Consider the following 135418-nt stretch of genomic DNA (forward strand, 5'->3'; position numbering starts at 1 on the left):
TGAATTGCGTTGGCGGACTTCCAGCTTGTTTAACTGAAAACAGGCCAAATGCAGCGGTCCCATCTAAGCAGACTTAGAGACAGCCCCAGTATGTAGCAACCGCTACATTACGGGCAGGAAGAGTTGTATTCCCACAGTAGACGAGAACCCTGGGGAACTCTCACCATGGGGTACCTCAGAACTGCTGAGTCTCCTTAGACTGTGACATGAATAAATCACACGTTGCCCTTGTGACCAGCTGTAAAAAAAAAAACATGGTTACGCCAAGGATATATATCAGGGGGGGCTGATATATTTATGAAGTTTTATAGTGCTCTTTTTGGTGTGTTGTAAAGTTTGCCCACCATTGCCTGTGTCACTCATACTCTGTGTGCGTGTGTATGTGTGTGTTGAGGTTGAGGAAGGTAGTTTTGGGCCAACAGTCTCCTACAGCAATAAAAGACCACATTCTTCCTGATAAACTTGGATTTGATTTAAGAGGCTGGTGTCAAAAAGCAGTACATGAATGTTTTGTGTTATCTTGGTATACATATGTATGAGGGATGGATAACAAATGTTATTTCTGTCAAAGCAATAAAGCAAACTTGAACTGAATTGGATGGATAACATCTGAAACATAGTATGAGGCTATCAGAGTAGATGGACCATCTCAAAGTTTCCCTCCCAATTTTTCACTGGAAACAATTTTTTGCAACTAGCAGCAATTCAACAGAATTTGGTGTTCCATGGTAACTAATCAAAATAAACTCCGGAGAAAAACTGCAAATACACAATAAGTCTCTGAGCTACAGTATGTTTTAGTTTCCCAAGCAAATAGAAAGAAAGGAGTTGACAGTCATTTTACGGTACCATATAAATTATGTTCCTTTCTGTATTTTGGATATGTACAACACATAATGACGAAATATGGGATATTTAGAAATACACTGCCAGTTTAGTTTTGAAAATGTGTTCACATTTGAATATTCTGTTATCTACGATACTAGTGATCTGTTACATAAACTAGCATTATTTTTTTAGTTAGCAAGCAGCTATTCATTTGAAGCTATAGCTAAAGTACATACTACTTTATTTATTTATTTAATATTTTTGTATGAGATTGATTTTAAAATATGGGCAGCTGCCTCATGAGGTCTGCAGGTATGTGGTCATGACCATTTATTTCCATGGTTCCAGGTGCAGTAGGTGGCATGTCACTACTTTTAGCTGAAAGGTATGGATGTATATTATATACTATACATACTGTACTACAATTGGTACTGCTATATATCCTTATTGACATATGGAACACACTTGGACATCATTATCTTGCCATGAACTTTTACCCATATGTGTGCTGTGTATCATTTATCAGCCTTCATATAGTACCTTATTTCATAAAAAAACTAGTTCTATCTAGTTCTTTAGTATTATTGTAAATGTAGGGAGAAACAAAATACTTATTAACTGACAATATTTGAACCTGAACCTATTTTCTTCTTCCTCAGAAATCTGGAAAAAGGTCAGGAAATGAAAAGTATGGATAAATTATATGCGCTATAATTTTCTGTTCTCAAAATATACAGGAGTATATTTCCTTGATCTCGTATACTTTGGTTCTGGAACAGTATTTACCAGGTTAACCAGTTGTGTACTTCTAAGCATTCTAGTGGTATTGTGCGAGCTTGTCTTTTAACCACAGTCACAGTTGGTTCCATTCCCTCAACATCTGCACACTTGAGAATAGTCACATAGACAGCAGTGTATCCATGTGATTATGAGCCTGGGTAAATAACCAGAATGGGTGCCGCTGGATTTCTTGATTATATGATTTCATTGTACCTCCAAGTAAGGCACTTTAATTTATTCAGTACATGTTAAAGAGGAACTACTACATTTTTTTTGTCCACTGATAATATTGAAAAATAATTTTCCAATAACAACGTCCCAACCTTCTAAACATTTCCCTGCTCCTGTGCTAGCAAATTTTTCAAAGATTCAAATTATGTTAAAGAGGAAATTCACCCTGAAGGCATTATTAATGGTAGATGAACCTGTGCATATGAAGTATTGAAATGTTTTGTTTAGCTTTTTTTTGCCAGTAACAGCATTCCAATTTTCTAAATGTCTTCCTTCTCCCATTCTTGTCCTTAAAAAATCTGTCTGAGTGACACATTTCGCATCACTGGGGCCGCTGAACCAATTTCAATGTAGTAGTTATGCAGAGCTGAGTGAAGGAGGCAAGATATAGACAGAGAACACAGTAATTAGACTGTGATCAATAAAATTCAATATAAAATTAAGTTGTAGTTTGCCTTAACGTTTTTAATTTTCTTATTTTACAATATGTAAAATAAAAATATATAAGTAATGTAAGAAGGCCAGAATAACTGTGACTGCCAGGCAAGTATGTAAAAATATTGTACATGTACAGGAGAGGAAGAATTGCACGTAAATTCCTAACAGCGCTACCAAGCCTACTACGGCCAATATGAAGGATGTCTCATATCAACACTTCAGGGTGTCAACAGTTGTGCATGGTATTTCACATAAATTCATATTAATTTGTGGTCTGGATATTAGTTTATAGCTCACTGTAGGCAAAAGTGATATCATTTTATTCATCAATCAAAGAACTATTTTACAGAAAATGTTCTGGTTTGTTAGTACAACTCCAGAACACTTTCAATGAACACGTCAGTTCTCAATCCCTGTTTTATGCCAGTCTGAACAGAATTCTGCCCATAACTGTCAATCTGGAAAATGGAACATTGAAATATGACATCCTTGTACAACACCGCAAAAGACTCACGCATAACCTCTGTGGCCTTCTTTAAACCTTTTTAAATGATAATAGATGATAGTCTATATCTGCTTATTGGATGAACTGGCAGTATAGTCAAACACCTCAGTAGGTTTACTACTGTCCCATAATACTTAAAACATTAGGTTTTGTGTTTTGTGTTTCCCAAATTAAGGCTGCTGTACAGTTAGAGAATGGTGCAGATTTAATTAATTTGCTAACCAACCTGAATTAAGTAGCATAAAAAATAACTGCACACTAGTCATTTTAAAATTCAGAATAAAGTTTGCATTGAAGTTTTGGGGTGTCAGATTACTTATTATAATTTCTCCTTTCTGAAACTCTATGCTAAGAAATCTCAAAACACATTACATTCACACATCCCCTATCATTTGCAAGACCAGACAGCTAAGAAAAGCTGTTTTATATGAAAACCAGACTGGCAGCTTGGATCCAGACTTGCTCTCACATTATTCTTTCAAGTGAATGAATGTGGCTTGCTTTCAGTTACATCCATATTACATGTCAGAAAATCATGTCAGTCTTAGTTGTTGACATTGTGCCTGCTGGCAAATTCTTTATATTTGTGGTATAAAAAGGAGGAATGGAAAAGCTGACTGCCAGTGTAACCGGAACATATGATTAAAGGTAGATATATGGAGTGCCAAAATGTCATGTTTTTACTTGCAGTTAAACTGAAGTATTTTTTCCTCAGGAAAATAGTTTGCCAGGTTAATTCTGGTGAATGCTGAATATGCTAAATTGTTCTGGAGAAGATAAAATTTAATACTAGCATTTAAAATGAGACTAGAAATTGAAGCAAATTTTGACTGAAATCAGGCCAGAATTCGTTTCCTGTAAAAACTCTCAAGAAAAAATATATATTTGTAAACTGACTCTATCCAACCCAGAACAAATGATTACTATTTAAATATTGTGCTATAATTTATTGACTCCCAGTAAACAGTTGTGCGAGAAACACAGATTACAGCAAACCAATGGCTCTCTTTTTGAGAATTTATATAATATTGCTTTAACCAGATAGGTGAACCAGGACCTCAGTTATTTTATGCAGTAACAACCTGGGAAATAAAAGTGCATGGAGAATGTAAGGGAGTGTGTAGCCAATCAAATGTAGGGAATGATTAGGTGGCCACACCTACAGCTGCACTGCCTCACTGCTCAGTGGCATTGGATTTCTATTTGGGCCAGAGGGAAGACTGCCACTACTGGTCCTCCAACACCTCTTCCAGTTGTAACTGTTTTTTAGGCCCTTATTAGGTTTTAAAAGCTTGACACAAGCTGGTGATTTGGATTCAACTTGTTCTTCCAGACATATGATTTTACGTTTGGAACAAATCATTTTTTCACTATAACAACATGGATCACAGATGGGATTATTTGATTATAAAAAAAAGTGTACAAGTAACATTTGCTCAAGTGAGGAGCTTTTGACAGAAGATCCCCTGGCTTGGTTATTAGAGAGCCATTATAAACAAAGCTACTTTTGCTTAGCTGGCAAACAAATTTCAAATATTAGCTTTTCTAACCATAGCCAAGCTGTCTATGATTCCATAAGTAAAATATGAGATATCATTTTCAGAATGCAACCACAATGTCAATTCAATTAATGAACCTATTAAATAAAACACACAGCCAGACTCATTACATTGCTTTTCAACATTTAGTAGTTGAAAAGCAATTGTTAGCTCATGTTTTGTCAACATGAGCTAACAATGGCTCTGGTGGCTAACAATTGCTATGAACTGGTTGAGCAGATCAGTCTTGTTATTAACTCTGGACTCTCACATGTTAAACTTCAAAGACTGCTGCAGCCATCAGCAGATGCTGTAAATCTCTGTAAAGTACAAAAACATTCTAAAACTGTCTCATTGCCTGAAGACTTCTTTATTTATTTTATCTGAACTGGCCTTAAAAAAAAAATTCTTTTTTAATCCATGACAGCAGAATGGTTTGGCAAGGCGTAAGTTGGCATGATTCAGTGTTAGGGCAGACGGGGCTGTGGTAAACTTTTCACTTAACCCTGCTCGTTGGTTTCCAGTTAAAAAAATAGATTAAACCGTTATCAACAGAGGGAAACCAAAGTGTGGGTGTAAACTGTCAACAGGTATGTCACAACTACCTGAAAAGTCTTTGTTCTTTTCTGTTATGATCAATATACAGTATTTGTTCCCACATCAGCAAACAGCATCCCATGTTTTAAATATTGGGGTGAAATGAGGTATAAAACCTAGCTAACTGGACACAGGCTTTCAGGATGTTGTTTTCTGTGTTTCTCGATAAATTGAAATCTTTTTATCATCTGTAGGGCAGCTGTAGTTCATATTAATGTGCAAGAGTTGTGTTATTTTTTTAGTAATTACTTTCTTGGCATTCCAACAATGTGCATGTTGTTGAGCCTAAGGCATTCTTTGCATTTTCCTGAGATAGCACCTGACCCTAACCCAGAAGTCACATTAAAACTGGGGCCTCCACGTGTTTGTGATTAGCAGGCACACACAAAGTGAAGCACAATTTAAATGCAAATTTCCACCAAAAATGACTATTTGGTATGTTATGTCTTACTCTCCAAGTAATTGGTTGGACCGGCATTTTAAAATCATATCTCTCCTTCTATCAACAAGATGTTTTTAAATGATGTCATAGTGATATAACACCTCCTCTTATTATTATAAGGGAAACTAGACAATAATTCAGTGTTATTGTATTTTATTTATTGACATACTGGAGGTTATTCCTACTTGCAGTGGTCTGGATATGTCACTTGTCACATTCTGTATCCAAAGCACTACTACACTGAGATTAAGTATGGCTGCCCTGATGCAAAATTCAGAAGTATTTTTTTTTCAGGACAGTAGCCAGAAATTTAAAAGTTTGGTATGTTGTAAATGTTGTATTGCAAGTATTTTATCAGTGTTCATTTTAGACAACATATTGTTGTGTTGGTTTCATTCAAAATGCTGCAGCATGTGGAAAATGAGAATATCACTTTAATAATTACACATTTTGTGCATTGCTGCATTTTTGACGATGAGATGAAGTGGGTTGAGGAGACAAGGCGTGTGCCTGTTCCAGCTCTCTGAGATACCAGATGATGTTATGCAGCAAGTGCTAAAACCACGGTGCTGTTTCAGACAAGGTGTGAGAATGATTCCTGTGAAATGTGAAGTCACACTTTTGGATCGTTGAGTGGCTCTGTTTAGTCTGACACAGTAAGAGTGTCCAGAGGGAGACCAGGAACAGGCCTGGCCTTAATTAATGCAAGATTAATGCAAGATTAATTAAGAGTAACTTGCTGCTGCTCTTCTTGCCGTGATACCCAGTTGACACACAGTGCTCATCCAGTAATACTACACAGCACAGCAGGCTATTGTTGTTCAGTCAGTAACAGCACTCAGGTTGGGGCCTATTGTGTGGCTTAGTCAGTAATGTTTCTCACTAGGAGTGTAGGTTGAGCCTGAGAGTGGCTCAGTCAGTAAAGGTTCTCACCACAAATACAGACTGAGCGCTGTAGTTGTAGTCATTCTTTCATGACTGACCATACCATGCTTGAGTCAAGAGACTAAATCTAATCCCTAGACTCTCAAGAGACAGACCACACCTGTTTCAGTCTAAATTCCTCACTTGCTTCAGTCTAAAAGTCACAACAAGTTCCTTTGTGCACACCGGAAACATCCAACTACCACAGTCTAAACAGTGTAATCCCACAATTTATATGAGTAAGTCAAAGCATTATGATGTGTTCAGACCATGCATGTGGGTGGAAAAATGCACTGTCCTCATGGTGGTGCTCACATTTATGGGATTTTAAAAGATGTTCAGCCACACATGGTTTTGGCATTATAACTTATTCACATCTGAAACAAAACAAAAAGAAGAATGACAGGGTTCAGTACTGGTCAGGCCAAGCAGATGCCTAGTATAGATCTGGAAAACGTATTGTTGGTTTCATGTCCCTCTTTGAAATGGTGGTTTAATTTTTGCTTAGTAAGTATAATTTGGAAAAAGGAAATGCCACAAAGCTCAATGATATGAGTTACTGTACTGCTCTCAACACAAGCGCAAGATAGCAAAATGAAACTTAATTTGATGGAACATCAATTGTTTCCCATAATGGCTGAGGTTCGCTCGGCTTAGACCTCTCTGAACTGACTCTCAATTTAAAATGGGCCTCCGTCTCACTGAGGTTACCTCAATATTAGCTTTCGCCGTTTGCTGTGAAAAAACTCAATTGTGGTCTTTACGGCAATGGAAATAGAACAAGCGTCTGTGAAGTGGAGAATTCAGCCCAAGAATTAAATGATTGAATGTGAGTCTACAATCTAAAATGTTTAATTCACTCAATACACACACGCACACACACACATACACATTTGAAAATATGCAACAGTTTTTGCATGTCGTCCCACTCTGGCACACAGGTAAATGTTAAATTCTTTTGGTATTATTTTGTATGTTATCAGTGCATTCTGGGCTTGGAGAAATTCAAATGACTTCATTTCTCCCTAAACACAAAAACAGACAACCTTTTACCTAAACACATGGTGGAAACATACAGAAGTTTTATTTGTGCAGAGTGGACATTAACATTCGTCTAGAATGATCCTTTTTTCCTATCCGTAACATGAATGCAATCAGGAATACTTTCCCAGACAGGGGTTCAATCTTTGTGACACAGAGCGATGAAACTGCAATTACAATACAACTAAAAGCACATTATCAGGGTGATCTGTGGTTTCATATTCAATAACCCATCTTACCCCATATGTGCATAATACAGCCTACTGTATATAATACATTATAAAAGTTGGAACAGACATGGGGGCAAGAAAAAGTATCAGCATCACTATTGTATGCGATATTTTTTTGTTATTTCTTTCATTTAAACACATACATGTTGCTTCTTCCAAACCTAAAAGAGTCTGTCAGCCACAAACCACTGATGTTTGCTAAAATTAATGAAGCATATTTCGTTTTAACGGTATCTATACAGATTTACACACTTACAGCACTATAACACATTTCATTTCAAGTATATCCTCACACACTGGCCACTGAGGTAAGTCAATTTCTGATGGCTCTTGTAAGTGGGAGAAAAAAGGAAACCACTGTTTTTCCAATATGTCTGCCTCACTATGCCAGGACATAATCACTGCACCAATGCTTATTTGGAGATTTCACTCCAACAAAACAGTTAAAATCATCCACCTTTTTACTGTATTCCAATGCCTGGAATCTTTTTACTGTTATCTTAATTCAAAGATGTAGAATATTTTGTCAAGACCCAATCTACTTTTTGTGAATTTGATTAGCTTAATGTATTAAAAGTATTAAAACTGTAAAAGTATTAAATCCAGCCAAGGCTAAAATGACTGAGTAGGAGAGATGCCAACCTTTAAAAGTCTAGAGAACTGAAGGAAGGGGCCATCACAATACATAATTCCCCAGCCCGTGCAAAACGTTATCACAATGTTATCAGAAGCTTTTCTTTCAGGAAGAATAACATTTCTGATCGAGCACAGTGACTGGTGATATTAACTTTCCACTGTTGTTTTACTAACATTATTTTCAGACAGACGTATTCTTGCATGTTGTGGCAGAAGGAAACATGACACAGACCCCCAGAATGTGTCATGTGATTAAACTGGTTGGGGCTTGGAATGCCACTCAAATGTTGGACTCTTTCCAGCGGGCTTGAGCCTCATTATAATGATTCAATTATTTTGTTTGTTTCTTCATCTGGTGAAATGATTGAAGCATGGTAATGCTGTGATATTCAGTTATGCAGTCTTATTTTACAAGAAATTTGTTCAGTTCTGATTGAGGTGAGTTACATTGTTTGATGATGAGGTACAAGATATAGCAGTTTTCTGACTGGGACTGGATCTTACATCCCTCCAGTCTTGTCCAGTGACCTAAATATTACTTCCAGATGTGGCTTTGCAGAGGGTGTACAGAGCTCAGTATCCATTGGTGAACCACACAATGAAATGCAGATGTCAACTGTACTTCAGAAACACCCTCTTTGGTCATCTTTGTTTATGTCTGCATTGTTCGATAATCAATAGAATTTGCTGACCATTGCTTTAACTGTCCTTTCCCCCCACCTTTATAGAACATAACATTATACGTAGTTACTTTGCCAATTTTTATTTCATGAAACCTCACTTCCACAACTTTATACTAAACTATATACTGTATGATTGCTTAAATTGCTTAAATGGTAGGTGGCTTTCAGAGAGAGAGACTGACTGACAACCAGGAGGTTGGTGTTTTGGTCCCTGGCATGGCCAGCACGGTACTGTGTGTGCTTTGACCGCCCTGACGATGCAATGCATGTTTGTATAAATGTATGGGAACAATGTAATTCCTATTAACTTGTCTTAATTTGCAATGAAGCGAGCTTACTTACTCTATTATAGTAAGTTGCCTGTAAGTGGAGCAGAATTGTACAGAATTGTGTTGTTTGTCTAAATTCACTCCTTTCAGAATGAATGAACCTTTTCTGTTGTGACATAGTGGAAACTGAAATATGTGATGAGCCTTGTGAGAAAAAAAAAAACTAGAGAAAATTAACTACTGAGTAACTTTTGTGAGATATATAGTGAAGTATAAACTGTGTATGTTTTTCCAACTCCCCTACAAACATGCATCAAATTAAAGAAGACCCATGGTTCTCTGTTCACTCTTTTGTTTTCCAGGGGGACTGAATGAACATTGTGAGGCAGGAATTTCACAGTGTTGCTGGGATGTTAGTGTGTGAGTGCCCGTGATTGTACCCTTTGGGCCGGATGCCAAATAATGCACATTCCACATGTATTTGTGTCCATCTTCATTACTCAGGATGTGCTCATTCACCATGCAGCATTTGCAATCATCCAGCTATCTCATGTCTTCCCAGAGCAGTCTATGGGGGCAGGATAATATGTGTCACATACTTTTATCTCTCGCTTATCAAGAGATAAATTCTCCTAGAATTCAGACTTTTTTCAAATAATTAAGTTTGCAGTGCTGCAAAATTCTGCTGCTAACAGAAGAGCCAACTGTAAATTATCTTCAACAGATTCACGGTTGCTCTCAGATACTCTCAGATTCATGGTTGCTCTCAGATACTCTCAGATTCCTGGTTGCTCTCAGATACTCTCAGATTCATGGTTGCTCTCAGATACTCTCAGATTCATGGTTGCTCTCAGATACTCTCAGATTCATGGTTGCTCTCAGATACTCTCAGATTCATGGTTGCTCTCAGATACTCTCAGATTCATGGTTGCTCTCAGATACTCTCAGATTCATGGTTGCTCTCAGATACTCTCAGATTCCTGGTTGCTCTCAGATACTCTCAGATTCACGGTTGCTCTCAGATTCATGGTTGCTCTCAGATACTCTCAGATTCATGGTTGCTCTCAGATACTCTCAGATTCCTGGTTGCTCTCAGATACTCTCAGATTCATGGTTGCTCTCAGATACTCTCAGATTCACGGTTGCTCTCAGATACTCTCAGATTCACGGTTGCTCTCAGATTCATGGTTGCTCTCAGATACTCTCAGATTCACGGTTGCTCTCAGATACTCTCAGATTCACGGTTGCTCTCAGATTCATGGTTGCTCTCAGTGCCTCAGATTTCTTGGTGCCTCAGATAATCCTTCACAGATTTTCATCTTCTTCTCAGGATATCTCATTCACGGTTTGCTCTCCAGATTCATGTTTCCCAGACAGTCTATGGGCAGGATTTGTTCATACTTTTCTCTCAGTATCAAGGATTGCTCCCAGATTCAGAGCTTTTTCAGATATTCAGTTTCAGGCTGATTGCTCTCAGAGATTCACTGTTTCTTCACAGATTCACGGTTGCTCTCAGATACTCTCAGATTCACGGTTGCTCTCAGATACTCTCAGATTCACGGTTGCTCTCAGATTCATGGTTGCTCTCAGATACTCTCAGATTCACGGTTGCTCTCAGATACTCTCAGATTCATGACTGCTCTCAGATTCATGGTTGCTCTCAGATTGATAGTTTTACACGAGGGCCATGTATTTACAAATGTGATGGTGACATTTTTAATTCAGTAAACTCACAAAATGAATTCAAATTCGATTCATAAATTGAACAATGTCTCTAAAGCTCTAATTATTCAATTCTTTCATTTACCTTCATTTCATGAATTGATAAAATTGAAAATGAAACTGACCCAATACTCTGAGACTTATTTTTTTTTCATAATTTCAATAATTTGATGGTTTCATGTATTGGCAGTAACGGGAAATATTAAGCTAGGTTTTATTTAATATATACCATTCTTTATTATTTATTTTTGTTTATTATTATTTTAATACTTTTTCCATTACATTTTGCTTTCCCATTAAAAGTATCAACATTAAAGATACTTATTGATCCTTTTACTCTACAGATATTTTGGCCAAAGTATAATACTCTGTAGCGGTCAAACATTATCGACACACATACAAAAACAAACATACTGGCTGCTTGTTATTATACTGAGGGTTTTATGTCATGGACAGAATATTAGAATATTATTAATTTCATCACATTTCCAGTTTATTATAAGATTACAGAATCAGTCTATACATATGGGGTCTTATTAGAATTAAACTGACCACAAATGTTTCTATATAGTATTTTTTTTTTTTTTCTTCTATACAGTAAAATACCCACTGTTAATTCAACTCTGACAGAGTACTAATGAGTCAAATAGGAACCATTTGGAATCTGTAAGAGTTAATTTAACACTGTACATTTTATTGTGCACTGCAAATATATGCTACCATGGCAATAGTAAGTTAAAGTAGATACAAAATTATGTAACTGTAGGGGTGTGCTGTTGTGTTTCTGTAAATTTCCCACAACACTACAATCAATCATTTACAACATGGTTGCCTATGGGATTCCTTCTCTCCCATTTGTACTTCCAACTGTGCCTGCTGTCACAAGCCGTACACAAAATCTGATTCAACACATACACAATACAATCTTCAGTATTAATTCAGCTCAAAAAGTGTCTATATGAGTCCAACAGAGATCAAATGTACTGACTGTACTATAGGAGTTAATTTAATACTATTCTACTCAAGGCAACTCAGCTCAGAGGCTCTGTTCTGCAGTGGTTCAAACCTCTGTCTCCTTTCCTTTGATTTGGCTGCTCATAACTGATAATGCCATTAAGCATGTACATCTGTTGCAGCTTAAAAACTTGCCAAAGGGATTGTAGAGATAAAAGCCACAATTACATTAATTTCCTAGTTAAGGACAAATGTTGATTAAATAGCGACCTGAGTCTCTTCATGTGGGTTGTCCTTGCGCCACACTAAACTCAAATTAAAACCAGACGTTTTCTACTGCTGTCTATGCTGCCAATAATGAAGTGGTGTTTTTTAAGCTCTTCCTTGCTATTGGAACCAAATGGACTGAAGAACTTTACATCTTTCTGCTCTTCAAACAATAGTAAAATATGAACAGAGTAACATAAGGAGCACATCAGAGTGAAGGGCTTGCTGCAAATACATAAAACATGCAAGTGCAGATAATTATGGTTTCTTACACTGCCACACTGTCCAACAGAATGCTTGGATCATCCTGAATTCAAAAGAAATTCTTTATTTCAATCTCTGACTAGCATATGAAATAAAACATCTGAAGAGGCCCCCGTTGGTGATGCATGATGAGGTTTACTGTAGGAATGATCACAATCACTGCACAAGCACTTCTCCCTTTTAGTTGGTAATTAGCTGTAATACATACTCTTCAATAAAGCCAACAGTTCAGCGGCACAGACTCAGAAGTAGGCTTTCCTTATAAGAATGGAACATACTGGAAAAATATTTCATTTAAATATTGCAAAATAATACATGAGCAAACCTGCAATTATTTCCATTTTCAGATGTTGCAGGAATTTGCAGATATTTAAGGATAGAAAAAACAATATATACTGCTGCATTACTATATTTTCCAATAATAATATTATTTGCATATTTTCCAAATAGATCAATTCAGTGTTGAGGAAATTCAGAAGACAGGGAATGGCTCCTCTCCAATTTAATAGCCATTATATTGTACAAAATTAAACAAATGTAAAAGGCAGGGAGTGCAGTCTAACAAAAATCCTCTCCAACCTCTACAAGAACACTGCATGTATGTAAATGATTGGGGGGTGGGGTGGGGGGGGGGGTGGAGGGTCAGAGTTCAGATGAAGTCAAATAGGGAAGCAGTCCATTTTACAAAAGGGGAGTTACTGACAGAGAACCGTGGTGGTGCAAGTAGTTTCCAAAACACATCTAATAACATATACAGCCCCTTAAGGTTCAGATGTTTCCTGATGCTATTTCTGTTTATCTCTTTGAACTGAGAGAGAAAGGTGGGCAGGTACCACACATTTGTTCTCCTAATTTGCCTTTTCCAACATTAAACTCCCATGATGATAAATATCATGTTCTTCAATTATAAACAGATAACCCGATTTTTGGAGCTGTCTCTTCTGAATCAGTACTAGCGTTCAGATGAGCTAAACGAATGACAGAAACTAATGTAATAATTATTTTCTTTGCACGACAATTCAGCTCCTTGTCTACATATAGCTACTGTGCAAATGTGATATGTTCAGAAGTTCTGTCCACTCATCTTACACATTAATTTAATCTGCTAAATGATATGTAATGTTTCCAACGGCCAGCACGTTGCATTGCATAACTGCATAGTACTATTGGACAATTTTAGGATAATACACATTTCCCTCTATTTATTTCAGCTACACAAGGGGACTTAAGTTACTTCCAAAACGATGACACGTGGAATATTCCAGTGTCATCGTTGGGGGCTGGCTGAAAGCTGGCGTGCAGCACAGCGTTCCCAATGAGTGTTTTAATTATTTCGGCATCAATGGTGGGAGTGCTGAGGAATTTTCATTACTTCCAGCTGCACTCTCTTTGTTGCTGCCTCTAAGAATCTCTCTCTCTCTTGCCCAAAAAAAAAAGGAGGAGGGATGACCCCATCGCTCCAAGTGTGAACATTTTAGTAACAAAATATCCCCAAACAAAATGCTGACTTAGGTATGCCAAATAGGCCAAATTATACTGATGTAATACATGCAACGCACTAAGGGATAATTTGAAGCAACAGTTCAGATTTACTGATTATTTATCTCGGTGCAGTACTCCCTGTAGTGTTAATGTATTCCACATCTTGGGAACTGTAGCAGCATTGCGCTCAAGGTCAAGAGCCAAGTTTACGTCAATCAATTTACCTTAATTTGGGGATGGGAATGGGAAATATGTTTAACTTGCTGTCTGAAATCGCATTTTTCAATACAAGGTCACTCAAAGCGAGCTATCTCTTTTGTCCCGGAAATTCGGACACGCCATCAATGAGCAGTACTATAGCCTATATATAGAGTCGCGTTTTTGCACAAAAAATAAATAAATAAAACAGCACATATTTTGATTTATTTTAATCGGCTAATAAAGCATACACTGCTGACGTTGTTCATGTGAAACTCTGGGTAAGCTATTTGGATCTTAGAATGCAAATTAATGGGTTGACCACTTTGTCCTTTTTATTTTTTATTGTTACCCAGATGGCCATTCCCAGAAACAACGCGCACAGTTGTCCAAATGCGTCTTGAGAGACTCTGAGATTTCTGTATATGAGTACAAGTCCCCGGGGTCACTTTACAAACTATTCAACACACAAAGAGGCGGTGCCGAATTTAGTGAGATGCGCAATGCCGGTGCTCTAACTGTTCTCTCTAGCTTGTGCTCTGCAGAGGGCACTGAGCCTGTGGTTTCTCTTACGTTCGTGGGCTTGCTTCTAGTGGTAAAGGAAAAGGAGAGCAGAGACTTCCCTACCGTCTTTTCCCCAGGATTTCTTTTGCTTTTTCGCTTGTGATTTCTCTCCTCTTAAAATAAGAGAACAATGCTCTCTTATTCAAGGAATTGATGTCTAACAAGGACTTTTATTGATATTTGATTTATTTCATAAGAGCACAAAAACTGGATAAAATTGTTTTGGATGCGGCGATGGGACTAAAACGTTTCGTTTACCCTCGACAGTGAACTGAGAATCGAATGCAGTTCAATTTCTCAAGCAAGGACTGGAGTGCACTGGAATTCTATTGTTTGTGTAACTTTAATGGAAAATGGTTTTGAAATATTTCCGCTATTTACTTAAGTGTCTTTGAGTTTCGGGTCTGTTTTCATTGTGGAATTATTTATGTTCCCGAATACCTCCGTTTTTGGAATTTAACTGAGAGCCTCGTAGTATTTATGTTTTAAGTTAGTCTAAATGCATGCTGTTCCTGGTGGTTGTCATTATCTGTATTTAGTGTTTGCATCGACATGTCACGTTGTAATCGCTAGAATACAGAATAGTGTTTTGCCGTAAAGCTATTCTGTCCTGTGAAGAGTTTTCATATCTTTTGGGTGCAATCTGTTTTATAAACAGGGCAAACATATGACCAATAATTGGATTTTCTTTCTTCTGCATTGGGGTTTTCTCTGAGAGAACGTTGAAAATGAAGCAAATATTGGCGCTTGGTGTAGCGCTGCTTTTGCTAACTTGGACAGGAGATGCTGCTGACAACGGTTCGGCTGACGTGCGCTCAAAACTTAGAAGGCTGACCATCCGTCGCGCAGGGGTAAACAAAGACCAATCACATTCTGACACTCCATTTCTAACGGAGAATGCTGGCGGGGAGTCTCACTCCATGCGTCCCTCGACCACCTCCAGGAATTCAGAAAGACTCAAGGAAATGCAGCAAGATCAGAGTTCAAGTTCTTTAAGGACTGGGCAGACTAGACGGGTGCTGACAGGCAGGAGGCCAACTCTGCAACAGACTGCCGTGGTTCAGGCTGATGGTGCCCTTGGGGGTCAACCAAGGCAAGGCCGTATGCCAGGTGGTACTGGTTCTCCCACCCTCTTAGCCAGCTTTGCAGGGAAAAACCGTGTGCTAATCATCTCTGCTCCACACGAGTCTGACGGTTACTACCGGCTGATGATGAGCCTGCTGAAACCGGATGTGTACTGTGAGTTGGCCGAGCGACACGTGCAGCAGATCATCATGTTCCATCAGGAGGGAGAAATGGGTGGGAAAGTGAGACGTATCACAGAGGAAGGGAAGGTGATGGAGGAGCCTCTGAACACTGTGCTGATCCCAAGGCTGATGAACTTCCTCAAGTTGGAGAAGGGGAAATTTGGGATGGTGCTACTGAAGAAGACACTGCAGGTGGAGGAGCGGTACCCATACCCAGTCAGACTGGAGGCCATGTACGAGACGATCGACCAAGCACCCATGCGTAAGCTGGAGAAGAACAGGCAAAAGGGGTTTGTCCAGAAGTGTAGGGGGGCTGGGGTAGAGGGCCAGGTGGTGGAGAGCAATGGTTCTGGGACAGAGACTGAAAGTTCTGCTTCAGATCCTCACGTGGAAACACCAGTAGACAGGAGGCCAGACAGAAAAGGGATTCGTAAAACTGTCCGTCGGCCTGTTCAGATCACCCCTGTCTCAACAACCACCACTGCCAGACCAACCACCACCACTCCAAGGCCGACCACCACACCTACAACCACAACAACCACCACAACAACAAAGCCCACAACTGCCACAACCACAACAACAAGGCCAACAACTACCACAACAACGATGACCACAACAAGGCCCACGACTACAACTACAACCACCACCACCACCACAAGGCCAACTACCATGACTGTCACCACACGCCCAACCACAACAACTCTCTCTACAACCACCACTACTCGTCCCCCAACAACAACAACAACAACAACCGCCACTACTGCTTTTACTACCCCCCAGATGCCTACCAGAGGCCAAACAACACCCTACTGGGTACCTGCCCCAAAAACCACAGCTGAGCCTCACAACCACAATCAAGGTAGAGGCAGACACAAGCAAAAAACGACCCCCTATCCCACCTCTGTGTACCACACCAAGGCCTACACTGGGATCTATGAAGAAAACCACACCGACAAAAAATCTAATGGACGCAAATCTTCAGGCGATTCTGTGGCTCAGCCTGGGCCGACTAAAGAGAAACCACCAAAGAGGAAAGGTGAGAAAGTTCTCACGAACGAGTATGAGGACAGGTACGAAGGAGAACTGCCCACGGAGGAGGTCCTGGAGGAGATCGAGGCAGAGGTTCTGCCCACGCGGAAGGGCAAGGGCAGGCATGACAAAGCCGAAAAGAAGAAGAAAAAGTCAGAAAAGGCTGACAAGGCGAGCAAAAGAGATAAAGCAGAGAAGAAGGCTAAAGAGGGGAAGGGAGGCGGTGGCAACAAAAAGGCCTCCAAGAAGAACCAGGATAAAGATGAGTTCCAGAAGCCGTCAAAGAAGCCACCAACCTCCATGGGAGCTTTGGCCTCCTTCCTTGACTATTTCGAGAGCAGAAGACGACTTATTGTAAGTATTTTCTTTCTTTTGCTATTCCATATGTTGGATATTAATTTACAAAAGATATTAACTTTTTAACTTTTAAACTCATAATCCTATATCTTAATAGTTGTTATCAAAACCTATTTATTGCTAGAATACAAGCACACACAAACATGCACAAAGTTTAAATATTAAATATAGGATTGCATGTGTTTATGTGTTTTTCAATGGCAAGTGTGTGACATGGGCTTCTGCTAAATTAATATTCTATATGTATTATATATTTTAAATGTTGATCTTTCACTTTTCTTTACTTACAGTACTTCTTGTAACCCCCACCCCTCTTACAAATAGACAGACACACACACAAAATGATTTTCCCTCCTACCCCATTTTCTCACCTTGCTTTTTGTGTTCTGCAGCTTTGTTTAAATTTATTTCTTCTTGATTCTAATTGAAGTTTAAAATGCACTTTATTATCTTAAATGGCATTGAGATGCAGTACTTCAGGTTTTGATATTGCATTGTTATTTCAGCTGATCACCACTCCTCAGGATGAGAATGGCATGTATGTACAGCAGAGGGATGAATACCTGGAGCATGTGTGTGAAATGGCCATCAGGAAAGTCTCCATCATCACCATTTTGGGCACATTGACCAACAGCACCATGAAAATCGACCATTATCAGCTGGGTAAGAATGATCTACATATTCAAGTTCTTTTCTTTGGAAATGATGCTTTATGTGGATTTATTTGGTTTATTGCCTTAAGCATTCTGTAACACCTTTAATCTGCTGATTAATACACAAGCAGCTCAGGTTGAAATGAGAATCTTAAAGGAAAACCAATACTTTGTATTTCAAATTATTGGAGAGTATTTTGTTGGTGAACATGTATTTTTCTATTATAAAAATGAACTGTAACTAGTTCACTTTGTATTCTTTTGCTTATGTTTAACATGGTAGTAAACGAACCTATTGCAGCATTGCTTGATTCATTATAAGTTCAAAAACATACCCTTTAAATTTCAGGTAATGATCGGAAAAACTGGTAATCTGATTAGCTTTATAATGCAGTTCCGATCAAGCTAAGAGCATGAATGTCAATCTATATAGGCTTTTTATATTGAGCTGAAGTTGTTCCCTGCTAGGTCATCTGGGATAATTTGTGTTAAGGAAAATTTTGTCAAGCAGGGCATTGCATATAACATGCTTTGAAAGTTGGTATTTTCATCTACAGATTTAAAAAATAAACCTTCTACATTTTGATGATGTTTTTATATTATCAAGATCCACCCCCCCATCCCCAATAGTAAATGCAATAGTGTGTTCAGCCCTCTCTGAGCACTTGGCCCTTCAGACTGAGCAGACTGAGGCAGATCCTCATATCACTGTGGGGAGAAGCCCAGCCCCGCCCTCCCGCAGAGGCTGATGAGTTCAGGGTGGCAGGGGGAGGATAATATACTTCATTTACAGAGCGGGATGTTTCCCATGAGAGCTGTAGTGACTATAGTGTGTGTCCTGAGTGCAAACCTGGCTGACCTGAGTGTTGGCATTGACCCCTAAAGACATTCAGAAAGTGACGTAGTGGCGTCAGCCTGACAGCACAGGAGCCTGGAGCTTGAAATTAAATAGACTCTCTTCCAAGTGGTCAGGCAAGTTGCTTGGCATGAAACTGAAGGGAAAAAAGCATGGCAGAGTTACCTTCCTAGTTTATCATATTGGAGGGAAATAGAGTTGTGATTCCAATTGAAAAAGTTGTAGGTAAACTGTAGATCTTCAGAGACTTTGCTTTCCAAAGAGGTCTCATAACTGAGGCATGTTTGATCTGAATGGCAAACTCATTTCTCCTCATTGTAGTTTCCAGCTGTTCCTAATTGAACAGTTTTTTTGTTTCATTTGAGTTTATTTTTCTCTGTGTAATTAAACCTGGATTCCATGATTTATAGTTATCAGAAGAGTATATTCAAGTGATGGACTGCATTGTTCTGTTGGGGTCAGTTGTTTGGAAATGATATTTTCCAGCATGATGCACTCTCGTTATGCATACATTCCATGGAGGTCCGTATATCAGAATACCTCTGACTGTACGTAAGAATGCTGGAAAGTATTATAATATGAATAAAGTCTGGAGAAACTATTTTTCACACACACACACAGACACACGCGCATGTACACACAGACCCACAAGCACACGCACGCACACACACAGGTATGAGTCACACATTCTAAAAGGCGGGAGGTCCAGTGTTGCAGTAATGGAAGGAGTGAAACAGTACAGTCTCCCACATCTTCTGAGAAAAGAGTGCCGTGATAGGTTGAGAAATATGGCTGGTCTCAAGGGAACTAATGATAGTTATTGTGGGTTGTGGGAGTTTAATTCACAATACAGCCCTCAGCATTAGAATCCACAAAGAAGGAAACATTTTAGCCGAAAGTGTTTTGAAAGTTGGTCACAATAAAGTGCCTTTTTCTGCAGACATGTCCATGTTACAGTCAAGATGGGTTGGATAGGTGCAGTGTTTGTGTATAAGCACTCAGGTTTATATTGAAGATCTCTGCAGCAACAGTGGCCTGCAAGAAAGAAATTTGAGACAGACATATAAACTCATTAAATTACATTAATGATTTTTGATTGTAAATATTTCTCAGCATTAAATAATTTTAACAACAAAAGCTCAGATAATTTTTTCATTGTACCATTTTATTTTTCATTGTAATATGGTTAAGTAATTTCATTTAAAGTGTGCAAGACATTTGTACGTGCAACGAAGAGCCAGGGAGCCTGAAGTCCCATGGTGCATTGCTCCATTGTGTTTGTAAACAAAGGCCTCAGCCTTTTTGACCTACAAATAACAAAATATGTCAGCCATTTCAAATTGGACCCAGATGACAGATGTTATTCATTTATCGCTCTTTGTATGTTGAGTGGATTTTTTACCAGTTGAAGCTCACTTTAATGATACGAAGCTCATAGACGATTCAGTACAAGGAAGGAATATTCTCTGTCTTACCTGCTAGTAGCTTCTGCCCCCAATTTCCTCAGAAATTCTCTTTCCACTACAGTGTATGTAAGCAGCTCTAATGAATGGTTTGTATAGTTTTCAGCTTATCTGGCAGCTGCATATTTTCTGAAGCTTGTAAGACTCACATAAATGCTGTAATTTTAAGAACTCATGATGACCCAGGCAAAAAAGAGACAGACACAGACTTAAGGTTCAGCAATCAGTCAGTCATAATCAGACAGTGGAGGAGACTTGGCATGTGGTAATAGATTCAATAGACTGACCACCTTCAGATTTACTTTTTCTTTTAATATAATTTTGAAGTGGAATTTTCTGTACTTACTTTCTTTGTATCAGGCATGTCCATTAGGGATTGCAGTGGGACATTCCTAGCATTTTAAGTGGGGGTAGCAGCACTGAGGGAGACCAAACAATTCTGATTGGATGGGCTGCAACTCCCCCCATTTTCTATAGCGGTTTGAGAAATTTCCCTTGGGGGGGAGTGTTTCTTAATCGGAGTAGAACACCCTTTCCCACAGTGAGCGCACATCTGTGATCGGCCAGGGGTCAGAACACCACAGATGAATTTTACATTTTGTGGGATAGGAGTGCTCCAATGACTTAGAAACTCTCTTTTTCCCCCTCCCTCTTAGAGAACGACAAACCAATGAAAGGCTTGAGGCAGGAGGACCTGGTGAACCAGGACTTGATTGTCGAACTGCGGAAGGAGTTTGGGATGACGGACGATGAGTTCTTCATGGTGCTGACTGACTTTGACATGAAAGTCAAGGTTGGTTGCCCCATTTTCTTGCTTTTCCCTCCTCCTCCTGAATCTTAGGTCATTTTGTTGTGTTATTTGAACATTTAAAGGATTCTTGGTGGATCAATGAAAATGTTTTTGTAAAAATGTAGGGGGGTTATACAGTGCAGTCTGTAAATATATGGACAGTGACACAATTTTGTTGTTTTTGGCTCTGTACTCCAGCACATTGGATTTGCAATGAAACAATGAGTATGAGGTTAAAGTGTGGACTGTCAGGTTTTAATTTAACCAAAAATAGTTGGGCAAATTAACATAAACTTAAAGTCATCATATTTAATACTTGGGTGTAAGTCCTTTGAAATCGATGACTGCCTGAAGTCTGAGACCCATTGACATCACCAGATGCTGGGTATCTTCCCTGGTGATGCTTTGCCCAGTCCTGTATGGCAGTCATCTTCAGTTCCTGTTTGTTTTGTGGGATTTTTGCCTTCAGTGTTATCTTCAAACGCATGTTCATTTGCATTTAGATTGTCTGAATGACTTGGGCAGTCAAGAAAATTCCACTTTTTGGCCTTGAAAAAACTCCTTGGTTGTTTTATCAGTGTGTTTGGTGTCATTGTTCTGCTTCAAGGTGAAGTGCTGTCCATTGAGTTTTGAAGCAGTTAGTTGGATCTGAGCAGATGTTTGTGTTCTCTTCAGAATTCATCCTACTGCTGCTGTCAGCTGTCACATCATCAATAAAAACGAGTGAGCCAGTTTCAGTGGCAGCCATACATGCCCAAGCCATAACACTACCTCCACTGTGTTTCAAATACGAGCTGGATGCTTTGGATCATGAGCGAATCCATCCTTTCTAAACACTTTTCTCTTTCCATCACTCTGTTACAGGGTAATACTCATCTCATCTGTCCATGAAACTTTGTTTCAGAACTCTACAATTTTTAAAATGTACTTTTTAGCAAACTCAAACCTGTCTGTTCTGTTCTAGAGGCTTACTAGTGGTTTGCATCTTGCAGTGAACCCTCTGAGGTTTGCCGGTGTAGTCTTCTGTTTATTTTGTTTCTTTGACACATCCATGCCTACATACTGATGAGTATTCTTGATCTGTTGAAAAATTGAAAGGGGAGTTTTCTTCACAATTGAAAATATTATTTAGTCATCCACTGCAGTGATTTTCTATGGTCCAGCAGGTTGTTTGCATTGCTGAGCTCACCAGTGCGTTCTCGTTTCTTAATTAACGATATACCAAACAGCTTATTTTGACACACAATAGTTTAGCTATGCCTCATGTCACCCCATAATCCTGTTTTACTGCCAATGACATGTCTTTGGTCCTCATGACCAGAGTCAATAGCAACAAATGTAAATTCCCCTTTTAGAATCAACTCTAGACCTTTTGTTAGCTTTTTTGTGCATGAACTAATGATGCAACAACACACAGCTGGCCAAGAAACAGCTGAGCAGCCAAATTTCTAATTACCTTTGGTCCTCTAAAATGAGGGTACTACATATAAAAAGGGCTGGAATTTTTACATACCCAAAAGTAAATACCCACAAATTAAAGCTGATAGTCTGCACTTTAACCTCATATTCATTGTTTCATTTCACATTCAATGTGCTGGAGTACAAAGCCAAAACAACAAAAAAGTGCCTTTCTAAGCCATTAAATAATGAATGTTTGTATAATGCAGACATGTCCACTGAAATATTATGTTTAAGTATGATGCTGTCCCATATCTAGTCTTTGCTAGTTAGGCCCACAGGATGATGCATAATGCGTTGCTCAGAGAGGGAGGGACTCAGGAAAGTAAGCAGGAATGACCGTGTCTCCTTGCTCACCTGTGAACCCCACTGGTCAGTCAGGTGTCCACATTTTGCTTACTGAAACTGCACATGTTTTATGCTGGTGGTAGCAATGAGCTTGTGAATACAGTTGGCCATTCCAATTTGCAGGAGAAAGGCTGAAGTAAAAATAACTTTTCGGTTATGCCTTTATCTTATTTTCTCTTTGCAGCAATACTATGAAGTGCCCATAGCCATGAAGGCTGTATTTGATTATACTGACACCTTCTCATCACGCATCAAAGAGATGGAGCAGCAGAAGAGGGATGGTGTGTCCTGCAAGAAGGAAGATAAGCCCAGATCTCTGGAAAACTTCTTGTCAAGGTACAGTACTGCAAGTACACATTTAATCACACTTGTGATGGGTAGTGGACTGCTTTATGTCAGTTAGCCTTCTGTGTAACTACTAACTATGACTTATTAGCTTATTAGCATCAAGGCTCAAATGGCCAATAAGACTCTAAGTCTTCAATTTTTTCCTGCGAAAGTGGAATTTAAACAACAATGGCTGAAACTCTCACTGCAGTTCTCCTGATAACCACCTTTGGAAATGATCAATTTTTGGACTAATTTCTGACAGTATTGATAATTTATAGACAAAAAGTTATCAATATAAAGCCTGAGTCAACTGGCCTTCATGGTTTGGAGATAAACAAGGGATTTATCAGGGAGGTCAGTGGCTGGAGCCAAAGGTGCTAAAACATGCTACATGTACAGAGAAGCTTATGGGTGACTGATTTGATGTTGACATGCATGAGGTGAGATGAACCAGAATGAAACCAGATGTAGCAACACATTACATTCAAAGAGATGACATAGAGCTATGGTCAGTGGCACGTGGGTTGTAACTGTATTTTTTCATTGGTTGTGATGGTACTCTGCCTCTCTCTCTGATTGGACTGTGCGGGCCTCAGGTTCCGCTGGAGACGCAGGCTATTTGTTATATCTGCTCCCAATGATGAGGAATGGGCCTATCAGCAACAGCTTTATTCTCTGAATAGTCAGGCCTGCAATCTAGGTAAGTGAAATTGTCCATGTCACTATGTTAAGTGGAGGCACACTTACTGCAACTGTCAGATGTTTATTTGCTTCAAACACACTCACAAAAGCTGCAATTTTGTTAGGTAGTGTTACCACATGCCAGTGAGCTAGTTAAATTAACACATTAGACTAACTAGTTTGATTGGTGGCAGTGTAGTAACATAAAGATCACAGGTTCAATTTCCGAGTGGAACACTTCCGTTGTACCTTTGAGCAAGATACTTAACCTGCATTGCTTCAGTATATATCCAGCTGTATAAATGGATGCAATGTAAGTGCTGTGTAAGTTGCCTTGGATAAGACTGTCTGCTGAAAATGCCTGTAATGTAATTAACAACATCAATTTTATTTAGATTAATCTAGAGCGAGTCAATAAAGTGATAGATGTTAACAAACTTAAAATGAACAGGAAGAATTAACAGTGGCCCACAGTGTTCCCCCGTTTACCACACTTGATTAGTCCAGGCCCATCCTTACAAATGAATACGATAGCGTATTAACTAACAGAAGAAGCCATTTTATTTGGTCTGCATTTCACCAATGGCCTGTTACTGCATACATTACTACTACTACTTAATAGTTTTCTCAGTTCAAAGCCATAGCAGCATGGGGTAGGAAATAGCAGGTCTGCTTACTGCGTCTGACCTTTACGTCAGGGCTGGATTTCAGCCACATGCAAAATGGCTGACCCTTTCCAATTGCAGTTTTATTGATAGTCATTTGTGTTGTCAAGAAAGAATATTAACATACTTGTTTAATTTAACCACTTCCCTTTAAAAAGGACCAAATATTTTATAGTTTAAAATCAGATGTTAAGTGGAAAGATGTGTGCCAAACTGTGTCTATATTCAGCCTTCAGCTCACAGGGAGTCCACAGCAGCGCTTGTGTTTGTCTTGCGCGCACCACACCCAGCTGTGGATGGTTTTTGTTTCCAGTTCTGACCTCCACCATGTGGCCACACCTTAGTCCAGATACTCTTGTTCTCATGGTCAGGGGACAGGGGCCAAGTGGGAAAGTATTCTACAAATTCTTTTCCCATTTGGAAAAGACAGGGTGATCTTTCAAGCGGGACTGGCTGTCCACTGCTTTCCCATTTATCTCTCTTGACAGACAGGCTGTCACTGTCAAATGTTTTATATTGTCTTGACCAAAGGATGCACACAGCTTTCCAGTAGTAACTATCTGTGTCCAACAGAGACATTTCTGCTTGAATAACCTTTTTAGCATCTATTGTTGAACAAGTTAACAGCTTTTTTTTCCGAAACCTTTAAAATAGCACATTGGAACTTTTTTGATCCAGCAACGAGCTGGGGGTGCCTCCTTAAAAAAACTAATATTGCAGATAGATTAAATGAAAAGTGCAGCATTAGAGAGTATATGCTTACTTAGGCAAACAAAAATGTTCAAACATTTGCTTTTTCACAAGCAGATGTTGCACCTTTAATTTAATCTGCATGCAATCTTTAAATGAATGGGAGGAAAATTCTGTTGATTTCAAACCTGGAAGGGTGGAGAAACATACTATTGGCTTGCAGTTTAATGAAAATGTCGAGTTTCCCTGATGAAGAACAGGTTTCTCGGCATGGGCCCAGGCATACTGAATAACACAATTACGATAATGAGCAATCTGGTAATGCGAGGACCAAAGAATGAAATAGTGGAAATTGAAAGCTTCTACTGACCACCAACATCACAGAGTTCTTCATAGAAAACAACATCAGGCAGATTAAGGTTGATTTAAGCATGTGTGGCCTTTCTGTGATTGGTTTGTGTGTTACCAGTGAAGTTTGCATTGAGTGATTTTGCTGATGCTCATGTTCACAGTGACTTAAAAAAGTGTTCAGAAAGTGTTCATGAAAGTGCAGTGGAATTCTGCATGACTGTTGATATTATGAGTCATTATATAAACCTACAAACGTAGCACTCAAGTTTGGAGCAAGTTTTCAGTCTTTGGGGGAAGTTTTTGGAAGCTATGACTTGGCTGTCCTGACTGCTGTGGAGAGCACATTCTCGTGATTATTTACCAGCTGTTGTCCGGTTGTTCCTCCAGGCCTGCGTCATATTTCAGTCCTGAAGATGATTGGTATGGACACAGAAGACATGGGTGGGGTCCTGGAGCTTTATCCAATCAACGGTAAGGGTGCTGTGATCTCTGGGTAGAATCTCAGGCTTATTCAAAAGGCAGAATGTTCTGTTACATTTTGAATGTTCCAACAACTGAACAGAAAGCTCATTGAATGTCTTGCAACACTACTTGGAAGATGTTTTGTATTACTTGTCAAAGGGTCAGGAACATTGGCCCAAAAGGTTTGTGGTGGGCTAACATATTGCAAAAGGGTATAGTTTGTAATCTTCCACGGTATACAGTTGAGGCCAAAAGTTTACATTCACCTAGGCTAAAGATATTCAACCTCAGTTTTTTACAACTCCTAATTATGACAATTGGCCAATCTGAAGCTTCTAAAAAGTCATTACATCAATTTCTGGAATCTTCCAGACTGTTTAAAGAGACAGCCAACTTGGTGTATGTCAACTTTTGACCCACTGGAATTCTGATATAGTGAATTAAAGCTGAAATAAATCTGTTTCTAAACTAAAATTGTTTTAAAATTACCTCTGATGTTAACAAAGTAGATGGCCTAATTGACTTGCCAAAAGAAATGTATGGTAACATGAAATGTGTGGAGTTGTGAAAAATTGAGTTTGAATGTTTTTAGCCTAGGTGTATGTAAACTTCTGGTCTCAATTGTAAAGGCCAAGGTTACCTCCTTATTTCCTGAACGAAATGGCACGGCATTCTGGGAAATTGCCATGAAACATGCACACAGAAAGTATTTTGCCAATGGAGGGAAAAATAAAAGTGGGAGTTTACACATGTTACGCACTGACCCAACCACAATGGCCCTTTCTTTGTATACTTGTCCAGCTGTAGTAGCAGGAAGTGGGTTTTCTGCCATCCAAAACGCCGCATCAGCAACCTCAAAGCTTCAGATGTTCCTGTTGCTAAAGTGATGATTCAAGAAACGCAAACATTACAAAAGTAGTCCTTGCAGAATCAGCAGTGGTTTCTTTCTAATGTTCTTTAAAAAGCAAGTCTATAAAAGCAAGTTCTTCAAAAAGCAAGTCTACAGAGAGCCCATGATATCTGCTTGGAGTAACTGCTGCCTAAAAGCTTTAACATCCAGTATTGGTTTTCATAGGTCTCAGTGTTAAAGTACAGACAAGTCTATTTCTTTTTTTTTCGGGGAGGGGGGGGGGGGTTTCATCATCTAGAAACTGTCCCAGTCCCAAACTGTCCTTGGCTTTTTAGCCAGTGTGTGTCCCCAAGGATTGTGGGATTGTGTTCTCAGGGATTCAATTCCCTGGTAGGACAGTGCTCTGGCACCCTTGAGCAAGGTACTTAATCTGCGTTGCTTCAGTATGTATAATTGAATATGATGTAAATGCTATGTAAGAAGTGATGAAAGTCTGCTAAATGCTTGTAATGTAATGGATTTTGGGTCAGTTCCATTTCATTTCTTCTCAATCTGTCAATTCAGGAATTTAATTAGAATGCAAGCATTGACAAATGGCTAGAAATCTCCATAGAGTATTGTGGGCAATATTCTATTAATACAATAATAATATTGTATTAATTGAATTTCAGTTCATTTTGAGTTGAAAAGGGGTCTGACTCTAACTCCCACAGCCCACTGTGGCACCAGTGCTGTAAGCAGTGGAAAAGGCAATGAAACAAATCTGCTTGCTCGTGCAGGAAGCTCGACAGTGGACCGTGAAGGCCTCTCTGCCTCTCTGGTGAAGGACATCAGGAACTACTTTCAGATCAGCCCGGAGTACTTCTCAATGCTCCTGGTGGGGAAGGACGGGAATGTGAAGTCCTGGTACCCTTCCCCGATGTGGTCTATGGCCATCATCTACGACCTGGTGGACTCCATGCAGCTGCGCAGGCAGGAGATGGCCATCCAGCAATCTCTGGGCATGCGCTGCCCGGAAGATGAGTATGGCGGCTACGGTTATCATCACCATGGCTACCATGAAGGCTATCGTCAAGAATACGGTTACTGAGGGGTGAGGTATAACATTTCCCTGAAATTTCCCTCTTCGACCTATACCTTGGGATTTTTCTTCATGTTTTCAATTAAGATACGAACAGGGCTGAAATTCCAGATTCCTCTTTTTCCCCCCTATTTCCTTTCGTATATTAGTTGATACCAGTCTGGCAGTTAGTTGTCTGAACTTGTTACCATGTTTTGATGTTTTTTTTTTTTTGTTCATGCCAAACTGGAAAAGGGCTATTTTGACAGGTATAGACATTCCTATTGTAGATAAATGAGTATGGACTTCTTCCTTTTTTATATTGCATATGTATTTATTGGTTGTCTGCTTCACCTGAAGCTACTTAATTTGGGAATCAGAACCAGCTTTGTCACTGGGCAGATATTGTTGGAACAAAATTTCAACATGAAAACATTTCTGTTTACTTTAAGAGCACCGTTGCAGCATATGTTCTTATTTATGTACAGTTCTGATATATGACAAATAAACTACATTTTTACCAACTACTGCTCATTATATATGCTTTTACATTCTGAGTGATTTCGGAAGTGACAGTACTTATAAGTAGAAGTAATGAAGAAATTGAATAAATTTAATATTCTGTACATTTCGCGAAATAGAATTCTTTGTTTGGATGAGGTCCAGCCTAACTGAGTAGCAGGCAATGCTCCACGATCTGAATTGCACTGGTGAAAAATCGCACATTTGGAATGCAACACCGCCCCCTGGCGTATATACATGCATCATGCATGTTTAGCATAAGCACAGGATGAATTTCAAGCTTTGTGCAGGCATCATCCATTACATTACATTACATTACATTTATCCGGCAGACACTTTTATTCAAAGCAACGTACAATAAGTGCATACTGAAGGTCATTGGAACAACTACAAAACACAGGTCCAATGAGGTACAGTGCTCATTTTGTAACAGTTATTCATGAACACATTAAGTCCAGTTCACACAGTAAAAAATTACTCTGACCTAAACTGTGCTAAGTCAAACTAGGAGACAAGCTACAACGACATAGTGTTACAAAGTCTTCAGACCACTGCGGAAGATGGGCAACGATGGAGTGGTTCATAGAGGAACAGGGAGTTTGTTCCACCACTGGGGAGCTAGGGTAGGGAAGCTCCGTGGTAGGGACGAGCGAGAACCATTTACCCAGATGGCAGGGGCTGCGAGCTGCCCTGCCGCCGCAGAGCGGAGTGGTCAAGATGGCGTGTAGGATTGAATCATGTCCTGTAAGTAGGCGGCGGCCATCCTGATGGCTGCAGTGTAGGCGTGGGTCAGGACTTTGAACCTGGTCCTAGCAGCGACCGGTAGCCAGTGGAGTGACCTCAGCAGAGGAGTGAGGTGGGAGTCACTTCATCCGGAGTGATAACATTTTTAATTAATTGCTGCTAATGCTAATGTATTTTCAAGATCATAAAATATAAACACTTCATGATATGTGAGCATCTATGCATATTATTGCCACTTGAAGGTGTTGCAATTTTTTTTAATTCACTCATGTGAAATAAAATGTTAATTACTATTTAGACACACATTCACAATATGCTGTTCTATTTCCATGACAATGTCCATCAAGTAGCTAATTGCTACTCTGGTGAAGGACATGTGGTACTGCTCTCATAAAAAATAAAAATAAAAATCAGCCTCTGAGAGTTCCACCAAGGTGTGGATTAAACAGGGAAGATCATTCAGGGCTATGTATATTACTATGTCCTATGTTCCTGTATTACTCTGCTGTAACAGTTAAGATTTCTATGGAAATCCGTTTTCTTTGGCTTTATTTCACAGAGTGAAGTTGATTCAAGATTGTTGTTAGGAACATTTATGACATACATTAAAATGAATCATAACAGCCAAATGATTGTGAACGTACTTGTTCACTGAGCATCTTTCTCTTCTGTTTTTGTTCACTGCATGCTGCCTTTTCAGACTGTCAGTTTCTGTAACAGTCGCTAATGTTTGCCTTGTTGAACACACAGCAGACTAATGACCCTGAGTAGGCAGATCATGTCTGGATATGCTAATCTGCTAGACGTTTAGCATAAAAAAATGTACCCTTGCAGACTAAAAGAACTGGAGGCGGTGAACGCAGAGGAGTGCCATCACAGTTACAGTAGGAGCGTGGGCAGCAACAGGAGGTAATTGTACAGAACTATGCTAATATGTGTAGGCAAGGCACAACCACATACATACCACTGAGACACTGACAATCCTATTTAAAGATCCCAAGTCTCACACGTAGCATCTTACAAATTTCATACAAATCTCACACTCATGCAGTCAAGCTCCTACAAACTTTGACAGCAAATTTGACAGCGATATAATCTTTCTCAAAATAAATATACAGACCCATGAATGCAAGATAATGCACTATAGTTTATTATATTTAGTATATTCAAAAGACATTGTGTTTGCCACTGCTTCTTTTCATTCTAGAGTTCACCAATTAAACCCACACAGGCATTGAGTCAGAGGAGAAAACTTCACGTGGGGTTTGTGCAAGCTTGTGTGTATTCCTGGCCAAAGGACTATAGGGGCGCACGAAGTACCAAAATCCCCCCTACCCTTTCAAGGGCACAGCCAATTGTGTCTCTGGTTGACAAGATCCAGATTAGATACCAGACCTTGGAGGCCAGTTTCTTAATGATCATTTGTTATCTCTGCAATCTCCCTCAAAATGAACTGATCAGAGACTTGGAAATGAGGATGTAGTAGTGAATAGTGATCAGGAGGTGTTTCACAGATTTTTATGTTGGCCTGATGACTAATACGGTTTTTAATCACTGATATATTTCCTCTGTCCCTGATGTGTTCTTTGTTATGCACTCTGAGCTGAAGGAAAATTTCCATTTCGTGCAATATTTAATGGACAATTCTAATTCTAATTAACAGAATGAGCCACCCAGCTGCCTAAATCCCCCAAAATTGTTCTCTGCAGTAAGGGCACTCACATCCCAATTTCATGTTTGGCATGTAATGCGGTAATGTATCATTTAATAATTCATTAAAACTGTAAAAGGTTTTCGAATCTGCAAACTACAGATTTGATTCTTGCACCTGCATTAAATATTGACATTCATATGAGTGCAACTAGCATCATCCTCTTATTTGCATTTATTAATTTCACGGTCTGATGGATTTCCTGGTGAGTGCTTTGACTGTGGCTCCCCCTAACTGCCCTCGAGAATAAGCAACCTTCTCACTGTAGATCAGATGCACATGTAAAGAGAACCGTCTCTATGCAGCATAACCCCTTGTGTGTGAAGGCCTTTCTCCTGTGCCTATACTGCCCAAAGATATCTGTTTCCCACAGTTCCCTTCCCTTTCTCCCATGTTCCAAGCATGCAAGTCATGAAATGGGGATATTTAAAACAGAATGGTAGGGAGGTTGCAGGATTAAAACCAAATTTAACACAGAACACAGCCCTGTGATATGCTATAATGTTAAATGCTTTTTATCTGTTGCTGCACAATAAAATGTCCAGTGTTAATTCAACTCTCACAGAGTACATGTGGATCCAATCCAGTCCAACACTGAACATTTTACTGTGTGTAAATTATGTGTAGTTTTTGTCATGTCATGTACAGAATGTGACAGATAATATGAGCATTTGAGAAGTTATATTATTCCTCACTGAGCAGCTCAGGCAGTATGCTTAATATTTCTTTTACTATCCATTTATCCAAGAAGTGATTTTTTTTGAACAGAGAGTCCACGTATGGTCTGATATTCTTGAAATTCATCCAAGCTGTCATTCATTGGATAGAATATGACCTACATGGCAGCAGACCATGTAAAACCATCAGATCTACCTCGAGATTTAAATCTGCAAAGCACTTTGAATTTGAATTGATCTGGATTATGATGGCTGTACACTTGCAACATTATTGGACACAACCAGCTGGAATTACTGTATGTTTGGAATGTTCTGGTGTATTAGGTATTCTGAGAAAACAGTCGGCATGGGAAATGGATTATCCCAAAGCACTGAGAGTTCAGTTGCTTTACATGTTCCTTTCACAAGGATCTAACTGTGCCATTTACTCTTGCCGATTCACTGTATAATTCAAAGGACACCTTTCTTTGTGATTCACTATTATGATTTCAGCCATCCAGCTAACAATAACTCTAACTGTAAAGTTAAAATTGTCTTTGGTCTTTACCAATCTCAATTCCTTTTTAAGAATGCAGAACAACTCTGGTTCAAGACATTTTATTTCTTCCTTTCACTATACTGTGGTATTAACGATGTAAACCTCTTTATTCAAAGGGGGTAGTCTTGAAGGTATTCAGCCTGATAAGTCCACTATTTTGTTCAATGCTGAAAATTAAAAGACATGTATCACTCTGTGTTGATGACTGTACTCATAATTTCCATAATAATTTGGATAGTACCACATTAGCATCTTGCCAAAGTAGAAATACTGGCAGTGAATGTCCCAGATGGCAGTAGGGTGTTCAAATCCAGTCCATCCTCCAACACAACAATAAAATGAAGGCATTTTTTCTTCAGATACTGATATTGGTTGTATATGCGTCAATCTGTTTCCCTTTATTTTCACCAGACTTAGCATTCAGCTGCTTTAATCATGACATTAACTGAGCCCAATTACCTCTCTTGGTGAGCCAGTGCTTATGCCTCAGTCAGTCACTTGAGGATACTGAATCATAATCAGCCAATGAACAATCAGTCAAACTGTCAAGTTTGTCAAGCCTTTAATTCACACTCCTAGTTGTCAAAATATATTATTCTCTCAATGTGAGAATGGGTGTTTGAGCCCAGTTCCAGTGCAATGTTTTTTGGTATGGGTATTCATATGGCTATTGAATGTTAGTAATCATTCTTATATGAACAGTGTCCAGGCACCAAATCTTTAATGTGGGTAATCAGGATGAAATGTGTGTGTGTGTGTGTGTGTGTGTGTGTGTGCGTGAATGCGTGCATGTGCTTGTGCTTGTGCGTGTGCGTGTGTGTGTTTGATTTAATCTATAATAATATGTTTGCATATAACTAAAAAAATATGTAAAGCAGGCACTGCCTGTCTAAGCAAGATTTATTATGTTCATTGCCAACTTGTATGTTGTGGACATTTTTAGATCAGTACTAAAAGTTCCCTGTATTTTGGATGATGAGCTGTTATTGTCAGAATTCCCTCTACATTCAATACAATTTCAGTTTTCACCTACAAATGACAAGAATTGCCCCGGATGACAATACTATGTTTGTTTCTAACAAGCCTAAATTAAATAATTTCTAAGCAGAAATTCATAGACTTAAATCACCATGAATTAATTAAGATTTTAGATCTTAGATAGATCTTTAGATATATATTATAACACTTTGTCCCCTTGCACTATTCTTTATTGTTTACTGTTTGCACTATGTTTATGTTATTGCACTATGTTTATTTTATTTTTTTATTTTATTTTATGAACATAATGTATTAAAACATCTAAATGAAACATGTTCTGACGTAAGATGTTATTTTTGAGCAGAACTCTCCCGGGTTTGGATCGCAGTCATATTCCCTCTCCGTCAGCCTATAAAATCGCATATCTCTTCGAATACAAAACGGACCTACAGGCCCGCGATTAGCCTGCTCGCGAGAGTAGGCAATAAAACCCAATCAACGACAAGTGCGCGTTGTATGCGAGGAGAAAAACAATTTAAATTCTCATAGCTGATAGGTTGAGATTACTTCACGTGACAAGGGTAAAGTTTACTGCGGGAATGTTTGATCTATCTTGGTGGTCCAGAGTGCTGAAACTACTACTACTAGCTTGTAACTAAAACTTATAATTAAATGTATTCATTATTAAAGTTAATTTAAACATGTCATCGGTTAATATAATTTTTAAACATCAATTTCTATTTTTTTTTTTTTTTTGGCCTGATGCAATAAATTGTGGAGAAAGTGAAGTATAAAGTAGCTAGTTAACGTTGACTAACTCACTTAAACGAATGTCTTGCAAAAGTAACACATTTAAAGCAATCAGGCAATCCAAAGGGAACATTTCAGAGCACGTTTCCTATGGAATGGCCTATTTGTCTTGGTACCCTGGGGCAAATCAGATAGCTTGCTTGCTAGTTTGCTGCAGCCATACCAGACCACCCACTAGCAGCGTTGTTGAGATGGGGGAACTCGCCAGCTAGGAGGGAGAACTGAGAGGGAGACGGACTAAGAGAGTCGGACGCCATTGTTGCCAGGAACTGCCTGTCTTGATTTAAATCAGCCGATTAAGTAGGGAGTTTGGAGTACAGGAACAAAATAAATGTATATTTTAATAGCACCGACCCACTAAGGAATTTTAGCCTGTTTGTTTGAATCTTGTTCGGGAGGAGATGCAAGTTTGCAACAGCGCGTACGAGGTGAGTGAACTGGTGAAGGAGGAAAGAGGATGGTTATCGTGCGGACAAAGAAGGGAAAGTTTTTGCTAGTGATCCACTTTCTCGTCGTGAACTAATACATGTGGGGACTTAAATCAGGCTGGATACGTTTACAAGTACATAAAGTTGCATACATAACCATAACTTTTCCCGAGCGAAATTTAACACTGACCGTTGCATAACTGGAGTGTATTTATTGTGTGGAAACCCGCACGTTAACATTGCATGTTTGTTCACATAAGACTCAAGTCAGATTAATGTAATTTTCACAGAAAAATGTTCTGCAATCTGAGAATTAAAACACGAACTGACTGCATGTTTTTATTGTATTTTATGGAATTCGCTTTACTATTTTACATGACATTTTAGCATAGGCTATCGTAAACTAAATAATGGAAAGTACACGAAACGTGTTTATATTGGTTGTAAACATTCAAATATCGAGGGTATGAGATTTTCATATACCGTAACTGTAATACTCCAGTGCATAGCCACTTTTTTAAATGGGAAGGTTCTCTCTGTTTCGTTTATTTGTATCGGTTTCAAAGGAATCGGTTGGCTAGACTTCAGGAAATCCCCGGGCCATTAAAGGAATGAGGCCCAGCAATATTTTGGGAGAACTATGGGGTAAAACATAGAATCGACTTCCAAATATAGCAGCTGCCAATTTGTGAAGTCCTTAGGGCAAGAATGCCCTGACGCCAAACTACATAGGAATTCCATTAACAATGTGTACACACATAGGCTAGTTTCACTTCTAAATGAATAAAATCACGTTAAAACTTGTGAACACCTTAATGACTCCACAACATAAGCTATGAGTTTTGTGGTCAAATAATTTTTAAATAATTGCTATTGAACCGTTGGCTGTTAAAATTTTAAAATGCATATCAAACCTGTGGACAGCTGTATGCCTCTACGTATGTATATGGGAAATTCACAGGCTTTACTAGTCAAGCTGCATTTTATTCAGTAGCAGTTGAGTTACACCTGTAACTGATGTGATACACGCTTGTATAAATTCCTGATTTTGTGAACTGAGAGCATTGACTTTTTTCCTCCACTCTTTATCCTCTGGGGTTCATTGGAGGGATCATAATCTCAGAAATTATTTAAATGACACTAGTGTGAAACCAATTGCATTTGCAAGGATTAATTAGAAAAAATCGTACTATAGTTAAAATAATGTCTATTACATTGATACTTCATTTACTTATGAACAAATGTTACAAAGACTGATTTAAATCATCAGCAGTCTGTATACAGGAAGTGGTTTTCCATAATTTGCCCTTTAACCTCAAAGCAGGCAATGTTACGTTGTGACTGAGGAAGACTTTACTAACAGATCTGATGACACTGATGAACAATCCTAAAATAAAGAAACTTGGCATTTTTCTTTCTTTTGAAATCTTAAATCTTGGGAGGACTAAAGAAACCTGGCTATGAAACATGACTGCATTGTATTCCATTGGAGAATTTCAGGCAAACTCGGTAATGGAAGATATTAGGTCAGCAAGTATGGCTCTCAGTATTAGCCATTACCCAAAGGTCTGCTAACATACCTTCAGTTTTCCCCTACGTTTCTCTGCATATTGCAAGCAGGTGTGCTAATGGAACACCCTGGTCAGTGTGTAGGTAGGAATAGTGATATCAGGATAAGGCAGTTGCGATACCATCTTACCTGTAGAAAATAGGGAGGAGCTCCACCAATAACAGAGTGCATTGTCACAACCAACAATACCCATGTTGTTCAGTCAGTCAGTTTCTGTCTACTTCCTGGTAATTTCTACAGGTATTCTGGAGGTATAGCCAGAAAATGTATCATGCTTTTTCAGTAAAATATATCTTTGAACAAGGCAACTCGCTTGGATTACTTCATTAAAATGGCCGGTTGTATAAATGGATTTTATGTAAAAATTGTAAGTTGTTAAGTTGCTTTTGGATAAAGGCATTTGCTAAATGTGTAAAAATCTAAAAAGGAGCTCCTAAAGTGATATCACAGCTTTCTTATTACTGTTTTATCAGTGACATGAGAGTGAGTGTTCGTGCCCTCCATCCCTGCCAGATGCCCAGTATGAGCCCCCGGTTCCGGCGTTCCGGTTACCCACAATGAACGGCAGCAGGAATGGGACGTCAGTGGGGAACGTCACAGCGGGTGTCGCCGATGACGACGGAGCGGCTGCCGCCGCGGTGGTGGAGTCGGTCTTCATCGTGGCCATCGCCCTCCTCGTCTGCTTGGGCAACCTGCTCATCGTGGTGACCCTGTACAAGAAGCCCTACCTGCTGACGCCCAGCAACAAGTTCGTCTTCAGCCTGACGCTGTCCAACCTCCTGCTCTCGGTGCTGGTCCTGCCCTTTGTGGCCGCCAGCTCGGTCCGGCGCGAGTGGATGTTCGGGGTCGTGTGGTGCAACTTCACCGCCTTGCTCTACCTGCTCATCAGCTCGGCCAGCATGCTCACCCTGGGGGCCATTGCCATAGACAGGTACGGCGCAGGTCGTAGCATTCCTCTTCAGCCTGCGTCTCCCCACCCCCAAAGCACCTCTATCCAGTGTCATAAGTTCAGGTTTTTCTGCTGCTGTGTGATGTTTTTCTATATTCACATATGATCGTCGTTAAGGATTTTTGATGATGTCTTGGTTCTAGATCATTATAGTTACATTATAGTTAACTTCCACGTAGGGCTGTAGTGATTATGCACATAAAACTGCTGGTTTGGAAATGTGGATAGTCAGGTCTGGCGCTGTTTTTCCTTGAGTTGTCAATGGAAATTGTTTTTAACCACTGATGCACGATGGGGTGTTTTTGTGCTTATTTAATAACATTTCTTTTAGTTTTTCTTCATTTAAATGAAATAACCTTTTACATTCTGGATGTGTATCCTAGCCTTCTACAGCATGAGTCACAACAACCTCCTTACTACCAGTATATTGCTTACCTGGTTCTTGCCATTTGTCTCGTATGGGGTAGGCTATTTGAAACATTTTTTGGAGCTCACTGAGAGCTTGTCACAATCTAATGACCACAAAACATTTTTTACCTTATGTGAATCGCATTTTCCACAGATATTGATGCAAAACAGCCTGTCTTCATTGCATGATACATTGACGAAAAGAGTTCACACCCATATTCGGTTTATCTGCATTGATCCTTCTCCTGAACTTTTATCAAATAAAATATAATATAAATATTTTAAAAAAAATTATTTTCCCCCAATAAGCTTTGCAGCAGATTCTGGCCTAGAACCCCGCCAGAGCAAGCCAAGGGCAACAGTTGCAGGGAAAATCTCCCTTGGTGGAACAATTGAAAGAAACCTTGGGAGGAGCCAGACTCAAAATGTATTTTCCTTCTTGTATTATTCTTGTGCAGCATCTTTGTTCTTCTCAGCGGCAACTGAACTGTTCATTATTTTTAAAATGGCCTCATCCACCTGGGATCAAACTCATGATTCATATTCATTATTTGCAACTAATAACATAGAAGGTTGTGCACCTGTGGTAGTGAATGTAAGCTATTGTTTGCCAAACACTTTACAGACTGAGAACGCAGTCTGCTTAAAAAAGCTAGATTTCCCCACATTTGTGAGCAAACTGTAGTCTTCCCTTTGGAAGTGCTGGTTTGCTTCTTAACTGCCAGAATGATTGGCAGCCGTTGGTTAATTCTGTGGCTGTGTATTAGACCACATGTCTAGGTGAGGTGAACACCATTGCTGTACATGTGTGTATGTTTGGGCAAGTTGTCTGTGGCAGTTGGTTCCCAAACTTTCTGAGCTGGCAACCGACTTCATTAACAAATTATGCATTTTCTCAGACCCACCCTAATGCACATTCAAATGTTGTGTTAAAACTTGAATTAAAAACATAGTAATAAACAAATATGCAGTATTTATAGTGTTAGGAAACTGCATGTAAACCCACTGCATGTTAGCCACTGTTGAAAAGCCTGACGTCAGTTGTGTGTTTGGGCAGGTACTACGCCGTGCTGTACCCCATGGTCTACCCCATGAAGATCACGGGGAACCGGGCGGCGGTGGCCATCGTCTACGTGTGGCTGCACTCCCTGGTGGGCTGCCTGCCGCCGCTCTTCGGCTGGTCCGCCTTCGAGTTTGACCGCTTCAAGTGGACGTGCACGGCCGCCTGGCACCGCGAGGCCAGCTACACGGCCTTCTGGGTGGCCTGGTGCAGCCTGCTGCCCTTTGCCGCCATGCTGGTCTGCTACGGCGTCATCTTCCGGGTGGCGCGGGTCAAGGCCCGCAAGGTCCACTGCGGCACGGTGGTGGCCCAGGAGGAGCCGGGCGGGGCCCAGAAGAACGGGCGGAAGAACTCCAACACCTCCACCTCCTCCAACAGCAGCAGGAAGAGCCTGGTGTACTCGGGCAGCCAGTGCAAGGCCTTCGTCACCATCCTGGTGGTCCTGGGGACGTTCCTGGTGACGTGGGGCCCCTACGTGGCCGTGATCAGCTCCGAGGCCCTGTGGGGGAAGGGCAGCGTCTCGCCCCGCCTGGAGACCCTGGTGACCTGGCTGTCGTTCACCAGCGCCATCTGTCACCCGCTCATATACGGGCTGTGGAACAAGACGGTGCGGAAGGAGCTCCTCGGCATGTGCTTCGGGGACCGCTACTACCGGGAGTCCTTCGTAACCCGGCACAGGACGTCCCGACTGTTCAGCATATCCAACCGCATCACGGGTGAGAGGGTCGGGCCAGTGCATGTCTGTATCGTGGTCAGGGGGTCTACAGCAGGGTTGGGGTCAATTTTATTTTCAGTTGACTGAATTCATTCAATTCATTAATATATAAATTCCAGTAATGTTCTATATGGGATTTTTCAATTGATGAATGTGTTAAATTCCTGAATTGACTGAGTTGAACCTGAACGGACCCCGATCCTGATCTGTTTAGCAGTACCTGCACTGCAGTCAGTGTGTTTATTAAAGCCGCTGTCTCTGCATGGCAGTGTTTATATGTAGTATGTTTACAGCTGCACCAGGGTATCTGCGTGTGCTGCACATTGGCTTATTAAAGCCAATGTGTCCGCACCATTTGAAGCAGTGATGTCCTCCTGCTATTCTCCTCAAGCTCTCGGTGTTATTCTCAGCCTTGAGCGAAGTCATTTTCTCTTCTACCAACTTTTTTTCACATCACAGAGACGGGTGTGAATTTGACTCTTCTCCCATCTGCTCAGGCATAATGGCTGGGTAATTGTAGAGCCTGAAGGGAACGGTCTCAGACAGACAACGCTAGCAGGGAAGACCGTAATTTAAACGGCACAGAATAAATGCTTGTTTTTCTGCAAAAATAAAGCGGTCAACCTGTGGGAATATAAGTTTAGGGAACCCTCTGGAGTTTCTTAAATAACGTTTGTGGTCTGTAGCGAGACTTCCGACAAGGCGGTTTTTTTTGCTTGCTTTTACCAGCAAGGGTCCTCTCAGCCAGCTGCTGAATCGAAGCCATTTGGGAATCCTTGCCCTCAGAAGTCTGCACTTCCAGGGGGAACCACATCAAAGGAATGTGGATGAATGGCATTTTTGTGTCGGCCATATAAAAGCCTAGCCTATGCGAAGCTTGGAAAGCAAAAATGTTCCTCGGGCCCAAAAAAAAAGCGAGCAAACAAAAGCCCCCAGTGACAAGCATGTAGCATTCCTGAGAGCAGAAGGCAGCCGTCGCCCTGTCTTCACATTCATTTTCTTGTTCCTGCATTAAATTTAAAAAAATGAAATTTAAAATAAGTGATTGGTTTGTCTGGGTGAAGCCAAACCAATTTGCTGTGTCGACATTCAAAACGCCACATGTTGACCTACTTTTCCCTCATCCCGTCATTCAGTCCAGTCTTTTAAGTCCGGCCATTGTGCTGAAAGGATTTGGGCAGTTTCGCCATTTGTTCTGAGCTCCATTGAAATAGTTTTTTTTTTTTGCTGAATGAGTCCTCTGCAGATGCTGACGATGTCGAACAGAGACGCGTTTGAAAAACACATTAGGTCATCATTTGGCGATAACATGTGCTGTGGCCTACGTTGCAGTGGGGGTGGGAAGCAATGTGATTTAAACTATATAGCCTATTTTATTATTTTTTTATGGGAAAAGTTACTTTTTTACCATTATGAGTGACTGACTGTGTTGTTTAGGGTTGGACTATTTCACTATGAAATATTTCATTTTTTGTACAGTAGGCCTTTATGTCCATTTCAATTTTCAGTTCTTATGGAAAAAAGATCCAGTTTTTATGGAAACTGTGCGACCCTGTAGCTGCGGTATACAATTTGCAGCAGTTGAGGAGTCAAATTAAAAAGGTTTAATATAGTTATATGGATATATTTTCCTATATTTAGTTAGCTATATAAATAGATTTTGTTATAACTAGCTAGCTATAGGCCTATGCATAGATGTTGTCATAACTAGCTAGCTGTATGGGTAGATTTTTGCTATCACAAGCCTGCCATTTGGATAGATTTTGATATAGATAGCTTACTATGTGGCTAGATTTAGATATAGCTAGCTTACTGTATGGATATATTTTGATCAGGAAAATAGATGGAACTAAAAAGAAAGGAGCCTGTTGTTGCAGTATGTAATTTCGAATGGAATGTGTAGCCCACACCTGGGTATAGCCTGTGCCAGGGAATACCCAAGTCAAGTACAAATCTTTTCTGTTTGCCACAGTGCGAATGTCATAGGAAAATGTTGCCACTGAGTGTTGCCATAAAACTGTCATGCAGACATATGTGCAGTGGCTTCATTTTGTTAAAGAAAAGACCCATTGCACTTATGTAAGGTAAAAAAGGCTGTGCAGTCAGTTATGGACAGCTAATGGAACCATTAATGGTATGATAGTGTCAAAATCTGGATACCACCCAGCTTTAGTGTTGTCTGACTGACTGTTATTCTGCAGACTGGGGTATAGCTGTCTGGCTGATGGACTGTGTTATGTTATTAGGCATGTTATCAGGGACTGATCGTGTTGTCTTGCAGGTCTGGTTATAGCTGTTTCTGGCTGAGTGTGTTATGTTTTGTATCTGACTGTGTGTTGCGTTATATGGCTGAATGTGTTTGTTGTGTTTGTTACCTGACGTTGTGTTATACTGCAGATCTGAGTATAGCTCTCAGTGTGAGCGAGTGTGTCCTGTTGTGTGGCTGACTCATGTCATCCTGTAGCTCTGGAAATGTCACCACACCTGATGGAAAATGCTGCCATATGTCTGACTGACTGATTGTGTTGTTTTGCAGGTCTGGGTATTGCTGCTTTTTGCTGAGTGTGTTGTGCTATGTGGCTGACTGTGTGATTAGTTATGTAGCTGATTCTGTGTGATGTGTTATGTGGCCGATTCTGTGCGTTATGTGGTTGACCGTATGTTGTGTTATGTGGCTAAATGTGTATTGTGTTACCTGGGTTACTGTGCCTGTATTGTAATGTAACTGAGTGTTTTCTGTCACGTGGCTGACTGTCATATCATCCTGCAGATCTGGGTATGTCTCCACACCTGACGGCGATGCTGGCTGGTGGAGGCCAGCTCTTAGGCCACAGCAGCAGCACTGGAGACACCGGCTTCAGCTTCTCACAGGACTCTGGTGGGTTCATGCACTGACTGACTGACTGACTAACTGCTCACAGGACTCTGGTGGGTTCTTGCACTGATTAACTGACTGACTTCCTGCATTCCTTCCTTCATTCTTTCCTTTCTGCCTTCTTAGATTACATTTTTTTTTTGGTGATGGATTTGAAAATTCTGGAAAAAGTGAAATGAAAAATAATGTTAAGGGAGATTAATTCCAAAATGAGCTTTTGTTTCTTTCTTTTCAAGCCGCTCTGTTGCCGAACAGCCTTTGTAGACTTTAACTGCATATTGCGTCTCCATCTTTGGAGCCTAGCTGCGTCATATTAGTCTCAGCTTCTCTTCAGTTTCTCATCCAAGCTTCTAAAATCTCTCAGGCGTCTTGGTGAATTGAGGAGAATACGCAAAAACATCACCTATTTAGAAAACGTGTTTGTACCTTGTGCAACATCGTACCACTGACATACCTGTAGCATTGCAACATCGTAAGCAACATCCTGCCTTGCCTAATCTATCTAGAAAGGTCATGTCATGTGTAAACACTCAACACAAGATCTTTCCATATAGGAGAATTGTATGTGACCAGGGAAAACCATCACCTAACCTGGCTGATTGAGCCAAGTAATGTTTTTGGTTCCATGTGTGAAAAGGGCTTATGCTTTCACAATCAGGTCACTTGTCACTAATATTGTGATTTCTAAAGCATTAAACTATACTCGTCCAACTACTTGGAATTCAAAGGTAATAATAAAAAAGAAGAAAGTCCGTCATAAAATGCTTTTTAAAGATTTGTTTGAAGTTTGTGTGTGCAGAATTGAGCTATTAAACCAAGTCCCCACTGGTCAGTGACCTCTGACCCCTGTACCTGAGCCCTCAGAGGTTAGAGGAGCCTTTTCGCAGATAGACAGGGGCAGCTGCATTCTGCTCGTCATCTTTATAAGCATCCGTGAGACACACGTCTCAACTTGCCTGAAGTGATTTGTCAAGAGCCCGGTGCCTCTGTGTATAGTCTACATACTACTGAAAGGGTAGGAGAGGAGAGGGTGAGAGGCATACTTGTGTTTTTTCAAGTTGTGTTACTGCAGCCCTGGAGAGCTTTTATTTTTGCAGGTATTTGTGTCCACTGAGTTGCCCTGGTTAGGTAAGCTGATTAGCTGCATACCTCAGTGCTGGTTCACTTGCAGATTACAGCACAATAAAATGTTTATTTGGGGGGCATTAAGAACCTAACTGCAATAATAAAACTTTAATTGCGTTGTATAGTTGAACAATTTGCACAGAAATGCTTATGTATTTTTTGGCTGGTGATAATGAAAACGACAAGAGTGTGGTAAATGTAATGCCATGCTTGACACAATGAAGCTTCTAAGACCAAACATGCCTGATGACGTCTGCCACTTCCAGGTCTTGTGTTACGAAAAAGTAGGCTGTATGTACATCAACCATGCTCGTGGCTACGTCTCATTATCTTTACGATTACAAAATGAATTATCTGCAGGCCACGCATGCGGTACTTTGTACTCTGTGAATCTCACTCTGTAATTTGACATGTCAATACCATGTTCCTATCTTTTAAACTTTATCTTGAAAGGCGCATCCGTTTTGTGTTTCCCTAGCCTCTAGCTCTTGCAGTTCACTTCAAGGTCTCTGCCTATCATGACTTCAGATGCTGGTGAAACTATTTATGTGAATTATATTAACATGCCAATTTGTAAGACTGGTTTTGCTAGACAAAAAATTAATTTGAAAATTGATTAGCAAAGTTTCAAAGGAGTTGCTATAGTGGGTTAAATTTCTACTTCTACAACAAACACGAGCAACAGCATACGGAGTGATTGAACTAAGAATTCTTTTTTGAGCGCAGCGCAAAATCCAGGAAAAATGATTAGCCCTCCTTTCTCAACCCCCACCTCAGTCCTTGCTTTGTAAACGTGTGTCGCTGTGTATGTGTATTGATAGAAAAGAGCTCGATGTAGGCTGACAACAGGAAAAACCCCTAAGCCCGGAAGCAGTCACCCGCACCAGTGGCAGCCAGCCTGGATTCTTTGTGCACAGGTCATGTTTTGGCAGGGTGCGATTAGTAGGGCGTGTTACGAGGAACGTGCGCAGGGGCCTCATTGTTGATATGTAAATGTCAGAGGGAGAACAACATGGGCTCTCTGTCCCCTTGCCTCTAATCTTCCTTGCCGTTTGGCCGAGTCACTGTAACCTTCTGCCAAAGACTGAAAACGCAACGACTAGCGCTGCTTCCTGGTTCAACTAACACTGACCTCTGCGCATCTGTGCTGGGGCAACTAGCTATAACTGCATTCTTCATCTAACACCCTATCCTCAAACCCATCTAATACTTAAAGTACTACTTCCTCAACCCCCCCACTGCATCAACCTTAGTGCCTAACTTTATTGTTTATGTCCTGTTCTACTATCAGTAGCTACACTTATCGCTTACCATCAGCTCTTCTTGTTGTGTAACATTTATGTATTCACTTCTACTGACTGACTATATGTGTAATGTTTGAGTTCTCCAGTGCAACACTCCGTGAGGGCAGGGTCCTGAGGGCTTTGTCGATGTTTTTTTTTGCAGGAACAGATGTCATGCTTCTGGAGAATTTTTCCTCTGACAACTCCCACACCCCCCACTACAGCCTCTTGTCCGGCAAGAGGAGGAGCTCAGTCACCTTTGAGGACCAGGTGGACCAGCATTCCAAAGGTACCCGCTAACTGTGCAGGGTCAGACCTTTGTGGGAAACGCAAGCGTTAAGAGAGCTTATACTTGCTGTCTGATGAATTTTAGGCAGATTACTAAGCAGAATGCTGAGTTTTTTTCCCCTCAGTAGTGTAATATCATTGTGCAGCGACATTATCTTTCGAGTAGCTGTATATACATTGAGCTCCCTAATGTTTGGAACAAAGATGTTTTTTTTCTTGATTAGGTTCTGTAATCCTCTATTTTAGATTTGTAATAAATTCATGTGTGGTTGAAGTGCACATTCTGAACTTTTATTAAAGGATGCTTTTATACATTTTGGTTTCACCATGTTGAAATGACAGCCATTTTTATACATGGTACTCCATTTCAAAGCATCATTATGGAGCTTACTGTATGAACAGATTTTATAGCATTTATTCACAATTTTGAAGTGTCAGTTTTTATATTGGGTCTGAGCTGGTTTCCTTCTCGATTCACAAAACATGCAAGCTCTTGACTCTGTAAGCTCCAGAGGCGTGACTTAAGACACCTTGCCTCGGTCAATCACAGCTAACAAAACTTTGAATTGGTATTTATGATCCATATCTGAATGTATTTTTTTTTTTTTTTAGAAAATTGTAGTGCCTCTACAATCCAAGTGAAGGCGGAGATCCACAAGTCTCTGGACAGCTACGCATCTTGCTTGGCCAAGGCCATTGAGAGCGATGTCAAAGTTCAGCTCTTTGGGGAGGAGGTCCTGTCCGGGGCCTTATTTTCAGCAAGGACCACTTTGGGAATCACGGGGGCCTCCTTCAGGGGACCCCGATACCTGGACGGCCAGAGACTGAGACTGGAGAGCATCGATGAAGGAATAGTCAACGATGACAAGGACGAGGAAGAGGACGAAGAAATTGAAGAAATTTGTGCCTAGTCTTTGTGTGTTTGCGTCCGTGTGCGTGTGCATGTGTGATAAGTCGTTTCTTTGGACTTATTCTTCCATCGGGGTGTCTTTGGAAGCTTGAGTTAAGTCTGTAATGCAGAACAATATGCAGTGAGGGTTAGTACCCTCAAGTATTTCAGGTGAGAAAGGTGAGCTTTGGCTGAACTGTAACAGCCAGGATCATGAACTCTACACAGAACTAATGTGTGGATTGTGCGATTGCTCATAATCCAGATCAAGGTATTCCAAATGGCATTCCACTGTGTTACGTGGAATGCTGTGTGCCATCGTCTTCTAGCCTGTGTTTGTGAGGCAAAGCACGATGTGAATGTCATGGTTTTGAAACATAGGACCAAGCATACATGTTTATCCATGTTACTGATTGGGAGGGGATGTTTTCCCCGTTTGTGCATTGTTATGATTGCACTCCAGTCTGTAGGATCTAGTTTTACATTTTTATTTTTATGGTAACCTTGAGGAAAAAAAATGCATACTGAGTACTCTACTCCTTCCAGAAAGTTGGCTGACTATTTCCAAGAGGATCAGCTGGATTTGAACCCACCGCCTGATCGTTGACTGTGACGGCCAAAGTGATTGCGAAATGGCAAATCCGGGGTGCAAAATACAATACTTGAGTTTTATTTGCTATTATAAGAGCATGGTACTGCATTGCATATTGTGAAAAGACAGACATTGCATGTCTACAGTAATGTAGGTAGTGAAACTGTATTCAAATTTTGTTACTGCTGTTCAGGACAAAGTTTTTGATGTAAGGATTTTCACTGAAACGTTTTGTATTAAAACATTTTAGGTACCGGTGACCTGTGCAGAAGTGCCTTATGCAGTGTTTCTCTCACACACACACCCCTGTTGTACCTATAAGTACAGTTCTTCCTAGTATTGTCCAACTTCTAATATTATCCTACATTCCACTGAAACCAAAAATTATACCTGTATTTCAGAAACCACCAAACAATCCAAATACTTGGAAAAAAATGAATCACTCAATCCTTTTATTCCTCCATATAATCATGTTTTTTTGAACTCATACAGCGCTTTGGCAAGGAGTGAGGGTGGCAGTGCAGTGTAATGGTTAGGGAACAGGCAACTCTGAGGTTGCAAGCCCATTCCCTTGAGCAAGGTACTTAATCTGAATTAAGTAAAATATCCAGCTGAATAAATTAACTGTATGTGTAGTGTAAGTTTCTTATTTGATAAACAGTTGACAAATGGCAATGTTGCCAATTTAAAGGTGAAGGTCAAAGAGGATGCAAATAAAACCATTTTCTGAAATCTGGGTAAAGGTAAAGCGTTACAAAAAGTCAGTTAGAAAACATTTCAAGTATTTGCACTGACAGAAACCCATCCATTGCTTTTTAAACATACTTTGTGAAAAAGAAGACAAGTAATTTTAACGACAAAATAGTTTACTTAAAGCTGTGTGGAAAAACCTGTATGTTTACAATCATAACTTCATGTGTGTAGACATGAGTTTTACATGGAAAAAAAAAACACACACCTCAACACTGATCCAGTTAAAAACATTTGCTCTTGAAAACAGAATATTGCACATAACATCCTCAAGCATCATTCATTCCATATATTTTATATTGCCTTGATTGCATTTACACTTATTAGTCCCAAAGGCAGTTTATTGCAAACAATAGAATTTTTAAAAAAAGAAAAATTGCACTCATGGTAAGATATGGGGAAAAAAGTGACTTAGACCAAAATAAATAAAAAGACGAGACTGCTGGCTACTGCTCGTCCTCGTTCTCCTGTCCGGAACCTTCCGAGCGATCATCCAATCGATCTGCAACGGGAAAAGGGAGGGCGGGGGTAAGCAGCCCTTAAAGCTAAAGGCAGGAGCTCCGTTGAATCAACTTATCAATCAGGACGCTTTCAGCACAAACATTGCAGAATCTCTCAAGGTTCTCTCAGGGTGAACTGCTGGTCACGTTGCCTGTTAAAGGGTCACTGAACCAGTAAAGCTTGGGAGCTTTGGGAGGCTTACACAGTCCAGGATGAATCAAAGTCCAGTGAATTACTGCAAATCGCCAGCAACTGCTGAAGCGGCACTTCTCAGTAAACGACTGGAATTCAACGCAAGGTGAGCTACTTCAGTGGCTCCCAAACCTTCTGAGCCCGTAAACCACTTAATGAGAAACTACTTTTTCATGTGTCTGTGTAAGCCCCAATTAAACATTAAAAATATATATTTTACAAAATATTTCTCTGTATGTATTAAAAGTACATTAATTTGAGGTGTGTGAACAGCAGTGGAAAGTGCATGGTCTAAAGTAGAGAACGTTCTTTTTTAAGCGTGCGTTTAACAACCCAAAAGTGTGTTCTGACCCAAAGTTCCACGAACAGTGAGCTGAGTGAGCTTTTTCTCAGAAAGACAGACGCTGTGCTGTGTTGCTGCCTCTGATGCAGAAACGTCTTGAGCTCGTGACACGCATACCTTCACTCCCGACAGTTGTCTCTACAATAGAGCTCTTGTACCGCGCGATTCAACGCTGGGCAACGTCTCAAGGAAGTTATTTTGGCTGAGGTAAGTTGACCGAGTGACCCCCGTCGGACAGGACGAGACCGAACCTGTCTGTACTCGTTCTCAAACAGGAGATCCCTTGTCGTGTGCAGCACACGAAGCTCCCGATGTGGGCATTTAAAAAAAAAAAGATTTTCCTGGAATGACTGTTAATGTGCCTGGCAAGGAAGAGAGAGAGCGGGTGGGAGGGGCTAAGGGTATGCTGACCTGCCCTGATGTGGTTAAGTGAGGCCAGCATTCGCAGCATGAAGGAAGCAGGGACCGTGATTGTGTTCCTGGTTTCCTCTAACATCAGCTCATTACGTGTGATCACCTGAGAGAGAGAGAGAGAGAGGAAAAATATCTGTAATATTTGCTTTAACATTAGTCTCATAAAGTAAGCTGTACAAAAAATAATTTGTTTGAATACATGGAAATAAAATGATAAATTCATTGGCAAATATTTTAATGTATAAAAACCACGGAAATTACAAGTGGTTTGTGAGCGCTTTTGAAAATGCAGTTGTCCCAAAATCTGTCAAAAGGGCAACTGAAGTACGGGATGTAGAAAAATGTCCCAGGCAGGGCACCGTACCTCTTCAGCAAGCACTCTATTAAACGATGGCGATTGCTCCAGCGGGGACCAGATCTTGATATTGTAGTCTATTCCAGAAGAAGCAAGAACTGGAATGAAGCCAAAAATGATATCACGGTGAAAATGGACTCTTACTACTTCATTGTCTGTTTAACATCACAGCATTCACTTGAACAGAATTACTACTCCACTACAAACTACAGTACATTGACAATGTATGCACAGTATCATGGACTGATGCCGGCTAACTGGAGCTCCCTTTTGTAAGATTACAAGGAGACATATTGAGGCTCAAAGGGGAAGTTCACCCTATAGGCAATCTTTGACATTATACTTATCTGTCGACTTATAATATGGTCAAAACAGGACAAAATTAGTATTTATATCTATGATATTTACAACACAACAAATTTCTAGATATCCATTTCCCTTCCTGGAAACATCTACCCAGATGACAGGGCAGCCACACCCACTCAGTGTAGTAGTGATGCATAACCAAGTCAAAGAAGTGCTTTTGGATACAAGACGCGGTAATGTATTTAGAGAGATTTTGTGGATGCAGGTTTTGGCCAGCACCACACCAGCTCATTCTGGATAAGATTAGACACCCCTGTCAACATAAAAAATATGAAAAGTACATTTTTTAATCTTCCAACAGTACAGGAGTCGACAAAAAGTTTAAATTGGGGTGATGTTCTCCTTTATGGTATGAAGCGGTGCATTGTGGGAGCACTCACTGGGATCGTACGGGTGGGGCTGCAGACAGTTGACCACGTGGTTGTCAGCCTCCAGGAGCATCAGGTGTTCAGCCGTGCGCCGATCCCATATGAAGATGTGCCCGCAGTCCGAGCCGCTCAGGACAAAGTTGTCCCCCCAAAAACAGGACTCCTTAATCTACGACACAGAAAATTAAGAGGGTCGCATATACACCACTTAAGGAAACCACTCCTACTCTTCTGCAACACCACCGCAAAGAAGGACCTGAAACCGACCTTGAAATCAATGGTAATGTAAAATCTGATGAACACCTTTCCAAAATATGGACTTGACAACATGTGGAACAGGAAGACAAACAGTGATCATAACCTCCAAGGTTATTACACTAAAAACACACACTGAGTTTAAAATGTTTAGACAAACACACTTTTCTGTACTCCACAGTTTTAGATTTGTAATCAAACAATTACAGCACCTAATTCATGCTCTTAGAGTGTGAAGGTTTAAATCTTAAGCACTCTGCCCAGTGGTGAGTACATGCTGTTTAAAGTACAGTAGACATATACAGGGCTGTAGCAGTTGTCAAAGGTCTATGCTGATACACCTTGATAGGGAGCAGGCTGATGTTAGCATTAGGGCCAACCAATTTCCTGTCATTTCAATGAATATGTAGCTTTTTGTGATTAATTTCCTTAGTTTGCACACCGAATACCATATGATATTCAAAACATTATCTAAAATGCTTGTTCTTCACAAGGACATGCTTCTACGTAACACAAAACACAATGGAAAACTCACAGTAACGAATACCATAATTAACACTTAGGTGTATGCTTTCCAGAAGCTATTACCTGAAGATTTCATCCATCCAGATTGTAAAAACTGGGATAATGTTACATGGTAACAATACGGTAGCAACATAAGCAGTTGTAGTGTTATTATGGAGGTATTTTTTATAGCAAATGTCATCTGAAGAATGGATTCACAAATCTGCAAATGGTTTCACAAATCTGAAGAATGGATTCGCAAATCTGTAAATGGTTTCACAAATCTGTAAATGGTTTCTTTCAACAGATTTGTGAAATCATTTACAAATTGAAATTGGTTTTGAAACGGAGGAGATATCGAGGTCCAAAAAGCACAGCTATGAATTGGAGAGCTGACCAAACCCAACATACACTGAGCACTACCACACTACCGTGTAATAAACATTAGCAAACAAATAGGGGAAGAAGCAGTGTGCTCGCCATGTTATGAATAAATGTAAATGGATTTAATTATTTACTTAGTTATAAGTGAATGATGCAATTATGCACTGTAAACGTGCACTGTAATGAGGAAGTAGCGAGTACAACGTACCATTGTCCTGGAGTTACGGTGGCCCTTGTAAGCCATTTTGATGGAGGGTCTGCGGATGTTCTGGGTCTCACTCTCCTCCATCTCCCTCCTTTCCTTTCTCCGGCGAAAAAGCTCCTGTATCCGAGCCGCTGCGGAGCGCCTGTGGGGGAGGGGGGGGGGGGGGGGGTTGCACATTTAGGTAAGGACCCCCATGTGTATTGAGTGCAGTAGTCCTCCTGGTCTAGAAAGCTGCAAGGACTACTAGTATTTGTTTTCACCTCAAACCCAAGAAAGCTCGAACCACTGGAAAATATGATCAGTATATTTCACAACGAGTGCATGGTCTTGGACTTGAAAGATAAATAGCAGAAATGTTTTTGCCGAATTAAATAACAGAAGGCAAGATATATGAAAGTGTCATGACATCAAAATGAAACATGCAGATAAAACTCATCATAAAGCCTGGCCTTGTGGACAGAAAACAAAACGCATTCATGTCTGAACAATAGCTCAGATCTAGTTTATTTGAGTGGAAACATGCCAGCCCATAAACAGCATGCAAAAAGACCAATCCACTATGAATACACACAGTAAACACTGCCACTCGTCCAATTAAACAGAAATTCAGCATGCAGATGCTTCGGCCTGGCGGAGTGGGAAAAAAAGGCTAAGCATTAAAACTGTCTGTTCACCTGAAAATTCCTTAGAACAGACTAGATCACAGACTAGATTAGGTTGGATCAGAATAGATCAACTCATATTAGATTAGATCAGAACAGAATAGATTATTCTTTCTTGTCCATTTATGTGGAAACATGTCTGTGGCCTCATTAGGACATACTTTCAGGACAAAAATGACAATTCAAGACAATGCATTTGTAAAAAATAAAAATAATAATACTGTGCACGTGCGCACGCACACACACACACACACACACACAGTTTATAACAATTCAAATTAGCAACAACCTAAATGTTTAGGACAAACAATCTAATAACTGTACTTTACTCGGAGTACAGTATTATGTTTTACAAACAGGTGGCAGGATTCTATGGAAGGGGCAGAGTACTGTTTTATACTGTATGTGGGCGACAGGGTCCTGCAAACCTTGCCTGTTTTATCATCGCTTCAATCTTTCAATTACCCCAGCAGATCTTTTTCTCCATAAGTGGGACATCAAACACCCGTGCATGCCATTGCACAGTCTCTTTGCACCACACGTGCTGAAGTTAAGTGTTTGTTTAAGTGCTGGTACAAAAAATACAGACGCACACACTGCTGAATTCAGCTTGTTTCAAACGGGTCAGTCAGATTAATGGTTGTCACAATTGTGGATTCCCGAGGAGTTAATAAAGAAATGAACTAATACAGAAATCACTCCCTACAGTTTAGTTTAGTAACATGATTTAGTAGCAGAGATGCTAACATTACCTGATAAGTCTCTCTCCTACTGCTGATCCTCTGAAATTAAATCTATCGAGAGGAACACAGTGTGTGCTTATGATGCTAAAAAAATCTTACCACATACAGTTTATGAATTATGGATAATACAATGAATGATAGATAATGATAGACACAAAATTAATTTGCAAATGAACAAAACCAGTAATTAGGGACAGCGGGACACAGCAATTTAAGACAAATTTTATCAGGAAGTACTGGATTGCCAAGGGCACAGAACAACACCCAGAGCCCACCATGAGAAAATGTACTCTCATTTATTCATTCTGAGAAGAAAAACACAAAATAAACACCACGACTATCACAATCAACTCCAACAGAAGTATACATGGTTCCAGTAGGGACCATATTTACCCTATTACCCATTCAAGGTACTGCCAACATAACTGAGTTGGTAATAGTTTAGAACAAAATGGAAAAAGGTCTCATTTTGAAAGAGTGTTGCACTAGGTTGTATCAAAAAGAATAATTATTATAGTGATGTAATACTGAGTTCTGTTCACATATTTTCTGCAGAAAATCACATCACCACAACTGACACGGCTAACCAATATTGAAGGCTTGTTAAAACTTTTAAAATCTCTGTACGATGTATGCCGTCTAGAATTACTGGCACCTGGAATGAACAACAACAGAAAATGCTGGATAAAATTCACGTTATTGCTTATTAATTGGTTTGTATGCTCAGTGAATTATATAAACTTGCTGTGATTATCATTCCTGAGAGAAAAGAAGAGAGAGAAAAGTTTTTGCACATTTTGGTCTAAAATCTCCAGGTACTTGAGTCCACGATGCCATGTATCCTAACTAGTTTCCCAGGGTCTTCAGAAGCAAAACACAACATCACACCACCATACTTCAATGTGGATTGGGTGCTTTTCTGCATCCCTCTTTCAACACCAAACTCACTGGTGTTTATGGCCAAAAGTCTCTAAGTTTATCTCAGCTGATGAATAGTTTCAAAGTTACAACGGCATCCAGCATACTACAGGCACTTAGGTTTCTTTTTTGATGACAATAGAGGCTGTATTGCGAAAAGCCTTCCAAACAACTTATTCATTATGGCCCTAATAGTACAGATTGGTATTTCCAGGTGTTTAGCTAACTTATACAGCCAGGGCCTGATTTATGAAGATCAACAACCTTTGGTTTCATTTCATTTGTGCGTTCCATGACCTCCCAATGTCGACGGATTACTAAGGTTGTTTGGAATGTGTGACCTCATACGTATACCCAAGTGTAACAAGAAGTCATTGATAACCACTTAAATGTTCCTGAAGGCGCAGGGGAACTTAAAGTAACAAATAAATGGCAATACACTACTATTAGATGTTGCTTCATAAGATGCTAGATTTTTCTCATATTCTGAGTGCAAGATCAAGCTGATGAACAACAATAACATTTTTTCATAGCCTTTTTCCCTCACCTTTACCAAGGATGGCAAGAATTCTGGAGGGCACTGTATATATAATGTAATATATAACAATATCACAAAAAATGTTATATAGGTATGGTGCAGACATGTCACATGAGGTAATGATGGGAGACATATAATAATAACGTGATCACTGTTTTACACAAAGCTCTGATGAAGGCTGAAAGAGTTGCAAGCTTAGCCATTAATAAATCTGATTAGCTTCCCGGCCAGCTTGTGCAGTGCCTGGGACCTTTTCCTTTCAGCTGGTTTTTAAAAGCAGCCTTTGTTTTAGCGTTTTTGACCTTCCGCAGTCGGGAGACGTACCTCTGCCCCTGTCCCGCGCGGTATCTGGTGGCGGGTATGAGAATGGGGTCGTCATCACTGTCCGAGTCCTGGCTGGTGCGGGAGCTCCCCGAAACGGCTCCCCGGGGGCCCGGCGCGATGGGTGCGGGTGTGGGTGTGGCTTCGGACAGATTTCGGGCCGAAGAACCGGAGGCTTCTGCCGGCCCGCTCTGGACACTCCCCCCCTCTTGACCCAAACCACTCTGGCTGACTGGTTCCGCAGCTGCTGCAAAAAATAAATGCAGCCAAAAATCGTAATCTGCGTGTAAGAACGTTTCCAAGAACATTTCGGCGTTCATGTGTAAAAATAGGGAAGGTGGTATTCACTGTGAAGAAGGCATTTGCATTGAAAAAGCAAAAATCAATAAAGAGAAAACAAAATAATACGAAAATAAATAAGAAAAAAAATACTACCACAATAATCATGGTTACTAAATGACTATATACTAATAATACTTCATATACTGCTTTTAAATTTTTAGCTCACGCCACTGAGTTGAACAACCCTTTTCCCTTGGCTGCTTTTACTTACTCCCCCAGATCCTGCATCAACCTGGCTAAAGCCAAAGCCCTTCCGTGGGATCTAAGTTAAGGGAAACCATATCTAATCACCCCTGTGTATAGTATGACAATTTACCCACATCTAACCACACAGAAAAATTTTAATTAAAAAAATTTCCAAGCATAATTATAATACCCTGTACCAACAGGGCTCACAGAGAGAACCTGTATCAGCCTGTTCACCCCTCAGAGGGAATAGGGCCCAGCTCCTGCAGAGCTAACTGTAGCGTGCACGGTGTCTGTGAACTTTCCCACAGACACAGCCAACAGAGAAGGTAGGAAAACAGTTTCATATGACTTCGTCAAATAAACACACATACTTCAACCAAAAAATAAATATATTACTACATCATACACGTGGACACAAAATGGAAAGTAAGGTAAGGCATGAAAGACTGACACAATATAAATGAAACAGCACTTTTCCATTTATAAAAAATGAAAGCCAAGGAAAGAAAATCAGGAATAGAGGGTATGCACATGACGTCACAGTAAGTGGAAGTCACTGCGGTTACACCCACTGAGTGGCAGAAAGACTACGGAGTTGCAGCGTTAGCGTTCAGCTTGAATGCTGCGGAAACACAAAAAACACATCTAAAATGGGAAAGAGCTGTTGTGCGATTGACTGTACAAATAGATTCAACAAGAAATCAGAGCTATCTTTATACAGACTGCCGAAAGCTAAAGAAAAGAGAAGCAAATGGATCACTGCAATTCGCAGAAACAACTGGAATCCAGGCACCGAAACCTAGATTTATATGCTTGGCTAGCTAATACTAAGGTATGATTTTACCCAAAAATCCAACATACCTGACACAAAATAACAACCGCAAATCCACGTTTCGGTGCCTGGATTCCAGTTGTTTCTGCGAATTGCAGTGATGCATTTGCTTTTCTTTTCTTTAGCAGTCTGTAAAAAGATAGCTCCGATTTCTTGTTGAATGTCCATGGACCACTGGTTCTTTGGTAATCTGTAAGGATCACTGTCGAGTCCAACTGCCTTTAATTTAACCAGATAATCGTTTGTTTTACTCCCGGTTTTTCAGTTTCCTATACTAAAGGCAGCCATGTCGCAGCATGTTTTGCCACTCAGTCACGACTTTTCCGGTGGGAAAGTGACGTCAATGCATGCGCTCTATAAAAATAATGAAAAATGCTGAAATATGAAGGTATGAAGTTGAACCTACTATCTATAGTGGTACCGAAAGGCCTCTAGAAGGTGCTAGTCGACAAAGAACATAGACAATAAAAAGTAAGATGGTTGAACAATAAAACAGTGTCTAATGGACTTCATGTAAGACAACAATACACTAACCTACTAAGACAATGTATGCTGTTATGAATGAAGATGACAACCATTTTCTTACTGTGACAACCATCGTCACAGTACCCTTAACCAAGGTATCTTACACACATTTCTCCAGTAAATATCTACCCATATAAATGTAGACAATGTAGACAGATAAGCTGCGAAGCCTGCTCTGGATAACAGCATCTGGTATTATAATCTTCTATAATAACGTAACGTAATGCAATAAGTACAATGAGTCAGACACCTCAGGAGGGCTGACTGATGATGGAAAGTAGATGATTCAGATTCATTATTACTGTGCTGATGGTTCAGTATCATTGTTACTGTGCGGATGACTCAGTATCATTCCCTGCTCCTGTGCTAGGGGGTGCTGTTCCCAGCACATCTCCTGAGCAGTGACTCACCTGGCTCTAAGCTCTCTGGGGCCTGTAGTCTCTGGCTGGGCCCCACATTCCCTGGCCTGGGGCCACCACTGGCCCTGGAACCAGAGGGCCTGCTGCTCCTTTCAGAGAAAACGGGACAGGGTCACACGCATAAAAGCTCTTCACTCACATGACCCTCCCATGTATGCCAATACCCTGACAGAAATGACATATACTGACAACATACTGTAATAAATAAAAATAAATTATTGAGATGTTGAAACACTTCAGAAAATACAAGAAATTATATAAAATATACATTTCACAATGGATAAATATATGAACAAATATACAAATAAATGTGCTGCTGTTTTCTGAAATTACAATAAAAAAAAACATGGCTGTGAAATATTCTTATTTTTGCATTTTAATTTAAACTACTTTGCAGTATATCTAACTCCCATATGGATATGCATTTAGCTGTTAACAACTTAAGGAACCCTTCTATGGCAGCAGTGGGAATCACACAGAGAAAACAGGTAGATCTGGAGTTAATACAGACTACTGTAACAGACAGCAAAAAAGTGTGTGCAGGAAAGCCTCTTCATAAACACACAATGTTCTTTTGTTCAATTTACTGCATAACTAATGAAATGAGGAGGTTGAGGTTGGTTGGTGGAGCAGAATACCATACTGCAACAGATACAGCTCATTAAACACTAAACTTCAACCTTCAACCTTTTAAAGATTGAAGTGCATAAAGGTTGAATAGCAGTACGGTTAAGTGCAGCATACAGTGTACAACCAACAAGAAAAATAAACTTTGACTTCTGCCGCGGACAACTAAACTAATGCCCAGTCCCAATTAATCCCAACCTAATCACTCAACCCACACACTAACGTGTTCACAAGAGTTGCCATTTTGTACAAGGGTTGTCCTAAAACTCCATAATGCTGTTACCACAGTCGGTAAAGAATGGCAGTGCTAACCACATTCAAATGTAATCTGACTACGACGTTATATCTTTCAAAAGACAGTTATCTTGGTCATCACAGTACTGCCTTGTGTGCAAACGAGTGTTGTCTCAAATTATGCAAATTACGTTGTTCAAAGTATGCCGATAACACCAATGTAAACTGCGGTAATCATTATTAGTAATGGCAATGCGGCAGTTCAAAGTAGCCCACTGTGGCCAGCTGTTACGTGATGTTCTTTTAAGTGGTGATGATTTATTATGGATAATAATTCATTCTTTGTAAATTCCGTTCAGGGTCGCCAGAGCAGACCAAAAGCGCATCCCACACCCACATGCATTTTACATGTATGTCGCCTCGATGGCTGCCCTTGCTTGTGAGTGGCCCATACGTCAGTGACACTTACAATTAAGCTCAACTCAAAAGAGAGGGGAAGTGATTAGGAGGTGAATTGGGACCGAGGGTACCTTTCAAGCAGGTGGTTGGTATGCAGTCGGTGCTTTGTTTTGTATTAGGCCTATTGGCTACAACTCATGAGCTTGTTAAAGGAACAATTTATTTGCTTGTCTGTCGAGATAATGGAAACTTACATTTTTTCCCATCAGCGGATTTCAAATTTCTAAATGAGGGGCAATTTTCAGTTAATGAAACCCTGCACAGCTATAGAATTTGCTTTCCATTCTGAATGTGTGTTGGACTGAAAATGGAAAAAAGCAGCTGTAAAGAGGCAATTACAAGTAAAAATTTCATTTGAATAAACTTGGCTTGAAGAATAGATACAATATTTTTATTCCTGATACCATGCCTACATTATCTATTGTGTGATGTCTGATCTAAAGCAATTGCACAAGGGTCAGTGAACAATGCAGACTATTCAATTACTGCTCATGGTCCTAAACATTGCTCACTGTACGAGCATGTTGTGGATAATATTACTAAAATGACACAATTACACTAAAGTTTCAAACTCAAGCTTGCGCTTGTGCTGTCTGACCAAGGTGTTAATGAAGGGGGTGCTTGCATCAGCATTTTAGTGGTCTGTACTGGGTGCAGCACTCCTGTCATGACCGGATACACAATATGGTCAAAAACATGTGGACACCTGACATCCAACATCATCATGACCACCTCATCCAGAATTATGGGCACTAACATGGTGTTGGTCCACCCTTTACTGCCATAACAACCTCCACTCTCCTGGGAAGGCTTTATACTAGATGTTGGAGCACTGCTGCAGTAATTAGCTTCCATTCAGCCAGAAGAGCATTAGTGAGGTCAGGCAGTGATTGGGCAATTAGGCCTGGCTCGCAGTTGGCATTCCAATTGATCCCAAAGGTGCTGGATGAGGTTGAGGTCAGGGCTCTGTGCAGGCCACTCACGTTCTTCCACACGGTTCTCGACAAAACCGTTTCTATATGGACCTCGCTGTGCACCCGGGGGCACTGTCATGCTGAAACAGGAAAGGGCCTTCCCCAAACTGTTGGGGAAGCACAGAATCGTCTAAAATGTGATTGTATGCTGTAGCATTAAGATTTGCCTACACTAGAACAAAAGGGCCTAGCCCAAACAATGACAAACATCCCCAGATCAATGGGGCATCCAGATATTTTTGGTCATATAGTGTATGTTATCTCAGGCTTATGACAAGCGTTCGACATGCACATTTCATGGTGTATTTTATAATTCAAATATAATGTTACCAAAAACTGCATGGGGCAGTGAGTGTTTGGTGAACACTGTTCTGGCCAATAGGTTGGATCTGGAGTAATTAGTGAACACTATTCTAGTCAGTGGATTATGGCAAGTGACTGGCGAAGACTGTTCTAGTCAGTGGATGTGTAGACCTTGAGAGATGAGTGAACACTGTTCTGGTCGGTGGATTGGCTGGAGTGTTTTCGTGCCTGCATTAAGGTGGGAGCAGTCCTCACCATTCGTCTGTGAAGTTGAGTTTGATGGTGCTGGTGGTGGTTCCCTCAGTGCTGTAGTGCAGGCTGAGGACAGGTTCTCCCGCACTGGGCCTCCCGCTGCAGGGGGACCCGCCGCCACCGCTCACGGCCCCGCCCACTGAGCCTCCTGAAACAAGCACAGGGGCACTGCATGTGACCGCTGCCTCTCCAAACTCCTCCCTGAAAATTTTCTACAAAAACTACAGGATTTTCCCCAGGGAAGTGGAATATACAGCAATATATTATAAACCTGTGGACATTCATTTTGAGAATAAAATGTAGAATATATTGTATAACAGTGTACTTTTAAAAAATGATAAAAATGAGATTAATTTTTGACAAAAGTCAAAATGAAAACAATCGGGCAGCAGGAAAAAAAAGAGAAATAAATAGAGGAAAAGAGAAACAGAAGTTACAAGCAGCAGAGATCAGTTTTGTTGGGGAAATCCTGTGAAACGAGTTTACTGTAAAGAGGAGTACGATACCTTCCTTTTACTTTATACTGACGTGGTTTTCTAAAAAAGATGGAAATCCTGTGAAACGAGTTTACTGTATAATAAACGGACATGGTTTAAATACAGAGAAGAGGTTGGTGGGGCAGTGTGGAGGTAGTGCCCCCCGCCCCCCCGCCCACATGCACAATGCAGATGCCTGTTCACTTTCTCCTCCATGTATACGGGCAGACACTTAACCCAATTCAGCTGACCACTGTGAATAAAGTGCCTGACCCATCAAGCGCTGCTGCACGAAGCAGACACTGTAAACAAAATGGAGCTGATGTTGGGTAAAGAGTGTATGCTAGCACTGCAGAGCAGGCAGTCCTGCAGTAGGCACTCTGACGGACAGTAAGGGGCAACCAAATTACAGTTCTGCATCCGATTAGCAACATGACACCCTCCTCAGTGGAATTCTATAAAATCTAAAATACCTAAAAAGGATTGTGAAGCGCCAAATACATTTCCTTCCATAGAGACAGATGATCTAAAAAAAAAAAAAAAACTATGAAAAACCCTCAGCAGGTGGCACTATTGGCACATGTTTGACACAATTGAATGTCTGTTTTGTTATGAACTGGTGTAGCTGGTTGACAAGGTGGGAAGGTTCAAAGCATTAACTCCTTAACATGGGTAAATGTTTGTTGATAATTGCCCTGCCTGCTGAGCACAAATCTAGATTATATGACAAAAGTATGTGGACACCCCTCAGTCTAGTGCTGTTTTCCATGGTTTGGGCTAGGCCCCTTAGTTCCAGTGAAGGGAAATCTTAATGCAATGACATTCTAGATGATTCTGTGATTCCAACTTACAGCATGACAATGCTCCTGGGAACACAGCAACCACACTTGCAATCCCAGACTTTTAACAAGTTTAACAAGTTAATTAGGAGCTTTTCAGGTTTAGAGGGAATATTTACCCACTTAAGACAAATTATGTCAAAAATAGCCACAAACAATAAAAATCTCATATTCATATTGTGCTTATTGAACTATTGCAAACAGTTACATAAACAAACTCCTGAACATGTAGCTGAACATGTGTCTAATTTCCTGAAATGTATTAACCCAATCTAGGTAGGTTTGGCTTGTGGTCATTTGCTTTGTCTTTGAATTCTTCATTCTTTTCCAGATGGTTAGTTTTAGTGGCCAGGTGTCCACACATTGACCAATCACAAACCTATTGATTCACCACAGCCTTTAATTTGATCATCCACCAATCCATCCATTATGTATACCCGCTTATCCTGGGCAGGGTCGCAGGGGGTGCTAGAGCCTATACCAGCATGTATTAGACAAGAGGCAGGAATACACCCTGGACTGGCCGCCAATCTATTGTAGGGCACACACACCATTCACTCACACACTCATAGCTATAGGCAATTTAGAGTCTCCAATTAGCCTACCGGCATGTCTTTGGACTGCGGGAGGAAAACGGAGTTCCTGGAGGAAACCCACACGGACATAGGGAGAACATGCAAACTCCTTTAATTTGATCAGTCAAATATAATTTACCTTTTTATGTGATTGTTTGCAATGTAGCACAATATGAACATGTGTGAATGTTATTATTCATGGCACGCATAGATATTTCAGACATACTGTCGTTTAAGAGGGTAAATAGTCCCTCTAAATATAATCAGCACCTAATTTTAAAAAAATTACTTGTTTGTTAAAACTCTGGGATTGTAATTAATGTGTTCCACTGGGGCTCTGTGATAGGCCCACAGACGTTAGGGGGCAGGCTGTGGGCGGTGCGCGAGATTGGCCCACGTGGAGCGTGCGACGGGCAGAAAATCTCTTACCGGGCTGCGTTTGGGGCGCGGGCGTGGCAGCTGATGCGTCCTGGCTTTTGATGTCGGAAGCTGGGGAGGAGGAGGCGGGGCTCTCCAGTGATGAGGTTGTGGAGGCGGAGCTCTCCGGAGAAGAGGACGTGGAGGGAGGCGTCGTGGTCGCAGTGGCATTTGAGCTAGGGGCGGAGCCAGAGGAGGAGGATGCGGAGGAGGGAGCTGATTTGGGGAGGTGCTCTGCAGGAGACTCCGCCTCCACTGGCCCTGGGGTGGGTGGAATGGGTTCCTGCGGGGCGGGCTCTGGGGCAGTGGCACCCCCTGCTGGTGGAACTGCAGCACCTGGGAAAGTAAATAATCCAGATTTCAGCATTTCACTAGTTTTATCTCTCACATAGAAGGGCTTGGAGAAGAGGGGAATGCCTTCACCGGAAAATAACACAGTACAGCTTAACTGGCAGAGACTCACTAAGCTTTATCAACTGACTGTTGCTGTTCAGACTAACAGTAACATTTATGACCAAGGTCACATGTACTGGTGTAAACCTTTTAAAGTAAAGGGAGAAACACAAACCAAAATTAATAAAGTGCAGAACAGGCTAAAAACGTCTGCTGTAAAGAGGAGTACGATACCTTCCTTTTACTTTATACTGACGTGGTTTTCTAAAAACGATGGCAATGTCAATAGATAGCATGCAGACAGGAATAATAGAGTAGGGGAACGCAGCTGTGATATCATCTTACTGGCAGTAAACAGAAACAAGCTCCACATATCACAATGTATTTTCATAACAACCAATAGAACAATTCTGATGATGACCAAAGGGTGCCCAGAAGTATATCCACCAATCACTGCCCCTGTTGCTCTATTGATTGTTGCCAAGGTCACTTGTGGAGCTCTTCTCTGTTTTCCACACACAAAGCGAAAAAACATCTGTCTTTGTTATCACTGTGTGGACTCAGGAAGTGACATCAATAAGCAGGAAGTGCATTACCCCTGGGACGTGTTTGACGGCCCCTGCTGCTCTGAGCTTCACTGGCCTCCTCGAACCAGCGGGACAACATGTCCGACATTCTCTGCATCAGGGACACATTGGGACCCTGTTCTCCTGGAGATAATGAAATGTGACAAATTTTAATTAATCTAATCTATTTAAATTTAAAAATGATTTCTGCACAAAATAACCTCTACCAATGAAGTGCTGGTTATTGAGAATTTAAAAAATAAATAGGAGGAAAATACTTTCTATGACTGCCTTCAGAATTCAAACTGCACGCTCATAAAATCAAGACTAACCTTTCAGAGCAATATATATTTTCTTGATTACACATTTTTCATCCATACTTGGCGAGATAAACCAAAAAAAGTGTTCACAGCCTCCTCCACAGCATGTGACATTGCAGTGGTAAAGTTAATCATTTAGCTCTCACAAGAACCGTGAATAACTCTACTGACTAATTTCCACTCAGACATACGCAGCGCTAACAGGATCCTTGTGCAAGCCTGTTTCAGGCACAGGGCTGTATGGTAGGGAAAATAATGACCCCTAAGAGTATTACCATTAAGCAAATGAGATTAGTCCTGCAGTCTGGCACAGACAGTAAGGTGTACCCAAGCCACCCAGCACATGCTGTCCCAAACAATTGGGTAAAACATCGGATGGGAGCTATAAACATTGTGGGGGGTGTGTGTGTGTGTGTGTGTGCGTGCGTCTGTATATGTATATGCGTGTGTGGGCATGTGTGCTGCCATGTGTGCATCTGTATAACATATGTATGTCAGTGTGTGTACATATGTGAGCATCCATATTTAGGTCTTTGTGTAAATGTATCCATGTGCGTATGTGTATGTGCGCATAAATGTGTGTCTGCATATCCACGTGTCCGATACATGTCCGTGTGTCCGATATGTGTGTGTGTGTGTGTGTGTGTGTGTGTCTTACCATCTCTCTCTCTCTCGCTCTCGGGCCGAGCTCGGGGTCCCGTGTCGGACCAGTCCCCTCGCAGTCTCAGCCGCTTAACAGGGGGCTGTCGCAGCTGAGGGACCAAAAATACGACATCCTGTAAACCACAGAATCACCGCTTCTCGCCTTACACACGTCACACTCGGACCAAACAACAACAGCCTGTCATCCACAACTCCTCCTCTGCTTCTCTCCTTGCGCATAACCACGCCAAATAATGCCCTGTCAATCACAGCACCCCTCTTTCTTCTATACACATGCCACACCCAGGTCAAACAACAACATTATCAACCACACTTTTCCTTTTCTGCATATGCCACACCCGCACCAAATAACACCGTGTCAATCACAGCACCTCTCAAGCTCCCCTTATGCATATTCCACACCCAGACCAATCAGCACCTCTCCTTCTCCCTTATGCTTTTTCCACACCCAATCACAAAAGTCATCTCAGAGCTTTTCTGCATCAGACTGCACCATCATGCCCTATACTCACCTGCTATTCACTTGCAAATGGCTTTCATAACTTAAAACCTCTCTCATCTGAATGAATTCCTCACGGGCATCTAACTTCATATCATCCGTGGATGGGGACTAAAATTCATAACACTCAGTAATCAAAATCTGAAATGGATGGAATTCATTTTGTGGAAGAATCTGATGGTTGAGGTTACAGCTCCCGTGCTTCACGCCATATTATTTCATTTTGAGGCCCTACAGGGCTGTGAAACAGAACATGCTCCTGATTGGGTTTTGGAGTGGTTTCCGACAGCCAGGAGAAACGAGGCCAATTACCGGACTGCGAATTGGTCCTCACTCCCCACCTGTGCATTGGCCAGGGATGGGTATCGTTTAGAATTCGCTGATACTGACGCTAAAACAATACTTTAAAAATGATACTGGTGCCTCAATTGTGCCCAAACCAATACCTTTGGTAAGTTAAAGAGCAAACGATGATGTTAAACAATGTCTTTTTTGTTGCAAAGGCAAAGAAACTGAACAATGTAAATGATTTACTTGATTGTTTAAATTATACTTTGCACATATAATTTATACTGCTTCGTTTTTGGCATTTTGACAGAGTTTAACATTAGCTAGCTTGCTAACGGTACCTGCTCTCACTGAGTCAACAGAGCGAGTGTATCATTAGCTAGTGAACGTGTGTGAGCCACTGAACTCATCATTGTGATTCGGTCCGTGGTCATGGGAACTGGTGCCGTAGTGGTACCGAGTTCCAGTGCCAAACCCTAGTGTTGCCTGATCTGAAGTATGCTGCCAGACCTCAATTAATCTTGTTACTTGTTAGCTGTTAGTTGTAAGTTAACGAGACAAAGCCCTCCACAGCCTCAGGATACCGAGTCGCCAGAAATGGCTCCAGTCAGGGACAGAGAAAACGCTAGGAGGCTAACAATCACCACAGTCTCAGGGTGAACACAGAACCGCCAGCCAGTGGGGTTGCCAACATTCCTATATTAGTCAGGACATCTTGTAATTCAGCCAGAATGATTGGCCCCGTAGAGTATACCCATTTCCTTTATCCCGTATATAGAGCTTTGATGAACAACTTTTAGGTTGCTGTACTATTAACATTAGCTGAAAAAATGAATATGCTAAATACCCAGGCTTTTAATAGAAATTTAGAAGTTTCACATATCAACATCGGGTGGTGTAAAGAATGGCTTCCTAAATGTGCTAAATATACAGACATGAAACTGTGCTAATACGTATGCAACAGCATATGCTACTTATATCATGAAGAGAATGCATCACCAAGAATAGAAATTACTTCATGAGCGTGATCACAAATGCATTGATAATAAGAATAATAATGGATTTATACTTCACTTTTCATATGATGATCCTAAATTGCTTTACTGTGAAGGAGTTACACTCTCCTCAACCATGAACAATGTGGAGCACCCACCCACGTTGATGCACAGCAGCCATTTTATACTAGGGCAATGAGCTCACATCAGCCTAGGTGTACAGGGAGGGAAATACTGAACTAATTAAAGTGTGTGTTTACTTATACAGGGGGCATAGCGGATGTGAGCGGTGAAGTGGGGGAGTGCTTAAGGGGTCAGGGGGGTTTGGTTGGGTGAGTGGGTGGGGGGGGGGGCTTGCTAAGAGCGTGTCCCCTGGCTCACATGGTGCTCCCTGTCCTGTGCTATTCCTGTCCACAGAGCAGCATGTGCCCACGGCTGTTTTTGGAAAGGAATCTTGAGTCGGGCCAATCCAGACTCGGCTGAAGTCAGAGGGGCAGAGGGTTCCGGTGCATTTCGCTCACGCGACACGGAGGCCCTCTGCCCGGTGGGGGTGGGGGTGGGGGGGGGGGCTGCAGCTGCCACTGAGAGGGAGCTCAGCCCCCAGGGAGACTGAGGAGGGACTGCACGTGCCCCTGCAGGAGTTGCGTTCGGATGTTCCGTTTCTGACGCCTGCCAGAAAGGGAACCTCCGTCGAAAAATAGCAAAAACTTCTGAATCTCTTCTGAGATTGGGCAGTGTATACAACCGTAAAGGGGCAATTCACCCAGAAATGAAGTATGTTTCCATGCAGATTACTATCTACTCATCCAGAAAGTTTTGTTGAGATTTGAATTTTGAAGAGTTTTCTAGATTTGATGAGTTTCCTCGATGCAGTTAACCTTGATACTACGGACCACTATTGATCCATATTTTTGTGGTGCTCAATAGGCCGAAAATTTACATTTGAAAAAATTTACAGCCATGTCCCTTCCCAAATATATTGCCATGGTTACTCACAAACATCCACACTACTTTATTTGTGCAGTTCCATCGAGAACGACTACTTCTACCAAAGTATGCCAACTGTGTACATCTGAGCAAAGGCTCGTGCAGGCATCTTGAATGGTGATGATGTGTCGTTGGAGGAATGCGACCGTTTGTTGTAGTTTCAGTATAGCAACTTACTTTATTAAAGCAAATAACAGCTTTGAAAATCATGGTTGAGGTATTAAATGGGTGTTTTGTTCTACAACATAAATTACACCCATTGATATCTAAAATGCTCAACTTTCCTTTACCATTCATTAACGACACCATGTCCTATCCTTACCTTACTATCACTGGATAGTCAGGTAATCCCGAAGTAGTTATCTATTTGCCCTGTGATTGGTGGAGCTCCTCTGACTGTTGCGGTTTTATTATTCCTGCTGATAGACAGCAAATAAGACAGGATGTACAACTCTCTCTGTCCTTCCTGTAGGGCCACACGAGGTGAACCCCATCACTTACCCCACCCTAGAGGCATTCAGTGTGTTAAACACGACCTTGCACCAAAAAGCTCTCACAAGGAAAGCAGGGAAGAAAACAACGCACAAAAACATCCACAGTGCTACTCAAGGACGTTCTGCTTTCTCGGAGAAGAAAAGCGAGACATAACCCTCAGAGCGCCAGAAGTGGCCGTCGCTGTTTAGGCTACATCCTGAACAGCCATGAGCATTAAGAGGATAATCCGCATCGCTGCCACTTAGTACACATAGTACTGGCAACCCTGAACAGGCTAAGAGGCAGAAAGAGAAAGTGCTCACAAACAACAACCCTTAAGAAAAGGGAATATACTGATACTGTAAGTTAAAAAAATACATACAATGATAATATATACAATGGAAAAAATTATATGCATAAGTGAATTTTTTTTAAATTCAATATTTCACAGTGCCAATTGTATATTTGCTCATAAATCGTGAATTTCTCCAATTTCTTGATAGCACATTTTATTTAAAGATATTTTCAGTACATTCATTTCTTGTTAAAGACCTGATTCACTAAAGGGTTTAGCATGAGCAAAGGGTGCTTGAATAATTGGTCAACAGTGGTCTGTGTGCATTTAAACCTTTTGCTCATGCTAAAACCAAGATTAAATGTGTACGTTACACAGTTGTACTGTATCTTAATACATTTATAGCTTCAAACTGCAGCTTAAAGCACATTAGTTCCCTTAAACCTTTCCAGGTTTGAGGCAGATTCCAGCCCTCTCTCCAGTACATAGCTCTCCAGCCCTGACGGGCTGTCCCCAGGGTTGCCATGGTGATAATCACAGGAGAGCTTTCTCCAAACCATTTCAGAAAGCATTATAACTTTCTCGCATCACACTATTGAACTGTAATTCTGTCAAGAAAACGGGAAAGAATGGAAACAATCTTGTATTTCGGAGTATAAGCAATGAATAACTGATGAGCTCTTGCAGGACTTTCAGTAACCGTGCTGGAACTGCAAAAGAAACCTGCCACCACAAACTACTTTCACATTTAAAGGTACTTTCGCCCAATAAATTGTGAACCCGAAAGACAACCATTTCAAAACAAAATGTGTTTGGAAGCATACAGCAACCAGACAGAATCGCATGAGATAATTGGATTGTGAGAAGAGCACACAGTTTAAAAATCACACAGTCACACAATCTCACATCAGACACTAGCATAAGTGATCCCCGCTGGAGTCATTTCTTATGCCACACAACATCATCTCATAGTCACTAACCTGTATCTAACCTGTTTATCTTTAAATATATCTTAGTGCCAAAGCAAACGGTAAAAATGCCAAGACAAACCCACTATCATGCACTATAATTGCTATGGAACAAGGCTTGGTTTGTGGTTACAGGTATAAGCCCCAGACAGGACACTGCCCATTGTACCCTAGACCCTGGTACTTATGCTGAACTGCAAGCTGCATTAATGGTCTGCATGTAAAAACAGGAAGCTGTGTAAGTTCCTCTGAAAAAAAAAAAAAACACCTGCTAAATTCCTAAATGTAATATAATGAAAGCTACACACTGCGCGGAAAGACTTCAGTCACGGACATTTTGCCCCACCTCTTCTCTCCTCTCCTCGGACGGCCCCTTCAGCTCGCGGGCCTGGTCGTCCTTGGGGTCAAACAGGTAGACGTAGTCGGAGGAGTAGCTGACCAGGATCTCCCGGCCGTCGCCGCTGTAGCACAGCGAGGTCACGCGGCAGGACTTGCTGGACAGGTGCGTCGGCACGAAGCGAGCACACATGCCCATCATCCCGCGCCCCGTGTAGTTCCCTAGGCAGCCAGGGGAGGTGGGGTTCAGGAGGGGATCGTTAGGGAGACCCTTACGGCAAGGGACACCATGTGCAGACAATTGAGAAAACACCCAGAGAATGATGCATCTAATGCCCTGCTTCATGAGATAGCATTCCTAAAATTCAGACAAATTACTCTTGATGACACATTTGGGACTGGGAAGTCTATACTTGTATCTCACTGAAATTGATGCTTCCACCGACATAATCAATAGTGTGTGTGTGTGTGTGTGTGTGTGTGTGTGTGCAAACTGAGCAATTTGGAGTGTAAATAAGTATCTTTTAAACCTTTATAGAGTGCATACAGCCATTTTGATATTTCCCTTGCCTCAAGCTCATTGCAAGGTCTATTATGTCTGTGAGATGTTGGTGAAATGCTTGATGGGAACTGTATTACAATAAACATAATTCATTATGACAATGAAAATAATCATAAAAGCTACCAAAAGCTACAATGAAAGCCACAGAAGACAGAAACATCTTACATACCATAAAAACGGTCTTAAATCCAAGCCTAAAGCTAAAATAATAGAGAAGTTGAAACAAAATAAAAGCATATTGGACAGATCCTTAAAAACTCACCGGTCGCTCTGGTTCCCAGCATTCGTCGGTCATAGATTCTCACTGAGCTGTCTGAGCACCCGACAGCCAGGTAATAGGGTACCAGGGGGCAGATCGATATCGAGGTAGCGGCCCGTCGACAGTTGATGAGAATGTCCTTTTTAAGAAATAAAAAAACAGAAAGGTTCACTGAACCCGAGAGGGTGGTGGAGGTGATAGTGTATTGTCAAAAATGCATTGCTGTGGACTACATTTCTCACATTTTTGATATTATATATATTATATTTTGCCCACATGTCCACATAAGTGTGTCCACATATCTACTATATTGCAGTGTATTCTATTTCTGTGAATGTAGCAGAAGGCATGCACATGGCCAACTGTAAGAAAAAATGCTGAAACTTTTGAAAATTTTGGCAGGGATTTTTTTTTTTTTTTTAAACCACGAACAAGCCGTAGAGCCGTGTTTGATTCAACACCTCAAATGAAAACAGCGATAAGGAAGAGCAGAAGACAGGGAATGTGGAAAACAATCAAACGCAATCAATGATGCATGAAAATCGGCAGTGCTCCGAGGCAGAGAGAGAAAGGAGCTGAAAGCCCTAGGAAAATACTGACTGTTCTGCACCGTGGTCCAATTCTGTCAGAGCCCTTTACGGTAATGGAATATGCCACAATGTCTTGTAGACTTTACAGAAATTATTATTTTTTTTTTTTTTACAGAAAAAGTTTCAGTATCATTATTTCCTTCTCCAAAAATCTTGAACGTGCTGTTTTAAACCAGTTATGTCTTTTTTTTATTTTATACAGCCCTCTATGCTCATCTTCATCAAGGGTGCCAATCATTTCGGAAGGAGCAGTATTTCGCAACAGTCCATTCTTTTAAAATATACTGCAATACCTGAAAGAGGCAATGAATTGTATATTTCCCCTTTATATTTCAAAGTGTTGCAATACCTTTATAATATTTTTTCAGTATATTTTCTTTGATATTCCATTTCAGTAGGGGAAAGGATGCTGCACTTGTTCATAAGGGATAACTGTGTAGTATAGAGGTCAGGGACCTTCATTGCTACTCAGTGGCTATTATTCAGAGTCTGCTAAATGCCTATGCAAATGTAACTACATCTAGGGAGGAGCCCTAGGACATCCTCTGGACAGTCATAGCCTAGCTGGTAAACATGTCACAAATGCAAAGGCCTACGTGGTGTTTCCTCTGACACAGCAAACTCCTTCGGCCTCCAAGGTCCTCGCAGCCTCTGCTTGGTCACATGGGACAGGGAGAGAAGGCCATGGAGGCTGCCCGACTTAACAGGAAGGACACATTTCGGCTCATCCAATCACAGGCTCGTTCCTACTGCCTGCTGGCGCTGGCTGCTTCTGCCTTCCAACCCATGCGCATGGAAGTAGGAAATCTGGAGTGAGGCCCACTTACATCTTTGCAGTTTTCTTTTGTGCAGCTAGTTTTCGTTCGGACGTCGAACCACCGGACTGTGCCGTCTTCCCCGCACGACAGGAAGGTGTACGGGTCATTCGGCACCGTCATGATCTACCAATAGGACAAAGGAGATTGGTTTAAATTAACTGGGTACAACTAATGAGTCTGTGCCTAAGCCTGGGGTCAACACCAACTGATGGCTATATGCTAAACCTGTATTCTGTTCATAAACTTAAGAAAAAAACTGGAAGAATGTTTTCAACAACCTTAATCAATCGAGATAAACAGAACTGAGACTGAGGACACCTGATCTAAAACTGCTGCCCTTGTCACATCATCAACATTCAACTAATGGCTGTGTGGCTGTCGCTGGTGTTTGCACTGGTGGCAATGTGTGTGGCTCACATGAATTTACCTTTTGAACCACATTTGTACAGCAGTAAATTAGAAACTGTTGACAGGGCGGTCAGAATAAACAACTAAATTCAAATAATATTTTTTGGTGGGGGCTAATCTATTTGGGCGGGCCCCCCAAATAAAGTCAATGCATGAGAAACACTGCTGTGGGTCCACCATGATGTCAGCGCACCTCGTAGGCAGTGCCGTAGTGACAGGTGAACTGACACTGTTTGTTCAGCTCAGAGCTCCTCTCCGTGTTGGTGTAGTAGATGACGCCATCTCCTGAGCAGGACACTATTTGCTCATCATTGGTGCATGGCATGAACTTCGCACTGAAGATGTTCGCCCGGTGTCCCGACCGAATGGTTGCTTTCACCTGACGAGGGAGGTGGGGATGAGAGAGGATGAGAGAGATACCCTTGTGGAAGCTTCCAGAAGATCTCAGCAAAACCAATGATTCAGCTTTTGAAACCTCAGCTATGAAAAATCATGATGTAGATACATTTTTAAGGCTACTTATGACTACAAAAGTCTAATGGGCCTAGGGGACAATGGTAACTTGGAATGGAAAATGAGATGGATTGCCACTAGTTAAAGTTATTCTCATAAGAAATAATACATTTTGTTTTTATTTTGTACTTTTCAATGAGGAATTTTGAATTTCCACTGAATTTTGAATGTGTAACCATTACATAATTGTGGAAGTACTTCACTCTTCCTGCACATTCTTTCAAGGCAATGGGCCTCATTCACAATGCGTACAATCAGATTTGATCATATACTGTGCATAACATTTCCACGAACATTTTGGCATTCATCATTTTTTCTTATCTCAATTTGTACTTTGGTATGATCAAAATCTATGTGTTTATAAACATGCGAAAAGAAATACGCAGAATATATTCATATTTAGCTTGATTTATTATCTATGCAAAGTCAAGACATAGATACAGACAAAACGTTTACAATTATGGCATAAATAGGCTATCGATTTTAACTGCATGAACTGCTCCATTCGAATAAACTCAAATCTTTCCCTAGTTTTTATTTTTATTTTGTTTTCAATTTAGATTGAAAACTGATGTGCCAGTTTTTGTTTAGCTTTTGCTTCGTTAAAAAATATTTTCATACTTATTTCAGTTTAGTATGTTTTTATAAACCTGTTTTTGTCTTTGTATAGTTTGCAATAATAATGTTGTTGGGAACATGCTAAATTAATTTTGTTTATTGATAAAAAGTGGCTGATGATGGTTGATGACAATAGGCTATATAAAGACAGAAGTCAAACCCAACAGTTAGCAATGGCATACCTGTGGTTTTTGTATTACTTCTCTAATCATGCTTTGGGGAGAGAGCGCATCCTAAGGAACCATGCAGATATGTTTGCGGAAAGCGATAAACGGCTTATATTTGCACATGACCCTGAAGTTGGCCTGCCTTTTATGGGATTGCTAAGGTGTTTCAGTCACATGCATAGAATTTACAATCGGCATTCATCATCTCATACACCCGGGATAAGCACAAAAACGAAGGTGTTTCAAGAATTCCATGTTGGTTTTTTGTAGGGACCATTTTTAAAAACAAAAGTAAGAATAATTTAAGAAAAGTTTGTGAATGAGGCTCAATGTGTCTTGCTGTATTAATGATTAACCTCTCCAGCTAATTTTATTTATTTATTTAACCTTTATTTACCCAGGGTAGGTTCGCTGAGCACGAATGCTCTTTTGCAGCAACACCCTGCTTCACACTCATACACATTCACACCGGGGAGCTATTTGCATGCATTAGCTGGAGAGGTTAATCACTAATACAGCAAGACACATTACATTAGACTCGCCACATGCCGGTTACAGTGAATTTGTGAGGGTGCAGAGCAGTAGTCTTACCTTTCTGTTGTAAGGGTTTGAGATGACTAAATTTGTGTCATCAGATCCAGAAAGGATGTACTCTCCAGTATCATTCCAACATATTGTGTTTACCTAGAAAGGAAAATAAAAAAATATGTACTTCAGTTACTATCTGTGATTATACAGTACATATTTATGCTGCTTGTGTGAGTGTGTGTGTGCGAGGGCTTACATGCAGTGTGTGTGTGCATGCGCTTTGTGTGTATACGTGTGCATAGCTTACATGTTTGTGCTTGCAAAGTAGCTGTGTGTGAGTGTGTGTGTGTGTTTGAGTTGTGTGTAGCAGAATGCAATGCCTGACATGCTTGCTTAAATAGGTCTTTTTAAACAGTGTGAAAGTGGCTGAAATTACAACTGAGCGAGTTCAATTTCAAACAGACACCGTGGGCCTAAAACAAACAGACAAAGAAGCAGCAACAAGTAAGTCTCGCTGTCACTGCACTCTATCAACTTCAGGGGCGGTGGAAGCAAAGGGAGACCAGCCCCCCTTTAGAGCAGCTCTCCTCTGTGTCACGCTCAATCTGCCCTGACGCGCTGCAGCATCTCCACAGCGTTTAGGGCTGCCATGTCGGGCATGTCCGTTAACCGCTGGGGGTTAACAACCGATGCCACGAGACGCTCCCGCGTCCGTTTAATCGCGTTCGCCGGAGGTGAGGGGCGACGGGGGTGAAAAGGCCAACCTGGCCCCACAGATGGCATTTGCGCCTGGAATTCAGGGGGTCGCGCACGCACGGGTCTCCTGAGTAAGGGGATAGCTGGCTGACAAAAAATGAAATAAGGGTGTTTACAAGTTCTGAACCGAAGAAAAGGAGGGATGAGGGATGAACTGATTTACAATCGTACCGTGACAGAGACGGAGCTGAAATCGAAGTTAATTTACCTGAACACTTGCCCCTCCTTTGTAGACTATATAACTATGTTTCTTTAGTTAGAAAGGTTAGAATGTCTCTTTGGCCGGTGCTCAATTCCCTGATAGGCCAGGGATTCACTACAGCCAAGTGCATGATTTACTAGGGATTCTCTATGGTTGTCCACATGATTGAAAAGAACATAGTATACATGTATCCAACAACATGGCCAGGTGCAGGGAAAAAGAATGAGATAATGAAAAAGTAAAGGATACCCACATACCAGCGAATGCTCCCTTGTGGTTTATTTAATGTGTAACGTCTCGACCCAAGAGGTCTTTGTCAGGCATACAATCACATGAAAGAAGTGGGGGGTATATATAAAAACACACAGGTAAGTGTGCATTAACACAATGAACTTAACAGTATTCAGGCACTAATAAAGGTCTTCGTACAAAGAAAAAATTAATTTCACCAAAAACATACAAATGGTGTATTGGTATGTAGGTACAATGCAACTGAGTAGACATAATGTAAAATGCATAAAAATCGTCTGATAAATGAAGGAAAAAACAGATGATCACCAGTGTGAACATAAGGGGGAGACAAAAACTAAATAAACCAGGGAGATTCAAAGGATCGCGATTTATTTATTTTTCAAAACTGTTACACTGGGAAAAAGCATTTACAAAATCATGATTGGGAGCTAAAAAGCAGCGTGAGGGCGTTCTTTGCTTTTTGGACGCCATAATGACGTGATAGAAATGTTTGAATGTTAGAAACCTGAGCTCAGAAATGATGGCTTCCTACTATGAATTCTGAATTGGAGGGCCACTGTTGGGGTTTTTGTAGTCGGAAGCTCGTACGTTTTTAAGTTTTCCATAAGTCTTGAATGCAGAGTAAGTTCCATATAGAGGGTTTTTTTTTAGGCTGTTTCTACACCGAGTTTGTTTGCTAAAGTCCGTACCCGAGTTTGGATTGCTACATTGTAAAATTTTCAGACTTCGAGATTTGAACAGCCGCATTTTGCTGGCGCGCTGCTATAAACACATTGCTAAGAAGGGGGCATACTTTGTTATCGCCTTCACTAAGAATCATGTTTGGACCAACATGGAACTGTGATCTCTCCAACAACAAACTGCACCAGGGTTCACTTGGAAGAGGACTGAGACCACAATTATTATTTTTTTTTTAATCAAACCAAGGTTTCGGCGCACGCCTGAGTGCGGGTGGAGGTTTCGCACCTGTCAGAACGATTCAAACTTAGAAAAAAGTTTGATTGGTCGGCACCAACGAGGAAGGTGTGAAAGTAACCTTAATAAATCATCAATCTACAATACCTACAATAATACAAATGCACCATCAATTTATCACACATCCACTTAATGTTCAAATGTTCTCATTTTAAACTGTACCATTTATACCATTATTTGGATACAAATGTGACAGCCCTACTATAGAGGCAGTAATAGTGACACACACGCCACACACAAACACGGGCACATTCCCAGGCCCTATGACATAGACCCACACATAACACACAGACGTGCAACGAAGATGTGTTAGGTTCACGAAAGGTGTAGCTACAAAATGTACAATAAACTGCCAGTTACAAACTGCAGCAGTAATAATAGATGACTCTAGGAACTCTGCTCCCAGCAGTCCATGAAAATAAGTAGCCCAGTAACCCAGGAAAGAGTTAACCAAGCAAACTACAGTATGTGACAGACTCTCTCAGGCATGTTTAGCAGGTACCGTGCTGGATTAGTATAGGTTCAATACAATGAAACCACATCTTTCAAATACTCACACAGCCATCATGCACATTGAGTGTAGCTTCAAGTTTGAGTCTTTGAACAAATTCTCTTCTTCCTGAAATAAAACAGATGAGAAACAATTATTAAAGCACAAATCAGTGGGTGACATACTGGCTACAAGTAGGCCGTATGCTTCCAAAACAATGGGGCCTACACAACTAGGCCATAAGCTTCTAAAACCACAGGGCCTACAACTAGGCTGTAAGCTTTGAAAATCATGGGGCCAGCAACTGGACCATATGCTTCTGACTTTTGATAAAAGCCCTGGTCAGAGCAAAGGAAATTATAGCTTAACAGCAAGAGCCAGAAAAAAACACACACATAAGGTAAAATAAAAAGATCCATTGTTGGTTACCCTTGCATGTGAGACCAAGCTGCATTGCATGACAGGTAATGATAACTCCAGTGTGTGAACTAAAGATGGATTCCACAATTGCATGGGCGAGGTGTTTCAAACAGAACAGGGCTGTTACACAGGATTGCCTACAAAGAATGAATTATTTCCTGAGTAACTTACATGTGTCTGTTGCAACAGGTGAGAGGAAGGGAATGCAGGAATATTAGAACACAGCTTCAAGTTAAAATGGTGTGACACGTGGATATCCATGCAGACATTTCTGCCATGTAGGCAGAACGATCCATCTATGCCTAAGAGTAAGTTTCCTAGAGGGGAGGGGATACCAGGTTCAAAATGTCTTGGACCTTGCAAAAAAGCTCAGTTCTGGTTACCATAACACCCAGTCCCAATTGAAATTCCAATTCAGAACTTCCACTTCAAGCAGGTGCTATGCTTAAATGAGACCAAAATAGCTTGTTAGCCACATACAAAAGTGGTGGATTTGATGTCCAAGGATGTGTTTATGTTGAAAAGAACGCAGGGTTTTTCCTGGCTCAAAACAAGGGCTTAGGTGGGGACTTTGTGTGACAGTGACTGCAGTCGGTCCAGCTTGACTGCCACTATCAGCTTGACATGTTGTCTCCCTATATTTAGCTACATTTAGAATGTAAAGTTCTGGTCTTCAAGCAGCCACACACAATACATACATGAAAAAATGAAAGGCATGACAAAAAAATATATATTTTTAAACTATTTCAATATTTATTGAAGGGTTACATATTGTAAGTGCCAGAATTGGGGTAAAATGTAGCTTATACTGAAGAATTTACACATTGTAAAGGGGCCATTTTACAGGGATGGTGGTATTTGGAATTGTAATGTCTTGAAATGCGTTTCTCCTATAGGAGGCTTAAAAAAACATTTAAAAAACAGGCAGCCCGTCTAAGACAGTGGTTCTCAAACTCGGTCCTGGGGGACCCCTGTGTATGCTGGTTTTCATTCCAACCTCAACAGCAATCCCAGAATTTTAACAAGCTGTTAATTTTTCTTAATTAGGTGCTTTTCATGTTTTAGAGCTGGGGTTCCAGAAAGGGCCAGTGTGCACACACCTGATTATACTAATCAATCACTAGAGTCATTGCTAAGCACCTTGATTAGTAGAATCAGGATCAGGTATGTGCACCCACACTGGCCCTTTCTGGATAAGACTGGGGAACCCAGCTCTAAAACATGAAAAATAGTAGTGAAAACCTTGAGAAAATCATATCTGTTGTGAACTATGGTGGAATATGTGTCCTTTGTTAAGGTCAATGGAATCCTGAACCCCAGCAAGTATAAAGACATTTTGGTCAAAAAGCCTGGTATCCCTCTGCCCCCTGGCCTCAGGAAGCTCAAAATTGGCTGCAAATGTATCTTTCTGCAATACAGTGATCCAAAGAATGCCTCAAAATCAACCATGAATATTAACTGATCCAAAATATTGTCGCAATGCCATATCAGCCAAGATTACTGCTAAGATGTGCATTAGCGATTCATGGATGAAATTGTTTTAGAATATTCCAGAGAGGAGTTCCAGCAGCCTACCTGCAAGTGTTCAGTGTGATGGCAACACCTATCTCTGTTATTATAATTATAATTATTATAATTATAATAATAATATATTATTATTATTATTATTATATAAACTTTAAGGGCAGAAGCCAGAGCTCAGCAGAATACCAGCACCAGTTTCATTTTGAACAAAACTACAGAACATTCTGCCCCCAAACTCTGGATGCAAGAAATGGAATATGACAAAGTGAGAACAACATGCAGTACTAATGCAGTGCAGTTCAATAACTCTGGACAGCTGTTCCCTCTGTGCTCAGCCACCCAGAAGTCTGTAACATCACAGTGGATACCCAGAGTACCCTGCGATCGGCTGACAGTGATACTGACTGACTGTATGGGGTCGGGGGCTGAGGTCCCAACTGAAACTGAACTCTGAAAAGACAGTGATGGTGGGGTACACAGGCAGATGTCTGCTGTCCAGCTTAGGTCAAGAGTTTCCAGAACTTCTGAGCTGCATCCCCTTCCTGATTACCCACAGAAAATACTCTGCTTCAAAGGAGAAAACCCATGCCTGACCATGGAAACATATTGCACATACACACGCGTTTCCTTGGCCTTCCACTGTATCCTGTGTGTAAGAACAAGCCTCATCAATAACACAGAAAAAGCTAATGAAAACTGCTCCAGTGATCATACCTATGATTTTATTGTGGCTTATTTTTTTAAATTTTTTTTGAAGCAAGTGACTAGATAGATCAGTTAGTTATCCTTTAACTTTCATTGGCACATAATCAACAAACATTAAAGCCTAGCCTTGTGTAGTTTGTAGAAATACAGACATGTACATTTAATGCAGTTTGTAGTAAACCTGTACATTTAAGACTTATGATACGTATATGTATGCATAGCCTACATGTCATGGACTTTTAACACTCTGACATACTGTATGGAAATCCATGAAAGTGTGCTAGTGTAAGCAAATTAAGGCCATGCTCCATGCACATTTTTTCTACTCCTCTCTGACCTGATGTTTCCAACTGCTTTATGAGTCAATTTAAATAATAAAATAATTTGCTTGTTTGTTTTTAATGAATTAAAGTGAAAATGAGCATCAAGCATGTATTCCAACCTAGTCACCATTCAGACTAAACAAAGTGTCGAATGCTGTTGTGAAAACATGACATTCCTACCACAGGACAGGCCTTCTGTTAGGCACATGTTTAACCTTTGTTGGGCTGACAAATCCTGAGTGCTGGGCCCCACGCTGGCCCTGCTCTAAATTTAGACTCCCCAGCACACAATCTCCCCGGTCTGATTACAGACATCTTTGTGTGTTTTCCGTCAATTAAGTCTGACAGCTGTAATACTACGCAGCACGGACAGGCTAGATATAGTTTGTGTAATGTCAGATTGGCAAGAGAGCATAGCTCTGGGCCCACAGTCATAAAGCATCTCAGATTAGGAGTGCTGATCCAGGAACAGGCATTCCCTGTCCATATACTAACCTTATCCATTCTAAGCTAAAAGGTAAAACTGCTCCTAAATCAGGGTTTGTTTTCATAGTCTCAAAATAGGAACGTCGATCTAGAATCAGATTGCCCTTGTCATTGCATTGCATTACAATCACTTTGCAGGTACTCTTATCCAAAGCGACTTACAGTAGTGGAGAATACCAGTATCAATAAGAAGACACAGAGGACAATTCTTTGTTTTTATCTCCGCTTTAACAATTAATTATGCCCAAAAACGAAACCTGTGAAACTGTGAAATACGCATTACATTTGATACACATTTAATATAAAGCCTAACATATACTGTCAACCTAGCTAAAATATTTACACAGATAAGAGTTGGACTGGATATAATCAAAACCTGACTGCAACATGTAGGCTTGCCTGAAGGTCAAGGTTGAGAAACAGGACCACAGATATTTCATAAGGACTTGTGTGCAAATGTGTGGGCTTCCTCTCAGTCACATCCAGGCAGTGACATCATCACTCCCATACCTTTTTTTCACAACAGGTCATAAAACTGCAAATAAATAAATGCAGTCCATTTACCATTTACCATAAAACAACTAGCCAGATTTTGACATAATGTACACAGCTGTCATAAAAGACTAACCGGTGTTTATATTTCGATTCAATATCTTTGTGGTTGAGTTCATTTGGTATGCCAGTATGATTGCCTTCATAACCTTGCATAAATGGTTATATATTATATATATATATTAGGTTATAGCCTAAATGTAATTAAAACGTCGTCAATTGAAATTACCGTAAAAAAGAATGACAGAAACAAAATCAAACCCAATTTCCTGAATGTGTCACTGGTGCACAATCACTGCAACTCTACTAACTATAGGCCAAAGTACAGTTCATTTTGGTTACCATTAGCCTACATTACATGAAATCACTTAGCAGACACTCTTATGCAAAGAGGCTGTTAAAAAAGTAGAGACCATCTGTGTTTGTCTCAGGAGTACAAAACTGCAATACCACTAAGAAGGCACAAAAGTACAGTGGCCAAAGCATCCAAAGCTTGGCATCTAACCACAAACAAAATCTCTGCACGACGACAAGAAAAAAACACCTGTATTTTGGTCATAAGTTAACACTTCCGTTTTTCTGAAATGCAGCACATTTCTGTAATGTTGTTATGTTTTCGATTTGCAGTTGCTTCGTAATTTGCAGTTGCATTCCAATGTTTTTCTTGTCGTTGTGAGGTTTATTTTACTGTCCCATGATTTTGTATTTTCTTCTTTTTTGTCATTGTGTTTTCATATTTTTATTTGTGTTTTGTCACGTGTTTTCCGATTTGCATTGTGTTGTGATAATGTTGCATTGCTTTGCATTAATTGCTTTTGATTAGGCCCATCTTTACTCACAAAGTGTAAAGTTGGCCAAACAAACTAACAGTTAGCACTGCAAATGAAAATAAATAGCACAGTGATCTACAAATGAAAGGTATGAAACATACAATAATATTGTATGCACCTCAGAACCAAAGTGGTTATAAATATCATTACTGTGTTTCATTTAAAACTATCACTGCCCATGGAAGCAGTTCATCACAATGCTTCCAAAATACTGGTGTCGGGGCGGTACCGTTTGCATATGAACACAAACACCCACTGCTGTGCAGAACATACTGAGGTTCCAGATATCCACACCTGGAATAATGTCTTTCTGCAGCAGCAATACATCCATCAAACATCTAAAAGAGAAAGGGCAAATTTTTTTGATTATCAGTCTAATATTTAGGCTATATGTAATATGTAGACTCAAATCTTTGAATGACAGTCCTGGTACATAACACTGGGAACAGGACCCGACTTAGCACTCTTGAGAAATTCAAATCATTGCTATGCTAAGATAGTCCATTAGCCTACTGAGATAACAGTACAACCGCAGTATCTGTGCAGACCATAGATGGTGCAGACAAACTATTTTAAACCACACTCTGAAATAAATGCAAGGCTTAAAGAGTTAATATAAAAAATCTAATTTTAGCCGTGCCTAACAACACGCCCTAGCCTGGCCAATATTCATGACATAGGCTATCACGGGTCCTTCTACCATATCGCTTTAATATCTATCCCGTTTCCTCGAGTGTGAATTGTAGCTATGATACTTCCGTGTCTGACTTTCCTGCAATGAGCCCTTTATTTAAAAACGGATTTAACATTGCAAACCCGAGTGATCTGTCAAAAACTGAGCACGTGGGTTGCAAAACCGAGTGTATGGACTAGAGAAACGAGCGCAAGGATTGCAAAATCGAACATACGGACTGGAAAACCAAGCGCACGGTTTGCAAAACTGTGCATATGGATAGGGAAACTGGGAATATGGATTTCTATGTTGGAAAAAAAAATTATCCTAGGGTCCCTTGAGGGGCTTCGTACAATGATAAAACATCAGGTTCCATTTTATTTCTGGATGAATGGCTAGCCATTAAGCGTTACGGCCTACATAAAAAGAACAGCATATTGAAAGAGCATAATGGAAGCTCACCAGAGCCTGTTTGTTCAAATCCTTGAGAAACCAAGAAGTATAGGTGTTAGTTCTGAACATATTCCAACATGGCAACTGAACTTCACAAAATGACAACAACTGTGACACTAGGGGAGGCTAGGCTATGTGCTGTCAGTCCAGACACAACGTTGTGGTGCAATGTGCAGTGTACAGAGACATTTTGTGGGGGTAGTGGATTAAACTATATTCTGGTCATGCATCACACAGGTTTGTAAACAAAACAGGCTATATAGCGGATTACATAGGCAAGGCAATAACCGAGGGTTCAGACAAATTCTATTCAAATAAAATATGGTGACAATAACTGGATTCACAACTGAGCAAAGTAGGTATGCCAGCTGGCCACACAGCTAGCTAAAAATCAGTACTTAAAAGATCAATGCTTCCACAAATACTAGTGATTGTTTGCCTTTGCTTTAGGGTCATTTTACCTGTTGGTCAAACTCTGTTTCCTCTGGCAGTTAGTCTACAAATGCCCTACGATATTTCAAAAGGAAATGTTGAGGATGTCATTTAGATTTGGAAATAATAAAAGGACTAGTAAAATGCCAGGCAGCTAAGAAGCTAATGTGTTCAGATGCTTTCTTCAAGCCACTAGCTAGAGCTGCAGTTCGACCTGATGGGAAACACAGCTTCACTTAGATTGGGATGGTATGGCAACCGCCAAGTTACGGCTTGGTGGGGCGGCATGCCCCATACCTATACAGCATCAAAAGTTTGTCACTTTTCAGGGTTTCCTACAGAAATAATCATAATGGCAGACTCTCAGCCCTTAAGAACCTTAAATTCTTTACCTTATGATTTCATGTAAACACAAAGAATTCAGATACAAATTTCACACATCCACCCAATAAAGCCCCAAACTTGCATTATTTTGTGTTTTTATCCTTCTTTTTCCTGCTGATTTTGTCATCACAAATAATCCAGTCCAGCAATCAATAATTCTCCCTGCTGGGTATCATTTTCACACTTTACAGTTTTGTTTTTGACATTTTGGCCAAGTTTATTGTTAGCTGGCTTGCTAAAGGTACCTGCTTTCACAGACTTAGTCGACAGAGCGAGTGTGATGTTAGTGAAGATGGCACCATCATGAAGCACCGAAATCTGCATTGCGATTCAGCCCGGAAGGTACCGGTCATATGGAACTGGAGCCATAGTGCTACCGGGTTTTGGTACCTAACCCAATTCGCGACTGAAGACAGGTACATGACTACAGGGTTGGCCCGAAAACCTCTGACTACTATTGCAGGCCTTGCCCAGCCATGTTCAAAACATAGCCTATATTAGGAAAAGTCATGATGGAGGATTCATAGGGATTTCCATGACGGCAGATTTAGGCTATTGCTTTTCTTAATGACAACAATCAAATTGACCACTGTGGCATTTCTAGTGTTAACTACTTTTAAACTAGGCTTCTGTAGGTACTTTGCAAATGCCACGTTTTAAAATTAATGTTGGCTAGGCCTACAGATCATCTGCCGACATACAAACAATTAGCAGGTCTCTCATGTATACAATAACCCACTGAAAATGCACCATAATCTAAGAGTGCTGTGTGGAATGATTTTGAAAAGCTCAATAAAAACATTGCTCAGTGAAAAATATGTGCTGCCAAATTTGCATACCACACTTCGACACTTTCGACATCTATGATGTTAACCCACCTAAGAACCAAACACCAGAGGCCAAGGGACCACAGAAAACAAACATCCAACTTCATAGTGAGACCTTGTCAGTGTGAAAGCTGTCCAGCGAAAGCACAAAACAGATTTAACTGGTGAAAAGATAATAAAATACATGCTCGCCGTAAGCATGGCAATAGCCAAGTGGAACAAAATAGGTGATGTGTTTCGGGACCTAATGGCATTTCCTGAGCCTGAATACACTCTAGTGTAGTGCCTACAGTTGCACAAAAATGAATGTAGTGAAGTGGCCGCCTCTCTCTCCAAGTCTGACAATGCTGTGATAACCATCTAGGCTATGCGCAGACAGCACTAACTGCTAAGTCTTACATGACTATAACTTGCCACTCATTGAAAATGTGGCCATGTGTTAACCAACAAACATACAATCATTAGCACTCACTATGGAAAAGAGGGCAGAATTAATTAATGAATACAGACAAAAATGACATATTTAGGCCTATTAAATAATTATTGAATATTACAAACCTATCCATACATATGTTTGCCCCATTAGTGTACTGTATGTTTGTGGGACAGATAAGGTTTAGCCAAATAAGTACAATTGATTTCACAATGTAAAATAAAAAAAATCTAAACAAAATAACATCCATAAAAATAATTTACAAATAATAATAATAATAATTATTATTATTATTATTATTTTATTCATGCTGTGCTTTCCCACACCCAAAGCAAAGGATGCATAGAATTGTTCAAACATTGTTCTGTTATTGTTTTTTTAAGTATAACACAGCACAGTTGTAGATCATTTCCACTCTAAATGATTTCCATTTCACACTTTCATCTGACACATAAACTTTGAATGACTGCATTCTCTAAAATGAAAAAACACAGGGCCAAGTTACATGAGATAATTTAGGAAACATGGGGTAACATTGTTTCGCAATAGAGGTCGTTTAATTTGTGTGAGGTAAGAAAGCTAATCATTGTTTGTTGTAACTCGGCCTCGTTTTGATATCAGTATTTCAAAGACAGGCCTAGATTTTACAAGATTTTATTTAATATAATTATAGACAATGTTTTGTGTGCAAGAGTAACTTGGATTTTTTGTATGTTGAAAATGTGTTTTTACCTAGACATACACCTATTTATAGCGACAGTAACAGACAACAGAAAGATTTAATTATATAATCAGGAGCTTTGAGACAGGTCTGTCAGGGCTTAGAACAGGTGTAACTACATAGGCTACATGATGTAGCCTAGTTCTAACTCGAGGAATACAAGCTGGCCTTGAGCTGGCAAACAAAGTTAGCCGAAGCTAAACTACAGTTGAGTAACGGCAAATTGAAATCTACAGTACCTAGCTAGCTAGCCCAACTAAGAACTTCAAATAACCAGTTAGTTGAAATGTGATAGCCACTTGTCAGCAGCAGTAAAATAACGGTGTAAGTTATGCCTACCATAAACTATACGAATTTTCAGTATCCAAGAGAAATCATTAGAGGGTCCCGAAAAGACCACTGAGATACTTAAAAAAGACTGCCGTTAAACGTGAGAGGGTATCCGACTTCAGTCGTCTGAAATACGTGTAATAATGGGAGGCATAGCTATCAGTCACTTTTGAGAGACGAAGTCCTTAACGAATTCAGGTCCAGCAAGAAACCAACAGGAAGCAATTACTTGTTTGGTTTAATATGTTCTTACCCAAATAGTGGCTCCGGACAGCATTTCGTTCATGGCACCCGATGGAGCGCTTCCTTACGTCCCAAATCAATTTTCCGGAGCAAGACATTGTGCTTGATTCTTCCTTAAAAACCACACCGAAGAAATTGGTAAACTGGCTACTATGTTAGCTACCCATTTGGATCAAATCCTTTGCCTTTTCCAGAGGTACTTATCTACCTATTTTGTTCCACTTGGCTATTGCTACACTGTTTTGACCCAGCTGTCTAATATCCCCTCTTTCTCGCATCGTAAGCCAACTAGCGACGTAACGTTAGCTCAGTATTTCTCAGCAAGCCCGAACAGTGCACTCGGAAAGTGTTCTGGGCTCGATATTTACGTCCCTCCTTCCTAGTTTCCAGGCTTGCAGCCAATAAACTCAAAGCTATAAAAGACTCGACACAAAGAATATTTTTTTAACTTCCGACGTTACTACATTTGGAGAAAGGGGAGGATACGCAAAAAGAGCATACTTCCTAAATATCTACAAACGTATTACATATTTATGTTCGTGTAAATTTGTAGGTGAACAAGTTTCTGTCAATGACCGGACAGCCTGTTCTCCCACGGATTGATTTGAACCGCGTACAATTATCATTTGCGTTGGTAATTTTACGCAACGCATAGCATTGTTATTGGTCCACATTATGGCGAGGAGGAACTTTGATGAATGGCGGCAAATTTAAATGGCTTTTACGTCTATTGAAATAGGCTATTTCGTCCTCCAAAACAAGAGCAGTTTAGTGACACAGATGACAATCAACGTTAGCAGAACTGATAAAAATGTAGGCTACTTCTGTTTCACAAAACTAAATACCACAAACATAAAATGTGGTATCATGACATTACCAAATACTGATTCCTATCTCTTTTCCAAAACTGTTATAAAACAATCTCAACCAGTGATCGCTACTTTCAGCTGGCCATTGAGGACATACAATGTTGTTGACAACTTTGATTTCCAAAGAATCAGAATGTGTAGGCTACTCAATTGTGACTGCAACACAGTATAGCCTACTATAGTACAGAACTACAACAAATTGCATTCATGTGACACATGGATGCAATTTTGTGTAATGTTTCTGGCGGATGAGGAATAAAATAATGTCATCCGCTTAGATAACAAAGATGCATACATTTAAAAAGCGTTATTAACCCCTTAAGGTGTAAGATTACGTCTTTGGAATGGTCTGAACTGAACAGCCTAATGTTGACGTAACAGTCACTATTGGTAGCCTAAGGGAGTTCTGAAACACTGACAGAATTAAGAAGAAAAAATAAAAGCTGCAATATTTGGTGTATTTTGCTATATACCTGTATGCTGTGTTGCTGTATATTAGCTATTCATTACAGTTATTTGTTTAGCAAATAAGTGCAACGTTTCATCTTGATATGATTGATATGATGCTGAAAATACGTTCAAAACAAGGCTACATTGTCACAAAACATGGTAAATCCAATTATGGAATGTCCATATGGAAAATATTTTGTTGCATAAAGGTAATTTATGTAGCAGTTACTCTATTTACCCTCTGTGGTCAGTTCATTTAAAGGTAATTATTTCGTTTAAACTCGACATCTCCCTTCAGTCGTTTTAAACCTCAGATGTTACGTCTATGAATATCCCTCTAAATCCTGTCTCATCCCGGAATGAACCAATAGAAGCATAGATGTGGTGCTACGTAGCAGACCAATTAAAACACGCCCTTTTGTGGTTCATCAGCCCCCTTGGCAACTCACTATCAGTTTGTACACAAACGCATCGATTCAGTTTTAGCTGTAGACAGAGGAAAGCGCAGGGGACAAAGGGTCGACATCAGGACCCGACGAGTGGAGAAAGCGACCATAATAAAATTCTCCTGTCTAGCTGTCCTTACAATAAAATATTTTGCGCTTTAGATTACGTTTTACTGATCCAGTAGTGTTAGCCTAGTTTAACAAGATACCGGTCATATTGGTTATCTCTCTGTTCATAGCAACATTTTGTCAATCGACTGGCAGGCATGGCTTCGATTGGACTGAGAGCTTCGTATCACAGGATCCTGGATAAAATCGAACATATGTTACCGGCTAAACTGAGGCCTTTTTACTGTCATCCAGCAGGTAATATATATATATAACATTTCCTAGCAGCCATAGCGCTCTCGTGGGCATTTTCGGATGTTCTCAGATATTGTTGTTCTCAGACGGTTGTTAAACAATGGACACATCAACCTCCTATTAATGCGACTCAACATTAATACAATACATCAATGCAAACCTAGAATAAAGCATCCGTATGTTCGTTTCGCAATAATACTTCTAGCCTGACACATGTTGTTGATGATATATTGAGTTGCAAGCTTCCATAATTAACATGGTGTAGCCTACATGCAACGTTTGAATGATGCGACTGAACGATGCCATATTTTGTAAGCACTACTGTTTAAATCTGCTTATTTTCGGATATCAGCATTGTCTATTATGTGTTGGTAAATAATGTGTGTCTAATATAGAGGTGACTCAAAAACAAAGACTGTATCGGACTGATGTCACTAGCTGAAGATATTCCTTGGTGCTGATTGGCTGAACACTGATAAAAAAGAGGTCACTGTGTCCTGCACAGGCATGGAGCTTGTCTACAACACAGGAACACGAGTATTGCATCGAATATTGTACTGCATCTGTTTCCGTACATAAATAATCTGTATATCATGCATTTCAAAGACTGGCAATGCATTTCTTTTGTAATGAGCCATTATGTTTTTATTTTCTGGAGCTAAGGACCTGTAGTTTTGAAACACAGGGTCGTAGGGTTCCATAAAGTAACAGTATGAATTATTATTATTATTATTATTATTAATGGAACGAATTAATGGTGCAGTGGGTAGCACTGTCACCTCACAGCAAGGAGGTACTGGATTTGAATTCTGGCCTGGACCTTTCTGCGTGGAGTTTACATGTTCTCCCTGTGCCCTCACTGGTAAGTGTAACGGGAGCCTTAATGACCACAAAGTCAGACAGGTCATCAGAATTAATTCTCAGCATCAGAGACGGCATCTTCTGAACAGCAGGGTTTTTGCATGGATTGCCAAAAATCTTTTCTGAAATCCATGCTCCTGTCACAGATAATGTACAAGCACTAAACACAAAGGGGTGATGGTAAGATGGTAAATAATAATAATAATTATTATTATTATTTTATTTTATTATTATTTTTCTTTTTTGAAGTAACATATTGCATAGGTGAAAAGATACTGGATTTTGAGTCAAGACAAAGTATGGGCCAGATAGCCATAACATTCCATTACATTACAGGCATTTAGCAGACACTCTTATCCAGAGTGACTTACGCAACTTTTACGTAGCATTTACATCGCATCCATTTATACAGCTGGATATTTACTGAAACAGTGCAGGTTAAGTACCCTTGCTCAAGGGTAGAACGGCAGGGCCCTATCCAGGAATGAAATCTGTGACATTTAGGTTACAAGACCAGTTCCTTATCTATTATACTACACTGCATAGCATGCCTTCTTTGGTTAGCTACTGATCTGAGGCCCAAAAAGAGATATCTCTCAGTTGTAATTTGAAGCATGTGTTAGAATGTAGTACAGTATTGTTCAAGTAGCTTACTACCTCCTGGGGTCCAAATAATGTTTGATAATCATGCATATAGGTCAATGATTTCCCACACTGTTTATAACACGTTAAGATCCTACATGTGTAAATATAGAATATGTTCTCTTAAATCATGCTTAATTTTAGGTCTACTTATTGTTACCAGTAAGAGGTATGCTGAAATAGTGCAGGTGCAGACTTGGATTTTTTTATACGTTAGAGAAGTGTTCTTCGCATGTCCACAGACCAGCAGGTCAATAGCCCTTCTGTAGAATTTGATGTGACCTCACAGTGTAGAGTCCCACCCAAGCATCCCTCTCTTTGTAGCACTTTTGGACTGGATTGTTTCTCCATTAGCTCAATGCTGAAGAGAACAATTATTCAGCCACCAGGGATATAGTGTTTCAGGTGCAATCTACTAGGCTTCCACAAAGAACAGTAGACTACCTTTTGAAGGAAGCTTGGGAAGAAAATGCACTCCCTTTGATTAAAATGAGCTGTGTGCAGCTGTGTAAGATTGCACCTCAGGTATAATTTTACAGAAAGCTTTAGCCTTTGGGGGGGAGGGGATGTGCTTCTTAACATGGAGTGGGGGATGTACTTGTGAGAACTATTGGAAGGAAGTGTTGACATGTCCATAAAAATGATGTTGTGGATTCTTTACAGCTTGAAGGTTGTTTACAGTATAGCCTTATCACAGTGCAGAGTGGTCATTTTAATTGTGTTAAAGCACAGTTATCATGCTGTTGTGATCAGTGTAGGCTACATATTTGCTTGAAATTTTTGCTAAAGCCGCTTCTTCTGATGTCTTTCTTCAACAGGACCCAAGACAGTTTTTTTCTGGGCACCCATATTTAAGTGGGTAAGTTAAGTGGTCCGATTAGTTGCCTTTTCAAACTGATTTAAAATCAGGGTTTTCTTCCCCCCATAAACGAGCTAGGGTGCATCACCCTCAAACCCCCAGCACCATTATATATATATGGACACATGGAGTATGACATGAGGCAAATTGTCCCCTTTCCCCCCAAACCCGTCTGCATGTATACTATCCCCGCATTTGCACCCAGTTCTGCAGAAATAGCACCTGATAATGATGCATTTTGTACATTGGCATGGGTGTAGTCCTGTCAGTGGGACTGTGTGTGAAACCCTCTTTCCTCCGTCTCCTCCTCAGGGCTTGGTTCTGGCGGGTTTGGCGGACATGACCCGGCCCGCGGAGAAGCTTAGCCCCTCCCAGTCAGCAGTACTGACGGCCACAGGTGCGGTATTCCAGGGAGGGATTGCACATCGGCGCCCATGTTTTTTTGTCATTTTATTTCATTTCACAGCTCAACGGACACGGGGATATGTTTTAGAAAAAGAAATATCTGAATTTCATGATTACGTAAGACCCAAGACTACCCAGGGGTTGCGATGTGGTAAATTACTCTAGCATGGGTTGTAGACACTGAGGACTATGCAGCTGACACTCACTGTCGACTATGGCTGATTTTTGTCCTTCAGGACCATGGACAGTGGTGGTCTGACCTTCTGTACATGCATGCACAGCTGAGGTTAATTGGTGATTAGCCTAGTTGTAGCTTACTACTTTTGCCAGGACTGGTTGTAAAGGCAGGCACTGCTTGCTATGTCTGGAGACGCTTACAAAGCGTCCTACTTTTTCAAATCAGAACATTTTGGTAGTTTCTGTTTCATCCACCTTCATTTTTTGTTCCTCTTTTCACTGTGAACAATATATATATTTTTTTTAAATCGGTGTGTGTGCGCTCATACGTGTACATGCATATGTTTGTGTATGTCATATTTTTTTCATTTTTCCCAGCTGTTACCTAGACCCTAGGTTCAAGGGTACCTAGGTTCAGTTTAACAGCCAAACATATTATTGGGACAATTTTTAACAGCAGAGTATACATACATTCTTTTAATCTCTTTAATCATTTCAGGTCTGATCTGGTCCAGGTACTCCTTGGTGATCATCCCGAAGAACTGGAACCTCTTTGCTGTCAACTTCTTTGTTGGTGCTGCAGGCAGTTCTCAACTCTTCAGGATATGGAGGTGAGTGAGTGTGTGTGTTTGTATGTGTATGTGTGTGTTTGTGTGCATAAATGTAATAAAAAGTTTATCTGATTAAGCCAACCATGTTGTTTGGAGCAAAACTTACCATCCTTACGAGCTTACTGCAGGGGGCAAAACTCTAATCCGTACTTATGCTGGCTTTTGTTTCATTCAGCACTGGGCCCTGTTTCACAAAGCAGAATTACTGAGTTAGCTAGATAACTGCACAAAGCAAAACCCGGAACCCTCCCAAGTCTAGAACATAGACTGATGTAAAAAAAGCTGCTCCGGGTTTTACTCCGTGCAGTTATCCAGCTAACTCCATAATCCGACTTTGTGCAATACCCCCCGGGTCACTTATGTATCCAGATTGAATTGTTTTCCTTCATGGATACATTCAGCTGCATCTTGTGATTTAAAAACCATGTCAGATCAAGTAAATGATTGAAATAATTAAATGACTAAGACCAAAAGTTGGCACGGAATCCTTAAATGGATTAGCAATCATCACACACTCCTGTCTCATCTGTAATTTAATCCCCTTTGGTTAAATTGAAGGAGGGCCGGCTTCTGTGTTGATGAAACATATCACTCTCTCTTCTCAGGTACAATCAGGAGCAGAAGGAGAAGACAACACAGACATAAGCTGCTCCCTTATTGGTCCAGTTCTGTGGACTCAGTGCAACCCCACACCACTGGGTGTCACACCTACCGCCCCACAATATCATTCTATCCTGCAACAGAGGAAATGAAATGTCTTTTTTTTCCTTAAGGAAAAAGTCTGTGCCACACTTGAGAATGGCGCAGTCACTGACGCACACTAATTATTTAAAGAGTTAACAATAGTAACTGAAGTGTTTTATCTCACAGTTTATTTTGTATGTCAATGGTTCGTTATTGATTTAGCTTCAAATGTTTGCACTTATTTTTCATGTAGCAGGAATGTGGTATTTCCCAATTTGAGGGTTCTTCATGCAGTACGGTTAGCTTCCTTGAAGTGAAATTCCTGGTTTGAATTGAATAGCGTGAAAAAAGTGTAGTCTCCCAGTATAATTTAAAATGTTTTTCTTCTTTATTTATTTATATTATTTGTGTAATAATGAATCATTTATAGAGTGATGGCATTAGGTGTAATGAAAGTGTGATACAGATTAATTCCCACATCAGCGTTTTAAGACCTTCATCAGTTTTTCATTTCATGGAGCTGTTAGAAATGTAGTGATTACATGGCTGCCTATTTTGTAATTTACATATAATCCTTCATTATTTTTTTGTGACTAGTTTGCAAGCAATTGTGATGGTACATGGCTAAAACACTGTCATTGTAACAGTGTATTGTTTTCTTATTTATTATCTGTTTTGTTTATACATTTTAGTTTTAACATTCATAATTACAGATTAATACAGTTCAGTCAGTTCCTTGCCAATGTGGTTACTGAACAGCTGAAATAGAAATTGAATTAGTGACTTAAAACCTCACTTACCTGTCATCTGCTTGCTAACCACAGCTAAGGTCAATTTAATAGTAGTATATTTCTAGTATCAAGTTACATGACATGGGTATGAGTAATATTCGACTGGAGAATTCAACTGTTTTGGAACAAGCCTTCAATTATGTTTTTTTATTACACACAGTTGTGTACATTTTACTGTAAATCCCTATACTGTTAATGAAATTAGTACAGTAATGTTGGAATAAGCTTTATCAGAATTGTTTCACATTCATAGTCTGTTGAACCATATGGTTATGAAAATGTATAATTGTGGTTATGATTACTAGTAGTGCAGTCCTAGGGGCTGTGGAAAATATAAGAACCAGAGAACTAACACCTGAAATAAGCTTATGAAGGCATTTCCTTTCATACACTGAATATACCCAGAAGAAATTGCCTTTTGAGTTTGTATGTTGAGAGATTATGACTGTTATTGGTTAGTGCGTACTGCAATAACATGCAATAAGTAACTCATTTTTAAATGGGTGCACTGATTCAAAGCTGTGAGTCCAATAACATTCAGGCAAAGCTGACAGCAATAAGACCAACCAGACATGAACTTCTTTCATATTTACCACATTAATGATGTGCAGCAATTTAAGCAGATACACCCAGATATGGGCTTAGTCTGCCAACAATACCATTTTATGTATTGTATATAACAGATAAATAACTATATACATTCAGTATCACATCCATGTCTTTCTAACGATTCAATAAAGCTGAAATTATATGTAAGCTTGCCTTGTGTTCAATGTATTCATGCCATTCTAAGTGAAAATTTGGCTAATTGCATAAATGGAGCAAAGGACTAGATGGGAGCTTGAATGCCAAATTGATGTGGGTGCTGGCAAAAGGCATCTCCTGGAGAACATTAGGGCTGTGGATCACCAGGGCCAGGAGTGAACACCACTGCCATTTTACATTCTGTCGGTGTATTCTGTCAAATTACAATGGCAATTTGCCCTTGTAATTATGCTGTGTATCTCTTTAGTACAGTGAAGTATTTATGTCTCTTTTTTTTACCTCACCTGCTATTTAAATGTTTTTCGTTCAATATGTGCGAATAGATAAAATCTAATTTTATAAGAAATCTATCAATTCTATCAATTTAAGCATTTAACAGGTACTTTCAACAAATGCAACTTAACACAACTAAAAAGAGCTAGAGAAATGTGCAGCTATAATAAAATCAATACTGCGCATATTTCTTAGCCAATCTCTTCCATACCCCTTCACTCATTGGCTTAAGATGTTATGCATGATTTCATCTTATAGAAATACATTCTAATGCGCATATTGGATTTCCATAACATGCGCTCTGTGTGAGATATGATATTTATTAAATATCAAATAGAAAATGAATTGTTTCGTTGTAATTACAATTATAATTTAAAGAATAAAGCCAGTTATTTCTGTCCTGAACTCATAATGACCATAAATTATATATTTGGCTTATATCCAAAACTCATCTTAAAAACCCTAAATGTAAATAAAGAGAAAACTACCACAGAGAAAAACACAAAATGGTATAATTGTATTTACTGCACTGTTCACATTTGTATTGTTTAATAAATTAAGTCCTTAAGTTAACATGTCTTTGGATAGCAGTCAGGAAGCCTGTAGAGACCACTAGGTGGTAGAATTACTCTATTTGATTGACCCACTGCAGTCTACACTCCCTGTACAAAGGGGAAAATCTGCTGTATTCTTTTTTTTCTTTTTCTTTTTTTGTATCCTGCAGTGGTCTTTGGATTGTAAATACTGAGTTGTTAATAGCTGCACATGCAGTACCTGCCATTGCCTAGGTATGTTTTACTACAAACTTGAAATGGTATATTGTATGAGTTCTACATTTAACTCAAATTGCATTTGATGTGAATACTGCACACATGGTAAGCATTACCTAAAAGGTGGCTTATGTGGAGGAATTTGTATTCCATATTATTAAACAGATGAACTATCGATGGAGAAAGCATCAATGATTACATTCAAGTGAATAAAAGTCATACATTTAAGCAAGCAGCTTTGTGTTTTTTGATGCGGCTGTTTGATTTGGTAAAATAGTTATTTTTTGCTAAAATGGAGAACATTGCCACACAGACATAAAGACCACACAGAGGAGAGACAGCAACTGTGTCCTACCCAAACATTTCATGTGTAATACAATCATAAGACAGGGACACGAGTGCTTCAAAAACCTATTCTTCCTCTGACACAGAATAATAACCAGGGAAAGAATTATGAAATGTGAAACAAATCATTGTGTATGATGACAAATATATTGGACTCTTAATCTTATATATTTATGAAGGTTATTGAGACAATGAACACATCCACATAATAATTATTCTCATCTGTATTTCTTAATTTGGTTTGCTTTTATCAGAAAGAATGCACACAGAACACATCAGCTGCAAATGCACGACGCACAATTTTAATGGCTAAAAATTCAAGCGGTGGCATGGAGAAGCAGCAAAAAAAGAACATGCAGTCCTTTGCTTTTGGAGCAGAACCTGTCATTTGAAAATGAAAGCAAATAATTATTTTATTTTAATAACTTTCTTGTATTCTCTTATATTATGAGTATTTAAGTAATTATGCATTAATATAGGTTTTTTGCATTCATTTTCATTTTTATGTCTTACCAAATCAATCTACAATGTGGTGAATTCACAATAGCAGTTTCTTATGAACTTGTTACTAGGTAGCTTGATTTAATAAATCAGTCATTCCAAGTAAAACCAAAATGATCCATCTCTGCATTAACATAGTTAATGTTCTCTGTGTTTACCCTTCCTTTTAGTAGAGGGAGGGGGCTGTGGCATCGCCTGACAGGGGTAATTGAACAGGCAAACCCTCCATTGGCGGTTGCCCAGGCAACAGAGGATGACTCATCACAAGTTGCTCTGTGCAGGCTGGTGTGTGCCGCAGCAAAGTCAGTGTTCTTTCATCTTTGACATCATCTGTGCTGGATTCTATCCTCATAGAAATACATTCTCTATCCACAGAAAATCAATTCAAAATACAGTACAACATTCACCGTGAAGGATATTTACCCTAGAACATACATACATACATTCATATAGACAGTCCACAATAATTCACACCTTTGATAAACATGAATAAACATGATTGTTGTAAAATAAATAATGCAAGTACTATGGTATATATGAAACATGTAAAATATACTTTAATAATGGTTCACTGGAATCAACCGAAATAACAATTTTCTCAAATTATAAATGCATTTAGTAAAACAATATGTGATAAATATTCATACCCCTATTTTCAGTTCTTTGTGCATCCTCCCTTCATAGATGCAATACTACTGGGGGAATCCACAAGAGGACTGTGATGCTTTAGCACCTGTTAAAGCACTGTTACAAGATTGTTGCAAGATTAAGAAAGAACACATATGACTCACACAGCAGTGGATGAAAAGGGCAAGCAACTGCACTACTCGGGAAATAGCGACACAGTGCACTGTCTGGCTTGTGAATATTTCAGTTGTGTTATATGCATAAATTTCAGCTCCAAAACGTTTCATTTGGACCTTAATATAGTACATCTCTGATTCACAATAATGATCGCAAATTAACACCGACAATGAGATTGGATTTTTAAGACAACCTAAAACCTACTGATAATGCAACACAGTCTGTTTCACAGCCATGCAATGCATAAACGTGTGAATGACCATGACAGCCGTTATAGTCACAGGAGGAACATAACATAACATGACATAATGACGACAATGAGAACAATGCTCGCCATTTTCCTGACTAAATTAATGCTCTGATTACCTACAGACTAGATGGAATCTAACACCGTATCAAGCCTAGTCTTAAAAATCCACAGTTTCTGCCTCTACTATGTGACCTGGCTATTCCACACATTGACTACTCTCTGCATGAAAAAAATCCTTCCTAACATGTTTTGTGTGCAGGAGAGTAGATCTTCCAGAAACAATCATTACAAGCATACTAGACTTGCTTGATGACATCAAACTTGCTCCCTATAATATGTTGTAAGTTTAACTGCATCTGCTTTAAGTGTTTTGAAGCATTGGCTATTTAAAAAAAATTGTAGTCTCTTTGTACTTATGATTTTTTTTACTCTCAAACAAGCAGATCATTTCAACAAGTCTTTTGCCATGTTCTGTGATCAATATGAGCTGTGCCCCTAAACTGGTATTACACAATGGTTCCAGCAAACTAGTATTTGGTGAGATGTCCATCTCCATGACAGAAAGTGAGGTATTGGCAATGGTATAATAGCAATGAAGATCTGACCCTTTCTCCCATTTTTGCATTCCTTAGGAATGTTGTCCATGCTAATTTCTGCTTAAATAATGCTTAAAAATGTTTTAATAACTCCCACAAGTCACAGGTGCATCATTGCAGGCAAAAATGGACTGCATTTGGCATGATGTCTTTTGAATGTTCCTACGTATGCTTTTAACATTCAAATTGAATTCCAAGACAAATTCAATTTTCACGTTGTTGAAATCCACCTCAGTATTCAACTGCCATGTCCATGTCATTCGCAACTGAAAAGCAATTTATGGGCTTGATAATATCTTGTCTATTCTGAAATTCTTCGTTTTGAAATTTTGAAGCTCCATTCCAGGCTATGGCACTAAAGGAACAGCCTCCCTTCAAATCTGATGTAATTGATTTTCCTTGAAAAATGAATAAAACGTGCAAAGCATGTTTGTATGCGCCATCTGTTGCGGCCAGAGACATTCTGTCAGTCGACTTAACCAGTTCCTGTTTTTTTCTTTGTATCAGGAGCCTGTGGCACGTACTTCTGCATACGTTGTTTTGTAGGGGACAGCACTGTCATTTCTTGCATGCTTATTGAGCAATGCATGCACAGTAATGTTTGGTTATACAATTTTTCTAGTGGAATGTTAGTATTAAAAATGCACTGTGCTTATGAGCTGTACGTTCCAATTTAACCACAAATGTTCAATCCAATTAAAGTTTGGAAACTGAGATGCCCATTGCAAAACAATAATATACTTGAGAATCTTTATCTTGCTAGAAGATCCAACTGCAGACAAATTCCAGCTTCCTGCTAGAGGGCACTCGGTTTTTGGCCAAACTATCTTAGCACTAGGTGGAATACATGTTTCTCTTGGCCCTAACAAGCACCGGAAGCCCAGAGCCATTAAAGATCCCATAACATGAAAGATCAACCACCATATTTCAGTGTAGTTATGAGGAGTTTAAAAAAAAAAAATCGTACTACCCACACCAAACACCAAAATGTTGGTCTCATTTGACCATTACATCTGGTTCTAACTTAAGTTCCAGTGTTGTTCAGCCTTCTCCAGATGCTTTTTGTTAAATGCCCTCAAAAGAGGCTGTTTTTTTTGGGGGGGGAGGGGGGGACTTCCTATCTCACAGTGCAGGTGGGGGCAAGATACACCAGGCATGTTTACCACCGTTCCAGTGGTTTAGGCTTATTAATAATTTTATTAATTATTGCTTTAATAGTGAAAAATGTACCCATCCTCTAACTAGTGCAGATCAACAAACCTTTGTATCCTTCTGAGGGTTCTTTGCATATTCTGTGGTGGTGGATGACACACGGACTTTACATGCGTGTTTTGTAATGACCCAATGAAACCGGAATCCGTGGGAGGCCAGAATACCGCTCCCTGAGATCAGTTGTGGAACATTTGTGCAGTAGGTATGACACATATTTTTTTGAGAAAAAATATTATTTGTTAAAAATGTTTTTCTGAACAATTGTACTTGTATAAAATAATATAACTTTACAATTTTTGAGCATACAAATATAACTCATTAATTGCGTTTTTATTTTATGCAGCATCCTTTGCTCGTTTTTTATCAAAGATGTGAATAATTTTGGACTGCTCTGATTCACATTTAGCAAGGCGTGGACTGTGCAGCCCATTCCCATGGGTATGCATGTTTACCTTGCTTTTTGATTAATGGAGTACAGACAAGGACGACACAAATAGATTGCAGAGTGCCAGGTTTCAGGAATCGAGCATGATGGCCTCATCCATTATAGCTGCTAGCGAATTCCTACTGCAAGCTCCCCTCTTATCCCTCTCTCCCTCCTTCATCTTTTCTTTTCACGCTGTTCGCTACATCGCACATCTAGAACCATGCTAGATAGATGTGGCGCTAATGCACCAGAGATGACATCAGCAGTGTCTGCCATAAACTCCCCGGGCGCGTTGCAGTGGCGTCTGTGAGTTGTGAATCACCCGGGCGTCTGCAGCCACCAGAGCACTGTGAATCTCCTGGGTCCCTCAAGCGAGCGATATCATCAGGGCCCTGCAGAGCCAGCTGATCCACAGCAGTGCCACTGAGTCTGGGCTCCACCAACATAGCTTCCCCAAGGCTGGTCTTTAGTGCCACGGTGATTTAGGTACCCCTCTATATTGGAAAAGTGTTTCCTACATTGCCTCATTAAAACATGCGATACAACCCAGTGAATTGGGTTAAGGTGAACCCTACTCCCTGTCCATTCACAGTGGCTGTAGTCGGACATTTTTAAACCATTTAGGTTACAGTTACTTTTCCATACCCAACCACTCATTCTGCATAATGTTGAGGCAGGCTTGTGGTCAGTTGGGAGTCTTGAGGGATTTCATTGTGCTTGGGTTCTGTTGAGATGGTGTAATGCTCTGGTCTGTTTTTGGATGGTGTATAAGTGCTCCAGGGTGGGAGTACATGAACAAATAATTCCACCCCACTTGCAATGTCTAGTTCATTGTGACAGAAGAGGTGGTGAAAAGAAGTGTCTGATAAGTGGCACAGGTTCTGATGATAATTACATATCTACTGCTTACAGAACACCATGGGCTCTATCTTACACCCGGTGCAAAGCGGCGCCAAGCGCAACGCAAGTGTCTTTGCTAGTTTCAGACCGCCGCAGTGGTCATTTTCCTGTCCAGCACCCACGTTCTTTAAATAGCAAATGTACTTGCACCCAGGGTTGGTGACACCCGGTGCAGTTGATCGTTGGGGGGGGGGGGGGGCACAAGGAATTGCTTGTTATGCATTCAAATGACAAAACGTTTCTCGTCACATTAATACTTCTAATTGAATCAACCAGCAGTAAACTGCATCGGAGAAATTAGCTATTTCAAACCATCGCTACAAAAAGCACAGTCATTGCCAGTCATTTCGGTGTCACCCCCCTTTGATGGTGTCACCCGGTGCGCTCCGCACCGCCCGCACCCCCCTAGTGACGTCTCTGCTTGCGCCCATCTGAGCGCCCATGGGCATGTTGGTCTTAAAATGAGGTATGGTCAGGCGCATTGTTGGCGCATTGCTATCTTGAGACAATGGAAAGCAATTGCATGATTGACCAACAAAAACCTGGTCTTAAGTCAATGGCACAGTATTTTACTGTTATTTTAAGGGCATACATACATGTCATAATGGCTAGTCATAATATTATTTTCTACTACTTGGCAAATCCACCATTATAATAACAATCCGCCAAGGTGCAAGCGCACCTGGCTTTTAAAGGGAATGGGAGATGACACTGATTGGTTTATTTCATGTTATGCACAAAATACACCTATGATTAATTAAGAGACTAAGTACAACTCCTTTGAACCATGCACCGTACTTTGCGCTCAGATTATCCGCCATTAAACTAGCAAATTGGATTTGGACACGCCCGAAATACACTTGTGGCATGCACTTTAGACTGTATCTTAATTATGAGTGAGCGTACAGCATAGAGGAGAACAGTGGCTATAGCCAATAAGGGAGAGGTAACATAATGTAGACAGAATGTTCTGAACATGATGGACAGTGGATAGACAAGGCAAAAAATAACTGGTTAATTTTTGTGTGAGTGTATGTGTGCGTGTGTGTGTGTGTGTGTGACAATGAGTGACTGATTGCGAATGCCTTTTATGCTGTAGAACCACCATTAAGAATGAAAGACTGTGTTCATTTATCCACCCCTTTTAGCACACTGAATTTTAAAGGCAAACCTTCACTACAGAAACAGATAATGGGCCTCATTCACAAAACCTTCCTTAAATTATTCTTACTTTTGTTCTTTAAAATGTTCCTACGATGAAACAATACGAAGATAAATGACTCATGTGCAAACCTTTGTTTTTGTGCATATCCCAGGTGTATGAGATGATGAACGCTGGCTGTTTGTAAATTTTGTGTACAATCCTGTTCATGTGATTTCCATAAGGAAACAGCCATGACCAAATACAGATAAGAAAAAAATGATGGATGCTGAAATACGTTCTTATACGCAGTTTATGATCAAATGTGATTGTGCACATGGTTTGTGAATGAGGTCCAATATCAGTAAAGTGGAGAATGAAGAGAAGGAGGTGAAAACAGGCTGAATTACTGGGAAACAAGTATAATGCAACTAGTATATGTAATATAGAAAGATCTGAACCTCTTTGTAGCTATTGTGTGAATAACTGCAGTATCAGTATCAAGATCTTTTAAATGAGGTTTACTGAAATAAAATAATGGACACTCATTCTTGGTCATTAGAGTAGCATATTGTTCATTAGTTATTCATTGAACTTTGGTAGGGATGTCTACAGAATATAGGCATCAACCTATGCAAATTTAGCCACAGATATGAACCTGTTCTAATACTGACACTCATCTGGAAAGGTGAAGAGAAGTATCAAACATTTTGGTAGACACAGAGACCTAGTATTGTGAGATAATGATCTTCAGCTGTTAAAAAGATGTACAGTATGCTATTTCTAACCTGGCAGGTCACAGTCTAACCTCCATCCTGGTTTGAGATAGAGCCACACTGAAGCTGGAAATATAGTATCACTATGAGATTCCAGGATAGATTCTTAAGTAGGACCTTTATGTGGAGTACATAACCTGAATTTCCACATTAAATTTCCAGCTCTATAAATAGACAGTTTAAAAATTGCAGTGCATAATACAATTAAATATAGCTTGAGTTACATCATATGGCAATATATTTTAATATATTTTATTTAATATTTTAATGAGACAAATAAACATTTACAGATGTGAGATATTAATTTCAGTCGCCCTATGAGAAAGCACCAAATCATGATGATTGCAAGCTGTCTGTCTGTCTATTTGAGTTTGTAACACAGTGATACAGACACTGTCCTCTGCAGCTTTGTTATGCTTGTGTAACTGGTGCAACTTTGACTATTCTAATGAAATTGCACCTTTTTATCTTCACACTGTATAATTCCATTGCCAGCACACTGATGGAGTTGCAAATATCGCAGGCTGTAGCTGGCAGCTGGAAAGACAATATAACAGGGTCACAACAACTTTCAGGCCGTGGGACACTCTTGTGACCTTTTTACCCCACCAACACTCCTGGCCTGAAGGAATGAGACTAAACAGATGGGCAGGACTCCCACAGGCACCCCTGGGTCAGATGGGAACTTGGCTGACCAATGCCCACATTTTGGACTGAAAGAAAGCATTATATGTATGTATATGTAAATAACAGGGGATGATATGATAAATGTGGTGGACTGTGAATAATAGCAACTGAAATGCGTACATAAACAGGCACACTGAGCTGTTATGACATGGTATAGGGAGGTTATGATCTCAAGTATGTATGAAGGGGAAAGTAAAGGATATTTATATACTGATGTGTATGCTTGCATAAGTCCCTGGGTCACAGAGGGACCTCAATAGAAAGGTAGAGAAATGATAGGTACAATCATAAGATCATGCGCCATCATACAAAGCATCATATTACTATCACGACTTCTGGAGGAGTCCTACAAGTCTGTTCCTGTTCAGACCTTACTTGGCCAAACAAATGGAAGCATGTAATGTAGAAGGCTTGCTCAGGATTGCATTTAAGGGAACTCCAAAGAAACTGCCATTACCATAGTCCTCTTGTATGAGCATTTTGGGCATACATCAGTACTCTCTTTGTCTTCCTTTTCTTTGTATTAGTTTGTTAAATTGTATGTCTTTTCTCTTCATATAAAATGGTGGTCTTTATTTGTCTTGTTTTGCAAATAAAATGTATATCTTTCAGCATCATTGGAACTGCCCATCCTTGGTTATTGCCAACTGTCATATTTTGTCATTATAAACTGTTTTCCATTTTTCAGTGCATCTACAGTATGTGGTTTGTATATACGTTGACTGGAGTGTGAATCCCTGCGAGAACCAATCAGTGTATTGGACTCATATGCACTTTTGGGGTAACAACATGAACTGGTTACTTCCTGGGCATACTAATAGGTTCACAAGCCGGATGTGCAGATGTTCTGGGTGTTCGAGTCAGTGTGAGGTGTGATCCTGGTGTTATTATGCTATTTCAGAAAATAATATGGTCTGGGATATTTAGATAGTCTCACTCGCCAGATGGAGTAACCTTAGTTAGGAATCCCTGGTATAGCTGTTAGTTTCAGTAGCTGGACAGACATATTATTCAAGTTAAAGTCGCTCCTTAATGGCACAGAAACATTATTTGCAAGATTCCCGGACAAGGTGTACATTCACCTACTAGGTTAGAAGGTCTTAGTGTCTAGATCTCACTCTCTGGGGTACAGAGTCTTGCCACCCATTATTTCAGCACTCCCCAGTCAATGCATGTATACATGAACCGATATTCACACTAACATTTACATTACAGGTTTTGAAGTTAATGGAGTCATATTTACTTGTTTTCCTCCCTGCGATCAAATCTAAATCCTTACACTTGAAAAATTTATCGGACTGAAATTTTAATGGGAGCCCAAACAGATGGCAATTCAGTTTGACTGATGTGCGCATCAACATAATTGTAGATAAAACTGGTTTATTACCAATTTGAATTATGTGTCATATTAACACCAGGGAAATATAGAGATAAACTACTGGCTAACAGTATTAAATGACACAGTCATGCATTCTGACTTCATTTTGTTTTACATGCTGGAAGGAAAGTCTGTCTACTGCCAACAATGTGGGGAAACATGCTGACATACATGTTAAAAATAGTTACACGCAGTCTGTGTGGAAACACAGTATTTGCCAACATGCATGTGACTCTGCCCTTTGCATTTATGCCGCTCCAATATAGAAAAGACATATTGTCTATGTTTTGTTTGTGGTGCCACCTGGGTGTTTGGTAAACTACAGAGGCTACACTGCAAGATGCAAACCAGTAATTAGTTGCAAAAACAGGATGGCCAGGTTAGAGTTTGCTAAGAAGTACTAAAAAGAACCTGCAGAGTTCTGGAAAATGGTCTTGTGGACACATGAGGCCAAGATGGCAAAAGCACAGTTTGGAGGAAAAAAGTTTTCAAGATCTAGAACAACCCCCCTCATCTGTAAAACATGGTGGTGGGGTGTTATGGTTTGGGTATGTATGGCTTTTACATGTGCTGACTCACTTGTCTCCATTGATGATGTAACAACTTAAGGCAGAAAATGAATTCTGGTGTGTACAGAAGCGTTGTATCTGCTCAGGTTCCAGCTAATGCCTCTAAACTCATTGGACAGTGCTTCATCCTAAAGCAGGACAATGATGCCAAATATTCTGCTAAAGCAATAAAGGAGTTGCAAAAGCAATTAAGCCAAAATCTGGAAAATGAATTCTTGACTGGCCATGCCTTTCGATCTGAATCCAATTTAACATTTGTTTCATATGCTGAAGAGAAAACTTAAGGCAACAAGCCACCAAAACAAGTAGGAGCTGAATATGGCTGCAGTACAGGCCTGGCAGAGCATCACCAAAGAAGATACTCAGCACTGGGCAATGTCTATTGGTTACAGACTTCAAGCAGTCATTGCATGCAAAGGATTTGTGACAAAGTACTTAACATCACTACTTTCACTTACATAACATTATTATGTTTCAAGAATTATGATGTCCTGAAAGGGAGGGACTATGTATAGAAAGTGTTGTAATTTCTGCAAGGTGCAACCAAAGTGTAAAACTTTAAAAAAAGCTGAGAATGTACACTTTAACTACATGTGACTTGTTGAGTACCAGCTTTAAAAAAATGCCTATATACATATATATATAGTGGCGCTGCATCCACCTCTCCCTGTATCTCTGTGCCACCACCAGGAGCTGCAGCCGTAGCGAACTAACAAGCTTGTTGCAGCGGCAATCATTCAATCAGGGAAGACAATCACTCAGCCAGGGGTGACCAGCCATCCCTCGCTATCTGCCCCAGGGGCTGCTCATCAACTCTACTTGAAGGAGAACTTAAAAGCAACTAGAGCTCACTCTCCAGTGAGCTATCGTAGGCTCCTAACTAACACAAACCCCCCATGTGAGTTCCTCACAGAGACAGAAAGCGACACCATGTTCAGGGGTGTATCCTCACCTTAAAACCTCCCCATCTCTCCTGAAGCCAGCTAGCTGTTTTGTTAGGAAGCTGTCCCTGCCTCTGAATCGAGCTCCGCCCAAACTCCTGCACCCTGGCAACCTTCCAGTATTCAATAAACCATGCCTGCTGGCTGGAACTCACTCCTCAGTTTCACCTTGTCAGTGTCCACCCTAGCTGTTATTCACATGGCACACACACACATTAACACGGTGGAATTTATCTATACTCTCAGGGAAAACAACTGTATTCTTTCAGTTCGACACTGTTGCCACGTCAGAGAAATTGATTTACTGTATATTTATCAAACTCAGTAATGTCATTCTCAGGCAAGGGCACCATCCCCCTGCTTGAAAATGTAGCCATCTGTAGCCAGAGGCCAACAGTCTAGGCTGCTTCAATACTGGATGCAGGAAATCAATACTGCAGGGCTTCACTTCCACTGCTGATTAACAGTAATTGGTTAGAAAAAACAAAAAGCATAGGATATAGGATATATCTTTTCTGTAGATCTTTGGTAAATCCATTGTTTTTTAACAGCAATGGGAGGAGATGCTTTGAATATCTGGATATGTGCTGTCTGTTCCAGGTCTGAATCAAGGTATTTTGTATGTCCCCTTTTTTTCCATTTTTTAATGGAAGTCCTGTTGCCATGGTTACACTTCCCCTGGATCTATGGGCGTGAGGGTGAGGCCCCGTACTCACTGTTTCTGCCGCACAGATGTTGTCTCTGTCTCTTCAGCTACAGCACACAAAGCCCAGCTCAGCCATCACGGGGGCCTGGACCAGCAACAGCACATCTGCATGCACAGATTAGCGTACCTGTAACACCTCTCAAGCTCTGGGGGGTGGAGGCATTGACCAATAAAGGCAGATGATTTCACATTAGCTCAACTCACCCGGTTTCATGGGATAACATGGTTGCTGAGTTTATGAAAAAGAACTAGCAGACCCTGCAGTAGCCTTACAGGACCACGGTTGCAGACTCCTGTCTCAAGCCCAAGTTCGACTGTTCTGATTCCTTTACGATTGGTTTTTGCATTGTGCATCCATTCAGGAGGCTCGGTATAGCCTACCTGAAAATAGAGGATCTGACTGATTGTTGCTCTCCAATAAGCTTGTACATCTAAGATAACACTTTAAAATTATATGTGTAGACCCTATTGATATGATCTTTTGTAAATTCTTTCAGAATCATGTCTGAATGCAGTTATCCATAAGAGGAGGTTAATGTGGTTTAAATGTGGGCATGTGGAGCTTGGCGCTGTGCAGAAATAGTTTAGCAATGTTACAAAATCCAGCCAAACTGCATGATCAAGCAGAATGAGAAAGTTCTGTGACAAGTGGGGGAGGGGTTTGGCACGTGCGTGTGGAAAAACGCCATTGACCGTAATGGAATGTGACACCATTTTCTTTTTGAAACACAGCAAAAATCGTCTGTTGGTGTGGAAGGCATGTAAGATAACCCGGACCACAGCCCAGCTCTGCCTGACCAATCCCAGACCACATGAGGTGCGGATGTCCTTCCCCATTTCACACATGGATAGTCTTTCCACTGGGCCTCTTCCCTGAGGCCACCCTTTCATCTCGTATCTAACGAGCCTTTGAGCACTGTCCAGTTTATGGATTATTGTGAAAATATGCAACTACTTCATTAAATAGCGTTATCAAAGATACTTTTATCTTACCACGACCTGCTCTGGACAATCTAACTGCACAAATACTCCTGAAAACCACACTGATGGTTGTTTCAAATATAAGCAGTAACATTAGTGTTTTTTGAGCAGGGCTGTGACCCAGAGAAGGTGTGGTTGGAAGCTATTACAATTCTGGGTATAATGTTTAGCATTTCTTGTGAAACACTGTGAAACATTTGTTTGAAATATAAACAGCCAGAAGGCCTGAAATCCGTTATTCCTCTTAGTGCTTTTTTTTTTTTTTTTTTGCAGTCAGTATACTAAAAGAATCGCTACATTCCACACCATGCTACAGTTATCCTTGTATGACACGCAGATCAGAGCTTGAAGAGACTTAAGACATGTACATTAAATTAGCATTTTAGGCATTTGGCAGACTTATCCAGAGCAATTTACACAGTTTATATTATTTACATTCAATCCATTTATGAAGCAGCATGTTTACTGAAACAATTAATGTTAAGTACTTTTGTCAAAGGTACAATGGCAATTCTCCACCTGGCAGTCAAACCTACAATCTTGGAGTTGTGGCCCTAGTTTTCTAACCATTATGGAACTCTGCCACCTCAGACTTGCAGTCATTTGACTGAAATTTGTAAAAGAGATTAATGATGTGCAATGAAAAAGATTTTCAGTTGGAGTAACAAGTTAGCACAGGTGGGGATTTGCTAACAGTTATTTTTGAAGGTTTTTTTTACACAAAGAATTCTGAAAACCTAGAAGAGCTTCCTAGGTCATGTAGTAGAGGCAGAGACATTTGGGGTATTCAAGTCCAGGTTTGACGTAGTCGACTGTCAGGCTTTCTAGCTTGTAGGTAAGTCTGTCACACGGAGATGAATGAGTGATTTTTTCAAACGTATATCTCTGAGACCAATTATGAGACCAGTTCATGAGAACAATAGTGAATACATGAACATCCTTTTTAGTGGTACAATCACAGATCTCTACTTTCATTAAATAGTTTTATTGTTAGAGTTGTTAAAACTGACCTCTCTACATGTAGACACAACTAGTGTTTTTCAGTAAGCACACCTTACCATTGTTGGTGATTATATAGGATTTGTAAAGAGTAATTATCTCTCCACGTACCTCTATATTTACCTAAACATAAAAGCACTGAAATATTAATTCTTTAAGCAACCTAATATATAAATTGCACTTATATTGATAATTACAAAAGAGATGTTATGACATGCAACCAAACTGTGGACTGCTTGCAGTTATGCATGTGCATTGGAACACTGGAAGCAATTACAGTGGAGGGCGCTGCCTGCCATGTTAGAATGACTCTGCTCACAGCACAGTGCTGGTATTGTCGGCAGGCAGGATTGACCTTGGAGGAGTATTGATGCGGCAGTGGTGGCTGAGATTGCTACTTCCTGTGATGTCAGACCACTATCAGCCAGGAAGATACCATGCTGTGCAGGACTGTACCACACGCTCACAGGCACACCATCAGCCCAGTGACTCAGCTCCACCAGCCTCTGAATGGAGCACTGTCAATCGCCCCACTAAACACATGCGGTTCACTTGTTAGCAAAAATAGAGATTATGGATAATGGAGTTTTTCTGTACTAAAAAAAAATAAAAATAAATAAACTGGTGTCAAAGTAATTGAAGGTAGGCTAGAATACAAAATAAATACATTTTCAAAAAAGTAGAAACCAAAAATGGGTATGTCCACACACACATGCACACACGTACACACACACATAGATATATATTATGTATATATATTTATATATTATATATATTAATTTAGCTCTGTACTCCACAATTTTAGATTTGCAATCAAGCAATTCACATGTGGTTAAAGGGCACATTTTCAGCTTTTATTTAAAGGGATACGATACAAGATTTTTTAGCCTGTGTTTACAATCCAAGAAGTCTCCTTCTCCATCTTCAACCCTGCCCACTCACCCCCGAGCGCCGGACAGAGGCACAGACATGCAAATTCACTAGAATTTCACCCATCAATTACTTGAACTGGACATTGGCCTACATTTAAAAAATGTCTGGTAACCCTAGCTGCATAGACTCTGTGTTGCTTTTCATCCCCTTGGCAAACTTCAGCTGACATCACTGAGGAAAAGCAATTCCAAGGTTACAGTGACACTAGTTCTTGAACAAGCCCTGTCGGCTTGTCTTTGTTGCGTCGATGTATCTGGGCCATTGCATCACCTAGTTATAGCTATAGCAATGAACACTCCCTTGAAATCTAAAAATTCTGCATAGTATGCCTTTAAGGCAATTTTTATATATTTCTGTTCCAACATGTTGAAATTAAAGCTCTTTTGATGAATAGTCCCCCCATTTCAGGGCGTTCGGGACAAGTAGCAGTCACAGGTGTTAGTCAGGTGTGTTCAATTGCTTCTTTAGTGCAGGTATAAGAGAGCTTTCAGCATCTAGTTTTGATCCTCGTCTTTGGATTGCCTATGAAGTCTGTTTTGACATTTGTCAACATGAGGACCAGAGTTGTGCCAATGAAAGTCAAGGAAACCATTATGAGAAATAAGAAGAAAAAAAACAGTCAGAAACATAGGCCAACCAAAACAGTTTGGAACAATATTAAGAAGAAAGAGAGCACTGGTGACCTCCGACAAGGGCCTGGTAGGTGAAGGAATGCCAAGGAATGCTCACCATAATCAAGAATAACCCCCAAAAGGCAATAAAAAGGCTAGAATCAAAACTAGACACTGAAAGCTTTATTATACCTTCATTAAGGAGGCAACTGAATGCACCTGACTAATCAGGAACACCTGGTTTTGTCCCAAACAGTATGATGCCCTGAATTGGGGGACTATTTATAAAAAAGTGACGTAATTTCTCCATGGTGAAAACAAAATGTATAAAAATACCCTTTAATAAAAGCTGAGAATGCACACTTTAACCACAGGTGAATTGTTTCATTACAAATCTAAAATAGTGGCGTACAGAGCCATATTTTTAAAAAAAATGTATTTGTCCCAAATATTATGGAGCTCACTGTATATAACAATTATTTTTACTAAGACTGATGTATTTATATTTTCTTCACAGATTGGTATTTGCACAGCGTGTTTGCAATAGCTCCTCCTGTCATTTTTGTCTCTAGTTTCTCCTGATTAAATTGTGCAAGGTTTGCAGCTTTGGCTTCCTGCAGAGCTGCCTACAGTGAATACTTGGACCTTGTTAATGGAAAGTTTTATATTGTTTGAAAATGAAACTCATTGGTGAGATCATTTTTCATCATGTGGCATGCAGTCCTTTTCATGACACTGAAGTATAAAAGCCCAGTGAGGAGTCCAGATTATATCATTATTTATTTCAACGCACAGATTCCTGGAATGAAACATAGCCATGCTAGTGTCTTAATTGTAATAACACCACATGTAAATCAAACCAATCCAATTTATAAAGTATTATTACAAGTATTTTGCCTGTGTCAGACACCAGCTTTTAGTTTAACATCCCAGTGTCCCTGTTGAGGTACTGATAAACAATAACACTGACTCACTATGTAAGCTTCCTCAGATAGATTCACTTGGCTGAGAGGTTGATACAGGCATTTTATGATTGAAACGATTGTTTTGTGGTCATGTCACTTATGATATTGAGAGTTTTGTTGGTAAATTGCATTCATAAAACATGCTCATTACCATGAAGTAACAGACTATAGCATGTCCTTATTTGAGGTTAATAAAACTTTTTGAATAATACACAGATCACAGAGCGGGCTCACCACCGGCCTTGAAGCTTCCTGCCAAGGTGCACCATGGGAAGAGAGGCACAGAGAGTGTTCTCAGTATTTACCATTAGCAACATCCTAATATTGGCGATATAACTTAATCGTGCTGCACAGACTCATTGATGGATTCTCCCAAGCCCGAGAGAGAGAGAGAGAGAGATAGAGAGAGAGCACATGAGTGATCTTGTACATGCACTGTGAATTGTTTAGTCATTATATGTATTCCGGGCAGCTGTGTAGTACAATGTCGTATAACGCTGCTATTGTACATTTGAGCAAGGTACTTAACATGTATTGCTTCGGTATCTATCCTGCTGTGTGAGTTCTATGTAAAAAGCTGTATAGGTTAAGGTACTTAACATGCATTGCTTCAGTATCTATCCTGCTGTGTGAGTTCTATGTAAAACGTTGTATAGGTTACTCAGAGTTATGTAAATTATCTTTAACAAATAAATATAATCAATATTTCAAAAGTTTTTTTAAAAAAATGGCTAGTTGATGGCTAAATAGCTTTGATACTCAATATTCTTATTTTGAAAATATTTTTCATAAGCAATATTTTTTAAAGCTGTTTTAAAAAAAATATCAGGGAAATATTTGATGCCTTTGATTCACGTAATTATAACCTGTGGCATTATATGATTCTTACACAGGTTATCAATACAGATTCAGAGCACTGAAAAAGCTGGTTGTGTCAGTGAAATGTAGCAGCAGTTGAACTCAAAATGTAGAGCAACTAAAAGTCACTTTTCATATCCTCTTGGGACTGTGTTTTAAGTGTTACTATGTTTGCATAGCAGATGGTATCTACCCTGGTAAACGGTGACATAAAGAATTGGGACACATCCTTTTGTCCAGAGACTTCAGGGTCATAACATGTTTTCTAATGAAGCCAATGCCATGTGTTCTCTTCTGGAGAAATTATGGCCACAGTTTTCCTTTTGGATAAACTGGGGCCAAATCTTACCTTCGGTCCACTCTCACTTTTGTCCGTCTTAGCTTTTTGACCAGAAAAAGTTGACTAATTCATTACTAAAGCCACAACTTTCTCTCTGGAGAAACCAGGGCCACACCTCACCTGTAGAGAAACCAGAGGGCACATCCTCCTCTTGAGAAACACAGGGCCACACCTTGCCATTCAAACCAACATGGCAATCTCAAAGAATAGTAATATGCTTAGCCTCTGGCATAGTTCTTTGGCATACTGCAGAGGAGGTTCCTCTAAGACAACAGGTGAGGCAATGCTTCACCATAAAAAAAGAACATGTATAACACACCCCACAAATCATTTAATGTTAAATTATCACCAAAACTACTATTTTCATTTAAAAAAGTGCCTTGGTTCAAAAAACATACCTGGTATCCTGCCAAACAGCAACACCATCAGATTTTTAGAAAGGGACTTCCGTGTGGCAAGACTTCTGCTTGCTTCACTAGACAATGTGCATCAGTGGACGACTTGGTAACATTTCATTGGACAGTTATGGATTGTGATGCGTTTTTGAGCCCACTCATGAAACAGTGCTTCACTAGTCTTTCCAATCATGCATGCTCTTTTGCACATTCTTGTCCTGATGATTAACACAATATCTACCGATTCAGAACAAGAGTTCAGCAGTCCAGCAAGATAGCTATAGAAATTTTCGTTGCCAAATTTCCTTGTTGGCTAGTAGAGGCAAGTTAGTTACTGTATTAGAGAGAGAGCGAGCGATTATTGGGATAGCGATTTGTTGGATTTTTACAGATGTGTCATTGTCGTTGGTGATTTGCATATATTCGTAAATCATTTTTTTAAACATATCGGTGTTGTAGTGTTAGCCTATGTTTTTCCATTAAACCAAGACCTCAGATAGCCAGCTAATCGCTAGCTAATAACTAGCTAATTGCTAACATTCATGTTTAAAGTTACAATCTCGAATGTCGCCACAGACACCCAGTTCTTTAATCATAAATAATAATAATAATAATAATATAAATGAATATAATACCATTGTGTTACCTAATTCGGCGATAGATAGTGACATTTATTTTAATGAAAATCTTTGAGATTATTACTTTAACTAGCTTGCTAATGTAAACCTAAACTAGCTCACTTTCCATTACACTAGCTTTTGGCAGAAAATGCAATCTGGATGTAAACAGCCTGGGTAGGATTCTGTGGGAATGAAGGCAGAGGGGAGTGAATGGGTTCATTAAGTCAGAGTTTAAGATGGTCCAGCGAGTGGGCTCGGTAAGTCAGAGTTTAAGATGGCTCATGGTCCGACCAGGTGGTGTGGCTAGCTAGCAGATAGCTTGCTTACGCATGCATTGCTGGCCATGTCTGTTGTTTAAGTGCGCTGCTGCTGGAGATGGATGTTCAAAGTTATCAAAGAGATAGTTTTGATTTGATGGTTTTACATAATTTAAAATATGTTAAGATTTGTGCAAAATCAAGTAGTATGTCAGTGCAACCATGCAGTTGAGTCTTTTGGGAAATGTGAGAATTGATCATTTGATTGATGAAGATGCATACATCCAACTGCCAAAGCATAGCAAAATGGTGCGGAAAAACCGTGACATTCTAAAGAGTTTGATTATTGCAATTTAATTATTGGGTTGTCAGGAGCTGGCCTTTAGGGGGCATAACCAGAGTGAAATTTTGGATAAGAGAGGAAACTACATGAACCTGATATTGCGGTTGGCGTCGAGACTCTAATTAATATGTGATCGGGAACATTAGATCAAAGTAGGCTGGATCTCAAAGCATACAAACATTACAATTAAATGTAATTCCAGAATCCCGATGTCTGAACATGGAGAGCACTGATTTGCCACATATAGGCTACTGCATGTTAGTTACACTGACAACCTAGCTACATTTTATAGTTCATTGCATTTCACAGTCTAATTCAGAAACCTTTCTGAAGTTTAGTGAAACATAGGTCCATTATGTGTTATTGTTTCCCAATGTTAAGTGTTCACACTGAAAAACAATTATTTCCCACTGTAATCAATATCTGTAATAAAATCTGTACGTAATAAATACGTCCACTGGTAATCGTTGATTGAATAAATCCATTCATGCATATGCACCATATAATGGATTGTGTCAGATTCTGTGTAATGGTCTTTCAATGTGGGCGTGAGCACAATGATGCCACCTTAAAATGTGAAAATACTTCTGCAGTAGCATACATCAACATATCCTTCTCTGGGAGGAGGCAAGGAAATCAGGAAGGGGACAAATAGTTGTTCATGGCACTGTTAGAACTTATTACAAAATTACATTATTTTGCTTATCTACTGAATATGCATAGGTGATGAGAGAATCTGACTTAAGTGTAAGTACATGACTACTTGTCATTGTATTCTATTTGATGTTTCTTTGAGAGAAGCTCAATTTAAATTGCACAGCCATAGTGATGAGTTGTCAAGCAATTTAAATGGGCTGCCAGCTCTTTTCTGCCTACAGCTGGCCATGTGATGTAGTCAGTGTGTAACATCTCAGAAATGGCCAGATGGAGAATGGCAATAGCAGGGGTACGGTTTTTCATTTTCACGGGGAGGTTGGGGGTTGCTTCATCAAAAATTCTGGTCAGCAGCTGCCACTGGCATGCAGGTAGCATGGTAATATCAGCCCACCCGTTATATCACACTCTCAATTTTCGATGTAGGGAATTTTTCTATTGGTACTGTGATGACCGAAATCTGGTTTTGCCAAGTCATGGTTTCTCAGTTGACAACTCCTCGGTGTGTACAGCTGGCGAGTGAACAATGTGAGAGTGTCAGTTGAAAACATTTCTCCATAGCAACAGTGCTTAGCAACAGGTCTCCCTCCATTGCTTGCACACTGTGGAGCAAGAGAATGTTTGGCATGCAGAGCACACAGCCTTGGTTATCTGCCTCATTTTCCAGGCCTTGTGCTTGTCAGCACTGAGCCAGTTCTTATCTTCCCTGGCATAGTTGAAGTCTAACGAGTCCAGTCTCCTCGGACACACTTCACCTGCAGGAAATAAACCTCCCAAACAAACTCATCAATCTTCCCTCCTGATACCATGGCCCCACTGCCCATTTCCCATCCCTCAGAACCAAGTGCAGGTTTTGTCATTTTTTTCATGATGAAAATGAGGCGAGAGGAAGGGACGTTCCGTTCTTGATCGATCGCCCTGACAGAGAGCAGTGATTTAACAGGGAGCGGAGGAGGCAAGAGTCAAAAACAGGTCTGAGGAAAGGTTCAGGAACAGAAGGAAACTTAAGAGGCACAAAACCATTTGTAAAATAATTTACATTTCGCTGAGTATGAAATTACCTGAATCATTATAATGTATAGCACTGCTGCATGGTTAAAAAACTATGGATATTTTCATTTGGAGTACCTGTATTTTTGGGAACTCAAGCTGCCTTACACGTATAAGGTGAATGTTGATATGTAAATGTTACCTTTGAGAGGATTGCACTCAGCAGTGTGTAGCGGTGTGCATTCAGGCGTTCAGACCTTCAGGCCCTCATTAACAGGCAGTGCTTGGCTGTGTTTTGTGTGCCATCATGGTATGCGGTACACATAGTTCAGTGCTGTTGTCAGTCAACATGGTCAGCCTGGCTGCATCCTTTCATGTCACACTGATCAGACATCAACCTACCGCAGCAAAGTGTCAACGTGACACCTCTGGGAGGGAGGGTTCCCAGTGCCGGGGAACACCGTTGGTTGCTGCATGGAGAGAGAGAGAACACACCCACACAAACACAAAATAAAAGAAACAGACACCTTCACCCTTCCCCCTCACAGGTTCCGGGCAAAAACGATAAACTAAATCAACAAAGACAAAAAAAAGTAAAATGGCATGGCCACTTTCCCGTGCCCCACCCGTAGCTGGCCCGCTTTCCCAGCTGGCTCCAGCTCCTCCAACATCTAAGTTGAGGAATACTTTCTTTTCATTTATCCTTCCTGCTTCGAACAAACCTCCAAAATAAAATGATACTAAAATCATAAACGCGCTCTCGATGTGAGCTCCCGGTCGCGGCCCCGTACTGTAGAGAGCAGCGCACCTTTAAGCACCTGGGCTGATTTGTTAACGCAGCCCAGGTGCGTGTGCTCTCTCCACCAGCCAGCACAACCGAGACCAATCCGCTTCTCTGGCGGACCGAATGCTATGCAAAGATAACAATGCAGTGGATCATTAAAATGTGTCTTTTTTGTCTAAGCTTTGCTAAAATCAGGGTTAGCTAGGCCTGCTCAACATTTTTACACATGAGCTACCTTGAAGGCATTTATATATATATATATATATATATACCGATCAGCCACAACATTAAAACCACCTGCCTAATATTGTGTAGGTCTCCCTCGTGCTGCCAAAACAGCTCTGACCCGTCGAGAGTTTTTAAAATCATGTGGAAATAATTCACCCTCTAACAATATCTTAGCTTTTTATAGCTCTGTAGCAACTAATAATGTAATAAACTACCAATAGTGTAATAACTCCCAATAATGTAATCCATTTCAAATGTTTTATGTAATAAAAACCAATAATGTAATAAGTAGTAGTAGTAGTAGTGTACTTCATTGATCCCCAGGGGGAATTTGCACTGTTGCAGAATCAAAGACAACAAAGTAACACAATCAGATACTAATTTACAGTAGATACAAAATATCAGATACACATATACGGTAGATACAAATATATACAAAAATCCAAATATACCAGAGGACACCTTCAAGGTGGATTCCATGCCTCTACGGGTCAGAACTGTTTTGGCGGCACGAGGGGGACCTACACAATATTAGGTAGGTAGTTTTAATGTTGTGGCTGATCGTCAAGACAGTGTTAATCACTGCCCAGCATAGGGCGGATTGCTCATTTCAGGGCTTTCCCATGTGATGTGTGCATGATCACAGCCTATTTAAAAGCCAATCAATGGTTTTCATGGATCATATGCTGTCCAATTTGACAGATATAAATCCCAGAAGAAGGAAAAATGCATGCTTTGCATTTGTTGTTCATAGTTTTTTTTTTTCCTTCCTTTTTTATAATAGTAATTCCTGTATTCATTTCTATTTTAAATTGTTTATGGCTGTTCTTACACTTCATTGTGGTCCCTGTGGTAATGTATTTCATTATTTTTCTTACACCCATCTGTAATGAGAAGAATGACAATAAAAGCAACTTGAACAATCGTTTAATTTTAATTGACTGTAGTTAAAATGACAGCTACAATACTGGCACAAATTATAGATAGACTGTTTTTATAAACAGAGTTTAACATTTTGCATCAATCTCTTTTTGGCATAATAAATGAAATATTATATTTAATACATATCTACATAGAACAAAAATGTAGAAATCATTAGCATTTGCATTAAACAGTGTTGAAACAGATTCTTGAAAATAGATCCCATAGAATTCCACCCAGAGTCACTTTCAAAAATAACAAAGAAAAATAACAAAATAGCGGAAAGATTTGTAATCCAGCCGGGAACATTCTAATTATTCGGAGTCACTTTACAGTGAGCAGTGTGTCTAAACGAGAGTCGAGGTCAAATTGAACGAGACAGAGTGAAACATATGTAAATCACTGGGCAGACAAAGGCAAGAATTGGAGCTGAATAGAACAAGGTAATGGTCAAACAAAAACCAATCTGCAAACAAACTAGAATGGCTAGACGAACAAAATAAGAGCAAACTTGCAAAATCAACAAAGTAATCGTAATCCACAATCCATGAACACAGAGAAAATCCAAAGGGCGAGTCTCCACATGTGAATGGCAAACCGTGCCTTTTCAACCCGAGAAACTGGAGATGAAAACAGCTTAATTTGATGACAAACCAGAAGAAAATTGGAGACACTTACATAAACCCCAAGGACTAACGTATGTATACACAAAGACAGAGGTCTTAACAATATACAGTACAAAAGCTTCACCAGTGTGTGAACACTGTCAGTCAGAAAATCTTTGAGATTGGCGAAAACAACCTGCCCAGAAAACAAGCTCCTTTGGAACTACCGTCTTTGCTAGCTGTTGCTCCACCAGCATTTCACAAATAGGTGCCACAGAGGACCGCAGATGGCAGGTCCATTTAGAAAACTATTTGCCTTCTCTTAACAGCTGCTTTTCATATTGGTAAATGGTAAAAAATGGACTGTATTTATATAGCTTATTTACAATTGATGCCTCTCATTCACCAGAGCATTTAGGGGTTAGGTGTCTTGCTCAGGGACACTTCGACACGCCCAGGGTGGGGCTCGAACCGGCAACCCTCAAACTGCCAGACAACCACTCCTACCTCCTGAGCTATGTCGCCCCATATTGACTGTCTCACCTCAATTGCGTGTAATACTGAACACTGTCAGCCGGATAGATGGGGAAGTGGTGAGCCGTTAGCGGGCTGTTAGTTAGCTCTATGTGCGTGCTAGCTGGGTAGTCTAATTCCCTCTGTGTTGATAGGTTGATGTCTGATCTAACTGAGGCAGAGTGCATAAAACTAGGCTGATGCTGTTCCCCTGAAGCTGTAGTGTGTCAGGCCCTTCTGGAAGTTACCTCTAATATGTTGTCCTTGAGTCCAGTCTCTGTAGTTTGTTACAGACTGAGCGAACAAGCATACAATGGCTGCTAACCGCCCACCTGCGATCCATCTTCAGCTGAGCTGTCAGCCCCCAGCACTTTGCAAATCCGCATTATGGCAGTGTGCTAGAGGACATTCGAGGTTAGGCAGTCCAGAGGAGGATCAGGTGCTATGAGAATGCAAGCTAATCAGTATAGTCCTGCAACTGGTGGCCTGCTATAGTAACACCGCTGAAAATTCCATCTTAAACCAGCCTAAAGTGGTCAAGCTGGTTTAAACTGTATTTTCCCGGTCTATTTAGTCAGCTAGTCCATCGGTTTAACCAACAGTTTATTCTACCAGTTTAACCAGCTTTGACCAGCTTTGTCAAGCCAGCTTTGACCAGCTTTTGAAAACACAGCTTAAACCAGTTTAGAATCCCAGCTGGTCTTAGCTGGGCTTGTGAAACGCTGGTGAACCTTCTGCTACTGGCTGAACACTGAGCTATCCTTCATGGGTCCTAACATTCAGAGATCTTCATGAACCACAATTTGACAATGTCATGCCTAGTATTCAAGGGCCTGATAAACTGCTGAGTATCAATATGCTTGTAAATAAAATGGCTGTATGAAACAGCTAGTTTGTAGATTATTTGTGGATATTCAAGTCACATAAGGAGGACACAAGAACACCTATAATTTCTCTGCTTCTCTGAAGCATGTCTTAAAAGAGAGTTGGTGAACAGTGTTCAGGCAGGCAAGAGTCTGAACAGGAGACAGTTACCAGGTTTACCAATGCAGGGGCCATTTTAGATTGCTACAGAACATCACTCTTGATAAGTGTCTCTCATCGGATCATATCATACATTTTCCAAAAGATGTTGAAATATTCAGATGTGCATTCTCACTATATTATTACAAGAATGACTAGTTGTGGCTGGCAACAACAGTTTAACTAAGCCTCTCTAATTTTGTTGATTTTGTTTTAAGGCTGATATTACTTCTCTTGTGTCCTATCTTTGAGATATGAGTGATTTTCTTCAGTGCCTTGCTGCATTAGATGACAAATGTTATTAGCCTATAATGTTTTAGCTATGGATGTTACTTCTGTATACACAAATGTTCCTCACAATGAAGGTCTCGTGGCTGTAAAATATTTTTTTGATCATCTGTGCCTACATAATTCATAATAGACATGGCCCTTTTGGCCCTCACCAGAAATATTTTTTTATTTGAGAATTCTGATTGTTTACATCCTGGCCTGGGCTTTTCTGTGTGGAGTTTGCATGTTATCCTTGTATCCGTGTGGGTTTCCTCCGGGTACTCTGGTTTCCTCCCACAGTCCAAAGACATGCAGGAAGGCTAATTGGAGACTAAATGTCTAAATGTGTAGATGTCCCATAGGTGTGAGTGAATGGTGTGTGTGTGACAGATTGGCGTTCTGTCCAGGGTGAATTTCTGCCTCTCGCCTAATGCACGCTGGGATAGGCTCCAGCACCCCCAGCAACCCGGAGCAGGTATAGATAATGGATTATTTACAGTGGGCACAGCCATGGGTGGCCCTTTACTATGCCAGCCTTGGTTATCTGGAATATATGTATATTTTTAACAGTAACCCATTTTCAACATTTGTTTTGTTTAAAAGGTACATTCATGATTGTTTTGTTATATCCACAATTTCTTTAAGATCCTCTGTTCACTCACCATATGGGTATCACCCAGGTAAATTTTCTGTACACTAAATGATGGCCATTTTGTTTCTTCTCTTTATAGAAAAGATACAGAAAAGAGCAGTCTTTGTATAATAAGAAAATAATGATATTTAAAAAGTAATTGTAAATCATTGGTACATATACAATTCCATGGACAGGAATTACAGGGCATATGAGCACTATTCATTGGCGTAATGAAAAATCGTTTTGACTCCAGACATTTTGGCTCTCTTGCATGTTTATGTTTTTTAGGCATTGAAAGGATTCCTATACATCATAGAGGGCGTAACTCTGATGTCATACTACTACGAAAGGAAACCTTCTGGACACAGTGTATGAGTTCCAGTCCCTGCTCCCTTATGGCAGGAATGAAGATCTCATTCTTAGTTGTTTTCTCTAATTTATCATGTTTATATATTTTGGTAGATTTGATAGTGTCATTTCAGTCTGTCTGAGATATCTACATCATATCTCTTGTGAATCAGTTTTATTTTTGAAAAAAATGTGATCCTCTCACTACCTGTATGTCATCATCTCATTAGTAGACTCCTACTTCATGTGAACCATGTATCGCCATTTTCTGTGCAGTGAAGAAAGCATGATCTAGCTGAAACATTTGCTCCAGATCTGTCTAGCACTTTTTGCCGGAACTTTTTCTTTTTGTGATTTTATACTTATAATGAATATATTTTTTTCTAGACAACAGTGTCCAATGGTATATGCAGAGTGGGCTTGGCACCTTTTTCTTTTTCTCATTATCGGTTTTGGCTACACACACCTGTAGCAACACTTATTGACTGAGTGCACCAATTCTATTTTCACTTACTACCAGCATAATGAGAATGATTGATTACTCAAGACCCCGCTTGACACAGCTTGCTGAACAGTACTCTATACTATAAGTAAAATGATAAGGTAGGATGCAGAGTACTACATCCAGGGAGAGAGAAAGTGGGAGGAGAAGAGAGAGACAAAGGGAGGGAGAGGCAGCCATTATTTCCGGATACAGTTATCTACGTGCTTAGAGAGAGGAGTCAAGGGAGAGGATGATGGAGAGAAGCAGAGGTTAATAAATGTACCGTCAATTCAAGTCTCGAAGATGAACAATAACTCCCCTTTTCATTAGGGGGAAAAGAGTGAATAATTAATTTCTTACTCCTATTCGCTATTATTTTGATTGTTATATATTTAAATGTGTTTGTGCTTTGGCAATAAAGGATTTCTATTGTTATACCAGCAAAGCCATTTCAATTTGAATGTGAAAGGGAGAGGGTAGAATAGACTGTGGAGTGGGAGAGGGAGATAGGGGGTGATGGAAGGTTGTCAATTACACTAGGATACAGATGACTACATGCAGGAAAAGGTAGCAAGAGAAAAAAAGACCATGAGAGAGAGACAGAGAGAGAGAGAGAGAGATCTCAGCCCTGAATACTTTAACCTTGAAATGGTGGTCTGTTTCAAAGATACTCCCTGTGGCCTCGGCTATAGTGCGCTCACACAATTTAGAGAATCCCCCATAACCCTTATGAATTGAGTGACCATAGACTTTGGCCATTTGGTTGTGTTTACACCACTGTATGCCAGCAATAGACGGGACCAAACTGTTCTTGTTTACTGTACACTTTCAATTTACAACAGTCATTGACATTTACAGGTAGAGGACAGAAACATAAACATGCCAAGCAAGGAAGTTATTACAGAAGAAGAAGATCCTCCATTTAAACCTAAAATGTAAGCTATGTGTATGCATCTATAGCAGAGATTAGGGGTTGTGGGTTGCCAATTTCTAATTTACTCTATGGGTGTTCGTGCGTGAGCGCACATACCTTGTCTACACTTCTATGACTTGTAGTGATGCCATTGTTTCAGAAGGGGGCAGAATCACTCTTGAGCCAAGCCTCTGCCCCACACATTGCCCCCTGTACTGTAGTGCTCAATGTAGAAGACCTGCAGCTCTGTATACTCCATGCTTGTATTCTTACTAATGGTTGGGTACTGAAGCCACTGCCATTCAAAAATCACTACGGCTGGTGTCATGAAAGAAAAGTAAAACAAAATAACGATAAATGAGATACAGCATCCTGTTATCCAGATAATCCATCCTGTTTATGTAGCTACAGTGAAATAGAGTGGGGAACCCTTGATGTTATAGGGTTGTTTTACATTTACTCTGGAGTTTTTGTTAAGGCTAATGGAATCACTCCAACAAGGACAAAAGGTTAGTCAAATACCCCCCACCCCGATATGATTACTATAGATGATGACTCAGTAGTTCTATCCTTGCAAAAGGAGGGTGCTCAAAGAACTGAAAACAAAGATGCCAATAATTCTGACTCCTATCTTTTTGGGAAATAAAAGTACTACTTGTTAAGAACAATACTTTTTCTCTGATCCTTTTGAGCAAAAAATATACAGACGGGTGACAAATGAAAGGTGTTGGGCCACCACAAGCTGCCGGAAAATTCTACAAATCTCTGGAAGGACAGAACACCATTCTTCCAAAAGATATTTGATATTTTTGATGATGGTGGTGGAGAGCCCTAACACGTCGGTCCAAAATCTCCCATAGGTGTTCGATTGGGTTGCGATCTGGTGATTACAAAGGTCATAGCATATGATTCACATCATATTCATACTCATCAAACCATTCAGTGTAGAAATGTGTCATCGTAGGACAAAGGTGATCCCTCAGAATAACTATTGATTTGCAGTGACCCTTCCCTCTAAGGGGACATGTGGACCCAAACCATGTCAGAAAAATTCCCCCCACAGCATAAAATAAAATGACTGTGGGGGTCAAGAATTCAGGCCTGTACCATTCTCTTGGTGTGCGCCACACATGCTCTCGCCCACTTGTCGAGAATATAGTCAAGGATGACTCATTTTACCATATCATACCATTTCATCTCTGCAGACCAGTGCCTATTGGTTCTGGCACCACTGAACATCTCAAATGTGCATTTATCTTTCTAATGAGGGGTTTAAGAAATGCAACCCTACTATAATATCCATCTCTATGTAGTTGTCCACAGACTCTTCTTGCTGACAGTCAGATAATGTCCTGCATTGACATTCTCAGTCACCTGAGGAAGAGTTGCTCTTCCATTTTTCCTTACATATTGCACTAATGCATGAGCATCACAGTCATCAAATATGTACTTTTGACCACAATTTCTGACCCTATTTACTGATGTTTTCCCCATAGATCTAAATGCAGACGTCACTTAAGTCACTGTTTCTATTTAAACACTAGTCAGTTGAACAGTCTTTGTGAGCTCCTGCCATCCATGCCCCAATAATGAAGCCTCTTTCAAAGTCCCTTAGATAATTTCCTCTTGCCATCTTGATACAAAATCAAGGTCAACTCGGCCTGCTTAGTATTTTTATACCTGCCACAGATCATGGTAGGATGTAGCGTAATTGTATCATGTAGTACACCTGTATGAAAGCATCTGCATTTGTTATGTTTCTCCTCTCATTTAGTCAGGTTTTTCCTTTAATTTGTCACCTGTCTGTAGCTCATTACCTGCGGTATTTATTTTCCAGTTTTTTTTCATCAGCTCAGTCAATGGTACCAATCATTCTGGACTTCACAGAAGGTATGGACTAAATAATATATGGTAACCTACCACAAATTTTTGATGACATGCAGAATCATATAGACCTGATTAAAGTTTTACTTTTGCTTGTTTGTTTGTTTGTTTGTTATTTGTGGTTCAGGCTGGAAAAATTCAGTCTCATTCTAATTCAGTTCAGCTTACCACTGCCTTGATGGAAAGCTTCACTATAAACATTTTACCTCCAGTTTAAACATCTCAGAGAGGCCATAAGACCTGAAATGCATGAGCAAGACCTTTGGCAAGATCAGGAGGACCATTAATCAGTCTGTGGCTGCGATTCAGACTTCAGGCAATGGAGGATAAAGAGGGGCCCGCGACTCGCCAGTGTTCGCCTGGTGCCTAAATCACCAAGGACACAAGTCTGAAAATAGCGCCAGGGCTGGCCAAGTCTCTGTGCAGCGTCAGGGAGATAAACACCCATGTCCGGAGGTTGTCCGAACACAGCTGGGAAAGCCAAAAAGAGAGGAGAGCCACTCTTCATATCTGTTCACCTTGGAACTTCATGCCATCCCTTTTCAGCTGCTGTCCTTTATTTGCATCACCTACAGGAGCTTTTAACTTACCGTATTATCTTATGAATTTAACTGCTTTGTCACATTTTTATATATCCTTTTTTACCCTTTTTTTGCTATTTTTTTTTCTTTTTTTGCCATTCAGCTTTTTTTTAAATCTCATTTTTGCTATTTGGAAAGTGCTTAGAACATAGCATGTGAGATGCATGTTATAAATGCAGATGCTTAGCAAACACTCCTACCCGGGGTGACTCACACAGTCTATACTTTTTTTTCATACAGCATAATCCTGTTAGACAGCTGGATATTTACTGAAGCAAGCCAGGGAATTTACCTTTGCTCAAGTGGACAACAGCTTTCCAACTGACGAAATCGAAACCCACAACCGAAACCACAAGCCCACCTCCATTAACATGATACTATATTGCAACCAAACAAGTTATTATTATTTTTATTAGTATTGTTATAGTTTATCCTGCATGTTTGGATAGGAGCCTGGGAAGCTGTCCCCTGCTTTTCCCGGTCACTTGACCTCCAGTTATGCCCTGGAAGCTGACTTTACGATGGGTGCATTGTTCCTATTTAAAAACAACACCATCCTGGAGTACAATCTCCCAGGGGACTGAAAACCAAGCCCAGCACATGCACATTAGATTAAACTATTAAACAAGGACATGGAAAGGTTCTATTATTGAGAGCTTTTAATTAGTGCTTTATTTATATTTACATTTTTACACATGCATTTTTTTATTTTCCCATGACCCTTGTGGAGTGAATGGGGGTAGAACATGCCAAAAGCCGGAATCTGGCATCACCAGACAGTTCTGGAACTATGAGTGTAAGAGAGGAGAGAGCACAGGGAAATCCCTTGAACAGCTGCAATAGATCTGAGCTAGAGACAGGAGAAGGAGGTTTAGCACTGTCCTGGCTGGAAAGATCTGGAAAAAGTGATCCTACGCTGAATTCAGTTCAGGGACTATGGGAAAAGTTTGACTCATGCAAAACAGGCTCTCTTATAACACAGCAGCATTCACAAATAACCATTTTACAATTTTTAAGCACTTAGCAGATGCTTTCAGAAAATAATGATTTACAGAATGTGCATTTATTATGGCCAGGAAACCACCATTTGAGCGAAATAAATAAACAGCTAAAAATAAATCAAATCAATGGCCTACTCTTGCAGGAAAAATGGAAATATTATTCATTATAAATAAACTATACTTATAAATTATATAAATAAAATATTAAGTGAAATTTAGTTTGTGGTGTTTCACATTCTTCAAGAAAACAGCTACCAATTCTGGCTTTTCAACCAAGGGAAAGGTCATTATTCAGGGCTGCAATGAGTGGCTGTCGGGGGCCCAAAACCATGTGACAATCGGTTGGCCAGTAGAAAGCCAGCAGAGAGATCTGGCTGGATTGTGTATTGTAATTGCTCTCTGAAAGTAGAAGGGTGAAAGGCCTCTTGCAGCTTGGTATGCCAGTACCACATGGTCACCCTGTTTCTCTGTGCCAATTCCTCGACATCAGCCTGGCTCGCCCGCACTGCTCCCGTTGGCAAAGCCCGGAGCCATTTTGGCTCTCTTTTTCCCTCGCACAATGGCTAGACACCAGGTCTGCACGTGCCGCCCACGGAGTGCTCTGGCAGCTGAGTGTGGTTTAGAGAGGCTTTGGAAGAGGAAGGGATTGGATAAGGTCACCTTAAAGAGGAAGGGAGTCCAATGGAAGGGAGCGAGTGAAATGGTGAAATAAGGTTTCCATGTTGATCAGTATAGCAGACACTCTGGGCTGGCCATCTTCCAATGCAGACTGAAGGCTTGGCATTTCAGACTGCACCTCGGCTCCCCCAGTCCTGATCCTCTTTATCTGTCCACCTTCAACACTTGCTGCAATTTTTTAATTTGCTGTTGTTGTTGTAATAGCGCAGTAATGCAATAATAGTCCCTGACAGAAACTGAATATATTATATACTGTAATATGTTGCAATACATTATATTAGCAACATAGAAGATATTAGAATATGATATGAGAACAAGAAGATATTGCCATATGATATGGGACATTTTTGATTATATACAAATTGTGAATACACAAATATGCAAATTATTGCTTTTGTCAGATACTGAAAGTTTTCAAAGACACATTTCTGAAATCTCCTGTGCTGAAATCATTCATTTCTTTTTTATTACAAAGAAAAAAATACATTATATTATGTATACTAGGGTAAAATTGCTTTGCTAATCTGCTAAATGTTTTCAGGCATGGGATAGCTCTGTGCTGCAGGAACATGAGCACTCCTGGCCCCGCAGGGCTGCGGTTCATAAAGGTCACTGTGGCTGACATCATATAAACCCCAGCCTGCACTGTCTCAGAGGTAGGGCCAGTGACTTTCCACTGTTTTAAATGACAGCATTGAAATCTAAAACTGGAAATGCTGGAAATTAAATGCCACATATATTTTAATAGAATTTCATAGAAGAAAATAGAGGTGTTATGATCCGGCATTTGGCACATACTGTGCATCTCACAAGCTTGTAATTAAGACCGCTTTTGTTTAGTTCTCAGCTTCAAATTAACTTTGTGATGTCTGATCAATGCAATCCACAAAAATCTCAAATTTGAGAACATTAGAAGTTGTGTGACAGGAACAAAATTTAGACTACATTTAAATATAATATACAACACAGAAATATGAATACTGTAAGAATAAAAACATGGTACCAAACCATTTCAATGCTCATTTCTGTTCAGTAAAAAAGATGAAAGATGCAGGTCATTCAGTAATTTATAAAAATACAATTGTTCTATGTCAAAGGACTGTATTCTTTTTAGCAACAAAATTGCAAAATCAATTTCCTACCTGAACACCAAACTCTTAGAGGTCTGCAATTTGTCTACCTGGCAGATGGTATCTGTCAGTATAAAGAATAGAACTGCAGAACTGCATATAGGTTAGCGGATAGGGTTTACTGAGAACAACAAACATCTGAAGTTGTTTTGGGAGGACATTTTGAGAGAAAAGAAACAGAATCAAGACATTTCTGAAGATGGCTGGCCCAACTCATAAGCACTTGTATTCAAATGGATGACTGCTGTATATTTTCATGATATTTTGGGAGTCCATGGTGTTTGTGACTTAATTAAGCTTTCTTCAGTTTGTTTGCGCATAACTCACTGCAATTAGGACACTGCACTGCAAAGAATTAGCAGCTTAGCTGGGAGCTGGTTAGGTAAGGTAGGGAATTACTATGTGATGTGGGATTCATGTGGGATCATGATGGGAGGTGGTCTATGCTACCTTAGAATACACTGGGGCAAGGCAGTCTGCCAAGAGCATTGCTTTGCTTTTTGCAGCTAAGCCGTAACTGGACTAAACGGGCCTGGTCAAACCATAGACACGAGCTGTAGTGTTTCATTATATTGCAGTAATTTACCAGATGATCTAATCCTGAGATATAAAAGAGCATGAGTGCGTCCATCTTTGTTTTTGAGAAAGAGCCAGACCTGGCTATAAACATTTCCAGACTATTGAGTGTATATGCAACAAGCACTAAAAGTAATTTGACCATGCCAGCCCAGAGCCAGGATGCAATTTGTAATGATAATGTAAATGCAAATATAGAGAAACATCCCATAACACAAGAAAAGCCTGGATTATTCACATTAGATGGGAAGTGCTAAGGGGTGGAGATGGGAAAAGAGCCAAGATTCAGTTTGAAGCGGTGGGGCCTCAGTCTGCATTGGAAAATGGCCAATTATTCTTCTGTCTGGCCACTGTGGGAAGCTCGTACCACAACCCAGGGCACCATCATAGACAGACATCGTGACTGAGGCAGGCAGCCACATTAGGAGGGGGCAGGCAGCAGCCCTGGGGTCACGGAACTGAGAGATCAGTTTTGAAGATTCCACAGAGTGCTGTATCAGCAAGGTGACATTGGTGCTGGAAAGCTACCAAAAATAGGGAGAAATCACAGACATGGAATATACCATAGAGATGTGCAAAAAAAAAAATTTCACCAGATGCTTAAGGAAAGAAGAAAATGTTTATCCCAGTTCCCCTTCATTCGCTCAGTGCCTTTGCCAAGGATGACCTGCAATCCATCACATGCTATATAATTAGAACAATTGCTTGCTTTCTTGGTGTATGGTCAAGAATACAGAGAGAAAGGGTATGCATAGTACTACAAGCCAGAGCAGGAGAGAGAGCATTGTAGGTACAAGAATAATTGCAGTTTTTTTGTTAAATTTCACACACAAATTTCACTTCTCTTTTTGCAGCCTGTGATCACATCCATACAAAGGGTGATCATCTTGTCAGCTTGTAGTAGACAGCCTTTTGACCTTTCATGTCCTTTACAGAGCTGTTCCGTACTTTTTTTCTGCGAGCCATATTCTTTTCTAATATGGTGTATGCAGGCAAAATTTTTCCAACATCCTATCTGTATAAACATGCATGAATAAGATTTGCTGTTCGATATACACTCACCGGCCACTTTATTAGGTACACCTTGCTAGTACCTGGTCTTCTGCTGCTGTAGCCCATCTGCTTCAAGGTTCGACATGTTGTGCGTTCAGAGATGCTCTTCTGCATACCTCGGTTGTAACGAGTGGTTATTTGAGTTACTGTTGCCTTTCTATCAGCTCAAACCAGGCTGGCCATTTTCCACTGACCTCTGCCATCAACAAGGCATTTTTGCCAGAGAACTACTGCTCACTGGATATTTTCTCTTTTTCGGACCATTCTCTGTAAACCCTAGAGATGGTTGTGCATGAAAATCCCAGTAGATCAGCAGTTTCTGAAATACTCAAACCAGCCCGTCTGGCACCAACAACCATGCCACGTTCAAAGTCACTTAAATCACCTTTCTTTCCCCATTCTGATGCTTGGTTTGAACTTCAGCAGATTGTCTTGACCATGTCTACATGCCTAAATGCATTGAGTTGCTGCCACGTGATTAGCTGATTAGATATTTGCGTTAACGAGCAGTTGAACAGGTGTACCTAATAAAGTGGCCGGTGATTGTATATTTATACAAAATATATGTCTTCTTAAGATATGTGTAACTAAAGCTACTGTCACTAGTGGGAGGTATTCTAACAATGTTTCAAAAAAGTCCAAATTTTTGCTGCATCATTTTTTCTTCTTGTGATCAAAGGACCAAGAGAATACAGTACCTAGTGTTGCCCCTGAGCCAAATTAATAGACCAGCTGAATTTTCCTGCCTTACATATTGCCCCACCCTCATTCACCAATACCTTCCCCCACAACCAACTACTGTTTCATAGCATTTTGCTCTTTGGTGTGCCAGTGTCCACACCATAGCCATAGCCATGTGACATGCTGACAATGGTAACAATCTATCTTCATAAAGCATTCATGAACATCGCAAATGCTTTACATTCCAATTAAATAAAGTGCTACGAATGCTTTACATATGTCATGATACTATTTTATCATTGCAGATCATATTCATGAATGCACACACTGAAGTCTTTGTAATATATTTATTGCAACCATAAAAAAAACTATAACCTAAGGATCACAGATCCAAGAATGCTGCACACATAAGGCATTCCCGGTACATTCATAAGTACTTCTAAAACGCTTACATAATAGTCACATTAAATGTTTATGAATGCTTCAGTATGACTGCATTAGGTAATGGTAGAAGGCCTCACCCATTCAGTTTTTCTGGTAAGTCTGAAGACTTTGTGGTGTGCCAGAGAGGTGAAGCAGGGGTTTCTCTCAGTCTGTTACTCACTCTACTACTGTTCAGGAAAACACGAGTGACCTATGATTCCCCACCGGTCGACAATAGAGCCAGTTTTGTACTCAACTGTCAGAGCCCCTAGCCGTAAAAGAAAATTGTGGACCCCAGATTAATTCCACCTGACTTGCCTGCCCATGTAGTATAATAAGGCAGCGATAATGGCACCTTTGTCTGTCATGGGTTTCCTTACCCATCATTACCAGCGGTGAGAGCTGGGAACCAGCGCCCTGTGTGATATCCATGGGGCTTGAAACACAGAGAACGCCACTTGAGTCCCTCTCCACTTCTCAGTTCCCACAATGAATTGACTTCATGGTAAATGACCATGACCCCCCTACCCCCACCCCCACTCCACATACACACACTCACACATTCACTCCAGTTCACATGTTGCCACAGAAATCGGAAATGTTTAGGGAGAACAACAGCATGAAACCCATGATATAAAATACCGGAATTACTGCAAGGACAATCAGGAAAAGAAGCCACTGGATGAGGCTTGTTTTATATTGATAGACTTGATGAGATAAAATTAATTTCATTTGAAACATAATTGCATTTAAAGTATATATAAACTTTGTTCAATCAAAATATAATATAGGTATCAATATAGATTTGATCAAGGAAAATATTCAGAGCAACCTTGTGCATTTCCTGTGTATTCATTCCTTCTTTATAAAACAATAACAACCAACAGTATCGATAGGATGGAGTGAGTAACCCTGACGGAGTTGACCTCTTCAATACAAAATAAGCAAATTTCACAATTTTAGGGAGTTTTTTAAACCTATATTTAGAGATAACTCAATTCTTTTAAACATTAGTGCGAGAAAATTCTGTAAAAATGATGTACCGATTAAGCAATTTTTTAAAGCAAAAAATTGCAATTTAAATATATAAGCATAAGATCATGTTTATTTGTTTATTGTAAGATTTTCTTTGAATGATTACATCGAGACTTAAAGCAATTGGTTTTATAATGCTCACAAAATTAAAATGAAATCACTTGCTACAAACATTGAATTGCAGCTAATTTCATTTTAACATTTCAAGTTAGGCAATAGGAGTCTTGTGCCTGATTCTGAGCATTCTCCCATAGGGAGTGTTTTAGTCAAATAATAGTCTCAGTCACTGATTTGAGGGATTCTTACTATCTTATATATACTGTTAACAAGTCAAAGTCATGCAGGTCACTTGGACCGTATAGCGCAGTATAGTTCAGTTCACTAGAGATTCAGAATGTGGGCGTAAACATCCAGTGACTCATTTGCATATTGGTTTCTGAGAGGCTGCACAAAGGGAAGCCCATCCTTTTATTTTTTGCATTTCTACACACAGCATACAGCTCACAGGCCATTTTGCACTGCCCACCTGCCTGCCTGGTGACTCAAAACGAAAAAACAATTTATGATCGGTGATTCAGTACGTCCAGTTCACCCTGAGATTTGTTTAAAAAATTGTTAGTGCGCCAAACTGCACATCACTACTATAAATTACATATAACTTTATGGCACCATAATGTTATGCCAAACTTCAAAAAAAGGGCACAGTATAGATTTAGCAGAAAATAGATTAAAAAGCTCTTTCTGAACAGTATTGTACTACCATTGCAGATAATATGATTATGATATACCTTGATTGGCTGATGTCCTCGTCCTTATATTCTCCTTTTTTCCTGCTGACTCTCACGAGAGCAGCACAGTGCAGAGCAGCAGTACAGAGTGTGCTTTCATGCTCGAACGCTCCCGGACTCCGCTCTCTCTCCGCCAAGGTCGCCAGGAAAGATCGGCCTTACATATATGCTGACGCGCAGAAGCTAAAAACATCCACATTGGCTGCACCCTTAATGACTCCTGGCACCTTGATGGAGAGAACCCTTTGAGAGCTCCACAGGAAATAAGGCAGGGATTAGGATTAGCCTCCGCTGTTTGACGCTACCGCCTGGTCCAGGCCTGGTGACTCATTTACTGCATGTTTCCCATTGCCTGCAGGTTTCGGTGGCGACCGTGAGACTGACTAGCCGCGCTGAATCTGAATCAGAACTGTGTGCCCTCTAGAAAATGGCATGTGGGAGCGGGTAGGTAGCAGTTTGTTCTTTCTAAACAGGACAGCTGCTCTGTGGGGGTGAAAGTCTATGCGCGCTCTTGTTTGAACGCTTATCGGCTCTGAGTTTAAGAACCACCTTCACGTTCAGAATTCTGTTTCAGCTATTTTTTTCCATAACACAAAAATAAAAACACCAGGGTAAAGGAAGGACATTATATGCAAAGCAGAGGTTACCACATGCCAATTAAGGAATATCAACAAGCATAAAAATGCTGGACAACCTGGTTGCTTATAATCATGGCTAGTTTTCCTGCAAGAGTAGACCTTGGTGACTTTGAAAGAGGGGTAATTGTTGAGGCACATTTGGTGCGGGTTTCAGTAACCAATACAGCAGAGGTTGCTGATGATTCATGTGCAACAGTTTCTAAAATAATGTCTGTATATGACTTCAAAGGAAAGGAATCATCAGATAAGGGTTATCATGGACATTTTGACATAATCCGAGATTGTGATGTAAGCACTTTACTTCAAAGTGAAATCCAAACCAGGCAAGTATAAGCAAATTAGTTCACCACAAAATTCAACTTGGAGTGAGGGCAACCAGTTAAATAAAAAAAGACAGTGACTGTAACACAAACACTGTTCAGTGACTTTTAAGTGACATTTTCGGTTCCTATGTTTTTGTTCACTGACTACTCCTCTCCAGTCAACAGCATTATAGAGACATATGTCACCTCCACCTTGAGACTGGTCAAAGAAGTATTGCCTCCGGTATGCATACAACTACAGTATGTTGCCAAAACGGAACTCTGATTCTGTTAACAAGCTTACTGTACACACAGTCAAGTAATTGCATGCATAGCTGTACAGTCTGTAATATTCCTATAGTATTCAGTCTTTTGTCATTGAGAAGTCAGCCTGCAGGGCAGGGTGGATGACTGGTTTAATTCGTGAGAGTTCCAGGTCTTTGTGACCCGGTAATTAGAACCGCCCCATTCAAGGTGTCTATGCAGAGATTATGAGAAGGGATAAAACGACTCAAAGAATTCAAAGTGAACACAATTCTATCTTTCTGAAAATGTCCCTGAAATGATCAGATAAAGAACCAGCTCAAAGTCAAGTCATGTAAGAAACCCTGCAACCTCGCCATTACAGTGACCTTTTCTCTACATTGACTGTGTCTTCCTTTTTGACATTTTTTACACATTGAAGGAGTTAGAAAAGTACACATTGTGGCCCCTCAACGAAGTAATACTATACAGATTCCTTATTGCAGCAAAGAGATGTGAATATTTACACTGAGCCGTACCCCACAGGGGTTCACAAAGCTTGTGTTTTCCATAGCAGCAGTGTGCTTTCCAATGTTGGAGAATCAAAAGAAATTCAATGAATCACTCACATGCACACACACACACGCGCGCACACATACACATACACATTACAGAAAAGCACACGTTCAAACATACAGAAATGAACATATAACACACACATACATGCATGCACACACACATACACACAAATGAGACACACACAGACACACATACAGACAAGCACAGGTTCAAGCATACAGAAATGAACACATAACACACACATACATGCATGCACACACACACAAATGAGATGCACACACACACACACACAGAAAAGCACATGTTCAAACATACAGAAATTAACACATAACACACACATATATGCCTGCACACACATACACACAAATGAGCCACACACACACTCACACGCACACACACATACATACACACACACACACACACACACTTACACACACACACATTCACACACACCCAGACACACTTCTCCACACCCATTTCCAGCCTTCGGCCTACACGTGAAAAGAGAAAAACATGGCCTACGTCCTTCCACACTCCTTGGAGTGAATGCCCTTTCGGAAGGTCGCCCCCACATCCCCCACAAAGCATATCAGCCACTGTTTTCCCAGCTGCCTCACAGAGCGTGCTCAGATTGCACTGGGTGGGGTCGGTGTGCTCAAGCCTATTCCTGCTTTCTTTCATTTGAATTCACTGCCCTGGCTCAGAGGGCAAGCCCCCACTCGCAGAAACGATATCATTCAAACTGTCTACAAATAACAAACACACCTGCTTTAATTGTACTTTCTCACATGTGTCTCCTGAAGATTTATAGACAGAATAGTTCTGTCTCTCCTCCTTCCCCTATTGGAACTAGTCTTTCTGCCATTTCCTTGATCAGTGTTTCAACCCTGTTCTGCCATTTTGTTTAATTTGACAATGTTTTCGCTAGCATCTGGAAATTATTTTTTTTTTAAACTAGTGGTTATGAGTGGTGATAGGGTTGTAAGGCTTTTAAAATTACCATTGAAAAATTTTGAAAAAAGACTGCTGTCTACTGTCTGAAAATGTTACTGTAAAAATACACTGTGAAATTCATACTAATTGATTTACTGATTCCTGGATTGATTTTATTGATTGTCACTGCTATGACTCAAGGATTATTGTTATGCAGCCAGAGGGCTTTGTTCCTGAATTGATTTCAGCAAAACAAAAGGTTTCTGACCAAGATAACACCAAAAATTCTCTCTCTCTCTCTCTCTCTCTCTCTCTCTCTCGTTATGTTTTACACAATAAAGATGTGTGTCTGAGCTTACGAGCACTGGAAGTATTACTCTTATGTTTTGTGGGACCCTGTGCTGAGCATTTTATCCAACCGTAATTTTCTCATCTCTGTACATTACAAATGTACTGTGCCAGTCCATGCACACATCTCTCAATCCATGAAAAAATAGCCCAGGCCTATTTTTGGCATCTCAAAAATGGTTTTTGACAGGCTTGTTGGATCTTGTCCCCCTTCTTGTCACAGGTGGCACATGCTGCTGTTCTGGGGAGCCCCTGGGACCCCCCTCTTTTGGCACACAGACACACAATGTCCTCCCCGTCACCCCAGAAGCAATGACTCAGCACCCTCTGCACCTGTACAAAAAATGTTAGACCTATGTGAAAACCTGCTTAGAATCACCAACCTGTATTTCTTTAAATGAAGATCCATATTCTTTTTTTCAAAAATGTAGGGTTTTCTTATCAAAGGTTAGCTTTTCATATCCCAAATAAATCATATGTTGTTTGCCAGCTGTTCACTTCCCTTTTCCAAATTAACCTGGCAGCCATGCACTCGAACCATGGTAATTAAAATGCATTGCACATTTAGTATCTCAGACTGGATGCTGACCTTCAAAGGCCAGTGATTTCAATAAAAAAAATAAGTATTTAAAAAAAATAATTGAATCTCTTTTTGAAAAGCAGTTGCATTACCGGAAGCCATACGCAGTGCATTAGATCCATTACAGAGATTACATAGGCAATGTAAGCTCTAATTTGCAGCCCACAGCATTCATCCTAAACCTCCATGCAGCTCAGAGTGGCCTGCCCAGAACATGACTAAGAAGACATGTCACCACTTAGATACTCTCTAAATGGCTTGAGCTTTGAAGGCTAATCATCTAGTTCTTCTATCAGCTGACTACCATAAATATACATGATACATACATGAAAATACACTGCTTCAGACAAGCGTGGAAGGTTTTTCTTTTGAATAAAAGGAAATAACAATGAGGGATAAAATGCTTAGTGTAACGTCTGAAACTTCAAAGTCCCCCCCCCCCCCTTTTTTTATTGTTAGAGCCGAGCCCCACATTTTTTTATGCTTGTTCCAATACAGGCAGGAAACCAATAAAACAGGAGACATCAAATATCATTTCCTCTTCAGAAATTTATGGTGCAAATACAATGTCACTTCAAGTAGACTTCACTCTCTCTGCTCTGGACTCTTGGACTTATGCTGGTTCTTTGATGAGTAGATTATGATGTCTGTAATTATTTTTCCACTTTACAGCGCAGCCCCCCCCCCCCTCCACTATTCCAACATGCAATACCTGAAAACATATTTATCCTGTGTTTATACATGTGGGGTGGGGAACTCCAGGCTTCCGCGGAAATAGCAATTAACATGGCATCGACTGTGCTGTGGCACTCACAGCAGACAGCAATTACAACCATTCCAATTTGGACTCCGACAGATACTTCTCTAACCTTGATACAGTTACAGCAGACAAATTGGGCTGAAAGCAAGGAAGAACAGAACATCAAAATATATTCTTCAATATACAGAGAACATGCCTATGATATCAGTACGGAAGACTGATTCATTTGTGAAATAAAATTAAAAAATGCTTCTTGAAATATACAACATTTGGCACTTTGCATTGAGATGTTTTGAATAATATATAGAAATACATAGCAAAATATAACAATAATCACTGTTTTTGTCTCAATGGGATATATCTGAATATAACCAAAAAAATGTATTATGCAAAAATGACAATTTAGCGACATTTATTGGAAAACATGATTGGCGTGTCAACACATATGCAAATGTGTCATTCATTGCATTACAGTGAACTTTTTAATATATGGTAATACATTTTGAAAATGTGAAGAAAGAAAAAAAGAAAGAATAGAACAACAGGCTACAGGAAAGGACATTCACTAACGGGCATTCAGGCTGCTCTTGCCCTCCGGTGCCCCCTGTACTGTTGTGCATTGTGGGGGCTCACCAGGCTCACAGGAGGGGGGGTTATTTCACTGAAAGTGGGCTTGCCAGCTATGTCCGGGGGTCTGAGGGCACAGCCGCACTTGGCCCTGTGCCACAAGACAGCAGTCACCATAGATAAAC

General features: G+C 40.2%; 4 protein-coding genes across 7 annotated transcripts; 3 read left to right on the top strand and 1 right to left on the bottom strand.

Annotated features, from left to right (window-relative positions):
- The first annotated feature begins 14539 nt into the window (after window positions 1-14539).
- LOC135250537 (coiled-coil domain-containing protein 80-like) lies at window positions 14540-28407 on the top strand. The gene is made up of 7 exons (XM_064326900.1): window positions 14540-17223; window positions 17733-17889; window positions 20855-20991; window positions 22979-23130; window positions 23721-23824; window positions 25899-25982; window positions 27603-28407. The coding sequence occupies exons 1-7, from the start codon at window positions 15322-15324 to the stop codon at window positions 27911-27913; spliced, it is 2847 nt and encodes a 948-aa protein (XP_064182970.1). The 5' UTR covers window positions 14540-15321; the 3' UTR covers window positions 27914-28407.
- Window positions 28408-33671: 5264 nt separating this feature from the next.
- gpr161a (G protein-coupled receptor 161a) lies at window positions 33672-46303 on the top strand. 2 transcript variants are annotated; one of them, XM_064326905.1, is made up of 6 exons: window positions 33672-34291; window positions 36335-36792; window positions 38276-38994; window positions 41764-41871; window positions 44440-44565; window positions 45177-46303. In XM_064326905.1, the coding sequence occupies exons 2-6, from the start codon at window positions 36419-36421 to the stop codon at window positions 45473-45475; spliced, it is 1626 nt and encodes a 541-aa protein (XP_064182975.1). In that variant the 5' UTR covers window positions 33672-34291; window positions 36335-36418; the 3' UTR covers window positions 45476-46303. The 2 variants fall into 2 exon arrangements, with proteins under 2 accessions (XP_064182975.1, XP_064182974.1); XM_064326904.1 differs by having other exon boundaries at window positions 33673-34291; window positions 36375-36792.
- A 177-nt stretch (window positions 46304-46480) lies between these two features.
- On the bottom strand, window positions 46481-85171 carry LOC135250538 (DDB1- and CUL4-associated factor 6-like). 3 transcript variants are annotated; one of them, XM_064326902.1, is made up of 19 exons: window positions 84596-85171; window positions 75317-75378; window positions 72638-72730; window positions 70942-71127; window positions 70350-70463; window positions 68936-69071; window positions 68122-68333; window positions 63265-63358; window positions 62317-62430; window positions 61340-61663; window positions 59024-59168; window positions 56163-56260; window positions 53868-54108; window positions 52097-52138; window positions 50686-50824; window positions 49347-49503; window positions 48610-48698; window positions 48243-48348; window positions 46481-47297 (listed from the first exon to the last, which is right to left on the bottom strand). In XM_064326902.1, the coding sequence occupies exons 1-19, from the start codon at window positions 84681-84683 to the stop codon at window positions 47242-47244; spliced, it is 2496 nt and encodes an 831-aa protein (XP_064182972.1). In that variant the 5' UTR covers window positions 84684-85171; the 3' UTR covers window positions 46481-47241. The 3 variants fall into 3 exon arrangements, with proteins under 3 accessions (XP_064182972.1, XP_064182971.1, XP_064182973.1); XM_064326901.1 differs by having other exon boundaries at window positions 53868-54111; XM_064326903.1 differs by lacking the exon at window positions 52097-52138 and having other exon boundaries at window positions 53868-54111; window positions 84596-85169.
- Window positions 85172-86343: 1172 nt separating this feature from the next.
- LOC135250540 (mitochondrial pyruvate carrier 2-like) lies at window positions 86344-92499 on the top strand. Its single transcript, XM_064326906.1, has 5 exons — window positions 86344-86716; window positions 89035-89075; window positions 89388-89472; window positions 90157-90268; window positions 90874-92499. The coding sequence occupies exons 1-5, from the start codon at window positions 86617-86619 to the stop codon at window positions 90911-90913; spliced, it is 378 nt and encodes a 125-aa protein (XP_064182976.1). The 5' UTR covers window positions 86344-86616; the 3' UTR covers window positions 90914-92499.
- The last annotated feature ends 42919 nt before the right edge of the window (window positions 92500-135418 follow it).

Source organism: Anguilla rostrata, chromosome 3 (genome assembly GCF_018555375.3).
Source record: "Anguilla rostrata isolate EN2019 chromosome 3, ASM1855537v3, whole genome shotgun sequence".
NCBI classification, from domain to species: domain Eukaryota; kingdom Metazoa; phylum Chordata; class Actinopteri; order Anguilliformes; family Anguillidae; genus Anguilla; species Anguilla rostrata.

What these genes read in the sequence shown, in the direction of transcription:
- LOC135250537 (XM_064326900.1), top strand. Translation starts at nt 15,322, where the DNA reads ATGAAGCAAATATTGGCGCTTGGTGTAGCGCTGCTTTTGCTAACTTGG. An exon ending in AATCGACCATTATCAGCTGG is followed by an intron (nt 17,890 to 20,854) that starts GTAAGAATGATC and finishes CCTCCCTCTTAG; the next exon opens with AGAACGACAAACCAATGAAA. An exon ending in TAGTCAGGCCTGCAATCTAG is followed by an intron (nt 23,825 to 25,898) that starts GTAAGTGAAATT and finishes TTGTTCCTCCAG; the next exon opens with GCCTGCGTCATATTTCAGTC.
- LOC135250540 (XM_064326906.1), top strand. Translation starts at nt 86,617, where the DNA reads ATGGCTTCGATTGGACTGAGAGCTTCGTATCACAGGATCCTGGATAAA. An exon ending in AGCAGTACTGACGGCCACAG is followed by an intron (nt 89,473 to 90,156) that starts GTGCGGTATTCC and finishes TAATCATTTCAG; the next exon opens with GTCTGATCTGGTCCAGGTAC. An exon ending in CAACTCTTCAGGATATGGAG is followed by an intron (nt 90,269 to 90,873) that starts GTGAGTGAGTGT and finishes CTCTCTTCTCAG; the next exon opens with GTACAATCAGGAGCAGAAGG.
- LOC135250538 (XM_064326901.1), bottom strand. Translation starts at nt 84,683, where the DNA reads ATGTCTTGCTCCGGAAAATTGATTTGGGACGTAAGGAAGCGCTCCATC. An exon ending in GTAGGAGAGAGACTTATCAG is followed by an intron (nt 50,825 to 52,096) that starts GTAATGTTAGCA and finishes CCTCCCCCACAG; the next exon opens with GCGCTCCGCAGCGGCTCGGA. An exon ending in ACTTAACCACATCAGGGCAG is followed by an intron (nt 47,298 to 48,242) that starts GTCAGCATACCC and finishes TTCCCGTTGCAG; the next exon opens with ATCGATTGGATGATCGCTCG.
- gpr161a (XM_064326905.1), top strand. Translation starts at nt 36,419, where the DNA reads ATGAACGGCAGCAGGAATGGGACGTCAGTGGGGAACGTCACAGCGGGT. An exon ending in GGGGCCATTGCCATAGACAG is followed by an intron (nt 36,793 to 38,275) that starts GTACGGCGCAGG and finishes GTGTTTGGGCAG; the next exon opens with GTACTACGCCGTGCTGTACC. An exon ending in CATATCCAACCGCATCACGG is followed by an intron (nt 38,995 to 41,763) that starts GTGAGAGGGTCG and finishes ATCATCCTGCAG; the next exon opens with ATCTGGGTATGTCTCCACAC.